Below are 144179 nucleotides of genomic sequence, written 5' to 3' on the forward strand. Positions count from 1 at the left end.
TCCGCTGGAGTCTCTTCTGGAGCTTGGCGGTGGTACCGGCGTAGAGGGCGTTGCCGTAGTCCAGTCGACTGGTGACGAGGGCCTGGGTGACGGTCTTCCTGGTCTCGGTGGGGATCCACCAGAAGATCTTCCGTAGCATGCGTAGGATGTTGAAGCACGCCGAGGAGACGTTGTTGACTTGCCTGGTCATGGAGAGGGAGGAGTCCAGGATGAAGCCCAGGTTGCGTGCATGGTCTGTCGGTTTGGGTGCGGTGCCCAGGGCGGGAGGCCACCAGGAGTCGTCCCAGGCGGAGGGTGGAGAGCCCAGGATGAGGACCTCCGTCTTGTCTGAGTTCAGTTTCAGGCGGCTGGTCGTCATCCACTCGGCTACCTCTTTCATCCCTTCGTGCAGGTTGGCTCTGGCGGCGGCGGGGTCGTTGGTCAGGGAGAGGATCAGCTGGGTGTCGTCGGCGTAGGAGATTATGCTGAGGTTGTGTTGGCGTGCGATGGCCGCGAGGGGGCTCATGTAGACGTTGAAGAGAGTAGGGCTCAGCGAGGATCCTTGAGGGACGCCGCAGATGACTTCGGTGGCCTCTGACTTGTACGGAGGTAGGCGGACTCTCTGTGTTCTTCCGTCGAGGAAGGAGATGATCCATTCCAGCGCCTTGTCCTGGATTCCGATGTTGCTGAGGCGCTGTACTAGGGTGCGGTGGCAGACAGTGTCGAATGCCGCGGAGAGGTCTAGGAGGATGAGGGCCGCTGTTTCTCCGTTGTCCATCAGGGCTCGGATGTCATCGGTGGCGGCGATGAGGGCGGTCTCGGTGCTGTGGTTGGCTCGGAAGCCAGACTGTGAGGGGTCGAGGGATCCATTTGTCTCGAGGAAGGCGGCCATCTGCTTGTTGACGGTCTTTTCGATGACTTTGGCTGGAAACGGGAGGAGCGAGATGGGGCGGTAATTCTTGAGTTCGGTGGGGTCCGCTGTGGGTTTCTTGAGTAGAGCGCTGAGTTCGGCGTGCTTCCAGCTCTCAGGGAAGGTGGCGGTGTCGAAGGATGTGTTGATGATGTCTCGTAGGTGGGGTGCGATGACAGCGTCGGCCTTGTTGAAGACGTGGTGAGGGCAGGGGTCGGTCGGCGATCCGGAGTGGATGGAGTTCATCGTGCGGATGGTGTCTTCGGTGCTGATCGGGGTCCAGGCGTGGAGGGTGGTGGTGGGGGGTGGTTGTTCGGTCGTGGTGTGCGTTGGTTGGTTGTTGAAGCTGTTGTGTATGTCCGCGATCTTGTTGTGGAAGTATGAGGCGAGGGAGTTGCAGAGGTCTTGCGATGGGGTGATGTCGTTGTTTCCTGCGCTGGGGTTGGATAGCTCTTTCACGATGTTGAAGAGTTCCTTGCAGTTGTGTGCGTTGTTGTCCAGCCGGTCCTTGAATGCAGTTTTCTTGGCGGCGCGGATCAGCTGGTGGTGCTTCCGGGTGGCCAGCTTGAAGGTGGTCCTGTTGTCCGGTGTAGGTTCCCTTCTCCAGACTTTCTCGAGGGCTCGGCAGTTCTTCTTGGAGCTCCTGAGTTCGTCGGTGAACCATGGGGCTTTCTTGCTGCCGGGTCTGCTGGGCGGGGTCCTCAGCGGGGCGAGCTCGTCCGCGCAGTTGCTGATCCACTTCGTGAGGTTGTCGGCGGCCTGGTTGGGGTTCGCTGAGCTGGCAGGAGGGTGCTGGCTCAAGGAGGTGGCGAGCTGGTCTGCTGTGATCTTGTTCCAGCTTCTGCGGGCAGCCTGTTGTTGGTAGTGGTGGGTCGTCGTTCTTTTGAAGGTGAAGTGGACGCAGCTGTGGTCCATCCATTGAAGCTCTGTGGCGTGGCTGAAGTCGATGTCTGTGCTGGATGAGAAGACTGCGTCGAGTGTGTGTCCGGCGAGGTGGGTGGGGGTGGACACCAGTTGCTTGAGTCCAAGGTTGGCGAGGTTGTCGAGCAGGGTGCTGGTGTAGCGGTCGTTGTTGTTCTCCAGGTGGAAGTTGAGGTCCCCCAAGAGGATATAGTCAGCGGAGGGGAGGGCATGCGGGCTGACGAAGTCGGCGATGTCCTCGCTGAATTGTGTGCGTGGTCCCGGGGGTCGGTAGATCAGGGTGCCTCTGAGGGTGGTGTTCGGGTCGGTGTGGATCTGGAAATGCAGGTGTTCGGCGGTGGTCAGGGTGTTGTCGGTGCTGGTCGTGAGACGGATGGTGTTCCTGTGGACGATGGCGATGCCTCCTCCCATCTGGTTGGCGGTGCGATCCCTCCGGGTGATCTTGTAGCCCTCTGGGATGGCGATGGCGATGTCGGGAGCTGAAGAGGCATTCATCCAGGTCTCCGTGAGGAAGGCAACGTCAGGGGCTGTGGCGTCTAGGAGGTTCCAGAGTTCGATGGCGTGTCTGTGGACGGAGCGGGTGTTGAGCAGGATGCACTTGAGGTGGTTGCTGCTGGTGTTCGGCTTGGCGGGTGCTGGTGCGGGGCAGGTCCAGATGCAGGTGAACTTGCAGGCGAGGCAGCTGAAGGGTCCGTGGGTGCGTCGTGGTGTGGCTTGGTGGCATCCTGGGAGTCGGCCGGTGTTGAGTGCGATGAGGGTGGCGGCGGAGTACGTCAGGCGGGTCGGTCGGGGTCTTCGTGGGCCAGGGGTCCTGGCGCTGGTCGCGATCCGGTCGCGGACGGGCGCAGACGGGCTTACCTTTGGCGCGCCTTCGGCGCACAATCGGCGCGCCCGCTGCGCGTGACCGCTGCGCGTTCGCACGGTCGCCATATAAGGCGAAGTGCGCGGGTGGGCGGAGCAGCTGGGAGGCGGGAGCGGGGAGGGAACAGAAGGAAAAAAGGGGCGGGGTCTGCGGTGGAGGCGGGAAGCGGGGAGCGGGGAGGGCGTCAACAGGCGGGAAAAAAGATAGTCGATACGGCGGAACAGCAACAATGATCACAAAAAACACAAAAAAACAGGTCAACAGGCAATACGGCGGACAAACAACAATAAGCACAGAAGAGCACTAGAACGAGTCTGCACAGTGCCCCGGGGGCACAGGGAGAGGAGCGCTGAGCACGGACCACGCCGCTCGAAGGAGGGGGCGTGGTCACGAGCCGGCAGTCGGGCAGCGAGGCACAAGGAAGGAAGGGGGCACACGCAGCAGCTGGTGGCCGTGCGGCGCGGGGGTGTCCCAAAACTAGGGCACACTCACCTGCGTCGCACGGTCGCCATATAAGGCCAAGTGCGCGGGTGGGCGGAGCAGCTGGGAGGCGGGAGCGGGGAGGGAACAGAAGGAAAAAAGGGGCGGGGTCTGCGGTGGAGGCGGGAAGCGGGGAGCGGGGAGGGCGTCAACAGGCGGGAAAAAAGACAGTCGATACGGCGGAACAGCAACAATGATCACAAAAAACACAAAAAAACAGGTCAACAGGCAATACGGCGGACAAACAATAATAAGCACAGAAGAGCACTAGAACGAGTCTGCACAGTGCCCCGGGGGCACAGGGAGAGGAGCACTGAGCACGGACCACGCCGCTCGAAGGAGGGGGCGTGGTCACGAGCCGGCAGTCGGGCAGCGAGGCACAAGGAAGGAAGGGGGCACACGCAGCAGCTGGTGGCCGTGCGGCGCGGGGGTGTCCCAAAACTAGGGCATTTCCCTGCACCACGTGGCAGGCACCACGCAGTGCCTGCCTCGTGGTGCATGGACATGAGTGCCGCGACCCCCCCCTCAAGGCGGGCCCGCAACGAGCCCCCAAACCCAATCCCCACCATCCTTTCCATGGCCGTGATACCTACCGCCATCCTAATTTGGCGATGGGTAATTAGCTTGTTGATGGCGGAAGGTCCGCCGCCGGCCCGGCAGTGGCGGTCCTTGCTCCATCATAACGACCCCAATGCATTAGTTAATTCAAGAATTTTCTTACACAGATGTTCATAGTCTTACTTTTCTGGGATTCTGTCAATTAGGACAAATTTGGGTTTTTGGGCATTTTCTCTTTCAATAATGGCTTTTTAATATGTGTAAATATCTTCAGCACTGATCTGGCAGGTGGCATCTTTTGCTTCATCAGTATTTGTTCTGGCAATTTGCCGTCTTTCTTGAACATTGCCTGATATTCTTTAATATTGCCTTTTAATTTTGGTTTACCTTTTCTTATGATTTGTACTGAGCTCTCCCTTTTTCTTATCTTTTCTCGGTATGTTACAAGGGACTGAAACATTCTGATTCTCATCTTGAACAGTTTTCATAGGCTCAGCACCATTTTCATAAATTAGGTGTCTTATTTTATTTTTGGTTGGCTGGTTTTGGATAGTTGTCGCTGGAATGTTTTGAGATCACAATTTTTTCCATCGTGTCCATACCAGCTTTGTGATACTGCAGATTTTTAAAATACTTTTGCCCTTCTGAAATTCTGCCATTCAAATCACAAAAGTTTGTGATTTTAGGCAGTTGTTTTCTGTTTATAAACTCTCCCTGCATTTCTTTTATTGTTCCTTCTGATATTTCTAGTTCATCATTATGTCGGTTTCAATATTATTGGATGCTTGATGCATATCATTCTCATGTTTTTTGCTTTTCTCTCATATCTTGTAATTTCACTGCAATATGGTTGCAGTGAAATCATCGTAGTGTGAAACCATAAGTACATTTTTCCAATTAATTTAGCAGCAATATTTTTCTACGTTTGACCATAGTTTTGAAGGTTTGCTGCTTGCTAGAGCAAAGAGCTAAGTATTATTTTGTGCTTTTGGGTATATATGTTTTGCATGCTGCAACACTTACATTTTTGTTGTAAATCTTAAGCCACAGAAGCTACATAGAAACTATAGCTCTCTCCTTCTGTTTTTCTGTCTTTGCATTTAGCATAGTGACAATGTCTTTACCACATTTTGAGCAATATGTTGTTAGGTAGAATCACATATTCTTTTTTTAAAAAAAGATTTGTTTCCTCATTATCACTTAGTGCAGAGGGTTAACATGGTAAAAAACGTATGATTCAATTTGATGTTGTTCATTGTGTTACTGTACCTGCGTGTAAAGTTATGAATATCGGTAAGGAGGTTGATTAATTGTGGAAAAGACAGCACCTCCCTTCTTCATCTTAACGGGGTATTTTTTATCCAGGAACTACCCGGATAGTGCCAGATGTATGAACCTCAGTGTTTGGTACTCGCAATTTGCCTTTTTTGCGACTACACTGATGTAAAACAGTGTGTGAGACACTGTTTGCGATTCCCAAATGGGTCGCAAAGGACCTGCCTCATTAATATTCATGCGGCAGGTTGCCTTTTGTGACCCATTGGGAATGACCAGAACTCACATATATGGTGGCCTGCTGGGGTCAGAAGACCACCATGTCTGCGACTACTTTTTCAATAAAGCAGTTTTTTGTGTAAATGCAGCCCATTTTCCTTAAAGGAAAACAGAATGCCTTTAAAAAATAAAAATGAAATGTTTCAGTTTCATTTTTTAAGCGCAGGCAGTGGTCCCTGAGCCCACTGACTGCTCTTAGAAATTTTTTTTGCTGCCACTCACAAAAGGGAAGGTGTCCCTCGGCGACCCCTTCCCGTTTGAGACTGGCTTACCACCAATTTGAAAATGGTGGTCACAAAACAATCTTACATTCCCCCTTCAACTCAATATTAGGAATGGACCCCCTGACCCGCCCCTTCTTAATACAGACTCTCAAAACTTATTTTGAGAGTCGGTAACAAGTATCGATATGCAAAATCAATTTGGTACATGCTACAGCCCTTTTTAGTGGTCCCAAACGGGCAGATTTACCGTTTTCAACCTCTAAAAATGGTCATACATCTGGCCCATAGTTACCAGAGGGACCACTTAGAGGTAAATGCCAGTATGAATGAGAAGAAGTAAAATGAGTCATAGTTACTCCTGCTGTTTACCTGTGCTTCATTGAATTTCTTCACTTTGACATTAAGAGCACTGGGAAGAAATCACATTGAGTCGACATCCACTTAGGGAGTTTGCGATGCTTTGTCAGAATTCCCTAGTCCACACTAATTCTAAGTCAACTGCAAGACACTGGCGAAGGCAAAAAACTGGCCTCATGTCCTAGGGAGGGGTAGAGAGAGAGAGAGGGGCAATTGCCCAGCAGGGGAGATCCACAGAAAGGGCCTGGCTGGCGTCCCGAGTGACTGCCACCCCGGGGGTGAGGTGGAGGGCAACACCTCGTCCAGCCGCAGCACTAACCTGGCCCACTTTGTGACCCCTCCCAACCAATTCAGCCCTTAGAGCCAACCCTCGTCCTGAAGTTATGGATCTGAATTTCCTACTTACCTTGCTAAAATTGTTCTTACATGCCAGAGGCTGTCCACCTTGGAGAATTACTGCAGATATGACGCTGCTGGGACTGCAACGCTTTCCAAGACTTGGGTACCTCTCTCAGGGTGAACTCATTCCAGGGCATCCTGCCCTTCTCAAAGAAAAGAGAACTCTTCCTAGGTCTTTTGCCAGCTTCTCCAGGATTGCTTGTGTTACCTCACTGGACACTGCCAATGCATCCATTTCCGCCACTGTTGGTTTGGGGATCTGTACACGACTCTCTTTTGATTTCCATTGTGCTGGCCCATCTATTAGGATTGACTGACCCATGTTCAACTGCTCTTTGCCTGGAGCTCTTCTACACTTCGGCCTTCAAAGTTTTTGTGTGAATATTTGCTACTATCACCAAGATCTTGGAGTCTCGCCCTGAGCTTCTGTGCATTCCACAGTAGACCTACTATTCATCACAGCTTAGCCCGTGTGGCTGTTAGTGCCAGCAATGGCCAGGAATGGACCCACAGCTCCAGCACCATCCATTTTCTGCCTGCTCAATCCCAAGTTGCAACTATGGTTTTTTTTAACTGCAGCAACTTAATATTCACTATTGTGCCACTGGAATCACTGCGACTGCTGGCACCATACCTGCCCTACAAAGGATCTTCATTAAAGGATTAAAGTCATTGCAATTACAGAGCTGCAAAAGAGTCATGTCTTGTTATTTTCCAGCGGACGTGCGATCGGTCCCATGTTTTCTAAAGTCACCAAAGCGGTCGGGTGAGGCTGGATTGGTCTTGGTCTGATAAATGCATATATCCCGGGAAATCTGCATTGATTGACATTTAATATCTTTAGAATTATCACAGTTATCCATGTAACAGACAGAGGGATCAAAGGAACCATAACTAAATTAATGAGCCATTCACTGCACCAACTGTGTGTACTTACACATAAATGGCTTAATCTTTGAGACAAGCATATGCTACTGGCAGGATCAACTTGGTTGACACACCTGCTGGACAAGAGGAGAAGCTGCATGCCTGTCATAGACCGACCTTCCTACTGCTCAGGAGCCTGCTGCGGGAGACGCTGCTTGTCAGCAGGGTACTTTGTGGAGGGGGGGGCAGTCACACAGGCACCAGTGGGCCCAGTCTGCTCCACAATTCTGGAAGGGAGAGGCAGGCCAAGGTGCAGCTGAGAAAGACACAGAGGAGCTGTCCTGGGCAACAGGGACACCCCCGGAACAGTTGTTCCAAGCAGCTGTGGAAATATGCTGGCTGGAAAAGTGAAACGGTGTGGCACACGGGGCCCAGCACCACTGGGCAGCATCTGGGACTATCACGCTGGTCAGACCACTAGAAAGGGCACAAGGTTACTGACTGCTTGGCTTTCGCACTGCTGGGTTGTCTCCGTCAAATGGACCGTCTAGGTGGGGTTGAAGCTCTTTGCATAAACCAGCTGCTGAGGTTTCCACAAAAGGCTAAGAAATGCCCAATTGATCAGAGTACTATGCTGGCTAGACAATCCCCAACAGGCTACCTTGCACAGGGATGTCAGCTTTGCATTCCTGACTGCTTCCCAAGAAGGCAGTCTTGGAGGAAAAGCCCTTCTGATAGGTTTCAAAGGCATCCAAGGACCCTGGGCCATGGGGTCCCTGGTGAGACTGCCTCATCCATCACAACACCTAGGGAGACTGACCAGACAACTAAGGGGTTCCTAGTATCATGCTTATAATAATCCGAAGGGAGACCAGAGGGGGCTGATAGAACGAACACATCTGACCTCCCCGATCCTGCAGTCCGGGACATCTCAGTCATCTGAGTGTGCCATACATTCCTATGGCATGAGCGACAGTGTGTCTAGGTTTGAATGCCAGCCATCTGGTCACACTGTGTCTTATGAATCGAATTCCGCTTGCTCCTTTAGTTGCCAGGGTCTCCCCAGACTGAGTCCCAGAGCCTGAGCTAGGCTTCAGGCACATTGCTGTGGGGGAGGACCTGCGGAGCTCTGTTCCAGGGCCCAGTAAGAACCTATTCGTCTTGCCAAGCAAGGGAGCCCTGCCCGGTGCCTGTGGGACTTCGTCCTGGGCACTTTGCAACACAGTGGGCCAGGAAACAGAGCCCAGGTTCAGGGGCTTTAATCCCAGAGCCAGACAGAACTCTGACATGGGACCATGTCAGAGCTTCGTAACCTGGCCAAGCAGTAGAGCCCTACCTGGGCCTTCATGACCCTACCCTGGGCACTAAATAACACAGCTGGCCAATTAATGAAGCCGAGACTGGATGGCTTCCACCCCAGGGCCAGCCGGAGCACTGACCCGGAGCCCAGTCCGAACATTTTCATCTGGCCTAGCAAAGGAACCCCCCCTGGGCCTCTGTGACCCTTTCCAGGGCACTTTACGAAACAGCATGCTGAAGAATGAAGCCTAGGGATGGGGGCTTCCACATCCAGGCCAGCTGAAGCTTTGACTTGGGACACAGTCAGAGTGTCTTAACCCAGCCAAGCAGTGGAGCCCTGCCCGATGCCTGCAGGACTGCGTCCGGGGCCCTAATTGAAATGGCGGATCGGCCGAAAAAGTCCAGGATTGGAGGATTCTACCCCAGGGCCAACCTAAACTCTGACAAAGGGCCCAGTTTTCAGGGGAGGCCCCCCCATGCCTACAGAAGGGAGGGATGTGGCGCAGCAGCCAGAGCTGCTGACTTCAGCGTGCAGGGCTTACAGTTCGATCCCCGGTGGCAGCTCAGCTCAGCATCATGTGACTCTGGGAAATAGCTCACTTAATTTCCTTTACGGCCCCCAGCGCCTTGAAACCTTAAGGGGGGATATCTTCACGCTTTACAAAATAGGAATTACAGGAACCCGTCCAAGGCCCTTTGTGACACAATGGTGCTCAGGACGGGGGCTTTTACTGCGATGCTCTGACCCTAGGCTCAGTCAGAGCTTTTTTCTTCCAACCAAGCAGGGGAATACTCCCGGGGAATGTAAGAACCTGTCTGAGGCGCTTTATAGCCGAGGACCCCAGGTCCTGGAATCCTCACACAGGGTCCGCCAGAGCAATACCCATTCTTGCAATCTGTGCACACCGAGTCCCTGCCCTCCTGGAGCATTGACTGGGTTTGAAACTTCAGATGAGCCCTGATTGGGACTTTCAAGCCAGCTGGGAATTCTGAACACTGAGTCACTTGAAGGAAATTATGGGGCATATCAACAAGGGATTTATCTCTGCTTTTTTGGCTTTAAAAGCCAAAAAAGCAGAGATAAAACTAGCACCCTATCAACAACAGGGTGCTAACACGCAAATTTGCATGTTAGCACCCTTTTACTCGACGCTTCCCCTTGCATCTCTAATGAGATGCAAAGGGGGCGTTCCAGAGTAAAATAATAGGAGAAATGTCGCTAAGCGACATTTCTCCTATTATCAAGAATGTCGCTAACCCTGTTAGAGACAAAAAAAGCAGCGCTAACCGCGGTTAACGCTGCTTTTTTACGTCTGGTATTTTTCAGACTTAGCCATGATATCCTATGGAAGGAGGATATCATGGCTAAGTTTGCCTGTCCCTATCAACAAGGTAACGTGAGATTATCGCTGGGTTTCCAGCGATAATCTCACGTTAGCCTGTTAGCGTGTAGATTTTTATCGCTATTGAGATAAGCGTTGCTAATAGCACGCTATCTCAGCGATAAAAATTCACGCTAGCCGGCGATAATTATCCTCACGCTAAGAGCGCTGAGCGATAATTATCGCCGGTTGTTGTTGATATGCCCCTATGTGTTTTGTTTATTTATTTTAACTACCGAACGTCACCAGTGACGTTGTCAGGGCACATTTTGCGCCACCCATGTAGGCATGGTAAATGTCTCTGGCATCATTTCACACACTCATAATTATAATTTCGCACAACCCTAGTAATAATTACTATTTTAATTGTATTTTTATGCATGATACATTTTAATATGTCTTATATTTGTCTGACGACTATCCAAGAGTGATATATAATAAGCGAGATGGAAAATGCATAACCGTGACTTAGACTTTTTATGAAAACAAAAGCAATTACAAACATATTTTTGTTTAGACTCGAGGTTTCAGGGTGTGAATGAGTTTGAATGAAAAGTCTCATTTTGGGTTTCTTAAAATTATTTGTGGTAAAGATTTGCAGCGAGTAGGACCTAATTGAAGTAGTCTCTGATAATGATGCATCCCCTGGTCAACCACTTGCTTTGAGCCACTTTGTATAATACCACCAGTGGCAGAGGTGAATGGAATGCCACTTTCTGTGATGTCGTAAGGCAAATAAAAGGGCGCATGGTGCCACTTCCCTAGCTTTGTGTTGAGTACCCTTACTATTGCCAGCCCTCAAACCATCTCATAAGTAGCTTATGTGAGTCATGAAATGAGGGTGTGCTTAACCTGTTCATGCCTAGTACTGGACATCTACATTAATACCGGAGGGATCCATGCAAAGTCTGCACTTTTTATAATGAGAAATGGCTAAACTCACAACTATGGCCATATACATAGAGAGAGGGATGTCTAATAAAATTATAACCACTCACTAGAGAACAATATGAGAAGAGTTCCCATAACTGCAACTGAGCAATCATTCCCTGTGAGAACCCAATGTCACTATTCTATTCCAGAACGCAAGGAACATTACAAAAAAATACAAGGTAAGAATGATGTGAAATACAAAGTTAAGGAATAAATAAGCAAGTAAACAACACTACAGTAAACCTCTCACTTGCCTCTCATCTGATTTTGTAACAGATGCATGTTTTGCTAAGTCTGCCACTGAATATTATTACTTCAGTCCACTTTTGATTATTTTGAGTGTAAATTCAAGAGGATTGTATTGAGTCATGTTAAATCCAGCTCTTCAAGTGATCCTTGTGCAATTAAAATTCGTAAGCAGGCTTTTTGCCCCTCTTCTCCATGTGACCAAAAATCTCCTCATCTTCTCAAACAGTCAGTTGGCAATAAACCCTGCAAAAGTGGCCACATTTTCTGAAGAAGGTTTCATTAGACTCATAATCTTGAAACAGCCATCATTTTGATTTCTCAGTGGAATCTAAAGCTTTATAGCCGGTTGCCACTAGGGGGTTTATTAGGATGGAGGGCGGATCGCAACCTGATTTACCCCCCACCATATTATAATGGTGGGGTGTATCGCGGCGGACGCAAAGTGCGTCCGCTGCTGTTTCGCCGGTCGGCAATTGTTCCGATTGCCGGGCAGACTTGGGCCACAATATGGTGGCGGTGCCTAGTAGGCACCGCCATCCATATTAGGATGTGTGGCATTCAAGGCCTTTCCATCGCTGCCATGGAAACGCTGGCGGGATTCACTTCGGGAGCCCGTTGCGGCCCCCCGGGGGAGTGGAGGGGTGGGGGCTGCACTTACATTGCCATGTACAAGGCGGCAAGCACCTTGCGGTGCCTGCCACGTTGTGCATGGCATTGCACATCATGGCATTTCACCATTGCGGCGGGTGCTGCAGTCAGCAGCACCCGCCGCAATGTTGAGATTCCTGATGTGAGCTTCGTGGTAGCGGTTGCATCATGATTGGGGTGGCGCGACCGCCGCATGGCAGGCGGGCGGTCCTGTTGCCGCTAGGGCGATGGGCGGACCCACCCGCCATCCTAATCACCCCCTTAGTATCTATGAAACTTTATGGAGACTCTGCGCTATTTCTATACCCTTTTTGTGTGGCTTGTGTTCTCATAAAGAGATTGAACCAGTTCTGGATCTTGATCTTAGGCAAGAGTTCGATGAAGGCACTTTCAATACCATTCTCCATTTGGATAATCTGTAGTCTTTGACATTACCGATAAATAGTTCTGTTCCGCATGTCGGAGGGTTCCAGGAATACTATATGGCAATCACATGTATTCAGCCCTAACTTCTTCATTACAATCTGAGAGTAGCTTTACTTTCCTTTTGTACTTTCCCATAGAACAATCAGGCAGGAGTTCCACAATGGTTGCCTTAGTCGCCATCTGCTTTAATATCTATATGAACTCCCAAGACTCAAACTATGACCAAAACATTTGACATAATTGTTCGTTTTAAAATCATGTTTGGACCAAGGAGGTATCTAACGAGGTGCCTCACTGTGTCTTTCCTTTATCTGAGTGATATTCAAATGGATAATAATGTAAATGTTTTTGTTATAATTTTTGAACTGATGGCTAATGCACATATGGACTTTTTTATGGAATGAACAAATATATGTGTATTTTAAACTCTTATTTAATGCTGTCTTGGGATGTCACTGTAAACATACTGATCTCTTTGACATAATAACGTGATTATCTATCACCAGTTCCATGTTGTTTATTTACTAAAGCTGTCTGATAAACAAACTAAAGTTATAACATAAATCAAGGTGGACATCCAAATTAGCTAAAGATAAACTTCCTTTTGTAAGTAAATACAATGTATGACACACTAAAGAGTAATCTGTCTTTTCTATACTGCGTGGTCCTTCCTTTATTCTGCCTAACAGGACAAAACCCTGTCCTTTTATATGTAAAAATATAGCAGCCAGTATTTTGAAATCTCAAAAATCATTTCTCACCGCATGACAAAAAATACTCATCAGTAATAAAACGGCATTAATTGTATAATACAGTTTTCCGAAATAACCAGCATTATGTGATAATCCCTCAGGGAATTAACAACAAAATACTAATTTTTAAAACACTTTGAAGTCATTAGTTTTTATATTTCATCGGTCCGAATCAAATAACACATCAGTAGAATCAAAAGATCAGTATTTGCTGTTTGACATTACTCAATGGCCTCAAATTTTTCCAAACCTCTATGAAAGTATTGATATTTTTCCTGATTGTCAACGAGAAATTTGAAACAATGTAAAAGGGCTTCAGTATCTGTTATTACCATTCTATTTACTACCTCACACTGGCCATCCCACAACTGCTAACTTTCAGCAGTTGTCTACCATTCAAGAAGAACTTGGGAAAATTCTGCTGATAATCAACGCCTCACGATGAGAAACACCTTTATTCACTGGCATGACATCAGGAGTATAAACCCTGATGTAAAGGAGTTACCTGTGAGTAATTTCTGCTATCTAATGGAATACAAGTCATTATGGGCCACATGTATCAACATTTGGAATAGCGATTACCTCATTTCGATTGTCAGAGAATTGCAATTAGTTAATCGCTTTTCCTAATGTATGAAACTCTAAGAGTTTCATTTAGCAATTCCTACGGGGTCCCAAATCGACCTACTTCATTAATATTAATGAGGTAGGTCGCAATTTCCGATCCCCTAGGAATTGCTACAATCATGAGGGTGGTGGCTTGCTAGGGTCAGCCGACCGCCATGTCCGTGATTGCTGTTCAATAAAGCAATATTTTTTTAAATGCATCCCATTTTCCATCAAGGAAAATGGGTTGCATTTAAAAGACAAAAATTTAAAGTTTTCTTTGCATTTTTTAAGAGCAGGAAATAGTCCGTAGGACCACTGCCTGACCTTAAAAAACATTTAGGCCAGCATTCACAAAGGGGAAGGGGTCACTTGGGAACCCCTTCATGTTTTGCAACTGCATTCATGTTCACAAAACATTTATACATACCGCTGCGATTTGGTATTTGGAAGGGACTCCTTAAACACCCCCTTCCAAATACCGAATTGTAAACTCATTTTGCAATTTGGTAACAGGTTACCGGATCACAAAATAGGGGTTGACACATAGAAGAGCCATTTTTGCGTTTGCAAACGGCCCGATACTGCGGATCGGCCTGTTTGCGAATGCAATTAGGGTAATATATGTGGCCCAATGTGCTGTAACAGAGGATGCCATCTTATCCTACAGTTTATCTCCACTGCATTCTGAATTGCTAACCTATAGCAGTTCTTTCAGTTCAAGTTTTAATATATAAATGAATTAATTTGCTTAAATTATAAATGCAGTAAAGGAAAATGTATTAGAGAGTAATAAATTAAGCTAATGCTACACTCTCAACACAAAGAAAAATTCAAGCTCTGTTTACGTGCATCGTTAGTTAGTATGCTGATCCTTAAATTTAATTTAAAATATATGTTTGGATTAAAACTACATCAATTCATTATAGTAATTTGTATTCAAATTAGTACACATATTAATCTAAATATCCAAATGAAAAAGAGTGATGTTCTGCTGACTTTCAGATATACTTAACCTCAATGTTCCTGAAAAAGAAAAGCTATATAAATGCCTTTGAACAGATTTATTTGATACCAGGATAAAAATAATACTGAATTGCATTCAGGTTCTGAGAAACAATTTCCATCCTAGACAATCCCAAAAAGAATATATTTAGACAACAAATAGATTACGCCCCAAAGCCACCAACACACACAGCACTATCGTCAATTCTTCTTATTCGTACACTTACTCACACCCTGAGAGAGAACCTCACCTCCACACCACATGCACACGCAAACACACACACGCATACACACGGAGACACTTATAGAGCTTTGACACCATCACACTATACTGAAAAAGACACAAAGGACCATCATTCCACATATCTCAGCTGCTACCCTCACACAGACAGAGGCTCCTGCCAACAGCTTACTGCTCATGTATGCTGACATGGACACACTGACACACATACACACTCTCATGTACATTACCTTTCAAATATATTTATCTCACATGCACATATATAGCTATAGATATAGATGCACAAACAACATAGTCACACCTTCTCCCCTCACACAGTTTGCATTTCTTTCTCTGAGTATCCAAAAACATGCTGCAGGACTTAGAACAAACTTCCTTGCTGAATAATCTGGAAGGCAACAGCCTTGCACCCAGCTTTAGCTGCCTCCTTTAATCTGCCGTGTGTACCATCATCCTTTGCCATGGCGCTGTTTTGATGTTGTTAGCCGGAAAGAACTTTGAGTTCTTGCAGCTCTCGTGTAAAGAGAATCCTTCTCGCTGCTTGGCTACCTGTGAAGCTAAAGGCTTCTGCTGTGTCTACGATAGATTAGAATGTGTTTGACAGTAATAGTCAAAGTAAAAAAAGGTCCTTCTGTGGAGGGATAGTATTGTGACTTTATAATTAGATTCTCATTGTGCTCCGCATGCTGAGAATTCTCGCCAGCGTGAGGTTTGACACTTGTCTATTAAGGCTGGTATGGGAGCTCCAAGTTTAGTTGTGTTCCTGTGTCCCTCATGAAAGATAAGCAGTGAAATGGATGGTGATGTTGTCTTAAAGGAAGTGATGAGGCAAATTTTAAAAGGTTGAAGGAGAAAAAGCGCAGTTACTGTGTCTGCCAGACCATTTGTGAGCATTCTAGAAGAGATCTCAGTTGTTGCAAAGAGTGTAGTGATGAGGGGAGATACATTTGTTGCTCCAAAAAGTTTGAGATTCAAGGGTCACCTGGGTCAGACTTAAACTAAGAGAAGGTTAAGAGAACATTTTTGGTGGCCTCACATGGATGGTGAGGTGGATGGTTGGGTTGGTTGGTATGTGGAACGTAGGGAAGGTGTGAAGAGGTTGAAGGTTGGAAGGCAGGCTGTTCTGAGAGAACTATCAGACCCTGGGAAGGCATGGCACAGTGCCTGCATGGATTGTATTGGGCCTTTAGGCGGTATTGGTGCGGAATTGAGACTTGCCCTGGTAATGGCAGATGTCCACCCAAAATGGTTGATTGCAAAATTTCTAAGGGAAATTACCACTAAGACTACTATAAAGCCTTGCAGGAACTTTCCAGGGAAGAAGGGCTTCCTACGAGACTTATTACGGACAATGGAAAACATTGATGCCTGAGGAGATGGAGAGATTTCTTTAATCCTATGGTATATCAATTGCGACCTCTCTGTACAACCCCCAAGCGAAGGGTAAAGTTAGGCAATGTAATCACATGTGAAAGGTGTCATTCAAATGGCTTTGAGTAGTTGAAAAGACGTTTGTACCAGGGTGAGAGATTTGGTATGGGCTTATCGGACTACAAAAAATGGTATGACAGGGAATATACCTTTTGATCTGATGAGAGGAAGAAAAGCTGGCACAAAGATGTGTCCTGCTTGGATGTCTTTGTTGATGAGTGATGAAAGAGTGACAGTTCTTGCTCATGAATGATGGTGATTTGTTGGGAAGAGAGGATGTTGCAAGGTTAGCTCTAAGAGAATTTGTGACCGGAAAGGATGGAGGGGACAACAGTGGACAGTAGAACATTGTTCCAGACATCCAATGGAAGGAGAAAGTCTCAAGTTGTTGAAGGCCTCCAGAGTATTTACAGAACCATGTAAGACAGAGTGCTCCAGAGTACTTACAAGACTACATAATATAGAGTTTGTTGTCTTCGGTTCTTTGTATTAGGAATTGGGGTTTGCATTCTCTCATTGTTGCTTTTGTGTTTTTTAATTTTCTTTTGTGTTCTTGTTACTTATTTTTAGAAAGGGAATGGATTTGTTCTGACTTAATGATTGGAATTCTCAGTGTGCTCCACATGCTAAGAATTCATATGATGAGCGCGCTGCCAGCCGTGGGGTTCAACACTTGTCAGTTACCCTGAGGCTGGCATGGGAGTTCCATGTTTAGCTGTGTTTCTGTGTTCATTATAAAATATACATTTTTATGGCTACATGAGTGGCCAATGTTTCTTTACAAAAAGATATCAGCCTTCCTCATTACTTGGGGACCTTGAGAATGAGGTTACTGACAGAAGTCATCTATTATGACAAGGATATGTTGCCCACCTGGCAGGTCACAGAAATCTTTGTTTGCTTGCTTATAGGGAATTGCGGGAATTTGCATGGTAATCAGAGGCAGCTTTGGTTGAACTACTGTAGACGTCTGACACCAGGTGTAGCCTCTAACTATTTAGTTAGAAAAAGTGAGCAAACTTTCCTGGAGGCCACACATTTTTGTGTAGGAGTGCTTTCATTGTGGATATCCCATGGTGACTAAGGTTTAGAGTTACCAGGGAATACCAAAGGGATTTGGGTGTGACAGTGCAATCCCCTGCCATGAGATGGCAAACTAGTGGTGAACTTGTGTGAGATGATTATTAATGTTGCGCTGGTATCTGTTATTCAGGTGATGGTGGCTCCTACCCTCACTGAACTGGTGTCCAGCAGTAGTTGTGTTGGTTGACCCGGCAAAATGTATTCACATGTTATGTGCTCTGCAAGTGATGCCCTAATTGTGTCACACATTCACTGATGTTCACCGGCTCAGTCCCAGGGTGTTTTAACTTTTTTTCTTCAAAGCTTTATTTATTCAGCATGCCGTGAAAGCAACAAATTACATTTTGATGAGAGCATAAAACAAATATAGGACATTGTTCACTCAATTACATCCAATCAGTGTTTATTTTCACTTTATGCGATGCCCTTCTGTTTTCTTCTCTCGCTTCGAGTCATGACCCTTTTAACAAGCATCCCTGGGCAAAAAGAAAGAAACCTGCCCCAACGTTGTGGTAAACAAAACCCCCTCCCCTTACCTCCCCCCTTCCCTGGTGGTGGTGAATCATCTTTCTGAATGGCAATGAGTAGTCAAACTTTAATCAGAACAGAGGTCTGTGCCCTATGTGAGTCTTGCATGGCCAGGAAGGACTAGACCTGTATCTGGAAGTGTTCGGTCAAGGGCGAGAAACCCTCCTAAAGCTGGAGAAGGTGTAGCGGTCTTATGGAAGGTGGGCATACCGCTGATGGGAGGCCACTCAAGAGAAAGGAAACTAGCGGACCCCACCAAGACTCAACATTTTTAGAATCATCTCTAAAAATATCTGCTAATCTTTCCATCGTGAGTATTCCCCAGAGCCGTGAGTGCCATAATGACAACGCTGGAGCCTCTCTCTTTTTCCAAGCTGCCGCTATCGTTGTTTTGGCCACCCCTAGACACGCCAATAAAATTGCTCTATCTCCTTTTGTCTGATGCTCTAACCCCGGATCTCTGATGCCTAGAAGAACTTCCTCTAAAGAGATCAGTATGGGGTAACCTAGCATTTCCTTAATATGCATGAGATTCTCATCCCAGAAAGGGCGAAAAGTCAGGCAGTCTCACCATACATTGCAAAAGTCCCCAATAAGGCCTCGTCCACGCCAGCAGAGGTTGGAAGAGCTAGGAAAGATCTTTTGAAGTTTCGTGGGGTAGAGGTACCAATCATAGAGGGTCTTGTAATGGGCCTCTTTTAGACTCAATGAGTGTTTGCTCTTGGTTATATCCGACCATAGGTGCTTCCACTCCTCTTCTGAGATGTCTCACCCAATTATTAGTTCCCAGAAAGACATGTAGCGGGCCTGTTGGGCATGTGCTTCCGACAGTTGTAGACCAAGGAGAAAGCAGATCACTCCCTTCATGGTGCCCGCCTTCTGAACCCATCGTTCTATTTTGGTGCGTTCTCTGGTGGCGGCCTTCCTCGCCCGGGGTTGTGAAGTCCAATGTTTGAGTTGGAGATAGTGAAAATGTTCACTGCTTGGGACCTGGAATTCTCTTTGACAACTTTCGAAAGTAAGCGCTATCCAACACTTTCCCTACTGTTGCACTCATTGGAGTGAGAATAGTAAATTTTACCCCTCCGCAATCAAACACTTTCCCTATTAATGCACTGACTGGAGTGGGAATAGTAAATATTATCCCTCTGCTATCCAACACTTTCTCTACTGTTGCACTCTTTGGAGTGGGAATAGTAATTTTTGCCCCTCCGCTATCCAACACTTTCCATACTGTTGCACTGACTGGAGTGGGAAATTTAAGTTTAAATATTTTTATATAGTTAAATGTCTAAATATACAATAGAGTGTTTTTTAAATAGATTTTATGTTATTGGTATATGTGTATGTATATAAATATATATTTATTTGTTACATTTTTTTATAATTTCAAAATTATAAAATACACCCAAATTATTAGTTTAATAATTCTTTTAAAGTAAATATATATATGTATATTAATTATTATATATGTGTGTTTAACTTTTTAAATTAAGTTTATTTGTTATATTTGTTAAAATGTATTTTAAATCTAATTTCTTTTGTTAAATTTATTTTATTCTTTAATATATATTTAATATTTATTAATTTATTTTATATAAATATAAATATATATATATATATTATCTACTGGCGGTCGCCAGTAGATAGTTATAGTTAGGACCTATTTTCCATAGGAAATCCGCAACATTCTATTGGGAATATCTTTGGCGACGATTGACGAATCTTCGCGAAATTCTCCAAACTTTTGGCCAGCTCCGCTCCGCTCCTACCCTGAAAGTTTTGCGGTGATCCGTGAAGCAGGGGCCGAGAAAAAAGGGGGGTCCCCATGCTATTTCCCATAGGATCTGTTGTCGCAGCTACAGCCCGAACCGCTGAACGGAATGACACCAAATTTGGCAATGAGGTAGTCCTCTGTTCAGACTCGTACCTTTTGCATATTTGGTGTGAATCTGTTCAGTAGTTCCTGAGAAAATTAGGGTAAAAAAGTTAGTGATATCTATGGCCGCGGAGGATCCGCGGATCGTTCCTGCACTGTAAGCGCACCCTCCCCGAACGGAGCGTGTACCCTCCCGATCGCACGCTGAATGCTAATTGGCTGTCGAGCGTCTCTCTACATTCAAAACCAGGAACTGTTGGCGAACATTTTCTGCCTCGGTAGAAGCGAGGCTGAAGATGGAAGGGGAATAAGTGTGTAAAAGATATAAAGGGGGCAGAGTGGAAATACTCTGACCCTCTAGATCTGCGGGACCCCCTGTGGCCCCCCCTTTTTTAAAAAAATTTTTAAAAGCGGCGAAATGCGCGCACGGTGCGCGCATCCTATCGCGTTGGATGCACGGATTCTCTCGCGGTGGGTGCGCGGATCCACGGCAACGTTTTTTGAAAAACGACAAAAAATCATTGGTTGTATAACAACTTTCTACACTGAAAGGTAGGGTGTATATTTTTGTTTTTTAAAGGTATGATTGTTATTGGTTAACAAAAACAGATTGTAAGGAACATTATATATGATAAGCTGATATGTTGAAAAGTCAAGCACACTTCCTGTCTTGTGTAGGAACATTGTGTGCTGAACTTGTGACCTGTGAGCTCAGTGCAGTGTTCCATGACCTGTTTCTATGGTAACAGGCAGAAGGCAGATTGGGGGAAGGGTTGAAATGTATTTCAGTTAGAAAGGGTTGAAATGTTTAACCAATAGAAATGTGTGTTTGCTTTTGAGTTTATGTGCGAAGGATTGTGATTTGATGTTTACATGTATATGTGTGGAAAATGAAAGGGAAACTTTTCCATTCTTTGCTTTTGCTGAGAGGTGCACAGTGCAGAGATTCTGTAAAAGAAAATATGGTGAGTGATTGATATACTCCTTAATCTACAAAATTACTTGAAAGATGAGTTATTTAATTGTGAGGGGATGTATGTAGACTATGTTGATTTTAATCAGACTAATGTATTTTTCCTCCTAAAGTGTAGGGAGTACTTTTTTTCTCTACAATGTGTGTGCATGTAGAAACCATTCTGTGATAGGCATTTGTGTTTTTCATGTGTTTGTAGACAGATAACTGTGCAGTTTTTATATTTTGGTAGAATTAGAAACCAGTAATAGTTTATGAATTTGTGAAATGAGTTATGTTATGTTTCTATACTAAAATGTAATACTACTTCTAGATGTGTTTTGATATAGTGCAAGGGATAGTGTTGTTTGTCTAGAATCACACAGTGAGTCTGTGTGCATTTGGGAACCACTGTGAGAGAAGCATTTGGTAATATCGTGTATTTGCTGACAGATAACTGTTTTAAAACCGGTCATGTTGTGAAGTTTTAGTAGCATTAGAAGCCAGTCTTTGCTTATGCTTTGATATAATGAGTCAGGCTGTGACACAAAAGTGCAGTCCTGAAATATGAAGATTGTGTGCAGTTCGCTTACCACTTCCACAGTAGTGAATGATTTTTGGTAGAGAGAAGCATTTGGTAATATCGTGTATTTGCTGACAGATAACTGTCATGTTGTCAAGTTTTAGTAGCATTAGAAGACAGTTATGGCTTATGATTTCATTATATGAGTCAGGCATTGACAGTAAATTGCAGTCGTGAAATATGTAGATTGTGTGCAGTTCCCTTATCACTTCCAGTGTAGCGAATGAGTTTTGGTAAACTCCTAGGGATACTGGTGCTTGTCTAGAATCACACTGTGAGTCTTTGTGCATTTGGGAACCACTGTGAAAGAAGCGTTTGGTAACATCGTGTATTTGCTGACAGAAAACTGTTTTAAAACTTGTCATGTTGTCAAGTTTTAGTAGCATTAGAAGCCAGTCTTTGCTTATGTGTTGATTAAATGAGTCAGGCATTGACACTAAAGTGCAGTCGTGAAATATGTAGATTGTGTGCAGTTCCCTTATCACTTCCAGTGTAGTGAATGAGTTTTGGTAAACTCCTAGGAATACTGGAGCTTGTCTAGAATCACACTGTGAGTCTTTGTGCATTTGGGAACCACTGTGAAAGAAGCGTTTGGTAACATTGTGTATTTGCTGACAGAAAACTGTTTTAAAACTTGTCATGTTGTCAAGTTTTAGTAGCATTAGAAGCCAGTCATTGCTTATACGTTGATTAAATGAGTCAGGCATTGACACAAAAGTGCAGTTGTGAAATATGTAGATTGTGTGCAGTTCCCTTACCACTTCCACTGTAGTGAATGAGTTTTGGTAAGCTGCTAGGGATAGTGTTGTTTGTCTAGAATCACACTGTGAGTCTGTGTGTATTTGGGAACCACTGTGAGAGAAGTGTTTGGTAACATCGTGTATTTGCTGACAGATAAGTGTTGTAAAACATGTCATGTTGTCAAGTTTTAGTAGCATTAGAAGACAGTTATGGCTTATGCTTTCATTATATGAGTCAGGCATTGACAGTAAATTGCAGTTGTGAAATATGTAGACTGTGTACAGTTCCCTTACCACTTGCACTGTAGTGAATGAGTTTTGGTAAACTCATAGGGATAGTGGTGCTTGTCTAGAATCACACTGTGAGTTAGAGTGTATTTGGGATCACTGTGAGAGAAGCATTTGGTTACATCATGTATTTACTGACAGATAACTGTTTTAAAACCAGTCATGTTGTGAAGTTTTAGTAGGATTAGAATCCAGTCTTTGCTTATGCGTTGATTAAATGAGTCATGCTTTGACTCTGATGTGGTGTACTTAAATATGTAGATTGTGTGCAGTACCATTAACTCTTCCAGACTAGTGAATGAGTTTTGGTAAACTCCTAGGATAGTGTTGCTTGTCTAAAATCACACTGTGAGTCTGTGTGCATTTGGGTAAGGATTGTGAGAGAAGCATTTGGTAAAATCGTGTATTTGCTGACATATACCTGTTTTAAAGCCGGTCATGTTGTGAAGTTTTAGTAGCATTAGAAGCCAGTCTTTGCTTATGCTTTGATTAAATGAGTCAGGCTGTGACACAAAAGTGCAGTCCTGAAATATGAAGATTGTGTGCAGTTCGCTTACCACTTCCACAGTAGTGAATGATTTTTGGTAAACTCCTAGGTATAGTGGTTGTTGTCTAGAATTACACTGTGAGACTGTGTGCATTTGAGAACCACTGTGAGAGAAGCATTTGGTAACATTGTGTATTTGCTGACAGATAACTAATTTAAAACCTCTCATGTTGTCAAGTTTTAGTAGCATTAGAAGCTAGTCTTTGCTTATGCATTGATAAAATGAGTCAGGGTTTGACACTAAGGTGCAGTACCATGTACTATTCTGTTCACTGTGGCAGAACTGAAAATTTAAAAGTTTTACCTAAGCACTGTCCTAGAAGTAGTTTGATTATTTAGTCAGTTTCTAAGTACCAAATAGATTGCTTCAAATAAAAGTGTTCTGACATACTATACACTTGTCTTTTACACCTTCAATTCCCTAGTCAGTATCCATACACTTCCAGGAAACATCCTGCCACTTCCTTTGCAGTCCTCTAGAGACCCATTCAACAGCATGCACTAATCCATTGACTGTGCCAAAACTCAAACACTTATAAATTCACCTGGACACTCTCTTTCCAGTACTCAAATGATTCAGTCACTGCCTAAGTATTCATGCACTGAGCCAGGTCTTAGCACATGGACTATGTCCAACCCATATCCACTATGCATGCAGTCCTCTAACCACCTACACACTTGTCTTTCACACCTTCAATTCCCCAGTCAGTATCCGTTCACTTCCAGCAAACACCCTGTCACTGCCGTTGCACTCCTCTAGTGACCCATTCAGCATCATGTACTAATCCATTCACAGCGCCAAACCCTAATAAATTCACCCAGGCACTCTCCTTGCAGTACTCTAATCATTCAGTCAGTACCCAAGTACTCATCCAGTGACCCAGGCCTTAGTATATGGACTGCTTCAAACCCTTATCCTCTATGTATGCAGTCCTCTAACCACCTACACAATTGTCTTTCACACCTTCAATTCCCTAGTCAGTATCCATACACTTCCAGGAAATACCCAGTCACTCTCTTTGCAGTCCTCTAGTGACCCATTCAGCACCATGTACTAATCCATTCACTGTGCTAAAACCCAAACACTTATAAATTCACCAAGATACTATCTTTGCAGTACTCTAATCATTCAGTCAGTGCCTACGTATTCATACACTGAGCCAGGCCTTAGCACATGGACTGCTTCAAACCCCTATGCACTCTGCATGCAGTCTTCTAACCACCTAGACACTTGTCTTTCACACTTTCAATTTCCTAGTCAGTATCCATACAGTCCAGCACTTGTCACTGCCTTTGCACTCCTCTAGTGACCCATTCAGTACCAAGTACTAATCTATTCCCTGTGCGAAAAGCCTAGCACTTATAAATTCACCTAGGCACTCTCCTTGCTGTACGATAATCATTCAGTCAGTACCCAAGTAGTCATGCATTGAGCCAGGCCCTAGCGCATGGACTGCTTTAAATGCCTATGCAGTATGGATGCAGTCCTCTAATCACCTACAGAGTTGTGTTTCACACCTTTTATTCCCTAGTTAGTATTCATACTCTTCTAGCAAACACCCTGTGAGTCACCCAGTGTGTCTCCTTATAGTACTGTAATCATTTGGTCAGTTAGCATGTAGTCTTTTAGTGAGGTAGGCTTTAGGGCATGAACTGCTTCAAAGTAGTATGCACTATGCATGTAGTGTTTTAATGATCGTCACACTTGTGGTTCAGGGCTATAGTTTCATAGTCAGTTTTTATATAAAATGTGTTTGTACAGTAATGGAATAGTATAAATTTGAAAGTTATTAATATACATTTATTTTTGATTCTTTTTTAAAGATACAGAACAGGAGTGTTTCTCATCTGTTTGCACTCTTCTCGTGCAAGATTGTTTGGATGAAGGGTCCTTAGGTGTTTCATCATACTTGCTGTGCCGCACGAGTATTTTTTGTTAGGATCTCCTCGTAACAGAACTCTTTGGCAAATCTTGCGAGTGACGAAGGTGGCATTGGTCGTTGTTTGCTCCTTGGAAAAAGTAAAAAATTTCCTCACCACTGAAGAAAAACGTTGTTGGTGTGGTGCCTTCTGCAAAACATTTTCTTCAGATTCAGTAAATATTTTAAAGCGGCAACATTTACAGTTTTTGTAAGTCAAACTTATAAAATTTTGTAAGCTGTATGCATTTTATATATCTGTGATTTGTTTCTTGTGGTATTTTGTTGAGAATACCATGTTGTTGTTTTTTTAACAATCTTTCTTATTTTCCAGGTCCGTCGTCGACATCCATTGTCCCCACAGTAGTGTTCCGCCTTGTTGTTTTTTTATTATTGTTGTTACATTTTGTTTATTAGTTTATTGTTCATATGTATGTTAATAAAAAAATAAAGTTTGAAAATAGTTTTTCGATTATATATTTATTACTATAAAAAATAAAGTTTGAAAAAAAAATTAATAACGTTTTTGGTTGTTCTCTTAACTGCTGTGTGACTCTTTCTTGTTCTTATTACTGTTATTTGATGGAGTCCACCATGGTGTTAAATTTTGGGACACTTATCGCTGGAATACTGGTGATATTTGCAGTTTGCACCAACTTCTGAATAGTGTGTTAGATTTATTTCAACTTTACTTCCGTTAAAGTGCTGATAATGAAATGGAGAGTAGCCGTTCCCGTGCAAAAAGACACGAGGTGCACCTTTCCGATTTATTCTAAATACTAAAATCCTGTATTGAATTGCACTGAGGTATTGGCTGCACTTACAGTGTACACACAAAATCTATTAAGAAATTTCATTGTATTTATATTGATTGGGATTAGTGCGTCAGGTGCTGGATCTTGATGAGATACACTGCTCAGTTTGTATATTGTTCTGCACACGAAAAAAATCACATCACAACTTTCACACCAATTGCAATGCGAAACAAATTCCGGCGATAAGACACGTTAGCACCAGGGATTTTACACCTGCTTTCTGCTGGTGTTAAGCAAGACTACTACCTGCACCATGAAAGGGAACACAGCCAAGAGCCACACCAGAACACCCACAGGTACCATAGTGTCAATGAGCATGATACAGGGATACCCATGAGGGCCAGAAGACTCATCTCAACAACTCCAGGACCGCCAATGCCCCCCAAACCCACATCTTAGTAAGTGTGTCCCTGTGGTCATTGTCTTAGCATGATAGGCACGAGACCTGCAACATCACAGTGTGCTGTCACCTCAGCGTTGGCAGTGAGCCTGGATGTGTAGCTACGCGCGCATCCTCCTGCATGCACAACTGGCGTGTGCTGGTCTGGGGTTCACAGGTCAGTGCAGGGGTGTGCCTATCTGGCAAGGGGAACGGGGTGTCTCGGACATGTCCGCGTACAGGAAGTGCGGTAAGTGTGTCTCTGTGTTCTGGTGTGGCCTGCTACAAGAGCCGCAGCAGTTGATGTTGTAAACTGGCATGCACCACCTCCAAACGGCACTGTGATGTTGTAGTTGGAATGTAGCAGGACATGCGCAAATAGGCACTACAATGGTGTGCTGTACGAGTGCACGAGATACAACAGTGCACCGTATAAAAGTGTGGGGGCTCGTGGGAGGGAGGAGCAGCCGTTTGGCAACATAACACACAGTGAACTCGACCATGTGCCACATGCTGGGCATCTCATCCAGGATGACCACGGTCGCAGACATCCCACAACACCAACGACTGGCCTTTGTACACACCCTTTATGAATGCAGCGTGGTTTTCACTTCTATGCTCGTTCAGTGGTGTGATGTTGGCAGGTTGTGTGACTTGTACTCCTTGTTGGTGTGTTTCATTTTGGCCATTGTTAGTCTATATGTGTGTTGTACTTAATTGTGCATGTGTGCCATTCTGCCCATCTCCTCCCCTCCCCCCACTCCCTGCTTCTTCCTTTTCCTAGTGCTGTTGTGTCTATAATTTTGTTGCTGCACACATAAATACATGTAAAGAATAAATTAGAATAGTTCCTTGATTCTTTTAGGTTTCAAAACTTCTCTATTGGTTTCATTTCAATTTTCCATATGAACCGTTTTTTTTAATATTCAACAACACATAGAAGTGAGAAGTGCAACGTATTTTATCAACACACTTTCTAGAACATTCTACAATACGTGCAGGTTAAAAGTTCATCAATTTTTTAAAACTTTACGATATTTTTTTGTAACATTTTCTTGAACATTTAACGACATGTGCAGGTTAAAAGTTGACGATTGTTTTAAGTTCGAACAGTGCCTTCCAAATGCAAGTAGCAGGTGTGGTTGAGCTGAGCAAATTTTATCCTATGATATGTACTCCACGTTGAAACTGCTTTTTCTTAACCAATCACAATGATGCTTTTCCAGAAATCTAATGTGCACCCTACTTAAAAGAATGTTTTTCATGATATCTTCAGAGATAAGTTATAGATAGGTATTAGCATTTAAAAAACCTTTGAAATTCACTGAAAAAACCATAGGTTTCATGCACGTTATAGTTAGGAATTGGCATTTAAAAAACCTTTGAAATTCACAGAAAAAACCAAAGGTTTCAGGGGCGTTATAGTTAGGAATTGGCATTTAAAAAACCTTAGAAATTTACTGAAAAAACCATAGGTTTCAGGGGCATTATAATTAGCTGGACATTTCCTTCGTACAAAACCCTAGAAATTCCCCTGTTATAGTTAGTTCAGCTAACTATAACTCGCGCCCCCGCAATGCACTGCTGATGATGTCACATATTACATCACTCATGACATGGTCAGTGACATCACTGATGACATCACTGATGACATCATCTATGTGATAAATTAGTACACCTTCTCACACCCTAATATAACTTTTGATACACCAACTCAAAATTTCAGACGGCCATTTTGAAGACCATAGATACTCCAATACCAATAACTACATACCCACTCATTGACTCTTAGGTCTACATGCACCTCCACTCACTCACCTGTACAGTCACTCATACTTACAGTCACTCCGTACAAGACTATCATATGCATTTATACAGATATTTAGACACTCACACACTGCCAATCATCCATTGAGGTACTGACACACCTAGTCAGTTGTGCAAATAATTAAACACAGTCCAATTGACTCACCTATACAGTTAAACACACTCAAGTTCACTTACTCATAAAAATACTAAATAAATTTGACACTCTTATTCAATTACTAGTACAAGCACACACTCATCCATACAGCCAGTCCCGCAATCACACACTCTCACATATAGATAGTCATTTACTCTTATACACATATACACTGTGTTTCACATATGTAGTTACTGTCACATGTACAACTGAGATATACATTCAATCACTAACACACCCTTACATGCACTCACCCAACCATACAGTCCATCACAGTTGCACTCTTAAAACCATGCACCCATAAAATCACCCACTCACACATCTATGCACAGAGTCACACACACCCCACCCACACATACACTCAGGCACCCATACAGATACTCAGACAACCAATCAATAACCCATAGAGACACTCATATTGCTATTCACAAAACCATGCAGCCGTTTATACACCAACAGATAGACAGATACAGACATTCACACAGTTTAGTCACTAGTCTGCAGTAAGATACATGTAATGACTCACTTATAGAGTCAGTTACGCATCTAGAAAATCACCCATTAACACACTTGTACACCCACTTTTTCTTCAACAGGCCTTTCCCTATATATATTAAACATATTAAAACTGTTCAGAAACACATACCCAATGGATGACGTCATCAGTGATGTCATCAGTGATGTCATTTGAGATGTCATCAGTGATGTCATCAGTGATATCACTGACCATGTCATGAGTGATGTAATATGTGACATCATCAGCAGTGCATTGTGGGGGCGCGAGTTATAGTTAGCTGAACTAACTATAACAGGGGAATTTCTAGGGTTTTGTACGAGGGAAATGTCCAGCTAACTATAAAGCCCCTGAAACCTATGGCTTTTTCAGTGAATTTCTAAGGTTTTTTAAATGCCAATTCCTAACTATAACGCCCCTGAAACCTTTGGTTTTTTCAGTGAATTTCAAAGGATTTTTAACTGCCAATTCCTAACTATAACGTGCATGAAACCTATGGTTTTTTCAGTGAATATATATATATATATATATAAATTACCTACAGGCGGTCACCAGTAGGTAGTTATAGTTAGGACCGTGTTTCCATAGGAAATCCGCAACATTCTATTTTGAATAACTTTGGCGCCGATTGACGAATCCTGGTGAAATTTTCAAAATAGGTGGGGCGCTCTGCTCCGCTCCTACCCCGAAAGTCTTGGGGGGATTCGTCAAGCGGGGGCTGAGAAAAAGGGGGTCCCAAAACGTGTTTTCCCCATGCATTTTTCCATAGGACCTTTAGTCCAAGCTACAGCCCGAACGGCTGAACAGAATTACTTGAAATTTGGCAGAGAGGTAGTCCTCAGGTCAGGGATGTGCCTTTTGTAGGTCTGGTGTAAATGTGTTCAGTATTTGCTGAGAAAATAGCATTTAAATCAATATATATATCTATAAGCGCGCTCCGAGCGCGTACGGTAAGCTTACCGTACGCGCACGGTGCCGTGTGCGAGCTTAATTCTGATTGGTGGTTACATGACTGTAAACATTCGAATCGGTCGAAATCAGGAAGTGTGTCTCACACTGATAAACAAAGGAGGAGAACGTGGAAAGGGGGCAACGAAGAGAGTTGCAGACCCCCTAGCGTTTGTCAGGGGGTCCAAGAAGGTCATAAAAGTATGAAAAATACATTTACATTTTTTTTTTTTAAATCGCGGGGTGCGCGTACGGTAAGCTTACCATACGCGCACGGCAGAAAAACAATCATTAAAAAAAATAGAAAATATTAATAAATACATAACTTAGCATTTAAAAAACCGTACAAATTCACTTAAAAAACCATAGGTTTCACACATGTTATAGTTAGCTGGACATTTCCCTCGTAAAATACAAATGAAATTCCCCCGTTATAGTTAGTGCAGGCAACTATAACTCACGCGACCGCAATCCTCTGCTGATGACGTCAGATATTACATCACTGATGACATATGTGTCTTTCTGAAAAAAAAATATTTGTAATATATGTATAGCTAAAAATTAATGGAAGAAGACATGGGTAAATAAGTGTCTAAATACAGTGATGTAATATCTGACGTCATCAGCAGAGGATTGCGGTCGCGTGAGTTATAGTTGCCTGCACTAACTATAACGGGGGAATTTCATTGTTTTTTTACGAGGGAAATGTCCAGCTAACTATAACATGTGTGAAACCTATGGTTTTTTAAGTGAATTTGCAAGGTTTTTTAAATGCTAATTCCTAACTATAACGTGTGTGAAACCTATGGTTTTTTAAGTGAATATATATATATATATATATATATATATATATATATATATATATATATATATATATATATATATATCCAAGGTAACCTTTTTCCAACAGATTCTAATAACAGGCGAATCGGAAAGCAGGAACGGACACCTCTTGTATGGTGCAGAATTTTTATTATTCAATGCGCTATGCCGCCATGACGCGTTTCGGTCTCCCAAGACCTTGATCACATGACGCGCTGACATCTCTTTCCTCAATTTAAAGTGCTAGTGCAGTAAACATGGACAACAGACATTTCAATTGGAATCAACCTTGAAACAAATATTCCTGTTAATACATATGTAAACATTGGTCACTGTGCAAAAATGAGCATACATTGTGCAACTTGATGCGTTTTATAAATAGGTTAATCAAATCAATAAATATCAATTTTAAAAACCATGATTATATATAAAATCGCACACAATGTCAAGCAGATCTTTGATTGATATATTTATACAACATTAATTTCTGCATAATGCAGAAAAAAGAGATAGACCTATTTTCATCTTATGTGTGTAAACATAGGTCACTGTGCAATCCGAGCATTTTTTGTGCAAAATAATGCATTTTATAAATAGGTCATCAAACTCAATAAATATCAAATTTTAAAAACCATTTATAAAAACACGAATATCCAGCTAAAATATATAGTGGACCTTCAATTTATATATTTACACATATTAATTCCTGCATAATGCAAAAAAGATACATATATTTTCATCTAGTGTGTGTAAAGAGTATCCGCTATGCGTTTTGTATTAATTGCATGACCAATATCTTACATTTACATTAGTCCGTAGATCACTTGTACATGCTAACTGATATCAAGTGCTCACCCTAGTGCAAGTGTTTTATTTCATTGTTTTATCTTGGTTATTTTTTATATTTTTTGTTATTTTTTTGTAAAATGCAAGGAAAAGTGATTCATAGTAAGAGGAAAATTGCAGAATCAACTTATACAAAGATATAATTTATAGCCAGGGGATACTGTAAATTAGTCCTGGAAACAGAGTTAACCATCAAAAATCTCTATCATCATGTTTTATCCATGATAATTAGTTTTAATCCAGCCACGTATACATATCTTCGGTTGTATTAAGTCCATGTGGACATTTGCTGTCCATTTCCAAAATATACTTTGTCTCTAATTTACGTAATAGGGCTTCCCTATTACCACCTCTTCTCAGAGGTGGAATGGTATCAATGACAAAATATTTCATTTGGGATGCATCATTGTTGTGCACCTCATTAAAATGGCGAGCTACCGGGTAATTTGTGTCCTTATTTGAGATTGCTCTCAAATGTTGGAGGATTCGCTTGTGGACTTGCAGTTTAGTACTGCCTACATACTGCAGTCCACAGGGGCACTCCAAAATGTAAATAGCGTGGTCAGATTTACACGTGATCGCTTTATCGATTTTGGTAGGTTTGTTGTCAAATGCAGTCTGAAAAGTGGTTTTGCTGACTCCGTGCTTACAAGCTTTGCATGCTGCGCATTTTATAAAACCTTTTCTTGTGGAGAACCACCCCCGGTCCTTGACTACTTCTGGACTACTGTTCACCAAAAAGTCACTAGTAGATGGTGCTTTTCTATATGTTATCGTGGGTCGAGTAGTTAGGGTCGAGCCCAATATAGGATCGCTAGTCAACATATACCAATTGCTGTTAATGATTTTACTTAAGTTGTTCCTCTGTTTGGTATAGGTCAAGATTAATCTAGGGCTACTAGTTTCTGATGTTGTTTGCTCATTGTGTTCTAGTCCCCTATTTCTACGTGGGGGTTTTCTCAAAAGTTCCTCTCTTGATAAGGTTCTAGTTTTGTTTATGGCTGTGTCAATTGATAATTCAGTGTAACCTCGCTCTAAGAAACGTTGTTTGCTTTCGGATTGTGCATCTTTAAGATCTTTCTCAGTGCTGCATATCCTTTTAATCCTAAGCATTTCTCCATAAGGGATACTGTTTATGGTATATATATATATATATATATATATATATATATATATATATATATATATATATATATATATATATATATTCTCCAAAACTGCCCAGCCGATGAGGCCGCACAGCACATCAAATAAGGAAACTCCTTTATTTTTGACAACAGGTAGCTTGCGATCCCGTATTAAAATCTTCCTGGCCTGACGCGTTTCAGAGGGTGTCTCCCTCCTTCCTCAGAGGCCGTCTTAAACAAAAGGCAGATTCGTACGTAACCACAAGTTCGCTGTGTGCTTTTAAGCTGTGCCTTTTACTTTCACAATGCACGCTGGTCCTTGTAGTTTTAGTAGTGCATAATTAAACCCTCCGGTGGGTCCCAATTGTTCAAGTTGCTTTAAGGTTGTTTTTCTAACCCTCCATTGGGCCCCGGGATTGGACTCTGCCTGTTAAAATTACGTCCTTGTGTGCCTTTTGACAAGGGGAAGCTTCCCCCTGTAAGCATCCATTCTGTGTTGCTGGATGGTGCGATCCCTCCACAGGGGATATCAGTGATAGTAAGGTTGAGTATCTGGATGTTAAAGTGGAGATTAGTCAAAACAAAATACACACTTCCCTTTTTCGTAAAACCACTGCTGGGAACAGCATCCTACATGCCCTCAGCAGCCACCCAGAAAAACTCAAGTGGAGTATCCCTTATGGGGAGCTACTGAGGGCAAAAAGAAATTGCAGCAGTACAGTTGCTTTTGACAAAGAGAGTGCAGAGATGATGGAAGGGTTCAGACTGAGAGGTTATCCCACGTGGGTCCTTAAAAAAGCAATTGACAAAGTAGCAGACATTGAAAGGAAGGATACTCTGACAGAAAAAACATCCAATTCAGAATACACTATGGATGTGGACACCAGGATGATCCTTACTTTCAACTCTGAATCAGACAGCATCAAACGGATTTTAGCACAAAATTGGAATACACTAAAAAATGATGGGAGTATTGGCAATACAATCAAAGATAGACCCAATATCACCTATAGAAGGGGTAGGAACCTTAGAGACCAGCTTGTTCACAGTGACATCACTCAGATACATGACATAAGTATACAGAATCTCAGAGGTTTCTTCCCGTGTGGGCATTGTAAAGCGTGTTCAGCTAGTACTTTCCGCAAAGAATATACTAGTGGTCCTAATCAGAGAGAAATCACTCAATTCTTAACATGCAGCACCACGTTTGTTATATATGCAATAGAATGTCCCTGTGGACTGTACTACATTGGCAGCACCACTCTTATGGCTAAAAAGAGAATCCTAGAACACAAGCGAGCGATTACTAATAAAGATCCCAAGTATCCAGTGGCTCGCCATTTTCAAGAAAGACATTTCCCCAACTCCTCGTTACTTAAATATTTTATTTTTGAACAGATCCGGACGGATCACAGAGGAGGTAATAGAACACTTAGACTCAGGCAAAAAGAGTCTAGGTACATCATAGATTTACAGACTAGAGCCCCAGGTGGCATGAATCAGGATGAAGACCTTTCGGTACACCTTAAGAAAGAGTAGACCGCATCTCGCATCATGTGACTCTGTAATTTCTCTGGTTCTGCTCCATGTTTCTCTTCTTCATTTTCTTGCATTTTATACTGTCTTTCAGGACGTGGGATTTAATGCTAAGCATTAGGTTCATGTGAGAAGTTATGTTTTGTGGAGCCTCCTCCATCCTTGTGATATGTGCATTAGGAACTGTGTTTTTAACAGTTTTGACATTTCAATGTGTAATGTTATTTTATTTTGTTTCTTTTGCAGGAGAGAAGGAAGGTACCTAACCACTACACGGGTTGCCTAACCTTTTCTTCGACTTCACTTTTTTGTTATCACTATTTTGGTTACATCTGGCGAATCTGATGTACAGGATGTTTTCACGGACAGTTCGCATTGATTACACCTGCGGAGGGTACCTTTGTTGTACTCTCTCTCCTTTTAGTGCGAAGATCCTCTGGGTTGTCAAATTGGTATCGTATTTAAATTTTACATTTCTCACCACTCAGACCATTTGATCTATCTTATATAACAGATAGTATATTTTGGTGCACTTAGCACAACATGATGTGATGTATCTTCACTTGCAATGTCTGTTATCCCTTGTAGAATTGTCTTTATTTCGAGACGGTGTTGACTAATGATTGTTAGTACAAGACTAAAGGATACAATGATGTAGCACTTGCTGAGCCGTTGTTTATTTTCATTAGGAATTTTCTCTCAAAAAATTTGGAAATACTTGCAGAGTGAATAGCACCATAACGCTCTTTGCTACGTATTCGAAGACGAGCACTGTGCCTTCACACTTTCTGTCTATCTCTTACTGGATGAAACGCTGTACTTGTGCCTTTCTTTTCCTTTTATTTGACACGCACTAGACTGAGTTCAATATAGTGAGTAGAGAGTCACAACTCAGTATTCCACTATGGATGAGTTACTTTCTCGCTGTATGCAGTTAACATTCAGTTACCTTATTTTGTCACGAGACTATAATCACTCATCATTATCATGTGAGGTTACATATTACGCTGTATATGATTCACGTACTGACATTCATTTGACTTTTTGTACAATTGTAACGTACAGTTTAGGCACTTCCAATATGGCTGCCAAGATTTTCACAGATAATCTCCTTTCTTTATGTTTATTCGTCTCATGACTATGACGTGATGTCCGTGATTACTTAATGTATGTTTTGTGCCAGCGCACCATATTCACGTGAGCAAGGCTGCGGATGCAGTTGAAACGCGTTGTGTGGAATAAAGCATAGTCGCATTTACTCGTGAGGATCTGTTTCTTTGACTGAGAGCGTACCTACTTTGGATTTTTGCATTGAGGATTGCCTGCACGCTCCGCTGGCGTGTACGCCACTTTCCATAGGGGCCAGCTGTCCAGAAGGAGCTTTGCTTTTAAGGATATATATACATATATATATATTATCTACTGACGGTCGCCAGTAGATAGTTATAGTTAGGACCGTGTTTCCATAGGAAATCTGAAAATTCTATTTTGAATAACGTTGGCGCCGGTTGACGAATCCTCGTGAAATTTTCAAAACTAATGGGGCACTCCGCTCAGCTCCTACCCTGAAAGTCTTGGGGTGATTTGTCAAGTGGGGGCCGAGAAAAAAGGGGGGTCCCAAAACACATTTTCCCCATGCATTTTCCCATAGGACCTTTAGTCGAAGGTACAGCCCGAACGGCTGAACAGAATTACTTGAAATTTGGCGGAGAGGTAGTCCTCAGGTCAGGGAAGTGCCTTTTGCAGGTCTTGTGTCAATCTGTTCAGTAGTTCCTGAGAAAATAGCATTTAAAAGCATATAAATATCTATAAGCGCGTACCGTGCGCGCACCGTGCGCGCACCGTGCGAGCACCCTAGCGTGCGCGAGCGTAATTCTGATTGGTGGTTACATGTTAGTCAACGTTCGAATCGGTCAAAATCAGGAAGTGTCGGCCGCCATTTTGTTTGTTTTCAGTGCGAGAGTGAAAGAGGAAGGTGGCGAACGTGAAAAGGGGGCAGGGTAGAGAGTTCCTGACCCCCTAGCCTTTGTCAGGGGGTCCCTGAAGGACCCCGAAGGCAGAAAACACATTATTAGTTTTTTTTTAAATCGCGGGGGTGCGCGCACCGTGCGCGCACGGTGTAAAACCAAAAATAAATAAATAAATACATTTAAAAAATGTAATACGTAGTTTATTGTAAAATAAATATATATAAAAAATAATATTACATATATAACTTAGCATTTAAAAAACCGTACAAATTCACTGAAAGAACCATAGGTTTCATACACGTTATAGTTAGGAATTAGCATTTAAAAAACCTTGCAAATTCACTTAAAAAACCATAGGTTTCACATATGTTATAGTTAGGTGGATATTTCACTCGTAAAAAACCAATGAAATTCCCCCGTTATAGTTAGTTCAGATAACTATAAGTCGCGCGACCGCCACTCTATCACAAGGATGATGTCATCAGTGATGTCATGAGTGATGTCACTGACCATGTCATGAGTGATGTAATATGTGACGTCATCAGCAGTGCATTGCGGGCGCGCAAGTTATAGTTATCTGAAGTAACTATAACGGGGGAATTTCATTGGTTTTTTACGAGTGAAATATCCACCTAACTATAACGTGTGAAACCTATGATTTTTAAGTGAATATATATATACATATATATATATATGATATATATATAATATATATATATATATATATATATATATATATATATATATATATATATATATATATATATATATATATATATATATATATATTACCTACTGGCAGTCGCCAGTAGGTAGTTATAGTTAGGACCTATTTTCCATAGGGAATCCCCAACATTCTATTTGGAATAACGTTGGCGCCGATTGACGAATCTTCGTGAAATTTTTCAACCTTTTGGCCAGTTCCGGTCCGCTCCTATCCTGAAATTTTCACCGTGATTCGTCAAGCGGGGGCTGAGAAAAAAGGGGGGTCCCAAAACGCATTTTCCCCATGCATTTTCCCATAGGACCTGTTGACGCAGCTACAGCCCAAACTGCTGAACGGAATTACACCAAATTTGGCAAAGAGGTAGCCCTTGGTTCACACTCGCGCCTTTTGGTTAAATGGTGTAAATCCGTTCAGTAGTTCCTGAGAAAATCAAAAGTAAAATCATATATATATCTGGGCGGAGCCTAACCACACATCTCATCGTGAGATCTGATTGGCTGTCAGCACTTCATCCAAGTAGTGTTGGCAACCATCTTGGGACCAATATACATGATAGAACCTCATTAAAAAGCATTGCAGTTTATAGAAGGTTTTAAGACTTTACTTACATTATAAATAATTTGTTGATGGTACCATACTCATTTTAGGAATTGTGGTGTGTTCTAAGGTGATTTTACCATGTGAAAAAGCCTTCTGCTGTAATACCATGAATCATGTTTGAGAGAAAACTATTTTCTCATGCTTTTCCCACAGAGGTTTGGAAGGTGATCTATAAGCTAAGCTGAGAGCATATTTTCTGTAAATTCACATTATCTTTCTCAGTCATGTGAGAATGAAGTCTGACATTCTCAGTAAAACATGTCCATCCAACAAGGGCAGAGACTGTCAGTTGATTCCTTTGTGTTCTACTGCAGCCAGTGTTGCCAGATTTTTAGACCCGTCCCAAAGTGGCTCAAATATAAGCCCAAAATATGCCCAATCAGACCAGTTCAGCCCAAAAACCAGCCCAAATTAGCAAGTCTCCAATTTTGCACAAATTGACTCACTTACCACCAGTATCCTTCTGAAAAAGTTGAGGGTACAGGATGATTTTGCAACAAGACTTCTTTCTGCTCTTCTATTTGTTCTTTCTGCACGTTATCCTTCCTGCACTTTTCTTCATCTTTGAGGACTTCTGTTGCTTCTTTCTGCATTTCTTTTTTTCCCTTTCTGTGCATTTTTTCTTCTTTCTTCACATGTCCTATCTCTGTAGGCATAGTTAGAAATTAGCATTTAAAAAACCTTTGAAAATCACTGAAAAAAACATAAGTTTCAGGCACGTTATAGTTAGGAATTAGCATTTAAAAAACCTTAGAAATTCACTGAAAAAACCATAGGTTTCAGGGGTGTTATAGTTAGCTGGACTTTTCACTCGTACAAAACCATTGAAATTCCCCCGTTATAGTTAGTTCAGCTAACTATAACTTACGCGCCCGCAATGCACTGCTGATGACGTCACATATTACATCACTCATGACATGGTCAGTGACATCACTGATGACATCATCCTTGTGATTGAGTGGCAGACCTCCTCTCCCCCTAATATAACCTTTGATACACACATTCAAAAATAGAAACTAAAATTTTCAAAACAAAGGACATACCAATACCAGTTACAACAACCTATTCAGTAATTCTAAGATCCACATACACATCCACTCGTTCACCAACAGTCCTATACAGTATGTCATACATGTACTCACTAATCATATGTACTCATACACCTATACATCCTGTTACACAACGTCACTCATCCATAGAGTTACTCACACACATAGTCACTCATGCTAATAAAGAATCAAACATCCATTTACTTGCATTTCACAGTTATACACACACCACCACACTTACTTCTACAGAAACTTACACATACTTAGTCTTTTAAACAATCACTTATAGAAACACATACTTATTCATACAGGAACTCTTTCAATCTCTCACTCTCACATATACTCACTTATATACACCAATAGTCACATATACTAGTTTAAAACATATGTAGTTACTCATAAAGACACTATTGAGACAGTCATTTACTCACTAACACACCCATGCACACACTCATCCACCCATTCAGTCCTGCACACATGCTGTCTTCAACACATACAAACAGTGAGTCACTCATTCATGCACCTATGCACTACGTAATACCCCCACCGAACCATACAGACACTCAGACACTCATACTGATACTCAAAAAAACAACTAATCACCTATATAGACGCTCATGTAGCTACTCACCAACCCTTGCAGCCACTTATACACAAAGTGAGAGACTGATACAGATATTTACATATTTAAACATTACTCACTAAGTCATGTATTCACTAAGATACACTTAATCAGTTATACAATCAATTTCTCAAAAATAAATCATCCATTTAGACACTTATATACCCATTTATTCTTCCATCGACCTTGAGATATACATATATGAAACATATGTAATTTACAGCAAAACACACATTCACTGGATGATGTCATCAGTGATTTCATCAGTGATGTCATTTGAGATGTCATGAGTGATGTCATGAGTGATGTCACTGACCATGTCATGAGTGATGTAATATGTGACGTCATCAGCAGTGCATTGCGGGCGTGCGAGTTATAGTTAGATGAACTAACTATAACGGGGGAATTTCAATGGTTTTGTACGAGTGAAAAGTCCAGCTAACTACAACGCCCCTGAAACCTATGGTTTTTTCAGTGAATATATATATGATTCATACCAAACACCCTTGCGCTCAAGTAGGCACTCAACGCTGTCCTCACCTTGCGGTAGTATTTGCCTGGTGCAGCTCGCTCTGATTCAGTCCAAAACTGCTTCCATGGTCGACGCATTTCGAGGCACCACATCTCTTAGTCATGAGCTTGAATCATATATATATAAAAAAAATTAAAAAATTAAAAAATTAAGCGCAAAATGAACCACAATTTCCGAGATGCTTTGTAAATAATCCATTGGGAAGGCACACCTGAGGCCTAATTAATTTTAAAAGCAGGAAGTTGAACTGTGGCTGCAAGGATTGCTGGGTGTTTCAAGTGCCTTTGAGGAAGGAGCAAGAATGCTCTGAAACGCGTCAGGCAAGAGGATGAAAAGATCGGACTGAAATGCCAGTTTCAGATGAATAAATGTTTGTGAAAACTACCGGCTGGGGAGTGCGTCCTCAATTGCAGGGCAGGTTTAGAAACAAGATTACATGGCGGTTCCGACCATGGAGGATTCGCACCACTCTGAGAATGAAGATGGGACCGCAAGATTTGGAATCAGGCCGAATCTGTGTGCGGCAAAACCGGGTATGAATTATTGAAACCGGTCTTTCAATCTGAGGCCCACCGGAGGGCTGTACATTATGTCCTTTGTATTGTTGAATTCACTCAAAACCCACTGGAGGGTAAAAATTAAGCGCAAAATGAACCAAAAGTTCCGAGATGCTTTGTAAATAATCCATTGGGAAGGCACACCTGAGACCTATTTAATTTTAAAAGTAGGAAGTTGAACTGTGGCTGCAAGGATTGCTGGGTGTTTCAAGTGCCTTTAAGGAAGGAGCAAGAATGCTCTGAAACGCATCAGGCAAGAGGATGAAAAGATCGGACTGAAATACCAGTTTCAGATGAATAAATGTTTGTGAAAACTACCGGCTGGAGAGTGCATCATCAATTGCAGGGCAGGTTTGGAAACAGATATATATATCTATATATATATATATATATATATATATATATATATATATATATATATATATATATATACATATATATATATATATATATTCACTGAAAAAACCATAGGTTTCATGCACGTTATAGTTAGAAATTGGCATTTAAAAAACCTTAGAAATTCATTGAAAAAACCATAGGTTTCAGGGGCATTATAGTTAGCTAGACATTTCCCTCGTACAAAACCCTAGAAATTCCCCCGTTATAGTTAGTTCAGCTAACTATAACGCGCGTCCCGCAATGCACTGCTGATGATGTCACATATTACATCACTCATGACATGGTCAGTGACATCACTGATGACATCTCAAATGACATCACTGATGAGATCACTGATGATGTCATCCAGTGAGTCTGTGTTTCTGTAAAATTTTAATATGTTTATTATATATAGGGAAAGGCCTATGGAAGAATGAGTGGGTGTATAAGTGTGTGAATGGATGATTTTGTAGGTGCATGACTGACTCTATAAGTGAATCATTAAACGTATCTTACTGCAGACTAGTGACTAAACTGTGTGAATGTCTGTATCTGTCTGTCTGTTGGTGTATAAGTGACTGCATGGTTTTGTGAATAGCTGTATGAGTGTCTATATGGGTTATTGATTGGTTGTCTGAGTATCTGTATGGGTGCCTGAGTGTTTGTGTGGGTGGGGTGTGTCTAGCTCTGTGCATAGGTGCATGGTTTTAAGAGTGCATCTGTGATGGACTGTACGGTTGGGTGAGTGTATGTATGGGTGTGTTAGTGATTGAATGTATATCTCAGTGAAACATGTTTGAGTAACTACATATGTGAAAGGCAGTATAATAATAATAATATAATAATAATCCACATTTGTAAAGCGCGAACAATCACCCGTAAGGGTCTCTAGGCGCTGGGGGCCATCGGAAAGATTAAGCAAGCTATTGCCCAGAGTCACATGGTGCTGGGCTAATCTGCCGCCGGCGCCGGGGATCGAACCATGATCCCCAGATTCCGGAGTCAGTCGCCCTGGCTGCGGCGCCACACCTCTTACAGTATATATGTGTGTAAGAGAATATAACTGGCTATATGTGAGAGTGTGTGATTGTGAGAGTGGCTATATGGATGAGTGTGTGCTTGTATCAGTAAATGTATAAGAGCGTGAGAATGTGGTAGTATTTTTATGAGTAAGTGAACTTGTGTGTGTATAACTGCATAGGTGAGTATATGGGAGTGTGATTAATTATTTGCATGACTGACTAGGTGTGTGAGTACCTCTATGGATGATTGGTGGTGTGTGAGTGTCTATGTAGGTGTATAAATGCATATGATAGTCCTGTACTGAGTGACTGTAAGTATGAGTGACTGTACAGGTGAGTAAGTGGATGTGTGTGTAGACCTAAGAGTCAAAGAGTGGGTATGTAGTTATTGGTATTGGAGTATCTATGGTTTTGAGAATGGCCGTCTGAAATTTTGAGTCGGCGTATCAAAGGTTATATTAGGGTGTGAGAAGATGCACTAATTTATCACATGGATGATGTCATCAGTGATGTTATCAGTGATGTCATTTGAGATGTCATCAGTGATGTCATCAGTGATGTCACTGACCATGTCATGAGTGATGTAATATGTGATGTCATCAGCAGTGCATTGCGGGGTCGCGAGTTATAGTTAGCTGAACTAACTATAACGGGGGAATTTCTAGGGTTTTGTACGAGGGAAATGTCCAGCTAACTATAACGCCCCTGAAACCTATGGTTTTGTCAGTGAATTTCTAAGGTTTTTTAAATGCCAATTCCTAACTATAACGTGCATGAAACGTATGGTTTTTTCAGTGAATTTCAAAGGTTTTTTAAATGCTAATTCCTATCTATAACTTATCTCGAAAGCTATGATGTTTAATGATTTTCATTGGATTTCTAAATTTTTCTAATTCAGTGTGTCAATTCCTTTAATTATGTTTTTTTTAAATACTTTTTTATCACCATTTTTTAAACTTATTTTTACAATTAATTCTTTGAAAAATTAAAAAATATTATTTGTTTTTAATGTTTGTTTAAAACAAATTGTAAAGTTTTTAAAAAAATAATTTTTTATATTTTTTACAATATTTTTTTAACTATATTTTCAATACTCTATTATTATTTTTTCCCCATTTTGGGGGGGATTCGTGCACCCTATGCGCACCGTTCTCGATCCCTGCACGAAAGCATCCGCGTACGGTATGTGTTGGGTACGTGTTTGGTGCGCGATTGCAATGCGACCGGTATGCGACTCCACGCCTATACGCGTCACGTACGATGCACGTTAAGTGACGCTTGCACGCTTCCACGATACGTTATGTGCGTGTATGACATGGTGGGTGCGCGAATCCCTCGAAATATTTTACATTTAAAAAAACATATATATATGTATTTCATGTGAATATTAATTGAAGACAAACTCTAAACTACTTATAAAAGTAATATATTTTTACTTCTAATCCTATATTCCTTTTAAATTCAATTTCGCGGATGCGCGCTGGGTGCGTGCTGCCTATGCGCACGGTGCGTGGATCCCATGTGACCTGAATAAAAGAGATTTGATTGGTTCATTACACTTCCTGTTCTAACTATTGAAAGACCCCACCCATTTCAATCATTCTTCTTTGACCTTCTTTGGAGAAGCATCTCTTTGCAGAGAAGAAGCTTTTTTGGACTAAGTTTACACTTAGCTCAAACTTTTTTTTTTTACAAACAATGGCTTTAGGGCAGCAGGCATATCCAGGATCTCCTCATTCATCTGAGGATGATTTTTTGGAAGAGCCACCACACCCACCACGATATTCAACTGTGGTGTGAACATTTTTCACCTATACTTAGGGGCAAACGAAAACCAATGCCACCTTAGTAACCTGCAAGATTTGCCAGAGAGTGCTGTCCCGTGGGGATCCGAACAAAAAAGAATCCTGCGGAACTGCAAGTATGATGAAGCATCTGAGGACCCTTCATCCGGTGAACCTTGCTCGGGAGGAATGCCGCAGAATGAGAGTTGTTCCTGCTCCTTCAGATCCTTTGCAGCCAAGCACTTCAAGGGTGGATCCTTCTGTACAAAATTTGGACATCCGTCCACAGTTTCAATCCCTGAAAGTGCTCTGCATAAAATGCAATGCTGTTTTATGCTATGGAGAGCAGTCAATCGATCTTATCTGCCGAAAGCAAGAGAGTCACCATTGCTAGTTTTTTTTTTTCCTGAAGTTCATTGTTTTGTTCCTCGAGTTTAGTTTTTTCCTTTTTTTTTCAAGAAAAACCCCCCAAATTTAAAAATTGTTCAAAAAAACAAAAAAAAATATAAAAGAAAAAAGAAGAAAAAATAAAGTTCTTCTAAGAACTAACTTTCCTGGTTTAAAAAAAGAGTTATATTTGTTTGTTAGTGTGTGAAAGTTTAGATGAATGAATGTGCAGTATGTAATTGACTGAATGAATGCATTAGTAGCGTATGGTGAATGTATAAGTGCAGAACTATGAGGAAGTGCTGCAGCATCACACAGTAACCTCTTTAACTGCAGTGTGCAGTAGTACTTCCGAAGCACAGGGATGCAACATATGTACATAAATATTTTGCAAATCTATGCTTCTCTCTGCATGGCTGCTTAAATTGCAGCCATGTGGCGACACAGGCACCCTTGCACAATAGTGCAAGGATATTTGTGTCATGTGCTGTTTGCTTTTGTGCAGGAAGACACACCTTCCTGCGCAAAAACAATCAGTGTATGCTGAACATTTTAGCATGCATTGAAGATTTAAAAATGAGGAGAAATGATAACAATTCTCCTTGTTGTGCTTTCCTACACCAATTGGAGAATGGTGCAGCATTCACACACATATCGAGATTTATGATTTATGATAAATCTGGAGATGTGTCTTGTTCTATGAGTATTCAGTGCAATCATGCACAACAACACTTATAGAACACCCTTTCAACGCAAAGTGGTGTGTATGATGAGGTTGTATTTACATGGAGTAGAGTGCCTTTTCCTCTCTTTGTAAATATGAAAGAGTGTCTTGCGCAATAACTATGTTACAAAAAGTGACATATTTCTGTTTTGAAAATTTCTTGCGAATGATAGAAGGTAAGCACAGAGTTTTGTCTGCAAAGATGCTCAAAGAAGAATGATTGAAATGATTGCAGTCCTTCAATAGGTACAATGGGAAATATTATGAACCACTCAAATCTGTTTTTTAGGAGGTCACATGATATCCGATAACAGAGAGATTTCAAAACTACATAGGTATAAACAGAGTGTTTTTAAAAACGTGTTCAAACTTTGTAGCTTCTTGCAGATCTGCCCATTCTGCATATTAATACTTAGTTAAACTTACCTTCACAGTCATAGAAATTAAAAATGGTACACATTTTTTTCAGATTTTTTTTGTAATGTAAATTGATGTAAATTGCTTATTTTAGAATTAGGATCTGTGAAAGAAAAGAAAAAATAGTTATAACATGTAATAATACATTTTTTACAACACAGCATAATTTCAATAAAGTAATTTCTTTGCCTTTTTTGCTGTTCTCAGAATATATTTAATTTCACTAGAAATAGTGATTTCAATCGTACTCATCACTTAAGAGCGGGCAAAAAAAAAACCAATCAAAAAGATTGTTTAAAAAAAACCCAACATGCTAATCTCAGTAAAATACCAGAAAATACAAATCACACATATATGAAATGCTTATGGCTAACAAAATTTTATAACTTTAACTTTAACTGTAAATGTTGTCGCTTTAAAATATTCACCGAGTCAATGAGCACGAAAAAGACCATAATTCAAACATATACCTCTCCTTGAGGCCAAATGGTATTTTTGTACTCCTTTTATGTAAATTGTCCAATGGTAATCCTATTAAATTATAATAATGAATTCCTCAGAGAGTGAATTATCTTCCTAAAACTTTGATTTAAAAAATATTAGGTAGGAATTTGTTAATTCCCTAGGCAAACGTTGTTTGAAAACCAACTGGGAATCATTACAAAGTGTCCAGCCTTTGTCACATTTTAGATAGGCAGTGTAATGTCCAGATGTTGTGGAAGGACCATCATGGAAAATTATTGCAATTGCTGCAAAAGTCCTTCCTGATATTGATAGTTGTGTTGCTACAAATTGCATAATTAAAGTATCCAATTGTCTTCCATCAGCTGTACAATGTTGCATCATTAAAATTATGTATTGTCCATATTTTGTTAAAAATAATGTGGATAACATTTCTGATTTACATTGGCTACACTCCATGTTTTGATTTGCACCTTTGACTAATGTATTGAAAGACACTGATTTACAGTCTGGTAATGTTAAATACATAAATCTTTCAGTGTCTACATTAGTGGTACATGTATACATGCAATTTTCACAATAATGTTCCCATTTGTAAGAAAGGCCAAAAATATTTTCTATTTCTACACCTTCATTTTCAAAAATGGATGCATATACATTAAAAATTCCTGAGCATCTTGTTGGATATTTTGTGTAAATTGTGTAGAACCAGAACACACATCCAAAAGATTACAAACATCTGAAACAGATTGTATTTTACTTGTATCTGTTGCCAATTTTTCATGAACAGAATGCAACAGAGAACAAAATCTTTTTTGCCGAATCTGCATAATTTGTTCTTGCAAACCTTCAAGATAAAAAACAACATTGACCACTACATTAGCATAGCAGTTGACACCTGAACTATTTTCAAACTGATAGCCAACAATCTCTTCAATAGTGTCCTTTTTCTTTTTACTTGCAATCACAACATTATCTTGTTCTTTTCCCTTCTCTACACCTTCAGAACAGATATTCTCAAACCTTCTTTTTCGATCAACCACACGTTTTTCAAATACAGGATATTGACCTAAATTTGGAGTATACACCCTTCTTAACCTATTATACTCTTTACACAGTTTGCATCTGCAGTAACCTTTGTCTCATCAAAATCAATCAAAAACAAACCAGATAATGTTCTGACTCGCGACAAAGCAACATATGCCATACCCTCTTTAAATACGGTAGATCCAATGTTCACCAATGCACTGTCTACACTTAATCCTTGAGATTTATGAATAGTCACTGCATGTGGCAGAGAAAATGGAAATTGTTTCCTACGGACATATAAATCTTTAACAAGCAAAAAACGATCTGAACAACAACCAATTTCTTTAACTTCTTCAATCTGATCAAAATTAATTTTTAAAAATTCAGTTCCATCTTTTTTCTGATAATTAACAAAATCCACCACTTTACCCATTGCTCCATTACCTAAACCTTTTTCTACATCCAAATTACGCCTTAAAATTACCCGACAGTTTACACATGCATATAGTGTCTTTTCTAAACCAGCTGTTTTAGATATTTTTTTTTCTAAAGAATCCAGTTTTGTTTTCAACTTTCCCGTCAAAATAATAGTGATTCCTTCATGCTCTATTTTATCGATGGCTTCCATTTTTATAATTTCTTCATTTTCCAGTTTCAATAGTTCTTCGTTGAATATGGAACACTTGCGCAGTGTTGGCATTGAGCAGATCACTGATTTATTTTCTGCAATTTTCATGTACACTTTTGCAGGAACTACATTTTCATTTGGAAACAAATTGCAAAGTAATCGACTCTCCAAAGCTTGTTTGCCATGTCCTGTAAGAATTCCAATTCTTAAATCTTGAAGAATACTTCCATATTCAGCATCATTTGCCTGTCGCATATTTGTTGTCAGTTCTTTGTATTCAAAATAAGTCCAAATGTTCACATTACCAACACTACCAAGAGACTTTCTGGTATCTTCATGTGCAAGTGTTTTAAATACCGGTTGTCCTTTTACCGGAGTCAGTTGCAGTAGATCCCCAAAAACTATGACGTGTTTTCCTCCAAATAACACGTCATACTCTGTTTTAAGAATTTGCTGCATTCTTAAATGCACAAAGGCAAGCATCAAGTTTGAGACCATGCTTACCTCATCAATAATGAGAAGTTTCATTTTCTTCAGGACTCTTGAAACTTCACAACAAGCTTCTCCAGATAGCTTGTGGTATTCCAATTTGTTCTCATGCTCTACTGGTAGCATTAGTAAACGATGTAAAGTAATTCCATTAATGTTATGTGCTGCCAACCCAGTTGGAGCAGTGACAACACAAGACAAATGCGACTCAGTTGTTTTCTGCAGATAACTTGTAATTACTTTAATTAAGAAACTTTTTCCTGTTCCAGCTTGACCACTCACATACATTCGGATAGGTTGAAATGATGTATATGAGCACCCTTTCTTTTCATGAAGTAATCCATGGTCAATCTGCTCTTTCACTTGTTGATATATTTGTATCTGTTCAACATTTAGTTGTTCTTCCAAGTTTCCTAACTGTATTACATCTTCTTGAGCTTGATACATTGCTGTTTCCACTTCATTCATGGCAGTCGCTGCTTCATTTTCAACAATTGGTTGTCCTAGTGGATCTTGACTCACTGCAGCAGAACTTTGGCATGTCTTGAGAACTGTCTCTAGCAATCTCAGCTGCAATTGTAGCTTCTTGATCAATGTCATCATTCAACATTTTCACATAATTTGCAAAAGCACTACATTGTATGCTATCTTTACAAGCATTAAATGAATCTTCATAGCTCTGAAAATCTCCAAGTAATTCCAGTTCTGAACGCCACGGTTTGAACATTTGCAAAAAGGCTAAATAGTATAATTCCCTTTTGTCAGCAGTGTCGCAACTCAGTTTCCTGTGATTAATTAATTTCCTTTTCTTTGTTTCACCAGACATCCTTCGGAACCAATCACTGCATATTTTCCATCATTGATGCTCTCTTTAGTATTCCGTTTAAAAGTGTAGTTTTGCAGCACTTCATAGAGATACATGTTCTCAAGATGATGACTTCTGTTTGGGTAATATGTGTCCAACATATTCGTTTTCAAAATATCTGTACTTTCTGGTTCTTTTTCTGCTAAATATTCAATTTCTTGAACAGATTTCAGTACCCGATTTCGCATTCCTGCAAGACCTAGACTCACCCAAATGATTCTTCTACTTTTGGAATATAGACTTGCAGATGATAACCGATCTGAACATTCATATGCTCCAATTTCACGATGCGATAACATCTTCAAACTGAAACTGAATAATTTCTTACTTAGAGTCTTCTCGTGAGAAATCTCTTCCCACATTTCTTTCAATTCCGTCTTTTCTGATTTAGTAATGTAGGACGTTACATATCGAGCAACAGCAATTGAATTGTCCGCAACATACTGAATATCCATGTTAGCGTTCCACATGGATAAAATAACTGGATTGTAGTCATTTATGTATTTTGATTCTTCGCTTCTTCTTAAGTTGTAGGTATTTTTGGGAGACTTTCTTGTGATGGTATGTCGCATAGCTGACATAAAACTGTTCACTCTTCCTTTGGATAATACAGGACGTGGAAATCCAAAACGACATTTGGTATAGAACTTATCCTTTGACTTGTACTTTCGTCGACAGTATTTTCCACACCTATGGCTTTGGAATCGTAAGACTTGTTGTTTTAAGTTTTTATCTTCTCTGCTATTGGGTACAGCACATGTGGCATAATCTTCAATGAAAGACAAAAGAGTTTCATCTGAATCTGTTCCAAATTTGGGGGCGTCCTTGATCCATAACAACATATGTGTATGAGGAGCACCTCTTGCTTGATACTCCTTTCTCCAAAAGAAATCCACAACTTCTCCAAGAGGGGGATTCTTTTTATTGCAGATGAAAGACATCATAGCTTCAAATCTATGATTGAAATATCTGCATACCTTAACAGGATCCAAAGACCACAATTCTCCAGGTGTCTTGTATTCAATATTTTTTATATTGGAATTTGCCTCTCGAAGAAATTCAAGTAAATCATCCCAAGCATACTCAGCACAGCTTAGTGTAACAAACCATGTAGGAGTTCCCAAGTTCCGTAGCATACATTTCAGTTCTCCATGACGACGGTACCAATATTCATTAGTCCCACGCTGACATGCCATCAGATTAATCAACTGAGATTCTAAATGATCATCTCTCTGATGCACTTTATCCGTAAAATCCTTTGCAGTTACATTTTGCAGATGCATTCCAGTTTTTAAAATGTGATTTACTGCATATGAAAGTCCAGACAAGTCACTTTCAAAAAGAAGATGAAACACATAAGGGATACATTGTCGAAATCTTGGATCTTCTGCATATAATCTTGTTGTCCGATATTCAGATGCAGTAATCTGCACAGGACGTTCATCATATCGTCCACCTTTTCCTGTTGGAAACAACTGCGGGAAACAACCAGCTTCCAAGCTTTCTTCCCATACACTCATGGGACTTCCTCTTGCTTTTTTCATTTGGAACAACTCAATCGTATTCCCCATCACCTCTTTGGAACGAAGTGGATGTACACTGTAATGTTCATAGATTTCTTCACATCTGGACATGTCCACTTTTTCAATTTGTCCACTTAATGTTTCAGTATCTTCTGCTAAATCTATTTCTTCTTCTCCTACAAACAGATTTCTATAGTACTCATTATTTTTTATCAGATACAATGATGCGTTTTGCACTTTTCTAACATCCACTAACTCTTGCCAGATTTTCTTATTCTTAGTAGGAACACCATTACCTAGAATGACTAGTGGTTTATTTTCTGCATGGTCTACACCAATAGTTTCAATATTTTTCTTTAAATCTAACGGTAAATACACAACTCTTCCTTTCAATCCTCTTTGTAACTCTGATGGAGGTAATTTACCTGTTTTAGGCTCCATACGAACAATAGCCTGAAACGGGTGCACACAATGAATGAGAATAGACTCATACGTATTTAAATCTATCAGCTCTGGAGGAATAGCAACCAACTCTAGATTATTATGAACAGCTCTAGCAGGCATTTTATTCTCATCTACTTTGTTATAACAATATTTGCAAATACGCTGCTCAGATCCCAAATCAAAACAATCCTCTACCAACAAATAAGTTGCAAATTCCATCCACTTATCATTATCTTCTATTTTACTTTTTAAATTCAGATTGACACCCCTAGTCTGAGTTTTATAGTGACTTCGCGGACAACAAATACAAGAAACATTTGGTATTTCACCTGAAATTACCTTAAACTTTGTGATTTCATCCTCAAATTTTTTTGTAATTATGGGTTCTACATTGTCTTCAACATTATGTTCTACTAATGTGTCAGTTTCTGCACTCTCTTGCTGAGGACCAAAGTAACAAAACTCAATATCATCACAAACCTTCTTCACATCTGATACTGACCCACACAAAAGAGCACTGTTCAACTCATTTAACTTTAGTGCTGGACTTTTTGCATAATACAATCTTCTCACTAACTTCTGCATTTGAGTATGATGTACTGCCAGCATCCTGAAATGGTGAAAAACACTTTGACAAACTTTCTTAGAAAGACAAGCCAGAGAATGACCTTGCAAACCAGTATTTTTTCTCACTCTGCAAGGGTCTAGTCCATGCAACACCTTAATCTTTTGTTTAACACTTTTTTTACTATATGCTCGTAAAAAACTACATAATTTATCAATATATTCTTGTCGTACACTACAAATACTACTGCAATCCCAAGTGTACACAGGGTTTTTAGGACGTCTCCCTAGAACTTCATCAGCTATCACTTCTTCTGCATTTCTTTCAACCATTTTCTCTTTGTCAATTGGACAATCATCTCTAACCTCATAACCTCTACCACTGGTGTCAACTGCATACAATAATTTTTTGCTCTGTAAATAACTCTCTTCATTAAAGAAAGGCTCTGAACTGGAACTGTGTTTCCATTCTCCCACATAAACATCACAAATTCTTTTTCTATTAATTACTCTTTTCCTCCTACTTTTGGCCCTCATTAAATGGATTGGTTTATCTAGTGATCGAATTCTGTTTAATACTAAAATGAATACTTCAAAAGCCTTTTCAACAATGGTTTCAATAGGCTTCTTCTTTTTATAAAATAGAGCTCTCTTTTTATATTTCTTCACATCTTTCAGCAAATTATGTACTACTCTCTTGTAAAATATTTTTTTGCGTAATTCCTTCTACTGATTTTGCCTTCTTTTACCATACTTTGTCTCCTTTGACTGTCCATTTGCTTTTTTGCTTTTCCTCTTATTTTGAATTTTCTTTCTAGTTGAAGCATTCTCAGAGGTTTCAGCATTCAGTACATTCAGTTTGGTCCTACAAACATTTTTAATAAATTGCTTTGTGATCTTACCAGAAGATTTTATCTTTTTAGCCACAATATCTTGTTCATTCAATACTTGTGGTTGGTGTTTCTTCAAGTAATTCTCCTGTCTCTGTTCTTTTCTTTTTCTGGCATGATTTCTGTATTTTAACGTTGAAAAACAGTATCTGTAAAAAAGAATCACAAATAAATGTATATTAATAACTTTCAAAGTTATACTATTCTATTACTGTAGAAACACATTTTATACAAATACTGACTAAGAAACTATAGCTCTGAAGCACAAGTGTGACGATGGTTAAAACACTACATGCATAGTGCATACTACTTTGAAGCAGTTCATGCCCTAAAGCCTACCTCACTAAAAGACTACATGCTAACTGACTGAATGAGTACAGTACTATAAGGAGACACACTGGGTGAGTGACAGGGTGTTTGCTAGAAGTGTATGAATACTGACTTGGATATTGATGGTGTGAAAGACAAGTGTGTAGGTTATTAGAGACCTACATGCATAGTTGATACGTGTTTGAATCCATCCATATGTTAAGGCCTATCTCAGTCCAATAGTACTTGGATACTGACTGAATGTTTTCAGTATTGCAAGGAGAGTGCCAGGATGAATTTCTAAGCATTTGTATTTTGGTGCAGTAAATACATTCAATCAATCAATCAATCAATCATGGAACTTATATCGCGCACTACTCACCCGTAAGGGTCTCAAGGCGCTTGGGGAAGGGGGTCTGCTACTGCTCGAACAGCCAGGTCTTGAGCTGTTTCCTGAAGGCCAGGTGGTCCTGGGTCATCCGCAGGTGGACGGGTAGGGAGTTCCAAGTCTTAGCTGCCAGGTAGGAGAATGACCTTTCTCCAGCGGTGGCTCTCTGGATGCGAGGGACGACGGCGAGGGCGAGGTTAGCGGAACGTAGCCGGCGGGTGGGCGTGTAGAAGGTGAGGCGGCTGTTGAGGTACCCTGGGCCTAGGTCGTGGAGGGACTTGTGTGCGTGGGTGAGGAGTCTGAACGTGATCCTCTTGTTGACAGGGAGCCAGTGCAGGTCTCTCAGGTGGCACGAGATGTGGCTGCGTCGGGGGACGTCCAGGATGAGTCGGGCAGAGGCGTTCTGGATACGCTGAAGTCTTTTCTGAAGCTTGGCTGTAGTACCGGCGTAGAGGGTGTTTCCGTAGTCTAGTCTGCTGGTGACGAGAGCGTGGGTGACCGTCTTCCTGGTCTCGGTCGGGATCCATCGGAAGATCTTTCGGAGCAAGCGGAGGTTGTGGAAGCAAGCTGAGGAGACGGCGTTGACTTGTCTGGTCATCGATAGGGAGGAATCCAGTATGACGCCCAAGTTGCGTGCGTGGTCCGTCGGTTCAGGTGCGGTGCCTAGTGCCGGGGGCCACCAGGAGTCGTCCCATGCGGAGGGTGATGGTCCCAGAATGAGGACTTCTGTCTTGTCCGTGTTCAGTTTCAGGCGGCTGATGTTCATCCATTCAGCGACGTCTGTCATCCCTTCGTGCAGGCTGGCTTTGGCGGTGTCGGGGTCTCTGGAGAGGGAGAGAATCAGCTGGGTGTCATCGGCGTAGGAAATGATGTTGAGGTTGTGTTGGCGTGCGATGGCAGCAAGGGGTTTCATGTAGATGTTGAAGAGAGTAGGGCTGAGCGACGATCCTTGCGGGACGCCGCAGATGACTTTGGTGGCCTCGGAGCGGAACGGAGGGAGGCGTACTCTCTGTGTTCTGCCGGAGAGGTATGAGATGATCCATTCCAGAGCCTTCCCTTGGATGCCGGTGTCGTTGAGGCGTTGGACTAGTGTGCGGTGGCAGACAGTGTCAAATGCTGCGGAGAGGTCTAGGAGGATGAGTGCCGCTGTTTCGCCGTTGTCGAGCAGGGCTCGGATGTCGTTGGTGGCTGCGATGAGGGCGGTCTCGGTGCTGTGGTTGGCTCTGAATCCGGACTGTGATGGGTCGAGGGATCCGTTCGTCTCGAGGAAGGCTGCCAGTTGCTTGTTGACGACCTTCTCGATGACTTTGGCCGGGAAAGGAAGGAGCGAGATGGGGCGGTAGTTCTTGAGGTCGGTCGGGTCCGCTGTTGGTTTCTTCAGCAGAGCGCTGAGTTCGGCGTGCTTCCAGCTCTCCGGGAAGGTTGCTGTGTTGAAGGAGGTGTTGATGATGTCTCGGAGGTGGGGTGCGATGGTAGAGGCTGCCTTGTTGAAGACATGATGGGGGCACGGGTCGGTCGGAGATCCGGAGTGGATGGTGTTCATCATGCGTGACGTGTCTTCGGGGGTCACCTCGGTCCATGTCTGGAGGGTGGCGGCGGGGCGCGAAGGTACAACCGATGGGTGCGGGGGTGAAATGTCGAAGCTGTTGTGGATGTCGGCGATCTTGCGGTGGAAGTACGAGGCGAGGGAGTCGCAGAGGTCCTGTGAGGGAGTGATGTCGTTGTTGCCGGTGCTGGGGTTGGAGAACTCCTTGACGATGTTGAAGAGCTCCTTGCTGTCATGGGCGTTCTTGTCCAGTCGTTCCCGCAGAGATTTCTTCTTGGTGGTGCGGATGAGCTGGTGATGTCTGCGAGTGGCGAGTTTGAGTGCTGTTCTGTTGTCGGCGGTCTTGTTGAGGAGCCAGGCCTTCTCGAGGGTGCGGCAGGCCTTCTTGGAGTCCTTGAGTTCGTCGGTGAACCAGGGGGCCTTCTTGCTTCTGGGTCTGGAGGGGGGGTTCTTCAGTGGGGCGAGGTCGTCGGCACAGGAGGTCAGCCACTGCGTGAGGTCGAGGGCAGCTGTGTTAGGGTCCGTGGTCCTGGCAGGTGGGCTCTGGCTGAGGGAGGTGGCGAGCTGGTCGGCGGTGATCTTGCTCCAGTTTCTGTGGGGAGCCTGCTTCGGGTGATTGTGGACCGTGTTCTTTCTGAAGCTGAAATGGACGCAGCTGTGGTTGGTCCAGTGAAGTCCGGTGGAGTGGCTGAAGGTGACGTGCTTGCTGGACGAGAAGAGTGGGTCGAGCGTGTGGCCGGCGAAGTGGGTGGGGGTGTTGACCAGTTGCTGAAGTCCGAGGTTGGCGAGGTTATCCAGCAGGGCGGTGGTGTTGTGGTCATTGTTGTTCTCCAGGTGGAAGTTGAGGTCCCCGAGGAGGATGTAGTCGGCGGAGGGGAGGGCGTGAGGGCTGATGAAGTCGGCGATGTCTTCGCAGAACTGTGCGCGTGGTCCCGGGGGTCTGTAGATGAGGGTGCCTCTGAGGGTAGTCTTGGGGTCGGTGTGGATCTGGAAGTGCAGGTATTCGGCGGCGTTGAATACGTCGATGGAGTCAGTCGAGATGCGAATGGTGCTCTTGTGTACGATGGCGATGCCTCCTCCGGTCTGGTTGACGCGATCCTTCCTGATGATCTTGTAGCCGTCCGGGATGGCTATGGCGATGTCGGGGGCTGAAGAGTCGTTCATCCAGGTTTCCGTGAGGAAGGCGACGTCCGGAGATGCGGTGTCGAGGAGGTTCCAGAGTTCCACGGCGTGTCTGTGGACGGAGCGGGTGTTGAGCAGGATGCACTTGAGGTGGTTGCTGTTGTCCGTCTTGGTGGGCGTGGTGCTTGTTTGGAGGCAAGAGAAGTTGCAGGATCGGCAGGTGAAGGGTCCATGGGTGCGTCGCGGGGACGCTCGGTAGCATCCGGGGGCTCGGGCGGTTTTGAGTGCGATGAGCGTAGCGAAGTCGTAGATCCTGCGGGGGGGCTGGCGGGCGCGGGGACCAGGGAGTCTGGCGCTGGGCACGGTCCAGGCGCGGACGGGCGCAGACGGGCTTACCTTTGGCGCACCTTCGGCGCTCAATCGGCGCTCCCGCTGCGCGCGTCCGCTGCGCGGTCGCGGAAGGGGCGTCATAAGTAGGAGCCCGGAGGGAGGGTCAGCAGGGAGGCGGGAGGCTGGGTAGCCAATGGGCAGTGAGGGGAGGCGGGACTGCGGGGACCGGAACAGGGAAGCGGGAGGAGGGGAAAGAGTGACCGGGGCAGTGGCGGCGGAAACGGCGAAAAAGAAGAAAAACAAGCAGGCAGCGAGCGGAGGCCGGCACCTGAGAGCGGCGGAAGGAGGTAAGTGGCGCCAACGGGGGTTGCAGTGGGTGAAGGCAGCGGCAGGCGTAGGCAGCGGCAGGCGTAGGCAGCAGCAGGGGATAGGAGCGACCGCCTGTGGGTCACAGGGGGGTCACACTGACCAGCGCGGTGAGGATCCCTAAGTAGGAGCCCGGAGGGAGGGTCAGCAGGGAGGCGGGAGGCTGGGTAGCCAATGGGCAGTGAGGGGAGGCGGGACTGCGGGGACCGGAACAGGGAAGCGGGAGGAGGGGAAAGAGTGACCGGGGCAGTGGCGGCGGAAACGGCGAAAAAGAAGAAAAACAAGCAGGCAGCGAGCGGAGGCCGGCACCTGAGAGCGGCGGAAGGAGGTAAGTGGCGCCAACGGGGGTTGCAGTGGGTGAAGGCAGCGGCAGGCGTAGGCAGCGGCAGGCGTAGGCAGCAGCAGGGGATAGGAGCGACCGCCTGTGGGTCACAGGGGGGTCAGCAGTCATCACTACATGATGCTGAATAAGTCACTGGAGAAGTATAAGGGGAGTGACAGGGTGTTTGCGGAAACTGTATGAATACTGTCTGGGATATTGAAGGTGTGAAAAACAAGTGTGTAGCTGGCTACAGACCTACATGCATAGTGGATAGACATTTGAAACAGTCCATAGAGTAACACTTGGATCACTGCAAAACTACCTGAGTACTGACTGAATCATTAGAGTACTACAAACAGAGTGACTGGGTAAATCTTTTTAAGTTTTTGGGTTCTAGTGCAGTGAATAGATTAGTACTTAGTGCCAAATGAGTCAGTGGAGGTGTGCAATTGAAGTGACAGAGTGGGAAATTGAAGGTCTGAAAGACAATTGTGTTGGTACTTAGAGACCTCCATGCATAGTGGAAACACGTTTGAATCAATCCATGTGCTAAGGCGTGCCTCACTCCATTACTACTTAGGTACTGACTGAATGATTAGACTATTGCAAGAAGCGTATCTGGGTGAATTTATAAGTGTTTCATTTTCATTTCATAAGGCTTTATTCGGAGCTTAAACACAAAGTCCATAAAAGCACATACATACAAACATTAAAAACAGAATCATAATAACCATAAGTTAAATATACAGTACAGAATACAAGATTAAAAAACAGTTAAAATATCATGCTGTTCCTAGCTTTAACAGCTTGCAGGAGAAAAGTTGCAGTAAAAAAACAGACATCAGGGTTAAGATTAAAAAACAGCTTCATAGAATCATGGACATTTCGGGTTCCATACTTCCAAAAAATAGGTTTTAAGAAAGCTGAACGAAGGTTACCATAAAATTTACAGAACAATAGAAAGTGCATAGTGCTTTGAGCAGACGAATGATCACATGGACATGGACCAATCGGATATTTTTTAATGCGAGGGCAAGCCACCAAATGGTGCACAATCCCCAGCCTTAATCTGGTTAAGACAAACTGGTGGGAAACTCTAGTAACGTAACTCAGATACGGTTGGTAGCCAACGGTCTCACTATATCTTCCATAGAGCATACTTGTGGAAGAATGGCCACCAATCCTCTCCCGCCTCTCAGATTTATGGCTCATAAAAATAAACTTCATCTCCCCCTTTGACAGGCTGGAAGCAGCATTCATGTCCTTTCTGATATCAAATCCATAGATCTCTAAAAAACTATTGACAACAAATTTAATCCAGGGAATCTTCATGCGGTCATCGATTAAAAAGCAGTCTCTGATGATAGCTCTATTTAGGGAAGTCTCTTCCTTAGACCAGATAGCGCGCCATAACATTAATGGTCTTAAGGTAATTTGGTCTGAAAGATGTTGAATCCCAAGCTCTTTATGCGCCAGATCATTAGAGGCAGATATGGGCAGACACAAAAGTCTCTAAAGAAAGAGATTTTCTTCCACTTGGAGACTCCGGGCCGATTAGTGGCCCCAAACACCTGCACCGTAAAGTGCAATCGAAAGACATCTCATTTGATAAATTGTTAGCATGTCTTTAATCCGTTTATCCCCAATTTTACTAGCAAACTTGAACACCCCATGTGAACATTTAGCCATCTTGGCCCGAACGTAGGTAATCTCACTGGACCAGCAACCATTCTTAGTAAAATTGATGCCAAGATAGTTAAAGAAGTTCACCGTTTGCACCTTATGCCCATCAATGAAATAGGAGTGGGGTTTTTTACGCCCCAAACCACATTCTATGATGTGGGTTTTGGATTTGTTGATCAGTAGTTTTCTGTCCTTGATGAACATGGAGAACCTGTCCATCAAACGTTGTAGGCCAATGGGAGTCCTGGATAGAATCACGGCATCGTCCGCATAAAGTAATACCGGGACGTTAAAATCATTGATTTTCGGGGCATCTGCCGCCACAGTTTTTAGGGCAGAATTGACTTCGTTGATAAAAAGGGTAAAGAGAAGGGGAGCAAGAACACACCCTTGTCTTATACCATGCCCGATCCTAAACTTAGGGGTACGCTCCCCACCCGGTCCATAGCAAACACTGGTACTAAGGTTAGAATAGAGTCGTGCCAGGAAATAAATGATACCCTCGGGCGCCCCCAAATCTAGTAGTTTTACCCATAAGATACTATGGTCCACCATATCGAAGGCACTGCTCAAATCTGCAAAGCAGAGATAGAGAGAGCCTTTCTTAGCCCTCGTATATTTCCCAATTAGGAGGTCGAGGTTGAGACATTGTTCAACGGTCCCTCGACCCTTCCTAAAACCATATTGGCAGTTGGCCAGAATGTTGTTAGAATCGGCCCACTCTTCCAACCTGACCAGGAGCATCCTACTCATGATTTTCACGGAGGAATCGAGAAGGGAGATTGGGCGATAGTTCTTCACATCACCCCTGTCTCCCTTCTTATGAATAGGAATGATAATGGATTCCTCCCAAGTAGGTGGGACTCCATTGCATACTGCCGCATTAAAAACATTTGTTAACAATGGACCCCACAGCTCAGGGACTAATTTATACAGATCTATTGGCACCCCATCGGGACCCTGGGCCTTCCCACCGTTGCTTAAGATGATACTTCCTTGTACTTCGGCTATAGAGATATTCAGAGGGATGATACGCCAATCATCTTCATGCACACCCCTCTGTCTTTCTGAATCGAAGATCACAGAGAAGTGGGAAACCCAGTTTCCCTCACTGACGTTAGCCGTCAGTTCGGGCATCTTATCATCCTTTAGGAACGGACAATTAACCGTATCCCAAAATAAAGAGGAATCTGAGGTAGCTGCTGCCTGATCAAGTTTGCCCCAGGCCTCTTGCCTTAATTCGGACTTCCTGCGTTTGACTGCAGCCTGATAGGTGGCTCTAAGATCTCTAACCATAATATAATCTCTTGGCTTGACAACCAAAGCGGCTTTAAGACCCTTAAGTGCAATGGTACTAGCATGGTCAAACCACCCCTTTTGTTTAAATGACTTGGCCTTTCCATGTTTAGTAAATTTGTTATCAATAATACGATTAATACTTATAAAATTATGCACAACTTGGTCGGTAACCTCCTTACTTTCTAAAATGGTAGAAATTTCTACCAAACAACTTGAGACAATGGAATTTGACACGAGCTCCGCTTTATCCCCTTTCCATCTGATTCTAGTTCCATTTGGTCGATGCGGTTCAATATTGACAATGGTACGAATGTTAGGACCATGCTTCTCCTTCCAGAGAAATGTCTCAATGGTGATACAATTGTGATCGCTGAGCGCATTATCCACGACCACAGGAGTCAAACACCATGAACTAAGACTAGAGGATATGCAAATAAAATCTATTACAGTATTTGCATTCCTTACCCTAAAAGTAGGGATTATATCTCCAGAAGCATTTTTCGCGTTGACCAAAATTTCCAGATCATAAGTGGTCAGGATTTTATTCAAAGCATCTCCATAGTTGTTATGTGGGAAATGGGGAACATCAACTCCTAAGCTATCTTTAAATCCACAGACCCTTTGGGAGGAAAGGGGACAAACAGCAGTATTAAAATCTCCTACCCAGATATAATCAAAATCAATATCAAACTCCATTATAATGTCAGCCAAAGCGGTCTCAAGAGCTAACACTACCTGGTGCCTGGTATTATCAAATACATTGTTATAAAAATGTATTAAAAGAATATTTCTCCCATGCTCCTGATAAAGCCATAAAATCTGGGAATGGACCCCAACCAATACATGTTTTTTAACAATAATGGGAACATCTACTGAAATCAAAACCAGAAGCCCACCCTTTGCCCTACCCAAGGGGGATGCCACAGCTGGTAGTTGATATGAAACGAACCCATTATAATTGATTAGATCCGTACACCAGGTCTCTTGAAAACAAATAATGTTAAACTCCAGCCAACCCAAGCAGGCGTCCTTAGAGAGGAGACCTGCTACATTCGAACTAACAATTGAACATAACCGGGGGTTAGAGTTTGAAATGGGCATAAAGCTCAAAGTAATGGGTCCACTGTGACTATGCAGAGCACTAATAAGGGGAGAGTATCCACCCTGATCGTCAGAAACCAACCTGACGCCTTCACTGCGTCTATTATCATTAATAGTATCAACAGTAGGGCTACAGTTGGCACCTAGTCCCGCGGGGTCGGAAACCCCCAATGTTGCATCATCTCCCGCACCTCCTAAAGAAACAGCTACATCCCTTGTGTTCTTCTGATCAGTACCCAGTCAATCATTGGAATCCAGTCCACTCAGTGACTGGAATCTATTGGATGTGGCAAAACTGAAAGTAGTGTGCAGATTTAAATCTTTTACCCCCGCCCTAACATAGTCAGTATTAGGCTGGTTATATAAGTGCCTATAAAAATAACCAAGGGGACGAAGAGAAATCCCTTGGCCTCGGTAGGGGAGGGAAGTACCTCTTCTCAGAACAGTGGAGGCGAGATGGGGATTTCTAAAATTAACAACTATACAATCGCCATCACAGTTCTTACGCGAGCTACCTATCCAATTAATTCTTCTGGTACTTATAATTTCGTCAGCTAGGGCTACTGGGAAACCACACTCCCGATGAAGCCAGTCCACGGTCTTATTTTTCAGGGAGGCATGGGATTCGCTATATGTATAATTATGTCCACTCTCTCTATCTGGGGGACATTGGTCAGGACTGCCACATAAGGTGCACAGTCCGATGGTAAATCAGGCTGTGAGTTGGCATTAATTTTGGCTTTCCCAGTACTATGTGTCACCTGGTTCCCTGAGGCTAAATTAGACAAGGGATTACGATCTGTACTCAATGGGGGGTTAGACATAATGGGTACCTTCTCACACAAACCCCCAGAGAGAGGCATAGGGGTATTGGACATAACCATAGGGGGAATCTCACTTACATTCTTAAGAGTAAGACCTCCAACTTCCTTATCCTTAACTAGGTCACCTGTACTGGGGTTAATAAACGATTCCAACAGACCTCCCAGTCTTACTACTTCTGCATTAACCGTGTCAAGCTTAATCAATAGGGGTTTGACAATCAAGTCAAACTTAGCTTCTAAGGTGCTGATTAAGAGATCGAATAACTCACCATCTAAAGTAGCCGAGGTAGAGGCCGATACTAAATTAGAGTCACCCGTGGCACTGTTTGTAGGCGAGTTCACTCTCTTAATTAAGCGATTCGTCCCCCTCTTCAATTGAACATTCTTGTTAATATTCCTACACGCCCGTGGAACTCTCTGCGATCTCGTTACCGTGGGACAGGGTAACGGTGGATCTGAATGACCAACCGAACTTGATTCTAAATCAGTAGCAGCCCCAGGTTTTAGACCATCTGAGCGGACTTGATCTGGGAGCACCACCAAGATGGAGCTATCCTGGTTGTTGGAATTATTAATAACCATGGGAGAGTTAGTCGGGGAAGTAGGTAAAGATGGAGGGGAAGTAATAATAAGGGGGTCCACACGCCCCAAAGACTTTCTGCGATCTTGGTTGATTTTGTCCACCATTTTCACCAAATAGTTATCCATGGTGGCCGTCACAATGGCGTTTTTAGCTTTAGACATGATAAACACAAACAGACAGCCGTTTTGATCCAATAAGCTAGTGGCTACCCGCTACAGATCACAGTTATTAATACAACAATGGGAGGCACAACGGTCTTACCAGGGCGACAGGAGTGATTGGATACCTTACAGCTATACCCACACTACTGGGTCCAGCCCAGCCTCCTCCAGCCCCCTCCTGTCCCGGACTGTCACAGACTGTCCGCCCTTTGTCCGGGCTTCGTCCTGGGCGTCCCGCGCGCGTCTCACGCGCGTCCCGCGCAGCGGTGATTGAGAATATTTGAAGGGGGCAGGAACCAATAGGCGGGAGGGCGGACCTCGATACAGCTGTGAGCACGCACGGATTTCTGGGAGCTGGAGTCCCGTGCGAAGACCTTCCTTGTACACAGCGGTGGCAGCAACAACAATCTCAGCCCCTCCAGGGGTAGCGACAGCACAGAACACTCTTGCCCCCAAGGACGAAACGGGACCCGCGCCAGCGGGTTCCGCGTGGTGTTTTAAGTGTTTGTAGGCGGGAGGGCGGACCTCGATGTGTTTCAGTTGTGGCGCAGTGAATGCATTACTACATGGTACTGAATAAGTCACTGGAACAGTGTAAGGGGAGTGACAGGGTGTTTGCTGGAAGTACATGGATACTGACTGGGGAATTGAAGCTGTTAAAGACAAGTGTATAGTATGTTAGAAGACTGCATGCATACTGCATAGACATTTGAAGCAGTCCATGTGGTAATGCATGGTTCACTACATGACTACCTGGGAACTGACTGAATCATTAAAACTTTTACGTTTTTCAGTTTTAGCGCAGTGAAGCGATTAGTACATGGTACTGGATCAGTCACTGGATGAGTGCAAGATGAGTGACAGGGTGTTTATTGAAGTATACAGATACTGACTAGTTAATTAAAGAAGTGAAAGACAAGTGTGTAGGTGACTAGAGGCCTGTATGCATACTGGATAGACGTTTAAACAGTCCATGAGCTAAGACCTCAGACAGTGCATGATTACTTCGGTATTGACTGAATCATTACACTACTGCAAGGAGAGTGCCTGGGTTAATCTTTTTAAGTTTTTGTGTTTTGGTTCAGTGAATAGATTACTACATAGTGCCAGATGAGTCAGTAGAGGTGTGCAAGTGGACGGAAAGAGTGTTTACTGGACTTTATAGATACTGAGTAGTTAATTGAACAAGTGAAAGACAAGTGTGTAGGTGACTAGAGGCCTGCATGCATACTTGACAGACGTTTGAATCAATCCATGTGCTAAGGCCTGCCTCACTCCATTAGCACTTAGGTACTGACTGAATGATTAGACCATTGCAAGAAGAGTGCCTGGGAGAATTTATAAGTGTTTCAGTTTTGACGCAGTGAATGCATTACTACATGGTACTGAATAAGTCACTGGAAGAGTGCTAGAAGAGTGACAGGGTGTTTGCTGGAAGTACATGCATACTGACTGGAGAATTCAAGCTGTTAAAGACAAGTGTATAGTAGGTTAGAAGCCTGCATGCATACTGGATAGACCTTTGAAGCAGTCCATGTGGTAATGCACAGTTCACTGCAAGAGTACCTGCGTACTGACTGAATCATTAAACTACTGCTAGGAGACTGCCAGGATGAAACTTTTAAGTTTTTCGGTTTTGGCGCAGTGAATAGATTAGTACATGGTACTGGATCAGTCACTGGAGGTGTGCAAGATGAGTGACAGGGTGTTTATTGAAGTATATAGATACAGACTAGTTAATTAAAGAAGTAAAAGACAAGTGTGTAGGTGACTAGAGGCCTGCATGCAAAGTGGATAGACGTTTAAACAGTCCATGAGCTAAGACCTCAGGCACTGCATGATTACCTGGGTACTGACTGAATCATTACACTACTGCAAGGAGAGTGCCTGGGTTAATCTTTTTAAGTTTTTTGTGTTTTGGTGCAGTGAATAGATTATTACATAGTGCCAGATGAGTCAGTAGAGGTGTGGAAGTGGACTGAAAGAGTGTTTACTGAAGTTTATAGATACTGACTAGTTAATTGAAAAAGTGAAAGACAAATGTGTAGGTGACTAGAGGCCTGCATGCATACTGGACAGTCGTTTGAAGCACTCCATGGGCTAAGGCATGGGTCACTGCATGAGTACCTGGGTACTCACTGAATCCTTAGAGTACTGCAAGGAGAGTGCCTGGATAAATCTTTTAAGTTTTTGGATTTTGGCGCAGTGAATCGATTAGTACATGCTGCTGAATGAGTCACTGGAGGTGTGCAAGGGGAGTGACAGGGTGTTTATTGGAGTATATAGATACTGACTGGGCAAATGAATGTGTGAAAGACAATTGTGTAGGTGGTTAGAGGCCTGCATGCATAATGGATAGTCATTTGAAGTAGTCAATGTGCTAAAACCGGGTTCACTACATAAGTACCTGGGTACTGACTGAATTATTAGAGGAGAGTGCCTCAGTGAATTTATAAGTGTTTGGCTTTTGGCGCAGTAAATTGATTAGTACATGGTGCTGAATGGGTCACTGGAAAAGTGTAAGGGGAGTGACAGGGTGTTTGCGGAAACTGTATCAATACTGACTGGGATATTGAAGGTGTGAAAGACAAGTGTGTAGGTGGTTAGAGACCTGCATGCATACTGGACAGACATTTGAAGCAGTCCATTATCTAAGGCCTGGGTAATTGCATGAGTACCCGAGTACTGACTGAATCATTAGAGTACTGCAAGGAGAGTGCCTGCATGAATCTTTTACGTTTCTGGGTTTTGGCGCAGTGAATAGATTAGTGCATGGTGCTGGATGAATCACTGGAGGTGTGCAAGGGGAGTGACAGGATGTGTATTAGAGTATATAGATACTGACTGGGCAATTGAAGGTGTGAAAGACAATTGTATAGGTGATTTGAGGCAAGCATGCATAGTGGATAGACGTTTGAAGTAGTCCATGTGCTAAGTTCAGGTTCACTACATAAGTACCTGGGTACTAACTGAATCATTAGAGTACTACAAGGAGAGTGCCTCGGTGAATTTAGAAAAGGTTGGGTTTTGGTGCAGTCAATGGATTAGTACATGGTTCAGGTCACTGAATGAGCACTTGAGTACTGACTGAAGGATTAGAGTACTGCAAAGACACTGCCTGGGTGATTTTATAAGTGTTTGGGTTTTGGCACACTGAAAGGATTAGTACATGGTGCTGAATGGATCAGTAGAGTAGTACAAAGGCAGTGTGAGGGTGTTTCCTGGAAGTGTATGGATATTGACTGGGGGATTGAAGGTGTGAAAGGCAAGTGTGTAGGTGGTTAGAGGACTACATGAATAGTGGATAGGCGTTTGAAGCAGTCCATGTGCTAAGGCCTGGCTCACTGTATCAGTACTTGGATACTGACTGAATGATTAGAGTACTGCAAAGAGAGTGCCTGGGTGAATTCATAAGTGTTTGGGTTTTGGCGCAGTGAATGGATTAGTACATGGTGCTGAATGGGTCACTAGAGGAGTACAAGGGGAGTGACAGGGTGTTTGCTGGAAGTGTATGGATACTGACTAGGGAATTGAAGGTGGGAAAGACAAGTGTGTAGGTGGTTAGAGGACTGCATACATAGTGGATAGGGGTTTGAAGCAGTCCATGTTGTAAGGCCTGGCTCGCTGCATGAGTACTTGGATACTGACTGAATGATTAGAGTACTGCAAAGAGAGTGCCTGGGTGAATTTATAAGTGTTTGGGTTTTGGCGCAGTGAATGGATTAGTACATGGTGCTGAATGGGTCACTAGAGGAGTACAAGGGGAGTGACAGGGTGTTTGCTGGAAGTGTATGGATACTGACTGTGGAATTAAAGGTGTGAAAGAGAACTGTGTAGATGGTTAGAGGACTGCATGCATAGTGGATAAGCATTTGAATCAATGCATGTGCTAAGGCCTGCCTCACTCCGTTACTACTTGGATATTAACTGAATGTTTACAGTATTGCAAGGACAGTTCCTGGGTGAATACATAAGCAATGACTGCCTTCTAATTCTATCAAAACTTGAGAACAGGAAAAGTTTTTAAACAGTTATGCGTATGCAAAGATATGAAGTACCCAAATGCTTCTCTCACAGTGGTTCCCAAATGCACACAGACTCACAGTGTGATTCTAGACAAGCAACACTATCCCTAGGAGTTTACCAAAACTCATTCACTACTGTGGAAGGGGCAAGGGGACTGCACACAATCTACATATTTCAGTACTGGACTTTAGTGTCAAAGCCTGACTCACTTTATCAATGCATAAGCAAGGACTGGTTTGTAATGCTACTAAAACTTGACAACATGACAGGTTTTAAAACAGTTATCTGTCAGCAAATACATGATGTTACCAAATGCTTCTCTCACAATGGTTACCCAAATGCACACAGACTCACAGTGTGATTCTAGACAAGCAACACTATCACTAGGAGTTTACCAAAACTCATTCACTACTTTGGAAGGGGTAGGGAGACTGCACACAATTTACATATTTAAGTACTGCACTTTGGTGTCAAAGCCTGACTCACTTTATCAATGCATAAGCAAAGACTGGCTTTTAATGCTACTAAAACTTGACAACATGACAGGTTTTAAAACAGTTATCTGTCAGCAAATACATGATGTTACCAAATCCTTCTCTCACAATGGTTACCCAAATGCAGACAAACTGACAGTGTGATTCTAGACAAACAACACTATCCCTAGGAGTTTACCAAAACTCATTCACTACTCTGGAAGGGGTAAGGGTACTGCACACAATCTACATATTTAAGTACTGCACTTTAGTGTCAAAGCCTGACTCATTTTATCAATGCACAAGCAAAGACTGGCTTTTAATGCTACTAAAACTTGACAACATGACAGGTTTTAAAACAATTATCTGCAAGCAAATACATGATATTGCCAAATGCTTCTCTCACAATGCTTACCCAAATACACACAGACTCACAGTGTAATTGTAGACAGCCAACTATCCCTTGTACAAAATACATTTACTAGTCTACAAGATCTAAGGTGACTGCACACATTGCAGAAAATCTTCTACTACAGATTAGTACCAACATGTTTCTCTCAAAATGATTCCTAAATGCACACAGACTCACTGTGTGATTCTAGACAAACACCACGATCCCTTGCAATATACCAAAACACATTTCTTAATCTACGAATACTACATTTTAGTGTAGAAACATGACTCATTTTTCAAATTCATGAACAATGACTGGTCTCTAATTGTACCAAAATATAAAAACAGCACAGTTATCTGTCTGCAAACACATGAAACACACAAATGCTTATCACAGAAAGGTTTCTACATGCACACACACTGTCAATAAGATTGTAGACAAAAAAAAGTACTCCCTGCACTTTAGCAGGAGAAACACATTAGTTTGATTAAAACCAAAATAGACCACATACATCCCCTCACAATTAAATAACTCACCTTTCAAGTTGTTTTGTAGATTAAGAAGTATATCAGTCACACACCAGATTTTCTTATACAGAATCTCTGCACTGTGCACCTGTCAGCAAAACCAAAGAATGGCAAAGTTTCCCTCTCATTTTCCACACATATACATGTAAACATCAAATCACATTCCTTCCCTCATAAATTCAAAAGCTAACACACATTTCTATGGGTTAAACATTTCAACCCTTACCAAATGACATACATTTGAACCCTACCCCCAATCTGCCTTCTGCCTGTTACCATAGAAACAGGTCATGGAACACTGAACTGAGCACACAGGTCACAAGTTCAGCACACAATGTTGCTAATCAAAACAGCAAGTGTGCTTGGCTTTTCAACATATCAGCTTATCATATATAATGTTCCTTTCAATCAGTTTTTGTTAACCAATAAGATTCATGCGTTTAAAAAACAGAAACATGCACCCTACCTTTCAGTGTAGAAGGTTGTCAAACAGCCAATGATTTCTTGTCTTTGTTCAAAACTGCATCTTAGCCACCATTTTAGAAAAATCTTACTTTTCAATCTGCCATTTCATTTACCGAAACCATCTGAGTGCATCCAGACCTCCCTTCAAGATGCTTAGAGTGTGGATTGTGGTACACAGCTATATTTTCTGGAGCCAAAGGTATGCAGAAAACAAAGGCATTCACAAAGACCTAGGTTTGCCAAATGTAGATATTAAATGGATTGGACAGAGAGGGTTAAAGTGGCACCAATTGATGCCATTGGTAAAATCCTTTATGCATATCCAATACCCTGACATCATAATAGTGCACTGTGGTGGCAATGACGTAGGCACTTTGACTGGGGTAGGTCTGGAAATGCTTATGAAGGACCCCTTTGCAGAATTGATTTCACTTTTTCCCACAACTGCCTTTGTGTATTCTAACATATGCCAAAGGCAGAACTGGAACTGGTCCAATCATTTTTGTCCACAAATTGAGAAAGCTAGGAAACATGTGAATAAATCTGTTTCTGCTTTTCTCCGAGACTATAGAATGGGGTCCATTTACAATAACAATATGTGCTTTCATATGCAAGAGATGTATAGGAGAGATGGAGTACACTTTACTGATGAAGGAAACAGAGCCTTCCTCAACAACTTTAGACTCTGTATAGGTACTTACTTATAAGTACCAAAAACTCTCAATGAACACAACGGCTCTTTTTAGAGCCACTCAAGAACAAAACACTTAAGCTTGATGTTTATCTCCAAAAAATTTCAGTTTTTTTTCCTTGGATCTGCGCACCCAACGCGTTAGGAACCGCGCACCCAACGCGTGAGAAACCATGCACCCAACGCGTTATGATGCGTGACTCCTAATTTTACCGTAAAAAAAAAAAATACCCCTATCACAAATTTTTATTATCCCCGGGGACCCCATCCCCCGAGGTTTATTAAAAAAATGTTGGGGACCGTGGGGGAAGCCCCAACGCCCCCACGGTCCCAGCCGGCTCCCCGCGTCCTTCGGGAGCCGGCATTGCTTTTCCACATGGGGAGCTGCTAACATGCAGCTTCCCGTATGGAAAAGCAATATCGTTTGGATTTTGAAAGAGAGAGGAAGTTTCCCTGCTCTCTCTTTCAAAATTCAAACGAAGTTTGCTATGGGAGGGCGGGAGACTCCCGCCCTCTCATAGCAAACAACAGTATCCTGGGGGTGGGCACCCCAGGACACTGTAGGAGCCGGCCCTGGGGGGTGGCGGTCCCCAGGGCCCTCAAGGGCTCCTGGAGGGGGGCCACGCTGCCTCCCTCCCCCATTCATCTGCAAAGATTTTGCCCCCGGGATTTGGCCCCCCGGGGGCTAATTATTAACGAAGCGCCAGATCAGCGCACCCTGCGCATTTCGCCATTAAAAAAAAAAAAAAAGGGGGCCCGAGGGGGTCCTTCTGGGAACCCCTAAGCAACACTAGAGGGTCAGAGTATTTATACCCTGCCCCCTTTACATCTTTCACAGACTTGTTTCCCTTACTTAATCAGCCTCGCTTCTACCGAGGCACAAAATGGCTGACAACAGTTCCTGGTTTCGAAAGCAGACAGACACTTGACAGCCAATTAGCATTCAGCGCGTGATCGGGAGGGTGCGCGCTCGGTTCGGTGCGCTTAGGGTGCGCATAGGGTGCGCTGATCCTCCGAGGCCATAGATGTATCTATCTTTTTTACTCTAATTTTCTCAGGAACTACTGAATGGATTTACACCATTTATGCAAAAGGCACGAGTCTGAACTGAGGACTACCTCTTTGCCAAATTTGGTGTAATTCCGTTCAGCAGTTCGGGCTGTAGCTGCGTCAACAGGTCCTATGGGAAATTGCATGGGGAAAACGTGTTTTGGGACCCCCTTTTTCTCAGCCCCCGCTTGACGAATCACCGCGAAACTTTCAGGATAGGTGTGGACTGGAGCTGGCCAAAAGTTTGGAAAATTTCGCGAAGATTCGTCAACCGGCGCCAGACTCATTGGGAATAGAATGTTGCAGATTTCCTATGGAAAAGAGGTCCTAACTATAACTACCTACTGGCGACTGCCAGTAGGTAAGATATATATATATATATTATATAGGAAAATAAATCCAACCGCAAAGGAATGAAGCAGCACACCATCCATTTACCATGGAAATTTTATTGCTCACAAACAACACGAATCAGCTGTGAAGGCCTTTGTCAAGTTACCCGGATGCGGGTGAGACGGCATTTTGTAAAAACACAGTGCATAACATCATCATAGACATAAGAGAGTTACTCCGATCATACAAGTAATGTATACGCTAATATACAAAATTAGATACAGATTCTAAATCGATTCTCAATGTACATCTTTTTTAAACAATTCATAATGAATCATCACAATTGTATTTAAAAAATAATAATGAAAAATAAAGAAAAATAAAATTGCACTGAAACTGAAAATCGGCAATGCGGCATCATGTACCCATCATTAATGCACCCTACAGGTGGATGGCATAGATAAATTTCCTACAAATCCGTAACGTAATCAAACGTAACCAGCACAGAGACCTGAAACAACAAAATGTGCAGTATACTTATAAAATCTAAATAGATTGTGAAATACGTAATCATTTTTCTGGTACCGATAGACATCTCCAGAGGCTTATGGGGATTGCTATTACCAGTGATGGCTGGAGGAAGAATTGAATACACATATTGGGCCTTGAACACACTGTCCATTTTAAAGATGATTAAAAAGGCATTAAAACCCACTACATTGGATAAAATGCATTTAAAAAAAAGTAAAACCAATGTAAACTAATATATATATATATATATAGATACATATATATTTATATATATATATATATATATATATATATATATATATATATATATATATATATATATATATATATATACGTATATATATATATGTATATTTATATATATATATGTAACAGCAAGAATCCAATCATGACTGGGTTCAATTGATCACAGTTCATACCAATTTTTCTCGAAGGCTGAGCATGGAAGAATATAGCCCAAGTGGGCATTAAGCTAACATTCCATTCCATAAGATAAAGTGCCTGTGCAATATAAAGTGTCACCAGTAAATTCCTAAATTCAGATGTGCAAAAAGTGCAAAAACATACAATACATAAAATTGTAAAATCATTGATGTGGCAGCAGTGAGCTTTAAATATTTACGTAAGGGCTTAAAAACCTGACTCTTAGAGGTACATGTAAAAATCCTCACTGGGATTCAGTCCAAGAGGTGTTTTACAGTCCATCTCCAATATATATTTGGTCTCCAGTTTCCTTAAAAGTCTTTCATGGTCACCACCTCTTCTCAGAAGGGGGATTGAGTTCACGACAAAATAACTAATCTCTTGTGACTTTTTAGCATGAAATTCTTCAAAATGCCAAGCAACGGGATAAGACATATCTCCGTTGTTGATTGCCCTTATGTGCTGGAGTATCCTCTTGTGGACCTGCAGGTTAGTGCTGCCCACATAGCGCAGGCCACAAGGACACTCCAGCACATAAACTGCATATTCTGTCTTGCAAGTCAGTTTTTTGTTAATATTGATTGGTTTATTGCTAAAGTGTGCAACATATTCAGTTTTACTGACTCCATGTTTACACGCTTTGCATATCGCACATTTGATGAACCCTTTACTTGTACTCAGCCATGATGTGTTGGTTCTCACCTCGGGACTGCATTTAACTAAAGAATTGCTCATCGTGCGGGCTTTTCTGAATTAATATTAGGTGATCGAGTTAGATTGGCACCTAAGACTGCATCATTTCTGACCAATGCCCAATTCTTGTTAACAATCCTATGTATTATTTGATGTTGATTACTATAAGTGAGAATCAATCTAGATGGTTGTGTTATCTCAGAAATCGGCTTTTGATCGGTGTTAGATTTACAAGCCAACGCCTGTGGTCTACCCTGTTCCCTGTTCATTTGCTTTTATCATAGCTTCATTGATTACTCCCAGGGAGTAGCCTCTTCTGAGAAACCTATCACGGCATTTTTTTTGTGCTTTTTGGCAATCCAAATCTGTACTGCAAATTCTTCTTACCCTTTGGGGAAATGCTGCGGATCAAATGTGCAGGATGGTGACTTGCTGCATGCAATAAAACATTACCAGTCGTTGGTTTGCTATGGTTTTCGATGCAATTTTGTGTGTAACTGATTGTTCTGGGCTATGATTTCAACATCAAGGAAGCAAATTAACTCATTGCTAATCTGGCCAGAATGTTTTAAATTTAAGTTGTTATTATTGATTTGCTCCATAAATTGTAGAGCTCCCTCCTCCGAGCCCTTCCAAATTATCAGCAAATTATCAATGTATCTATATCAACTTAATACATGGGTAGACATTGTTTCTGTATAGGTGGGCTTAAGGACCTGTTATTCCCACAGTCCCATATGCAGACAGGCATAACTGGGGGAAAAACAGGCCCCCATTGCCACGCCCCTGATCTGCTGGAACACCTCATTTTGAAAAAGGAAGAAATTATTCCCAAGACACATTGTGATCATAGCCAATAACATTTTGTTGTGCTTAAAAAAACAAATTGGTCTGGCGTTTAAAAAGTACTCAATTGCTTTTAAGCCGTCCCTATGATGAATACTCGTATAAAGGGATGAGACATCCAATGAGATGAGCAAATAGTCTGGATTCCAAATTACATCATCAAGCTTTCGCAGTAAATCTCCTGTATCTAGAATAAAAGATGGTAATTCCCCCACGTAATCATGTAGGTAAAAGTCCACATATTTGCTTGCATTTTCCATAAGGCTGTTACAGGCTGAAATTATCGGCCTTTCTGGTGGTTTCGATATGTCTGTGTGTATCTTTGGTATAAAATACACTACTGGCATCACAGGGTGATCGTTTTTGAGAAATTTGAATTCATCTGCTGTCAGCAACCCTGTACTTTTCCATGCCAGCAGGCTCGAATAAAAGGTATTTCACGCAGCCTTAACCGCTAACATTGTGCTGCGTCTATAGCAGTCCCTGTCATTAAGTTGACTCATTGCTTCGTCCATGTACATATCTCTTGGTCACAATAGGACGTTGCCGCCTTTATCCGACTGGCGGATAATTACGTCGTCATCAGCCTGCAGCTTTTTCATCAGCTGGTAATAAATGTTGTCTTGCCTGGTATAGCACTTCTTGATACCTCCTTGTCTCTTGTGTAGGCATTTTAATTCCTGAGATATCTTGTCATGAAAAACATCTATATTGTCCAGTAGTATGACTGGACAGAATGTTGATTTAGGCTTAAAGTTGGTTGGTGTGGCACCGCCCTGTAATGCCGAATCTTGGCTGTAAGATGATTCAGCATTAGCATTTTCATTGTCATGCTGCAATTGTGGAAGATCTTGTAACAGTCCCACATCGCCTGCTGTTAAAATTGAAGGACTCGTGTTTTCATGACTAGATGCTGCAATTTGTTTGTTCCTAGGTGGCCCTTGTAGTAGATGGAATTTGCGCAATTTAAGTTTGCGCACAAATTTGTACATGTCGATGCGCGTTTGCATAATTAAAATCGCTTTTGGGACTAAAGGATAATCCAAGTGACAATATGCTTAATTCACTCTCAGTTAAGGTTACGTTTGTCAGGTTGATGATTGTTTGTGAATCACAATTGTGAGTTGTCAATCCTAGTTGCGTCTCCATTGTTTCTTTGTTTTTTTGTGGTTGGTTTGCTTTATGCATGCGTTTGTTACCGCACTGTAGTCTCTCCCATCGTTTCCTGTTGCGGGGTTGCTGGTTTTTACACCTGGAGCATGAGGACGAAGTGTCTGCCTTCTGTCCTGGTGCAGGCAATCGACCTCCTGGGCCAGGGAGAATTTGTGAAACCCCAAGCGTTGAACCCTTGTTCGTTATCGGAATCACTATCGATTGCGGAACTCAGATCAGAGGATGACATGGCTGCTGGAGTGCTATTGCTTACATCGTTTTGAACAACTGGAGGTGAAATCACCTTTTTTGATGCCTTAACATTGTCATATTTTTTCGAAAAGGTGAACACTTGGCCATGTTCATAGTCCAACTTATCCCGTTGGAACTTGAAAGCCTTTCTTTTTTTGATTGTCTCCTCTTTGCGGTCCAAGCGTGCCAGCATATCCTCTCGATATTTTGTAATCACAGCCGTGACTTCTAATTTCTCTATGTCAGCATTTAAAGCGTTGATTTTTAATTGTAGAGCTTCGCAATCACTCTCAGCGTATTTCACGAGAATTTCAACTAGTCTTCGCGAAGACTCCAAGTTGCAATCAGCCCATTCTGCTAACATTCGAGGGTCATAGCTCGGGGCAAGCATTATTCGTAGTCCCCTTGGTATCCTCCCTACTTCCAGATATCGAGTGAGGGACCTGTGCTCCCACCACTTGGACTGCTCCGCTTTCATGAGCTTCTCCAAGTTCTTGAACAATTCTCTAGCATTAGTGTTGGAATTAGGTGGATTGTCAAACATGCCGCTTGCTGCCGCCTCGCAACTCCTTAACGTGTCAGCAGATATGGTGCTGTAAATTAAGGGCTGAATTTGAATAAAGAACACAGGCGCCCGGTTGGATACCAACGTCTTGTTCAAGCACACTCCTTCACCGGACAATATGCAGGCTCCTACCTCCACAAGACGAAATGCACTGATCGTGTCCTCCGACACCGGTTCTGCCTTTCTGCTTCGCTGTAGGTGCTGTACCGCTATCTGGGGGCAACCACGGCTGCTCCTTACCGGAGAAATTGGATACTCCGACAACTTCCGGAATGGTCGATTCCTGCCACACAGCCCATGGATCGAAGGAGGGGTTACACTGGTACCGAGGAAGCCAACTCGGTAAAATATACGGTAAATCGCTTCTTGCTCACTTCCTTGAATAAGACGATGCGAACCCAGGATTTGGTGCAATAATTTTATTTTGTGCCCTGCACCTCCGCCATAACGCGTTTAAGCCCTCTAGGGGCCTTGATCACATGACATGTTAACGGAGCGGTCGCAACCTTTTTAAAGTGACAGTGCTGAATAATGTGACTCGTAATAATCATAGACATGGAAAGAATTGCTGTACTTGTCAACACTATCATAAGTTCCTCTAGACATTGTAACAGCAAATATACAAAAAAACTGGTACTGTGCAAAATGAGCAATGACGATATAAATATCATTAAATATGTAATTCAATAAATAAATATTTTAAAAATACATATAACGCTCATGAAAAAAATATTTTGTACAACCATATTTATGACATCGATATTTTTTTCTATATATTTTTGTATGGGGATATTTTGGGTGTCTATATTTTGTCAGTGTACCATATTTGAACAAGTTAGAAACGGGTGGAAGTTGGACCAGGGAGGAACCGATATAAGCAGGTTTGAATGTCTTGAAGAATTTCAGGGAGTCATTGGCAAACTCTGTCACTGTGATTCGGTCAGACAATTTCACAGCTGTCTCTTACATGGGCGGTGCAAGGTCAAAAGCACTTGCAGATATAGCAAGACAAATTTGGTCCTATATATGGGTATATCATCATGGACATTCAGTATGCCCTCCAGATGGATCTTCAGCCTGTGAATGAGGAGTCTCAAAAGCAAATAATGAGGCTCCAAAGGCAGTCTCTTGTATCTACATGGTCTCACATGTGTAGAAAAGGTAATATTTGGCTGACGGGCCTGAGCAATTTCTAGCCAATGAAAGACCACCAAGCGGTGCAATTTGAAAAAGACTGTCCTCCACCTTCTATCATCAATGGCCAGTGATATGTGGAACTTTCTTCAAATCGCCTTGTTGGGAAGGCAAATATTTACACAGATTCTAATTTCATTACATTGATTGGGTTAGACTGTGGCAACAATGGGCTGTACTCATGGAGTTGGGCCTGATTCCTTTTCTATGATGACCAATCACGCCAGCCTCTCCAGTTTCAGCTCAACTTTTTGTGTTGTAGAAGCAAGAAACTAAGATTTGGCAGAGCTGCAGGCTGATCTGTGTCGCCCAGGTGAAGATTGACTTGTGTTTCCATTTTCCAAAACCTTTGGACAGCACAGAGAACTGAGACATCAAGTCTCATAGCGAGATATTTCCAGTGGCAAAGCTTAAGAGTATAAAAGACCTAAAGTTTGCCACATAAAACGTGGCAGTGGTGGAGTGTGTCAGTGTTGAGAGTCATGATAAAATGGCTGGGACAGGTTGACATTGGTTCACTTGTGCTGGTGCCACAGCAGCTCATGGAAGCATATAATGCCAAGGCATGACGTTGACAAATGCTCCATGTTAGAAATGGGGTCTCTAATTGACAATGGTTTGCACCTTTGTCCAAGTAGGGACCCTTTTTCCTAGTCAGGATAAGGGAGTTACACTCCTAAAATAACCCCTGCTCACCCCCTTGGTAACTTGGCATGAGCAGTCAGGCTTATCTCAGAGGTAGTGTGTAAAGCATTTGCACATAACCAACAGTAATACAGTGAAAACACTACAAAAGGATACCACACCAGTTTAGAAAAATATCCACTATTTGATATATCCAAAACAAGACCCAACTGATAAGAATCTAACATACAGTACTTAAAAATATACACATTGCAAGATATCCTTTAAATTGCAGAAATATCTCAAAAACACAGTTCTTCCGAGTCGGTAGCTCCGTCCGGGGCTACCCCGATACTGAAAACAACAGAATCCAACAGTTCCATCTAACCGTGGTAGTCGGGGGTGTCGGCATACTCGTAAAAGTACCTTTTGTGTTACAGCCGACACGTTTGTGCAAACCGGTCGTGGCAACCGTCGTGGTTGCGATGCGTAGCGTAGCAGTGCAGAGTGCGGTGCCCTCAAGGCAAGGTGCAGGCAATGGCTTCGTAACGTTCATCCAGCAGCATCAGTGAGATGAGGGCTGTGGTGTGGAGTGATGGCGGTGCTCGATGCGGTACTGACAGATCACGGTACAGGCGACAGAGCCGGTTGCAGGGAGCTGGCATCGGTTGGTCCGGACTGCGGTGTGGGATGAGGTGGTGCGTCGTGAAACTTACGAGCGGTGCCCCCAGCCATGATGCTGTCATGGGTGTCGAAGTCAGCAGGAAGCAACGGCATTGGTGAGACCAGGGAGCCAAAGCGATGTGAGGCGGTGCAGAGTGCGGTGCCCACAGGTCACGGTTCAAGCAGCGCCTCAGTGGCGATCGTCATCGGTGAGACCAGGATTTAGGTGCGAGATACAGCGGGGCCCTCTGCGGTGCCTTCAGGACATGGAGCCAGAGACTGAGTCGGTGACAGAGTAGGTTGCTTTTCCCTTCTCTGTGGCAACTGAAACAACGGTTCCAAAAGCGGTACCCAGAGGTTGGTGAAGTCTTTGCAGTCCCTGAGACTTCAGAACATGAGGCAAGCTCTACTTCAAGCCCTTGGAGATACTCAGCACAACTAAAGAAAAGTTCAGTCCAATCAGTTCACTGCCCGAGGCAGAAGCAGCAACTGTAGGCTAACCCAACAAAGCAAAACCACAGCAAAGGGGCAATACTCACGTGGCAGCTCTTCCAACTCTTCTTCTTGGCATGTTCCTTGATTCCAGCGAGTTCTCTGAAGTATTTGATCTCCCTGAGACTTCCAACAGGAGGCAAGCTCTACCTCAACCCCTTGGAGAAAACTCTGACAGCAGAATGATCCAGTCCTTTCCCTGGCCAATACAGATGTAGCAAGCAGCAGGCCAACATAACAGAGCACGCAGCAAAGTGGCAATTCCTCAAGACAGCTTTTCCAGACCTTTTTCCTGGCAGGTTCCTAGTTCAGCATTAATCTAAAATACTGGTGTTTGGGCCCCACTATGTATACAGCATTTTCCTTTGTTACTGGTGGCAGAGAGTCCCTGTGCTTAGCCAAAACTGTTCTGTCTTCTTTGGTTCAGCTTCACGGCAGAAGGTGGAGACAGCATTGTGCAAGGGAGACAGGATCTATTCAGGTGCAAGAGAAATCTCCTCCCATCACTCTAAATGCAGACCAGGCCTATTCAAGTGCTAGTGAATACTCCTCCCACAACTCTAAATGCAACCAGGTCTATTCAGCCCAGCCCTGACTCATTCAGGAAAGGCAGAACACACACCAACTCCTCCTCAAGTGACTGTCTGAGAGAATGCACATCTACAGCCCCTGTCACTCCAAAGCCAGACTGTCAATACACAAATCAGCAGAGGCACAAAGTGATATTTTCAAACATAGAATATCAAAATCATCTTAACTAAAAGATGCATGTCGATATTTTGATTTCAGGCATACTAAACTCTATTTCTCTATCTTGTACCAATGGGAAGATATACTTATATGTTGTTATACGTAAACTCCCATTCTATCCTATTGAACAGATACTCTCTCCATAGTCAAAAACAAAATACACTGTAATTCACTACCAGCACATGTAACACACATCAGTACATGTCATACCTTTAACATACACAGCACCCTGCCCACAGGGGTACTTTGGGCCTACCTTAGGGGTGACTTATGTGTACAAAAAGCCAAAAGGGAAGATTAGGGCAGGGCAAGGGGGTGCACTTGCCAGGTCAACATGGCAATTACAAACTGTGCGCATACCCTGCACTGGCAGGTCTGAGATACCTTTTTAGGGCTACTCATGTGGGTGGCACAATCAGTGCTTCTGGCCCACTAATAGCATTTGATTTACAGACCCTGGCACACTCAGTGCCCTTAACTAGGGGCTTACCAGTCAATCAAATATGCCAATCATGGAAATGCCAATCCATAATAACAATTTACATAGAGAGCTTATGCACTTTAGCACTGAACAGCAGTAGTAAAGTGCCCAGAGTCCGAAAACCAACAAAAAAAGGGTCAAAAACAGGAGGCCAAAAAGTCTGGGGGTAAACCTGCTGAAAAAGCCAAGTCTAACACCCCAGTATCTATTAGTGTCTGGAAGTGGTGGTCCTTGATCTATAGGTCACAGAACAGCTGGGGGCTGAGTGATTTCAGGGCATTAATGGAGCCGAATTAATAGGCATCATTGGTGTATTAACAATTGTTGGTTTCGCTATAACAAGATCTTCCAAAACTGCAGTCTTGGTCTTTCTTGCTAGATCATCACCATAGCATACAACAAAGTTGAGCTGGTGCTGAGCAGGTCAATATTTCTTCATTAAGGAACTGGTCGCATGCCATGGACAACCCATTGGCCCCTTCCTACTGTTCAGGTATGCTCAGGGCAAGGTATTTTAACTCAAATTACATTTGGGATACTCAGATGCGCCTTTTGAAAAGTTAGCAGTAGTGACATATGTTGTGTGATGGCTGTATTTTTATTTGAAATGTGTTACTTTGAAGATCTTGAGCCTGGAGGTATTGCTTTAGCCCTTTGGTGCCAACTTGGGGTGGATCAGAACCTATGTTCATAGTTGTGGGAGGTGATACCCACATATATGTCATACATTCTGAGACCTGCTTTCCTGGGGTTGATTGTGGAAGACAAAAGGCGAGGGAAGCTGGAGTAGGCATACCTTGAAAAGGTCCATGCTTTTAATGAAGGGTTCCTGTGTTGTCACTATACGCCATTGTGTTGCTTTGACAGGGCTTGTGTATGCATGTCTGTGGTGGGAATATACTGAATCATTTAGAGGCAAGAAGCTGTTGGGATAGGTGGACTAGGCAGACTGTTGTGAGGCTGGAGGGTAGAGCAATGAGGTGGGCCCATCATGGGTGAGAGCAGTGGCTTTGGGGATCCACTTAGAGTGTGTGGGTTTGTGGGTGTTTGCAGACTCACGCACCCAGGTGTAACTCGAAAGCAGGCACAGACCATATGCCATATGTGAAGTCCATTTGTATGCATGCCCGCAAATACCAAGTACATACTGTGGCCGGTCTAATGGACACCCTCCATATCAAATGAGACACCGGAGTGTCTAAGTGGTTAACAATATCCTAGACCACAGAGTGTTAGCACGCTGGACTAGTCATGGCCAAGTTCCTAGTCCCAAAATAATAATAATAATAACCAGGCTACAGCACTCTCATCCATGCATACATAAAGAGGCAGTAGTTCCAATTAAAAGGAGGGATCTTACCCAACATTATTGGGAGGGGCACTCCTATGGCCTACGATGATGGACAACCGCTCCTTCTCAAACTGTGAAGGGAGCAATGTACAGAATTTTTTTATTAAAAACTGGGACCCATGCGGTGCAGGAGCTGTCCCCAAACCGAGCACAAAATGGACTGTACCTGGGAGGGGTTTGTCTGGGACCAGGGTCACGGCTGGTATATCCCACATTTTTGGTTTGTGTGTCTTTTTTATTGTTGCAGGTCGTGCACATGATTGTGGCACGTTTTGATGTGTCAAGTTGTTACTGATGCACATACTGTATGTTCTCTATCCTGTTTTTCTCCCCTAGGTATTCGTCAGGAGCCCTTATTATCTTCAGCCACCCTGTAGGGGAAACAGGATGTTGGCGGTCCCTGACTGATCATGAGGGTATTTATTTTTAACTATTCACTCACGTGCACTTCACCACATTCTATTTTTTGATCCTGAAGAAGCGCCAATGACCCTAGTGGCAATAGGGGCGTGAAAAATTTTGGTCTACCGCAGGCATATTGATGCCTGTTGGGGTAACTTCGTACCAGAGGGGTTCTAATTCCATTTTATATGGGTATAATTCCCGCCCTGGTTTCTGGTTTAGTAACCCCGGATTGAATTTTATACTACCTTGCACGCACTTCTTCACTCTCTTTTAGGAACACATACCCCACAGACCCACAGGCACCATCCAGCATTTCCCCAAAAAGATCTCAGCTAAAGTGACCCTTCGGGGGACCCGTAGAGCACTGCAGCGCCGGGCCCCACGGGGAGCAAATGCCCGATGATGAAGCATGACACCCTTCGGGGTGTGTGAGGGCAACAGGAGACATTGGGCGTCCCCTTTCACACCTAGGTCTTTCTCTTTCTTTTCTTTTGTCTCCTGGTAAGGGTTATGGGTTATTCCTCTTTACACTACCTTTGGAACAGTGTCCTTTTTGTTAGTTCAAGTAATGCTAGAGGAGCTTGAACACTGGACCATAATTTGCTCCTCGGTCCCCCTCTCTCTTTTGTTGGCTCAGTAATAGGACGGCGGTACAGCCGAGGGACCTATATCTTTTCTATCCCTTCTTTTTCTCTTTTTATGTCTGTTTCACACACAACATCACATCACCTTTAAAATAGGTGTTTTTCTATGATCTTTCCTGGGTGCACATGTTATGGTTGATATTCCTATATCCCGAGTGGGGGTTGGAGTTTTAGTTCCTTCCTTCTCTACCTGTGGCTCCCTCTATTACCTGGTGTGATGATTAACACTATGCATGCTACATTGCTGCAGGGAGTATGTTTTTAATTTTTTAGCCTTTAACTTTGGACACCCCATGGTAGTATCATGTTTAGAGTGAGTTTTGAACTGTAGGTGAGAATGTAGCACTGGTACTTTAGGACTACCTCTGCCAGCGCCACTCGCTTTTCTGAGACCGGCTTTACTCGCGTAGATGGGCTGTGATCATTTCTTCCTCTGAGAGTAGACTGATGCGCATGCACGGGTGGGTAGTTCTCTCTGCTGATGCACATGCGTCTGTATCTACAGCTGATACTTCACGCAGCTGCACTGTCGCTCTGGGGGTCTAAACGGCCGGAAGTAGGTGCCGCCTTAGCTTTCTTTCTTAGACTATTTAGCCTCCGTCTGTCCCCAATGTCTTCTCTCTCTGGTGGACGCATGGACAGGACAGGTACTCCGAAGCCCGCTTCCAATATTCCCTCAAGTGACGTTGGGGCGATTTTTTTGGAGACACAGGCATTCCGAGCATTTTGTGCTCGGTTTGGGGACAGCTCCTGCACCGCATGGGTCCCGGTTTTTAATTAATTTTTTCTGTACATTGCTCCCTCCACAGTTTGAGAAGGAGCGGTTGTCCATCATCGTAGGCCATAGGAGTGCCCTCCCAATAATGTTGGGTAAGATCCCTTCTTTTTATTGGAACTACTGCCTCTTTATGTATGCATGGATGAGAGTGCTGTAACCTGGTTATTATTATTATTATTTTAGGACTAGGAACTTGGCCATGACTAGTCCGGCGTGCTAACACTCTGTGGTCTAGGATATTGTTAACCACTTAGACACTCCGGTTCCTCATTTAATATGGAGGGTGTCCATTAGACCGGCCACAGTATGTACTTGGTATTTGCGGGCATGCATACAAATGGACTGTACCCGGGAGGGGTTTGTCTGGGACCAGGGTCACGGCTGGTCTATCCCACATTTTGGGTTTGTGTGTCTTTTTTATTGTTGCAGGAGGTGGTGCACATGATTGTGGCACGTTTTGATGTGTCAAGTTGTTACTGATGAATACTGTATGTTCTCTATCCTGTTTTTCTCCCCTAGGTATTCATCAGGAGCCTTTACCATCTTCAGCCACCCTGTAGGGAAAACAGGATGTTGGCGGGCCCTGACTGATCATGAGGGTATTTGATTTTAACTATTCACTTCACGTGCGCTTCACCACATTCTATTTTTTGATCCTGAAGAAGCGCCAATGACCCTAGTGGCAATAGGGGCGCGAAACATGTTGGTCTACCACAGGCATATTGTTGCCTGTTGGGGTAACTTCGTACCAGAGGGGTTCTAATTCCATTTTATATGGGCATAATTCCCACCCTGGTTTCCGGTTTAGTAACCCCGGATTGAATTTTATACTACCTTGCATGCACTTCTTCACCCTCTTTCAGGGACTCATACCCCACACACTGACAGGCATCATCCGGCATTTCCCCGAAAAGATCTCCGCTAAAGTGACCCTTCGGGGGACCTGTAGGGCATTGCAGCGCCGGGCCTGACGAGGAGCAAATGCCCGATGATGAAGCATGACACCCTCCGGGGTGTGTGAGGGCAACAGGAGACAAGACCTGTTCTTTCTCCTTCATGGGGGGTCCCCTTTCATACCTAGGTCTTTCTCTTTCTTTTCTTTTGTCTCCTGGTAAGGGTTAGGGGTATTCCTTGTTACCCTACCTTTGGAACAGTGTCCTTTTTGTTAGTTCAAGTAATGCTAGAGGAGCATGGACACTGGACCATAATTCGCTCCTCTGTCCCCCTCTCTCTTTTGTTGGCTCATGCCCACTTAATCGCCAATTTGAGAGTACCACGTTTCGGTGTCAGTCGGGGCTCTGCTCGCATAGGCTACTGGGACCCACTCCTTGGCTGATGGCTGCTTCAACACCCTCCGCATGCTCCGCAATATCTACAAATGGATCCCAACGGACACAAGAAAGACAGTCACCCAAGCCCTCGTCAGCAGCAGTCTCGACTATGGAAACGCCCTCTACGCGGGAGCCCCGACCAAACTCATCAAACAACTACAACCCATCCAAAACGCCTCAGCACGACTGATCCTCGACATACCACGCCACAGCCACATCACCCCCCACCTGAGAAACCTGCACTGGCTCCCCGTCAACAAGAGGATATCCTTCAAGCTCCTCATCCATGCAAACAAGGCACTCCACAAGACCGGCACTCCCTACCTCAACAGTCGACTCTTCTTCTACATCCCCAACCGCCAGCTATGATCCGCCGACCTTGCACTTGCCACCGTTCCGCGCATCCGAAGAACTACCACCGGCGGGAGATCCTTCTCCCACCTTACTGCCAAAACATGGAACACCCTACCGCTGAGCCTACGACAAACCCAAGACCTGCTGACCTTCAGGAGAACACTAAAAGACCTGGCTCTTCGATCAGTAGCAGCCTCCCCCCCACCCCCAGCTCCTTGAGACCCTTGCGGGTATGTAGTGCGCTTTACAAATGTTTGATTGATTGATTGATGTCTCTTGGAGGAGAATGGCTCCAAGTCCCACCGGACTGGCTTCTACTACCACTTCGGTACATCTGTTGGGCTGAAAGTAGGCCATGACTGTCTTATCCATAAGGGCTTCTTTGACTGCGTGGAATGCTACATCTTTTTTTCCAGTCCACTCCCACGGTGTGCCAGTCTTCATCAGTCTCCTAAGGGGTTCAGGGAGCAATGCCAAGTTGGGAATGAAATGCCCGCAGTACGTAGCCATCCCCAGGAAGCTGCATCCCTCGGTGGGGGACGTTGGCCTCAGAGCGGAGCGTATGGCTGTAGCCTTTTTGGGGTCGATGTGAAGGTCATTTTGTGAGAAGATATAGCCAAAGAATTCCACATACTCCTGATAGAAGGAGCACTTGGCTCGATGAAGGGTCAGTCCATTGTCTGCAAGCCGCTGGAGTGTGTTTCTCAAATGGACGTGGTGGTCTTCCAGAGTTTTTGAGAACACCAAGATGTCATCACTCAGGTTGATGACCCCCGGTAGCCTGAAGAGTGTCTCTCGGATGGCATTTTGTAACACCTCAGCGACTGACGACACCCCGAAACTCAGCCTCTTGTACCTTCGCAGTCCCATGTGCTTGGAGAACGTCGTGATGTTTCTGCTCTCCGGGTGCAGCTCCAGTTGATGATAGCCAGCACTGAGGTACAATTTCGTGAACCACTTGGCTCCATTGAGGTCCGCCACTATATCATCCATGGTAGGCGTGAGGTGTCGCTCCCGCTTCACTGCCAGATTCGGGAGCTGCATGCCCACACACAGACGAATTGCACCGGGCTGCTTTGGCTTGGGAGCTCCAACCAGGGGCGATACCCACGGGGTGGGGCTAGATACTTTCTCAATCACACCCAGCTGTTCGAGCTTTCGCAGCTCTTCCTCCACTTGACGGCGGAGATGGAATGGCACTCTCCTGTGCCGGAGCGCAGTTGGTTTGATCATGGGGTATATATGCAGCTTTGAATAGCTTCCCCTTGAGGCATCCCAGACCCTTGAACGGCATGGGGAAGTCCTTGAAGATGTCATGTGCGTGCAGATCGTGCACTTGGTTGGCAAAGAAAACCAACTCCAGGTCCTCCGCCGTGTGACAGCTAAGGAGTGTCCCTCTTCTTCCCTCAGTGCCGTGGAACTGCGTCTGGATGCGGTGTCCCTCGCTGGCTACTTCGACCTCGATGAACCCCCGTAGGTTAGATAAATATGTGTCCAGCTTTTTAGCGATTTTTCTATGTCCATTGCCATTTCAAATGCGATATACTAGATTTCTTAAGCACCCGTCAGCGTCATGTGATCAAGGGCCTGTGGGCTCGAAACGCATAATGGCTGTGCTTGTGAGCAGACAATAAAACAAGATTTTTAAGCACCAAATTGTGGTCCGAGCTCCTACCTGCAGCGGTGAAACGAGTGCGAGAAGAAGGAGTTGAAGTAATATATATATATATATATATATATATATATATATATATATATATATATATAATTATTTTTTTTTAACTTTATTTTTTCAGTTTATAACAACAACTTCATGGTTGTACCCATACATCAGCAGTACGTAGTCAACACAGGTTCCATAAAATAACATACTCCAGTGACACAACAATCATGAACATCCGTCAAAGCTCACTGTGCTATATTAGAAGGATTCCAAGTAACAAAAGGTTAACTGTGTTCAAAGCAGTAACCTACTTACCTATCGGCATAAAATAAATTCTGCATGTTACATGATGTGTTTTGCAGGTGGCACATTAACTCTGTATGCTACTTTGAGTCAAAACTGGAACTAGTCAAAACAAAGATCTTTCCATCAAATGTGTTAACCATCAGGTATCTTACCATTAATACTATTCCCACATGCCTCCTTGTTGCCAAATTCTTTGTGGCAGAGTTAAAAAAAAAAAGTGTAAGTTGAAGCCTAGAGTTTGCACTGGGGTTCCATCACTTTTTTGGCACAACCCTGATACAAAATATATTTTGGGATCTACAGTACTACACAAATCCTGTTTGTGAGGCTTTGTTAAAACAAAACAAAAACTCCTTAAGGCAGCACTTTGCCCTGCCTCACGTTACCTTGTGTCATGTAGGCTTTAGAAGAGTGGTAAGTATACGTTCCTGTGCATTCACCCATGTATTTCGATGCAAATCCATATTTACAAAGACCTGTAAACATAGGTTTGCCCTAAACTGTTGAGTCTACCGGAGACTGGCGTAAAAAGGAGAAATGTCTTTATTTCACCACATGCAAAGAGGAAATAGCCTCATAGGAAGATTATCAATAATTCCCCAGACCTGTTTGGGACATTACGAGAGGCGTGGGAGTCTGACGTTGGGCTGCTAGAGGACCATGACTGGGCGGAGGCCATACAGAGCCCTAGAGAAGTAGCGATCAGAGCAAGATTCCGGCTGGTACAGTTGAGAACTCTGCAAAGGTCATACTACACCATAGCACTCATGCACAAGTTGGGTCGCACTCCCACGGAGGGTTGTCAGCGGGGTTGTGAACAGAAGAGCACCTTTTTTCATATAATTTGGGAATGTCCTGCAGTACAGCGATTCTGGAGGAAGATAACGCAAGTAATGTCGGAAGTGATAGGGCAGACAGTCCCTACGGAGGCCAGATGGCACATACTGTGTGTATCGGAGGATCAGACATGGCCACAATATCCCAAAATTTGGCTGCGTGTGGCAGCAATAGTGGCCAAAAGGAAAATCGCTGGGGCGTGGGGAGCCACTCAACCCCCGACGATAGCTCAATGGAAAAAAGACATGGATTGGTGTTGTGCAGCTGAGAAGACGATATACGAGGGTAGAAGCTGCCCCAAAAAGTGGGGAAACGTTTGGGGCCAATGGGATACATATAGGAATCCTTATGGGAGGTTATGCTATCAAGGTGGGAGGGGATAGATAGAAAAGAATAGATGGGCCTAAGGTATTACTAGGGATGGCTTTTGACCAGTTGGCATTGTTTGTAATAAAGAATCTGTAGACTATGGTGTAAGATGGGGTGCACATGTAGAATTGAATACTGAATGATGTAATGCTGTAGATTATCACTGACAGTGGTTTAATAAAAAAAATTCAAGAAAAGGAGAGAAAGAGGAAATAGCCGCATATGATAGTTTTTGCCTGGCTTTGTAAAAAAATAAAAAAAACACTAACACAAGGTAGCGCATTGCACTGCATTGTGTTACAGTGTGTTGGGTTAGGATTACATGGGTGGTACATGGGCATTCCCATACATCCACCCATGTATTTTGAGTATAAATAATATACACAGTTTTCTTAAGGCAGCAACACTTGCTTTCCCTTGGTCAGATCTCAAGCCCCACTTCCTTTTTTTAAGGATTGTGGTTATTCCCCATTTATGGGAAGTGACTTTCAAGCTAGACCCCACTAGTGAGTACAAGTCTTAGAAAGAAGAAGTCTTAGAAAGCCTGTAGCGTATCAGTCAGCGCAAGTTGCCCGAGGGCCTCATGGCCCGGTATTCAGTATTACCCACTCTTGCTGAAGTGGAGATTTGGGGTGCCCTGGCACACGTCTACAGTCCGGTGTTGACCAGAAGTCTCTGCTACTGTAGAGGCGCTCCTCTACCTACATTGATAACCTCCCTGAATCTGGCAGAAGGATTGTTGGGTATTTGAATCGTAGCTCTTCTTCCACGGGTAATTGCTTACTTTTCGTTCACAGCTGTGGAGGTCATGGGCAGCACACACGTTTTCTGCATTTACTTTGTGCAATTCAGTTACTAAATTGACCTCTCTCTATTTCTCCTATTTCACATCAAAGGTTAATGTTTTGTCTTAAATTCTTGGTGCATGAGGTTAGAGTGTGGCTGGTCAGCAGACGCCACACAAAAGTCAGGTGTCAAGTGCGTCCTATACGTGGCCTGGGTTCTTATTACACATGGTGCAACATAACAGCCTATTAAATCAAACACAAGAGAGAGATTTGCCTAGGATCACACAATTTGGTCAAGCTAGGAATCTGGGATCAATCACAGGTTATCTGCTTTCACGTTGTTCATTTCAGGCATTAGATGGACATCTCTTTATTTCTCCTATTTTACTTCAAAGGTTAATTCTCTGTCTTTAATTCTTGGCACATGAGAATGGAGTGTGGGTGGCAGGCAGATGCCGCGACTGCATTTTCCACTTCAAGTAAGGATTGCCTTCCAAAACTCTGCTTGTTCCTCCAGAAATATCTAAATACTTCACACCACAACAAAAAATGATTTCCAAACTTTCAAATGATATGCTTTAGCTACATTTCCAATTGCAAAAACAACAGTTGATGGACAGAATGCAGACCAATGTCATACTTTCACCCAAGTACAGAGATCTGGGACTAAATCCATCTTTTTTTTGCACACGATGCCATTCCAGTTTGAAGCCAGCCATATGCAAATCAGTCTTGACCCTGTGCCTCATGGGAACAGTCTAGCCCGAACTGCCAAGCCAGGTCCTCCCTGGTCTGGAAACAAGCATCCTAGGACCGGCTTCAGGGTTTCACCCCTCTCCAGCCAGGATAGCTTGATTCTAGTGGCATGGAGAGAACGGGACTCACGTCTGAGCATACCCGTCCCACTCGGGGTGACAAATGCAAAAACAACAGTTGATGGACAGAATGCAGAACAATGTCATACATTCACCCCAATACAGAGATCTGGGCCTAAATCCATCGTTTTTTTGCTCACCATGCCGTTCCAGTTTTAACCCAGCCATATGCAAATCAGTCTTGACCCTGTGCCTCATGGGAACAGTCCAGCCCGAACTGCCAAGCCAGGTCCTCCCTGTTCTGGAAACAAGCATCCTAGGACCGGTTTAGCTACATTTCCAATCACTAAATGTTGAAGAGCTGTGTTCCTTGAAAGGAAGGCAAGTTGCTTTTTTGTAGCTATGGAATTTCGATGGATATGGCTGTGTTAAATGTTCCTAAGTTGTTACCCTGTCGGGGTATGGGTGGTTTTGTTTTCTGCCTTTCTCACACCTACCTACTGCAGCGATGCTGCAAAGTTTTGCGATGTACTGCCTTATAAAGGGGAGTTTTGCTGTTATGATGCTCTTAGGTCTTTGAAACTGATGTAATTTAGAGTTATGCTAAATATGAAATGAAAGATCATGTGTGCATACCTAGGGCATGCTCCTGCAGGATGAGTTTACAGTGAATAGGCAAGACCGCAGGTTAGTGTTACTGTATACAAGTAGGTCAAGTAGGCTATCTCCAGTGCACCATTTTGACAGTGTAACATGTCTAGAATATGCCAAGTTCTAATTAGCAAGCATAGTCTAGTGCAGATTCTGATTACTGGCCATAGTTGTGGTGTCTCTCGCTGTTCCTCACTTGGGTAGTTTTTCTATACAAACTAGCAATATAGGCCGACGCCTACTGGCAATATGGAGTGTTTACTGAAAAATTGCTGGTCACACTCCTGGGTCATGAGATATTCGCTGATATGTTTGTTGTGGAGCAAGCACACCGATCACTGGGCCCCAGGCCTCCTCCCGGGGCACCGCTATGACCAGTTATTGCTAAGCTGCTAAATTACTGGGACGCTGCTCTGAAGCATGCAAGAACGAAAGGTGCCCTCCAATTCGAAGGCTCCGCAATCTACCTGTTCCCGAACTTCATGTTGAAAGCGCAGGAAGCAAGGTGTCAATCTGCTCCTCTAAAATGGTGACTGTGCGACCAAAACATCGAGTACGCAATGCTCTATCCTGCTAGACTGAGAGTCACCGTAAATGGCCAATCCCGAATCTTCCTAGATCCCAAATCACTCCAGAAGGCACTAAAAGACCTTCGCAAAACAGCTGGACGCAGTCAGGACTCTGAGGGGCTGGGCAAGGTGACCGGTGGTACTGCCCGAGGACGAGGATTGAAGTGTCTCCCGCCATCCTCCGCTGGAATGGGACTCAGTGCAAGGCTTGGATTGACTCTGCCCTCTCTTTCCCCCCCCTCGTTTGACCAGGTGGATCCGGAACTTTATGCCTGAATTCCTGTGCCTGCTCTATGTTAATCACGTATCCAGGGTACCGCAAGTATTGCTTAGCCTCTCTTGTTCTCATACGTGATTGGGAATGGTTGGGTCTTGTGGTTCCCTTGCACTAAAGTTATCTTTACACCCTGAATGAATGAGCGGGGGGGTGACATGCTGTCGCAACTGAATGACCTGCTTTGTTAGTTTTCAGCATGGATGCTATGGAATTGCTTTTGATGGCAGAATTATGACTGTTATCTTGCATTTTTCTTTTGATTTCTTTTTCCCTTGATTTGTGCGGTAGAAGGTAACATCCGCCCCTGTGTGTTACTCACTGAACTAGTCTGATCGACGTATGGGTTGTGTTGAGGAGGGTGGCGGTTGGGAGGGTATCGTCATTGCTCGGTTGGGGTTTGCATGGCGTGGGTGGGGGCGGGTTATGTTGAGAATTGTTGGTTTTTCTGTTGTTCTTTTGACAAGCGCTGTTTGGCTTCTGTTTGTTTTCTTTCGGACACAGTATACACATGGTACCTTTTTAATGCAGTAAGAGTGTTTCTGCTTAAAAGTGCGATTAGATGGTGTTCTTGCACTACACGTGCCAAGAGGGCCTATGCTGTCACAAGTTTACATGTGATTTCTGAAGTGATGGTTTGAAACTATTAACTTGGAACATTAGAGGTCTTAATGACTTTTGGAGAACCAGGAAGGTTGTCGCATACCTCAACAGACATAACATTGACATCGCACTGTTTCAAGAGACCCATCTGCCCACTGACTCACAGATGCTCACTCACTGGCGTCTTCATGGGGCCTTTCACGCTGCTGGTTTTTCCACTCACGCCCGCGGGGTCCTGACAACGGTCAACACTAAAGGTGGCGTATCCCTGGAAGCTCTAGTAACAGACAGAGAGGGGTGGTTCGTTATTTCTAAAGTCAAAGGTAGGGGGTTGGAGTTCATAGCTATCTATATGTATGGCCCGAATTTTGATAATCTGCAATTCTTCAGACACTTGCTGGTTCACCTGCAGTGCTGGGCATCCCTGCCACTGGTTTGGGGACTTTAATGGTGTTCTCAATCCGGCGCTGGACCGCCCTTGAGACCCGGCGCGGCAACAGTCAAGTGTGGCTAGAGCCGTTGAAGATGCTCTGGCAGAGCTCAATATGCTTGATGTCTGGCGCTCCTGAAATAGAGGACCAGGGGAATTTACACACTACTCTGCCCCACATAATCTATATACTAGGATAGATTACTGGTTTGTCACCAGTCTCTTAGTTGCAGCTATCCGCAGCTGCGAACTCCACCCATGCTCATACTTGGATCACTCCCCAGTTCAATTATGGCTTGAGACGCCGTCAAAACGACCAGCTCCCTTTACCTGGCGTTTTCTGCCTTACGCCTTGTATGATACCGTGTTCAAGGCAGAATTAGCAGAATCCATCAAGGCTTTCTTCGACACTAATATAGGCTATGTTTCACTATTCTCCACGACATGGGAAGCTTTTAAGGTGTAAATACGGGGGATCGCTATGTCTAAGCACTCAGGAGTACTCCGGTCTATCAGGGATCAACTGAGAGCCCTGGAAAAGAAACTTGCTACCCTTGAGGGTGAGGTTCAGATGGGAGATGCTGAGCGGGCGACAGCAGAATTAAAAGTCACATTAGCAGAGTACCATGAAACTGCAATCAGAGAGGTCAAATTCCTTGGCAAATATGCTGTTGCCATAACGTATGGAAAAGGGGAACGTCCGGGCCTCACACTCGCGGCAATGCTGTAGGGTAAGCGGGAGACTACTGGAATTACAGAAATCCGTACTGGCACAGGCAAACTCATACACGATCCCAAGGCCATCGCTAATAGGTTTAGGGATAATTATTCTGAGCTCTACCAGTCCCACCCATCGGGTGGAGGTGACGGAATACTAGACTATCTGGAATATATCAAGTTCCCTTTGCTGAAAGACGGACACAGGGAATACTTGATGAGACCACTCGAGGCTTGGGAAGTCCATGAGGTGCTTAAATCTATGAGAGCAGGGAGTACTCCCGGGCAGGATGGCCTCACTGTGGCCTTTTATAAGGAGTTTAGGGATCTCCTGGTCCCTCACCTGATATCCTTATTTGAGGAAATGGGAGAGAGTGGGTTGATGCCACCATAGATGCGGGAGGCCTTGCTGGTTACTCTTCCTAAACCAGGCGAACCCCCGGAGGAGTGCTCATCGTATAGACTGCTCTCTTTATTGAATGTGGACACTAAGCTTTTTGCTAAAGTACTTACCAATCGCTTGGCTCCTTTAGTTCAACTCTGGTCAGCTCCGAACAAGCTGACTTTGTCCTGGGTCGCACACTCATCCTCAATCTGCGAACAGTCTTTGGCGCTATCCAGCATACTAAAACTGAAGTCAAAGCAGCTGCGATATTCTGAGATGCTGAGAAGGCTTTTGATTCGGTCGAGTGGGATTTTATGATGTTAGTTCTGAGACGAATGGGAGTGGGTGATCTTTTTTCCAACTTAGTGTCTGTCCTGTACAACTCCCATACTGCAAGTGTCACGGTGGGTAATTTAGTCACACCCCCCTTTAGGATCTCATGCGGCACTCATCAGGGGTGTCCGCTTTTGCCGCTCCTTTATGCAATTGTGGCTGAGCCCTTGGCGTGTGCTTTACGGGAGTATCATAGCCATCGCGGGATTCGTTTTCCTTGGTACAATTTAATCATCTCCACTTATGCAGATGACACCCTCCTATACGTCAGGGATCCCGCGTCCAACCTCTCCCCAGTTTTGAGGGAGGTGGTGCATTATGGCAAGTTCTCTGGCCTCCGTATTAATTGGGCTAAGTCCGTTGTCTTCCCTCTCACGCCGGCTCTGGATCCCATTGAGCTCAATTTCCTGTTACAGTGGACCACTGACTCCATACGCCACCTAGGTATTCAGGTTTACATGGACTCTGAAGTGGTGTTCAATGATAACTATGGTAAGGCAGTGGCCAGACTTGAGGATGACGTCAATAGATGGATACGCGTGCCTTTATCCCTCATGGGTCGGGTCTCTTTGATGAAAATGGTAGTCCTGCCTCGGTCTCTCTTACTGTTCTGCAATATACCGATGATACTTCCCTCCCCCTTTTTTAAGCGAAGTAAGTCACTCCTGATTCAACTTGGCTGGGCCGGTAAACAACCACGGGTCTTGTGGGAGATCTTAATGCTTCCTTACTCTATGGGAGGTCTGGGTGCCCTGGATTTAGAACTTTACTGCTATTGAGCTCAATGTATGCCTGCCTTTTATTGGCTGCATCAGCAAGCTTCCCCGCCTCATTTGCATATAGAAAGGGTTGCGGCTGTGCCCACTTCACCGGCTTCTTTCATGTTCCGCGCTCCTCACAGGCGCTCAGGTGTGTTGGATTCCATTAACACTACTACGCATGCCTGGTCTAATATCCTGAAAAAGCAAGCTGCGTCCATATTATATTCACCTTTAGCTCCTACTGAGCTGTGTGCTTGGCTGCCGGTCCTTGTAGAGCCGGAGGTGCAGCGCGCACTTACAAGACTCGACATTGCCTGGTCTAATATCCTGAAAAAGCAAGCTGCGTCCATATTATATTCACCTTTAGCTCCTACTGAGCTGTGTGCTTGGCTGCCGGTCCTTGTAGAGCCGGAGGTGCAGCGCGCACTTACAAGACTCGACATTGCTCGTATTGGCGACTTCTTTGTGGATGGTGTTGGGCGGGAGGACATCGTCTCAGATGGGCGAGAGGTTACCCCGCTGACGATTTTTCACTTTTACAGGGTGCGCCACACTCTCCGCAGTATGATGGGTGACGAGCTGTCTGAGCCTCCGAAAGTTGCACCTTTTACGCTTTTGCTAAGAGTAGAATCCCCCTATAAGGTGGTTTCAAATATTTATTCTCTAACTCAGGATTATCAGAGGCACCACTTCACTAAAGCCAGACTTCACTGGCAGGCTGATTTAGATAGAGCACTAGATGATGCCAAATGGCGCTACTGCTGCGAGGCCACACTAAGGATCTCCCTGAATGGCTGGCACCACCTCATACATTTTAAATGTATCAATAGACTATATTACATGCCGCTCTGACTCCATAAATATGGGCTTCGTGATTCTGCGAGGTGTGAGAGGTGTAGCCCTGACCCTGCAGGATTCTTTCACATGGCTTGGTCGTGCCCGAAGGTAGCCAATTACAGGTTGGTCATCTTCCGGAAACTTACCGAAATTATGGGTCAGAGCCTGGACCTGCTTGGTTATTCCAAACACATTCACAAAAACATTAGAAGTTTAGTCGACATGGAGCTACTGTTAGCCAAGCAGGTGTTGGCGATGCACTGGGCCAGAGCCCCCCATCGTAGTGCAATGGACCCGAGATATGTTATATTGCAATACTCAAACTGATTCATATAGTGAACTGCTCCCTCCCGGTACCGCCCTAAGAATTTCTGGAGTCTATATCAAGAATATCTTGCTAGTAAGACATAATTGGTTTTCACATAGTTTCTTCCTCTCTTTTCCTGAATGGGCCTGGCGGAGGGGCAGTGGCGACACACTGTTAATTTTCCTGGTGAGAATTGTTTTGGCTTGAGATATGGCATCAAAGACCAGTTTTCGTGGTGCCTTCTGAGGACCTGTTTATACGCATTGCTTCCCTATGATGTTTCAATGTATATTAATGACAAATGTAATTGTTTACCGGTATTGGTCATTACCTCTTACTGTATAGTCCTTCGATATTGTCTATTCCACGTAGAAAGTCTCTGGATCAAGCATGTATGTATACTGTTATTGTTTTGCTTTCATGTTTTCCTTTTTTCAGTCAAAATTGATATTATTTGTGTTGTTTTAATTGATGGCAAAATTTAATAAAGAAATTTAAAAAAACTAGCAATATAGGCTTGTGAAGGCCAACATTTTCTTGAAAGTGCTATTTGGGACTGGAATTGCATGTGCCTTTTTCTTGACATTTACCTTTGCCACCATTTTTTTCTCATCTTTGGATATCGGTCGACTCACACTTATTTTGATGTGGAGCTGATACCTCTTACTGGGAAATTTGTGGTCCATTTTTGTTGTGGGCATTCTGGTGGTACGGATTCCAGGGTGAGCTGTCAGGTTGTGCTGGTGAATGTGAATGTGAGGGGGGTTTAGATATAGTTAAGCCAACAATAACAACATGAGAGAAGTCTGCTGCTAAATGTGGAGGTGACATTTGTGGAGGGGGCAGTGTGTAAATTGTAGAAACATAAATGCAAAGCCCTAAAGGTTTTCTTAGGGTCCTACTACTGAATACCAATGTTGCAATAACCTTTTTCTTTAACCACTCTACACTTCCTTAGTCTTGCTGGTTCTTTTTTCATCCTATTTCCCGCCTTCAGCATTGTTTTCCTATCTCTCTTTCTCCTTTCTTCCCTTTCTGTCTTTCTATCTTGCTTCGGGTCAATAACTGTTGTTGCAAAATGAGCCCCAATCTCCTAAAATGAGTGCAGGTGCCCACCACAGGCACATTAAGTGGTGGGTAGGGCTGAGTAGGCATAGGAGAGCAGGCTCACCTCCTGAGAGCACAGGCAGCTAAAGCAATCACATCTACATGGAAATGTGCAAATATGGTGGGGTAGGCTGGCAGCTGGGTTGGTTTGTCAGTCCTTGGGTAAAGGAACCTGTACGCTGACAAAAGGCGACATTGTTTTATGTGTAGCTTACAAAAGCTTGAGTCTTTTGCTTAAATCAGGAGTGTTTGTGTGTGTACTCATAATGTGCTCAAATGTACTCATGATATAACTGATAAACATATGTGTGAGGTCTTAAGATCTGATGTAACTTCTTGTAAAGTCTTGGCTGTGATACCACTACCTCCGATGTCCCTTCCTGTGATGCCACATGCAATGTTACGCACCCTGATGTCACCTGCATAATGCCTAACTTGGTCAGTCTCCCCACTTCCTTTTTGGGACTTGTGCCCTGGATGCTACACTTTACCATCACTCAACTGGACGTAATTGCGCAAAACCTTCACCACCTGCAAAGGTTGGATAAATCTCCCTCCATTCTTTTTATACACACCAGTCTTCCTGACCCTCACTCAGTCACCAACTAAAACCTCCACACTTTTGCAGTTGTTTCTTTTATCGTAGAACTCTTTATATTAATTTTGTGGCTGGGGCATACTTTCCTCCACTGCAACAGGGGCCATTCATTTCTCTTAGAGCTGTGTATCCATCTAACATTGTCTTTCATACAAGGGGACCTGCCCCTCATAATTTCAATTGGACTAAATCCAGTGGAACTACATGGCATTACTCTATAAGCTCACACAGTGCGCCATACTTCCTTAAACCAAGACAAATTTGCTTCCCTTGCCAACTGAATAGTATTCTTTAGCACCCTATTGAAGTGCTCAACAGCACCATTTCCAGCGGGATGGTGAATGGATGTGGACTTGTGTACTATACCATTCCTTTAAAGAAAACCTCTGAACAAAACTGAGGTCCATTGTCCGTCAAAATCACTTTGGACAACCCCTCTCTCAGAAATACTTTATCTAGAAAACAAACTACAGATTGGGCATCCACTTTAGAAACTAACTTAATGTTTAGCCATTTACCAAAATGATCAAAAATAAGAATTACATACTTGAGCTCACTGCCCTCCTGGACAGGATCCAAAATGTCCAATCTAATCCTTTCCCATTGTATCTCAGAGCATCGGATGGAAACCAAAGGTGGTTTGACGGTTACTACTGTTTTTCCAAATTGTTGCACAAAACACAACTTCTCACCTTCTTTTCAATGGCCAAGTCAATGGCTGGCCACTAGTACATATGCATGACCCTGCACATAGTTTTTGTAATGCCTAAATGTCCCTCATGGCATAACTAAAGCACTCTGTCCTTATGACTCTCTAGGGGAACGACTCACCCTGCTCTTACAATCTTAGCATCCTCTACCGACATTTCATGCATCAACACCCCCACAAAAATAACTTTTCCTCTAAAAGATTTTGGCGGAACAAACATCTTGAATCCAAACATCATTTACAACAATGATTCGTCCTTAAGGGTTGCTTCTACCCATTCACTTTCCAAAATACCATCATGGACACCTGCCATACAACTATTATCACACTCTCCATCAGGTTTGTCCACTAAAGGTAAAAGCATTCTACAAAAAAATCAGCAATTGTATTCTTAACTCCTGGCACACCGCAGAGATCGTAATTATAATCCAATATTCTGATGGACATGTGGGCTAGCCTTGGTATTACATTTTTCATTCCACACTGATTCACGTATTAAAGTGTAAGGTGAACCTGAGTCTGCAGTGAGGGTAATTGTAACCCCTCCAATACAAATATCACATTTAGGCTTCTTCCTATTTCCTAATACATTCCACACATCAGACTCAGAATCTCCACTCGGTTAATTGCCCGTTTCTAAAGGATGATAAGCTGCCTGAATTGACGGGTAATGTAAGTGAGGAAAACTAGGTTTCCCACTTTTCTGTGATCTTCGATTCAGAAAGACAGAGGGGTGTGCATGATGATGACTGGCCTATCATACCTCTGAACATCTCTATAGCTGAAGTACAGGGAAGTATTACTTTAAGTAATGGTGGGAAGGCCCAGGGTCCCGACGGGGTGCCTATAGATCTGTACAAATTAGTCCCTGAGCTGTGGGGCCCATTGTTAACAAATGGTTTTAATGTGGCAGTATGTAATGGAGTCCCACCCACTTGGGAGGAATCTATTATCATTCCCATCTATAAGAAGGGAGACAGGGGTGATGTGAAGAATTATCGCCCAATCTCCCTCCTCGATTCCTCTGTGAAAATCATGAGCAGGGTGCTTCTGGTCAGGTTGGAAGAGTGGGCCGATTCTAATAACATTCTGGCCAACTGCCAATATGGTTTTAGGAAGGGTCGAGGGACTGTCGAACAATGTCTCAACTTCGACCTCCTAATTGGGAAATATACGAGGGCTAAGAAAGGCTTTGCAGATTTGAGCAGCGCCTTCGATATGGTGGACCATAGTATTCTATGGGCCAAACTACTTGATTTGGGGGCACCTGAGGGTATCATTTATTTCCTGGCACGACTATATTCCAACCTTAGTACCAGTGTTCGCTATGGACCGGGGGGGGAGCGTACCCCCAAGTTTAAGATAGGGCGCGGTATAAGACAAGTGTGTGTTCTTGCACCCCTTCTCTTTACCCTTTTTATAAATGAAGTTGATTCAGCCCTAAAAACTGTGGCGGCAGATGCCCCGAAAATTAATGATTTTAACGTCCCGGTATTACTCTATGCGGACGAGGCCGTGATTTTATCTAGGACTCCTATTGGCCTACAACGTCTGATGGACAAGTTTTCTATGTTCATCAAGGATAGGAAACTACTGATTAACAAATCCAAAACCCACATCATGGAATGTGGTTTGGGCTTTAAAAAACCCAACTCCTATTTCATTGATGGGCATAAGGTGCAAACGGTGAACTCCTTTAACTATCTCGGCATTAATTTTACTAAGAATGGCTGCTGGTCTAGTGAGATTATTTATGTCCGGGCCAAGATGGCCAAATGTGTCCACGGGGTGTTCAAGTTTGCCAGTAAAATTGGGGATAAACGGATTAAAGACATGTTAACAATTTACCAAATGAGATGTCTTTCGATTGCTCTTTATGGTGCTGGAGTTTGGGGCCATTACTCGGCCCGGAGTCTCCAAGTGGAGGAAAATCTCTTTCTTAAGAGACTTTTGTGTCTGCCCATATCTGCCTCTAATGAATTGGCGCAAAAAGAGCTTGGGACACAACACCTTTCAGACCAAATTACTTTAAGACCATTAACGTTATGGCGCGCCATTTGGTCCAAGGAAGAGACCTCATTAAATAGAGCAATCATCAGAGACTGTTTTCTAACAGATGACTACATGAAGATTCCTTGGATTAAATTTGTTGTCAATAGTTTTTTAGAGATCTATGGATTTGATATTAGAAAGGATATGTATGCTGCTTCTAGTTTGTCAAAGGGTGAGATGAAGCTCATCTGTATGAGCCATAAATCTGAGAGGCGGGAGACGCTGGGTGGCCATTCTTCCACATGTACGCTCTATGGAAGATATAGTGAGACTGTTGGCTACCAACCATATTTGAGTTATGTTACTAGAGTTTCCCACCAGTTTGTGCTAACCAGATTGAGGCTGGGGATTGTGCACCATTTGGTGGCTTTCCCCATTATTAAAAAATATCCGATTGGCCCTTGCCCATGTGATCATTTATCTGCACAAAGCACTATGCACTTCTTATTGTTTTGTAAATTTTATGGTAACCTTCGTTCAGCCTTCTTAAAACCTATTTTTTTGAAGTATGGAACACGAAATGTGCATGAATCTATGAAGCTTTTTTTTAATCTTAACCCTGATGTCTGCTTTTTTACTGCAACTTTTCTCCTACAAGCTGTTAAAGTTAGGAACAGCTTGTTATTTTAACCGTTTTTTAATCTTGTATCTTGTACTGTATATATGATATTTGGTTATTATGAGTTTGTTTTTGATGTCTGTATGTATGTGCTTTTATGGACTTTGTGTTAAGCTCCGAATAAAGCCTTATGAAATGAATGAAATCTCCACTCAAAACACACGTTGGTGTCGCCAGCGTCACTATCCTACGTGTCAGAATCAAATTCTTATTGTAAAAGCTTAACTGCTGCATTCTTATTATACTTTTTTATTGCAGACCTTGTGAAAATGCCCCATGATCCTGCACCCCAAACACCTTTGATTCCGGACTGGACATTTGTTATCATTTGCCAAATGCATAGAAAAATCATCACATCTGTAGCACTTAATCTCACTCCTAAACTGGAATTGTTGCTTTTTGCAGGTAGGCTTGGAATTCTGTTGAAACAGAATTCTTGCATGACTTGATTTTGTTCACTACCTCATTACTTTACTGTTTGTCCTCTGGTTCCACTGTTTTCTTGTTGTCAGCTAAAACAGCCTTTGCACACCTCCCTGTAAGTTCTACACATTTAACAATTTCCACTTTTTCCTAGAGAGGTAATTCACCCTTTGCCCATAGACTTTCCTGTATGCTGGAATTTGCTGCGTGCACAACTATTTGGTCTCTGATGAGCTCATCATGTAACACCTCATAAAACACGTTAACACAAAATTCTTTAGGGCAGAAACATATTCCTTCACAGTCTCCTCCTTCAATTGTTTTATGTGGTAGAATTTATATCTATCAGTACCCACACAAACTGTAAGGGCATAATACACATTTAGATCTTCCATAGTATGTAAGAACACATCTCCCCCAGCCCGTTGTTTCTTTGTGATACAATTGTACACCCTTAATCCAGTGGGTCATAGGGAGTGTTACAAAATATTTTTTTCAGGGGTGAAAGATTTATCTTCATTCAGAGTGGAGATATAATTTAAAAAATATTCTTTCCATTCCGCCCACATAAGTGCATTCTCTCCAGAGGAAGGCAGAAAAGGTTGAGGTAGAGTAAGATTTAGGGTACCACCCAAAGCTATGACCTAAATAATGCAGTGTAATAATGCCAGGAGAGCTGGGAATAAAAGTAATTTAAAAATATTCACAGTAACTCTGTAGATAGTAATATGGTTCACCACACTGGTCGAAATGTGTGCATGCTATTTCAGAACAGTAGCACTTACAGAGTACAGTTATTTTTGATGCGTGTGTCTCCGTCTTTAGGGATGTGGTGGGAGCACCACCGAAATGCACACACAATATAATTTAAATGCTTCCTTAAAGGTGTGTGGATCACCGCATCTGACACGCAGTAGTGCATGCAATATTTAAACTGCTGCCTAAAGAATGAGGGGGATATTTACAAGGATCTATCGCCGAGTTAATGGCACATTATCACAGCCAAAGTTGCGATAAACTTATCTCCCCAATCACAAGCTGGTGTTAACAGCCCACAGCACCAGTTTACCCGCGATAGCAGCCGCAAAAAACATCGCCACGGATGATCCCCACAACTATCACTAATGAGATGCAGAGTAGACGTTCCCGTGCCAAAAGCCGCGACAACACCACTCCACAACATTCACAACAACCAGCCAGAACTGCGATAAGATCACAAAACAGGCGATAAGGCACGTTAGCAGCAGGAAAATAACAATTGCTCTGTCCTGGTGCAAAGTCGGACCACAGCCTGCACCACAAAAGAGAGCCCAGCCCAGACCCACACCTGAAGAACAACAGATGCACCCGGGCAACTGAACATGCAGCCCGGAGAGCCGAAAGGGCAACAACACCCGCCGCCACCACCCCCAGGACCCGGCCTCCCCGGCAACCCCCCGACCAAAGACATGGCACATCAGCTACACCTAAACATTTACAAAACAATCAGCTTGATGTCGCACAATCACAACTGGTGACACAAAAATGAGCATCACACATTCACTTTCGAAGCAACAAATGAAACTTTATGAACACTGAAATTAAATGTAGACACATGGCGGCTCCCCTCGGTACAATCTGTAGGTCACAGCCTGCAAGACAAAAATCATGATGAGAAGGTGTGTCCTGCGCACATCAAAGACAGAGAGAGAGTGAAGGAGAGAGAGAGGAAGAGAGGGGGAGAGAGAGAGAAGAAGAGAGGAGGAGAGAAAGAGAGATAAGAAGAGAGGGGGAGAGAGAGCGAGAGAGAGAAGAAGAGAGGGGGAGAGAGAAGAAGAGAGGGGGAGAGAAGAAGAGAGGGGGAGAGAGAGAGAGAGAAGAAGAGAGGGGGCAAGAGAGAGAGAAGAAGAGAGGGGGAGAGAGAGAGAGAGAGAAGAGAGGGAGAGAGAGAGAGACAGTGCCGCCACTGCGCACCCAGGCCACACTGCTCACCTGCTGCCACCGATGTGTCTCCAACCACTTGCCGGTATGTATAGCAGTACACCAAGTCACACATCTGAGACAGAGCCGTCATCTGAAACCGAGTCCAGATACATGATTGGCACAGTAAACACACTTGCACAAGACAAACTCGCCTGCCCGCCCGTGCACACCCAGGCAGAGCCACCCCAGCCCCCCCCCCCGCCGCCCATCGGAGCATGCCCGCCCATGCACACCGAAGCCTCACTGCTCACCTTCCACCACCGGCGTGTAGACAGGAGGTCCCACCACTTGCCGCTGCAAGCCACAAGCCCGGGCCCGCAGACATGGCACCCTCCACACCATGCAGCCCCTCTCCGCAGGCCACCAGGTCTCACATTTGGTGCTGGGTCTTGATTACTCCATGGCATAGGACATACCAGTGCATCCAGCATCATCGCAGGCTGCACATCCGCTCAGCCCAACGGGTGCCACTAACTCTTGGATACCGGATGCGACGCCACATGGCGGTAGGCCCGTGCTGCCCGCTGGCTCTGGCCTACACTGTGGTCCAGCATGGCACACAAAACCTGAGCTGTCCGGACCGCCGGGACGGGGCATCATCGCAGGCTGCACACCCGCTCAGTGGCTTTAGGTGCCACTAACTCAGTGCACTCAAAGTCACCATCCCATGGCGGGGTGCCTGTGCAGGCCGCAATTCTCTGGGTGCCACTAACCCCGTGCAACCCCAGTCAGCACAACGTGGTGGTAGGCCTGTGACGGCCGCAAGGCCTCGGGTGCCACTAACCCTGTGCGCAATAACTCATGGGCCCTTCATAATTGAGAACCGTGGACCGTCCGTCATCCAGTCACCACCGGCAGAGGTGAATGTGACGTCGTCGGCCCCTTATGTTGGCGGAGTCACTTGGCCTTTGACATCTGTGTCTGATGGGTGTGGTGTGCGTGCAAACCTGCCCTCAGGGAGTGGCTGTGACATGCTGACAACTAGACCAGTGACCTGCACACCACCAGCGAGTACGCATGCGACGGGTAGCAATGAGGGCCCCCCTTGGAGCGTAAGCGGAGTGGTCTGGCCTGCCGTACGCCGGACCAGCCCAGGGCTTGCAACAATGATTTGTGGGCCCTGAGAGTGGTTCAGTCCATGTCCAGACATGGAAGTGACTGATGCGTGTGTCCGTGTTGTAGTGTTCACGGTACCCGGTACACAATATGCAATGTAGCACCCTCTGACTGGCATCCCACAGGTTGAGCATCATTGATGCAAGGGAAACCACTGTCCCTACATTCATTCACACATTCAAACATGAATGATGAAAGACATGACACAGCAGTGCGTCACTGGATGTTTATTGCACATCCAGTGCAGTTCTGCAGCTGGAGCGGTACAGGGCAATGCCGAGCACACTACACAATATGGGCCCTTGGAGGGCCAGCCAGAGTCCCTCCGGGGATGACAAGTACTGCGGAAGAGGAAAGGTACAGTCCGCAGTCTGGTCGCCGTGTCATTGGTCATCAAACAGGATATGGCAGTCCATGTCGCTGTCCAAGGTGAGTGCATCGGAGTGTATCGGGGTTCAGTGGAAGGTCATGAGGCCATGTGCGGCACCAAGCAGAAACAGACCAGGTGGCGAAAATTAATGCCAGTGCCTCCTGATCACAAACCCATCCATGTCCTCGTCCCCGGATGTGTGCTCTGCCCCACCTGTGGGTGTTGCAGTACCGGCTGAGGCACTGTGTGCCACTGACACATCAGGTGGCGGAGTGGATACGTCTGCCACACTGTGAGGCAATGGCACACCAGAGGGTGGAGATGTGGATCGTGTGGGGGCAGCAGCATTCATCTGCACCACACCTTGTGGCAGCAATGCCATGATGATGATCTGCGGGTCATGGTAGATCCCAGCTACATTTCGCTGATGTACAGCGGTGGCTGCCGTCCTTTCCGCCTCCATCCGCACCATGTCCTCCATGAGCCTCCGCATGTGTGCCAGCTCACGGCTGGAATCGCTGGTGCCCCTCTGAGCAGACAGGTGTTCTTCTCTCTGCGTCAGGACTCCAGCAATGTCAGTCAGGGCTCGTTGGAGACCATGGAGCGGGCCTAGACACCCATGGATGGCATCCAGTTTGGTGGCCATGAGGTCGAATCCCACCCGCACCTGCTCAGCCATCTCCCTCTGGGCTTCCAGCACACGGCGTTGGAAGGCTGTGTGATGTTTCTGGGGGTCTTGTCAGACTGCTGGGGCCATAGGTGCCTCCTGCTGGGTGGTTTGGGTGGTGTCTCCTCGATGCAGCTGGTCAGCCCTAATCCTGGAGGTGAGTCGCGGATGATGTCAATGATGTCTAGGAGGGCTCATCAGTGAAGACTGGCTGGGACTGCTCTGCAGGGGGTGTTGATGGTGGCCCTGGAATGTGAAGGGGAGATGGTGTATTGCAATGTGTCCGCATGTATGTAGCTGCATGGTACATGTTGACATTCAGACAGCATGGCATTGTACATTGTGACAGTTCATAGATCTGTGCGATGACCCAGAGTCATTGAGGGTGTCCACTGTGATCTGCTTGATTGTGCATGTGTCCTATGGTGGCCATCTCCACCCGTCCCCCCAGTACCTGGTGGTCCCTCATCCTGTTGCAGTTGTGTTGTGTCCTGTCGAGCAGTGTCCGGTCCCCCAACTCCGGCCACAGTATCCACACTGATGACTGTCGACAGCTCCTCCATGTCATCCAGCATGAGCTGTGGCGTTGGGCCCCCCCCCCCAGCAGTCTGCATTGCTGCCTTCTGGTTGGCTGCAATTTTCTCCTTGGTCTTTTTCTTTGATGTCATTCCATCGCCTCTTGACCTCGTCCATTGGCATTCACCTTGTCCACGATGTCCCGCCATATTCCATTTTTGGTGCCCAATGACAGGTTGGAGGTGACGAACAGTTGTTGATGGTGTTCCATCACCTCCGTGACTATGATCCTCTTCGCCTGCGGACTGAACTTCATCTTCCTCTTCTTCTTGTCCTTGCCCTGTCCCCGAGGTCCTGAGCTGGTCATCCGGGGTGCTTGTGGGGTTGCGCTCGTCCTCCGCGGCTGCTAGGTGATTTTTCCCGCCTGCCGGTTGTGTGTTAAATGTAAATGTAAATTTGATACTTGTATAGCGCACTACTCACCCGCAAGGGTCTCAAGGCGCTTGTACGAATACCGCTGTGGAACCCATCCTGGCTTTCCCTGTGAGGCGTCCACTCCTGGGCACCCCCAAGGTGGAGGCCAGGCATCCTTAGCATTGTGGGGGCCGTTGTGGAGATTAAGCAAGCTATTGCCCAGAGTTGCAGAGTGGGACTCCATGATTGGAATAGGCACCGAGGCGAGAGGTCCGTGGAATTTTTGAGCCCAAGACCCGCCGAGGCGGGGAATTGAACCCTGGTCCCGGGCTAGACCTCTGCATCAGGGTCTTCCGCTCTAATCATTGAGCCACACTTCTCCTGTGTTGCAGGTCTAACGCAGCTTATCGCTGATTTCCCGCAATGGACTGCGATGTTGAGAGTTGCGTTAAGCTACTATTGCGGTAGTTATCACACGTGCTTGTGAATATAACCCTGAGTGTTTACCGCAATGAACAGTACCTTTTAAGCGTGCGTATTGCTGCTTCCAGCTTCAACATGAAGTAGCGTTGCATAACTGATTGCAATAGACACACGTCGATTGCCCAAGTAAAGGTGACCACCAACATTGTTCACGTAGAAGTCGTGCGTGCAGAAGGTAGGTCCCACGCATAACTGGTGGAACAGCTGAGGGAGAAGATCGCAGACTCAGAAATGTCCAGAGTGAGCTGCGCGGTGAGTTGAAAAATGAGGCTCAATAGTAACGGTTAAAGTCTGTGTTATATTCCGTACCTGAAACTTTCCAATGCTTCTCAATTAATATTTCGACAGTACTTGTATGCCACAATGAGCACATAACTGCCAGTCTCGAAATCCTTTTTTTACCAGTACCTTGTGCTCCTAACACGACGGCTAAATGTGTGGTTTGTTTTTAGCTTGAAAATGTTCACCTGAAGCGACCTCTAGCGCAGGTCTTTGTGTTGGGGCAACTCAACGCCAAACAATTGTACTAAGTCCAGACACAAAGTGAAAGGTAAAAATGGATTCATTGTAGAAGGAAAGCCCTAGCATCGAAGCACATAAATCAACAGCTCGTAGTCCTCCAGCTGGTTCCTCCAAGCCACAAATAGAATTCTATTCCATCCCTACATTACAATCCCACTTATGAACACTAAGGAAACTCTAAAGGGGCAAACTAAGGGACACTTAAAAACAATCTAAAAGGTAAATTAATAACTACCCAATACAATAACAAGGCTCAGGGTTGTGTGGGCAATGTAGGGCAGAGTTAATATATGGGACTTTATAGTCTTTATTGGTTCAGGAGACAGTAGGGACCACTTACATAGCCACAAAAACGTAAGGTAGATTCTACTGCGCATGTAGAAGTGATATTCTTGGGGTAGTAAAGTTATTCTGTTGCAGAGTCCTAATTAACCCTGGGCGTAGTTCGCATAGTAACACTACACATAGCTACGCGAAGTGCACTTCGCACTACGTGAGATATGCGTAGCACTACGCGAACTGCGTAATGCGCTGTTCGCGATGATTGCACAGTGCCGGATGCTTGTCCGCACTGTGCAATCATTGAAAACGGCATCTTGCACAGTGCGAGCTGTCATTTTCTGCCGCTCGAGTAGATTTTTACTTGAGCAGCAGCTTTCTCAACGCGCACTGGTAGTTTCTCATCGCGAGCGGTCGTGAGTAACCCTGGGCGTAGTACTCCACTTTGCTCACGGAGTGTACGTAGCGCTGCCTGCTTCGCGGTTTATGAAGTAGGCATAGCAGGCAGCGCTACGCACACGCCAGGGCGAAGCAGAGCTGCCTGCCGCCCGCTGCCCGCCTCCCGCCCGCCCTCCTTGTAAAATAAGGTAAACTATGATAAAAAAAAAAAAAAATGTCTTACCTGCAGCGCGGCGTCCCGGTGCTCCCTCTTCCTCGTTGACGACAACTTCTTTTCACAAATGCGCATGCGCGGACGCCTGCGTATGCGCATTTCTCGCAAGAAATGCACATGCGAGGGCGTCCGCGCTTGCGCATTTGTGAAAAGAAGTTGTCAACGAGGAAGAGGGAGCCCCGGGACGCCGCGCTGCAGGTAAGGCATTTTATTTTATTTTGTTATCATAGTTTAACTTATTTTAAAAGGAGGGTGGGCAGGAGGCGGGTGGCGCGTAGTGATGCTACGCGGAGCGCGCAAGTGTGCGTAGATTTGGCCACACTACGCAATGCTCCACGTAGCCCCACTACGCCCACTATGGCCAGGGTTAGTCGTGAGCATATACGACCACTCGCAATGAGAAACCTAACCTCCCCGTGTTGAGAATCTCGCCGGGAGGTTTATTTTCCACGCTCACAATCGACAACTTGATGTTGCTGATTGCGAACGAGGAAAAAGTCTCGCCGGGATGTCATTTTGCTTGCTCGCGGTCGCTAACTTGACGTTGCAGACCGTGTTGCAGGTAAGGCATTTTATTTTATTTTGTTATCATAGTTTAACTTATTTTAAAAGGAGGGTGGGCGGGAGGCGGGTGGCGCGTAGTGGTGCTACGCGGAGCGCACAAGTGTGCGTAGATTTGGCCACACTACGCAATGCTCCACGTAGCCCCACTACGCCCACTATGGCCAGGGTTAGTCATGAGCATATACGACCACTCGCAATGAGAAACCTAACCTCCCCGTGTTGAGAATCTCGCCGGGAGGTTTATTTTCCACGCTCACGATCGACAACTTGATGTTGCTGATTGCGAACGAGGAAAAAGTCTCGCCGGGATGTCATTTTGCTTGCTCGCGGTCGCTAACTTGACGTTGCAGACCGTGAGCAAGCAAAAAATGCCAACTACACTACGCTACGCAATTTTGCACTGTGCTACGTGCAATTCGCGTAGCATGAAGTAGCACAAACTACGCAAACTTCGCGAGCGTAGCGCAGTTGTCCACCCAGGGTTAGTCCTAATAGGGACAGACCCAGACAGGACTGTTGTAGAAGTTAAACTGGGCTGTAGGCCTATGAGAGGACTGGTTGGTCCAGGAAAACACATAAGGGTATAGAATTAGGTAAAGGGGGGGGAGGGGTCATCAGTGGCAAACAGAGAAAGGGCTGATTTGCTTCAAAGCAGTGGGAGACTTAAAATAAACAATGTGTTCATTTGACACCTAGGTGCATTATATATATATATATATATATATATATATATATATATTCACTGAAAAAAACATAGGTTTCACACATGTTATAGTTAGCTGGAAATTTTACTGATAAAAAACCAATGAAATTCCCCCGTTATAGTTACTGTAGGCAACTATAACTCACGCGACCGCAATCCTCTGCTGATGCTAATACTGTATTTAGACACTTATTTGCCCATGTCTTCTTCCATTAAATTTTAGCTATACATATATTACAAATTTTTTTTTTTCATAAAGACACATATGTCATCAGCAGAGGATTACGGTCGCGTGAGTTATAGTTGCCTACAGTAACTATAACGGGGGAATTTCATTGGTTTTTTATCAGTAAAATTTCGAGCTAACTATAACATGTGTGAAACCTATGGTTTTTTCAGTGAATTAGCAAGGTTTTTTAAATGCTAATTCCTAACTATAACGTGTGTGAAACCTATGGTTTTTTCAGTGAATTTGTACGTTTTTTTAAATGCTAAGTTACTTTACGCCATTCGTGGCGTGCGCACCCACTTAACGCAGTTCGTTCCGTGCGCGCACGGTGCGCGAAGCGCACCGTGCGCGCACAGTGAGCACGCGGTGCGCTTCGCGCACCGCGCGCCCACTTTACGCAGTTAGTGCCGTACACGCAAGGTGGGCACGTTACGCACCGTGCGCACATGGAGGACATATTATGCGCTTCCTTGTGATAGGTAATCTGTTAAATTTAATTTGTAAGTGATGACAATAATATGCCATGCACAGAGAGTGTGTTTTTTAAAAAATATTTTTTAGCGTAAGCGTACGGTACGCGTACGGTAAGCGTAATCGGCGAAATTTTCAAAAAATTATGGCTATGTGCATGGGCGCTGTCTAAACAGCCCCTTTATATGTTTTTTGCCTTTGTTTACAGCCCCTCCCTCACAGTGCGAGAGAGAAAATGGCGGCCGCCGCTTCCTGGTTTCGACCGATTCGAATGTTTACTTAGATGTAACAGCCAATCAGAATCGCGCTCGCGCACGCCACCGTACGCGTACGGTAAGCGTACCGTAAGCGCACCGTAAGCTGGCTCAGATATATATATTGATTTAAAGGCTATTTTCTCAGAATCTACTGAACAGATTTACACCAAACCAACAAAAGGCACTTCCTTGACCTGAGGACTACCTCTCTGCCAAATTTCAAGTAATTCTGTTCAGCCGTTCGGGCTGTAGCTGTGTCTAAAGGTCCTATGGAAAAATGCATGGGAAAAACGCGTTTTGGGACCCCCCTTTTATCTCAGCCCCCGCTTGACGAATCCCCCCGAGACTTTCAGGGTAGGAGCGGAGCGTAGCGCCCCACCTATTTTGAAAAATTTGCGAGGATTCGTCAACCGGCGCCAAAGTTATTCAAAATAGAATGTTGAGGATTCCCTATGGAAACGTGGTCCTAACTATAACTACCTAATATATATATATATATATATATATATATATATATATATATATATATATATATATATATATATATATATATATATATATATATATATATATACCACTTCCGAATCCCCCTAAAGAATCGGACACCGACACAGGGGTAGCATTGGCAATTTTGTCTCTCGTTTCATCCATGTACGCTGTTACGCGTTTCGGCACACCTGCCTTGATCACATGGGGGGGGTTGCATGCAGCACCCCCTCCATGGCCGATTTCGGTCACAGGACCTCATCTCCTGTGGCCCAGCCTTTAGTGTGGGTGACCTGGTCCTAACTTAGGACACCCAGTGTCAATGTAGGGGACTGTGGGGGGAGCCTGAAGGCCCCCGCTGACCTGTTTTTAATTGGTCATCAATACAGAGCATAATCTAAAGGTAATTCCAATTGTGCTGTGCTGGTTTTCTTACAATGACATTGTAAACAGGTCATACTGGTTTTCGAAGGCTTTAAATGAGATCTCGCAGTTGTTTTGTATACTTTCCTCTGGAATAACTGCTATGTACTGTGTAAGTTCCTTCTATCACTCAGGACTATGACTTCAACTACTACATATTAAAGTGTTCAAGTAATTTTTCATCATCAAAACGGAATAAATTTACTTTAGTTGTACATGCTTAAATATGGAATAACTGATTCTTGTTAACATCAGCATAATAGTATGTAATATTTCTAAATAATAATTTTAAACATCATGTATGAACTCAATCATGCCCAAGTGGGCTAAATAGACAAATAAACAAAGAATAGTAAATAATCATTCACATATCATTCAAATATTCTCAAATACAAGTCATATCACAATACACATTCAATGAAAAATTTCCTAGCTATCGTAAGGGAAAGTTTCAATTCTATTAAGGATTCCGAGGCGAGGATTAGGCAATTCTTTCTTCCATTTATTAACACAGCAGCCATTTTAAAACATTAATAAAGTTCATCAAAACTTCATTTCCCATAAACCATAGGGAACACGAGGAAACAGTTCTTAGCAACAGTCCACCAATTAGGGGTCAGCCTCACATTGTCCCTCGTCGGAATCCCTCTTTCTTTCTGCGATCATGCCAACAGTTGAAAGCCCTTATTCTGGTTTAGCGCACTCCGATCCTGAAAAAAGAGAGACTTGTGATTGCCAGGAATCTGAGGGAAACAATATCCCTAAAAGCAATCCTGTTAACATCATTTTCAATGCAGAAGGAACCAACTTAACTGGAAACTCAGTTACTTACACCCATACCATGATACAATATAGTCGGGTGGGTAATTCCTGATCTCAGGGTAGGCTAATCCTCGCCTCCAAGTCCTTAATAGAATTGAAACTTTCTGTTACAATAGCTGGGAAATTTTTCATTCTATGTCACGACCCGGAGGTGGGGATTAGGTAAGTTCAAGGCTTATCCACTACCAGAGCCACAATGGAGGAGACTGGTTTGAAGTAGAACCTTTTGAAGGTTGAATCCGAAGACCAGTCTGCCACATTGAGAATGTCCTCCAAACAGGCTCCAAAGACAAAAGCTTTTGAGCCATTGCACCACTCGCGGAGTGCGTTCAAAAGACCTTGGTGTCAATGCCAACTTTCGACATCAGCCATCTAACCCACCTGGAAATAGTCGGGGATGACACAGCTCTGAATGGCTTTCGCAGAGCTATCAACAATTGATGTAACTCTTCCGTCATGCATTCGTAGGTCTTAATACATCTTACCACACACAATTTAGGTACCTCCGGGGAGGCTGGGTAAGAGTTAACTCTAGACTGTCATTTAGTCCTGCGTGACACATGGAAGGTGACTCCATCAGGTGTAAAAAAGCGACTCGTGACATCAGAAACTCGTCTACACAATATCAGACATAGAAGCATCGCCAAATTCGCAGATATTTGTTTGCAAGAAAGGTATTTGTTGCGCAGCCAAGCCATCAGAAAATTGAACACCTTGTTCACGTCCCAGAGGATCGAGTATCGGGGCTCCAAGGGGGGAGCGATAGTCGAATTCTCCGAAGGAGTTTCCTGACTAGCTGGTGTTCACCCACTGGGAGGTTTGCTACCGTGGTGTGGCCCGCTGAGATAGCAGAGCGTAAGGTATTGATAGACCGATAGGCCATGCCCTCCAAAATTAGATGCAGCAGAAAATTCAGGATATGGACAATGTCTGCACCCACGGTATCCAGGTTTTGTTCCAGATACCAACCCATCCAGAGTACCCAGGCTCGACGGTACCTCTTGACCGTTCCATCCAACCACGCCTGAGAGAGGAGGTCTGCAGCGTTTCTCGACAGGCCAGGGACTTGCCATTGAGTCCTGTAATCCTCCACGCCATGAGAGGCAGTGAACCGGATGTCACCAGCGGGTGAGGATTGCCCGCTGGATCGCTCAGGAGATGAGGAAGCAGGGGTAGTCGGATTGGAGAACCCCAGAAAAGTTCTATCAGAACTGGAAATCACGCTTGCGACTTCCACACTGGGGTGACTACCACCAGATTCACCTTTTGCCTGTGAACCTGGGTCGTCAATCTCATGACCATTGTGAAGGGGGAAAGGCATACCCAAGTTCCGTCACCCAGTTCTGGAGGAAGGCATCCGTGGTCGCTGCCTCGGGATCTGGCCTCCAACTGAAGTACCTGGGGAGTTGGTGATCCTGGCGCGATGCAAAAAGGTCGATCAAGAAAGGACCCCATAGCTCGGACAGACCCGAAAAATCGGGGGAAACAGTCTCCACAGACTGTATTGCTGCAAGTGCCGAGAGTGCCAGTCTGCCACCTGGTTGTCCAGACCCGGAAGGTGTTCCGCCGTCACAGATATCTGATGATCGAGGCAGTACTCCTGCTCCACCTCAGACAGACGACATCACTCCCCAACTTCACAAGGGACCTCAAAAAATGGCTCTTCGATAGACCTCCTCCTTGATAGACAGGACCCTGCACCTACCCCCCCCCCAGCGCCTTGAGACCCTTACGGGTGTGTAGTCAAACTCAACAAACCCATGATCGATTGATTGATTATACTACTCGACCAAGTAGTGTGATTCTTACTCAATGTCAAACTAACACATGTTGTCTAAACACTGTGCTATATAGAAGAAATGGGTCCAATAAAATACATTTTGTACAGAAAAAGTCAAAATCATATGTTTGAGGGAAGTGTTCCTCAATCAACCCTTTAATTTCACTAAGATTTTGTTAGTGCCAAGGGGAAAAAGTATATAATAATTGTAGGTAAGAAAGGTGGAATCTAAATAGGTCGATCCTGTAGAAGAAACATGGATGGGCGAAGAAAAGAGAGGAATTAGAGACAATAAGAAAAAGAGAAACAGGACAAGAAAACATGGGTATAAACCATAACAAAATTGGAGAATTCTATTGGGTAAACTACTCTTACAAAAACAACCTGTTAGTTCCATCTATTCCAACCGTAAATCCAGATATGAATCTTCCAGAAATGTTCCATCTAGTGTGAAAGATAAGAGCACAATGCTAAGTCCCAAAGCACGCCCATGTCTATAACGCCCTTTAAGCAAAAGGAAGGTCAGTGATGGAGCATATATCATGACCGAGATGGAGTTATACTAAGTAAAGAATATTCAAAGATACCTACCAAAGAGTTATAGAATTAACAACATATCCTCCAATCCTTAGATGAAAATCCATGTATATCTCATATTTCAAATGAATGAAAGAAACAGGACAAGCCCGCCCATAATCAAGCACCTAAAAATGTAAATAGAATAGTAAGTGACCATACTGCACATGATAATATGGTTGCAACGTGTTCAAAAGGGCAAGCCCATCTCAAACCAGCATATACATGCCACCTAGGGTCGTCAGCCCAACTCCTGATTTTACACATAGGGCAACGCAAACAAATCCTGTAAAAAACAGCCAAGGTCCAGAAAACCATAGTCAGGGCAAACTTGTAGGGAGAACAGTATTGCTTCCATACATGGGCATTCATGACCCTGTCTCCCAACACCATACAGACAATCGTATCGGGAACAGCGAGTCCCAAAGCGACAAGCTCTGTGAGCGATCAGCATACATGCCACAGAATTGTGAGGGTGCCTATCAGTCACTCAAGACTTCCAAAAGTCCAACATAACCAAAGCGAGAAATTTGTAAATTACGTACCATACGCAGATGTACCTCGGGCAGAGTCAATGCCATGCCGAAGGTGGGAAGCCATCCCTTGGTTGCAAAGAAACCTCCCTCACATCTCTCACATGCACGTGCCTCCCCTTTTTCAGTGAATTTCTAAGTTTTTAAAAATCTATTTTCTAACTATAACTTCCCTGTAACTTTTGTTTTTTTATGAATATATATATATATATATATATATATATATATATATATATATATATATATATATATATATATATATATATATATATATATATATATATATATATATATATATATATATATATATATATATATATATATGCCAGAACCCCTCCACAACGCGGAAGGAAGCGACCACACGAGGAATCCAGGTAACACCTTTAATAGACAGCAGTTAGGGCATAATGCATTTCGGCTGAATAGCCTTCATCGGATGCCTGCTGCTCACCGTAGTCACAAACACTCCTCCGCTTTTGAATATTTCTGCAGTGCCCTCGTGATCAAAGGCAGACACCTCCCCCATCCATGTGATCATCCACCAGCGGCAGCACGGTAGGTACTGCAACTCCCAGGATGCAACATACCCGGGTGGGTGGTACGTGGAGGAATCGGAAAAATGCAGTCCATGTGACGGTGTCATGCAGGGCAAGGCGCGTTGTACCAGGCAAATAAAGTCTTTAGGCTTCCCTGGGTCCTCAAATTCGTTACAGCCTTCAAGACAACAAGTCCCGCATGCCAAGAGTTGAATGCAATGAAACAACGTCTGCCGTGAAGTCACGATCTGCTAAAGCTGCGGCCATTGCCAGACTGATGCTTCCAGGTGGGCTGGTGTAGATCCACAACCATGGAGAAAAAAGAAACTGCAACCGCAGATGCCAGAATTACCGCCAGCCAGCTTGTGTAACGGGGCCACTTAACACGCCTCTGGTAGACGTGACAATATGCCAGAACCCCTCCACAACGCGGAAGGAAACGACCACACGAGGAATCCAGGTAACACCTTTAATAGACAGCAGTTAGGGCATAATGCATTTCGGCTGAATAGCCTTCATCGGATGCCTGCTGCTCACCATAGTCACAAACACGCCTCCGCTTTCGAATATTCCTGCAGTGCCCTCGTGATCAAAGGCAGACACCTCCCCCATCCATGTGATCATCCACCAAGGCAGCACGGTAGGTACTGCAACTCCCAGGATGCAACATACCCGGGTGGGTGGTACGTGGAGGAATCGGAAAAATGCAGTCCATGTGACGGTGTCATGCAGGGCAAGGCGCGTTGTACCAGGCAAATAAAGTCTTTAGGCTTCCCTGGGTCCTCGCATTCGTTACAGCCTTCAAGACAACAAGTCCCGCATGCCAAGAGTTGAATGCAATGAAACAACGTCTGCCGTGAAGTCACGATCTGCCAAAGCAGCGGCCATTGCCAGACTGCCATATATATATATGTATATATATATATATTTTTTATTTTTTTTTCATTAAAAAGCTTACAGGGATGTTATAGTTTTATGCTCACATTTCACTCATACAAACCAGCGAAATCCAGTATATATATATATATATATATATATGTATATATATATATATATATTATCTACTGGCGGTCGCCAGTAGATAGTTATAGTTAGGACCGTGTTTCCATACGAAATCTCAAAATTCTATTTTGAATAACTTTGGCGCCGGTTGACGAATCTTCGCGAAATTTTTAAAACTAATGGGGCGCTCCGCTCAGCTCCTACCCTGAAAGTCTCGGGGGGATTCGTCAAGCGGGGCCAAGAAAAAAGGGGGGTCCCAAAACGCGTTTTCCCCATGCATTTTCCCATAGGACCTTTAGTCGAAGGTACAGCCCGAACGGCTGAACAGAATTACTTGAAATTTGGCAGAGAGGTAGTCCTCAGGTCAGGGATGTGCCTTTTGCATATATGGAGTCAATCTGTTCAGTAGTTCCTGAGAAAATTGTAGTTAAAGCACATAAATATCTATAGCCGCACACCGTGCGCGCACCGTGCGCGCACCCTAACGTGCGTGAGCGTAATTCTGATTGGTGGTTACATGTCAGTCAACGTTTGAATCGGTCGAAATCAGGAAGTGTCGGCCGCCATTTTGTTTGTTTTCAGTGCGAGAGTGAAAAAGGAAGGTGGCGACCATGAAAAGGGGGCAGGGTAGAGAGTTCCTGACCCCCTAGCCTTTGTGAGGGGGTCCCTGACGGACCCCGAAGGCACAAAAAAACAGTATAATTTTTTTTTTTTTAAATCGCGGGTGTGCAAAACCATTAAAAAAATTTAATACGTAGTTTATTGTAAAATAAATATATAAAACAAATAATAATACATACATGACTTAGCATTTAAAAAACCGTACAAATTCACTGAAAAAAACATAGGTTTCACACACGTTATAGTTAGGAATTAGCATTTAAAAAACCTTGCAAATTCACTTAAAAAACCATAGGTTTCACACATGTTATAGTTAGGTGGATATTTCACTCGTAAAAAAACAATGAAATTCCCCTGTTATAGTTAGTTCAGATAACTATAACTTGCGCGACCGCCACTCTATCACAAGGATGATGTCATGAGTGATGCCACTGACCATGTCATGAGTGATGTAATATGTGACGTCATGAGCAGAATTGCGGGCGCGCGAGTTATAGTTATCTGAACTAACTATAACGGGGGAATTTCATTGGTTTTTTACGAGTGAAATATCCACCTAACTATAACATGTGTGAAACCTATGGTTTTTTAAGTGAATATATATATATATATATACATATATATCTGAGCTAACTATAACTTACGCCCGTAATGCTCATGACCTCACATATTACATCACTCATGACATGGTCAGTGATAACACTGATTACAACACTGACATCTCAAAAGTCATCACTGATGACATTATCCACAGAACCACTCACACACCCACACAAACACCGATACACCCACCCACGCACCCATACAAGTGATCACACGCCCACTCACTCATCCATAGAGCCACTCACACACCCATTCACTAAGCCATACACCTAGTCATACAGCCACTTACCCATAGAATCACTCACACAATCACTCACTCACTCATACAGTTACTCACACACCAACTAATTCAACCATACAGACACTTATACCCCCACTCACTCAACCATACAGCTTCTCTCAACAGAGCTTCTCACACACCCATTCACAGACCCATACAAGTACTCACATAACCACTCACCCATAGAGCCACTGACAAACCCACTGACTCACTCGTAGAGCCACTCACTCAACCATACAGATATTCAAACAACCAGTCACTCGCCCATGCAGTCACTCACAGAGCCACACACTCACCCATATACCTACTCACAAAACCATGTATTCATCTATACAGCCACTCACACCCCCACTCATTCACCCAAACAACCTCTCATCACATCCAATCACTCACCAATACAATCAATCACACACTCACCCCCACCCCCACACTACAACTTACCTACCCATTCACACAGCCATATAAGCACTGACATATCCAATCACTCACCCATATAGCCATTCACACATACTTTCACTCACTCTCCAATAAAGCAACCCACTTAACCAAACACCCACTAAAACAGGCACTCACTCACCCATAATGCCACTTACATACCTAGTCACTCATTCATTCTGCCACTCACACATCCACTCACACACAGATACACACAGTCATACAGACACTCAGATAACACGTTATAAATAGAATCATGCATTAGTAATGCACCTAGAATACTCTGCTAGCATTGTTTTTAGCACTGATTGATTGTCCCACTCTGTAAAAATACCACGAGCGGCACTATGCTTCACGCCAGAGAGTGCTCCTTCTTCCTGCCACTCGAGCTGATATTCTATGTTGGGAAATATCGCCGGGAGGAGTCTTGCGTGTGATTTTTCTCGCTCACACTTGTCATCCTAACGTTGATTAGCAGTGTGAGATAAAAACCCCACTCTGCGTCACTTCATGGAGTTTAGTGGAACACCACACGGAACACAAAGTGGGCAAAACTCAGCGAATTCCAGTGGCGAAGCCGAATCCTTCACCACCATTAGTCATCACTGATGTCACTGATCATGTCGTGAGTGATGTAATATGTGAGGTCATAAGCAGTGCATTGAGGGGGCGCAAGTTATAGTTAGCTCAAGTATCTATAACTGCTGAATTTCACTGGCTTTGTACAAGTGAAATGTGAGCCTAACTATAATGTCCCTGTAACCTTTGTTTTTTCAGTGAATTTCTTAGGTTTTTAAAATTCTATTTCCTAACTATAACGTCCCTGTAACCTTTGTTCTTTTTCAGTGAAAGAATATATATATTCAGTAGTTATAGTTATCTCAAGTAACTTTAACTCATGCCCTAAGGTAACTATAACTCGCGCCCTAGCCATGGACAGTTTTCTCAGTGAATTGCTAAAGTTTTTTCATTTTATTTCCCAACTATAATGTCCCTGTAAGCATTGTTTTTTTCATCAAATTTCCATGTTTTTTTTAATGCAATTCCCTAAGTATAATGTCCCTGCCTGGCTGTGTGAGAGGGGTGTATGAGTGGGTGTGTGAGTGGTTGTAAGGATGTGTAAGTGGGTGTGTGAGTATGTGGTGGGTGTGTGAGTATGTACATGACTGGCTGTGTGGGTTTCTGAGTGGGTGTGGGAGTGGCTGTGTGGGTGTGTGAGTGACTGTGTGAGTTTGTGGGTGGTTTTGAGGGTCTGAGTGGGTTTGTGAGTGCATGTATGGGTATGTGAGTGGGTGTATGAGTGGTTATGTGGGAATGTAAGTGGGTGTGTGAGCGTGTGAGTGAGTGTGTGAATAAATGTGTGGATCTGTGAGCGAGTGTATATATATATATATATATATATATATTCACTGAAAAAACCATAGGTTTCACACATGTTATAGTTAGCTGTACATTTCACTCGTAAAAAACCAATGAAATTCCCCCGTTATAGTTAGTGCAGGCAACTATAACTCACGCAACCGCAATCCTCTGCTGATGCTAATACTGTATTTAGACACTTATTTGCCCATGTCTTCTTCCATTAAATTTTAGCTATACATATATTACAAATATTTGTTTTTCATAAAGACACATATGTCATCAGCAGAAGATTGCGGTCGCGTGAGTTATAGTTGCCTGCACTAACTATAACGGGGGAATTTCATTGGTTTTTTACGAGTGAAATGTACAGCTAACTATAACATGTGTGAAACCTATGGTTTTTTCAGTGAATTTGCAAGGTTTTTTAAATGCTAATTCCTAACTATAACGTGTGTGAAACCTATGGTTTTTTCAGTGAATTTGTACGTTTTTTAAAATGCTAAGTTACTTTACGCCATTCGTGGCGTGCGCGCCCAGTTAACGCAGTTCGTTCCGTGCGCGCACGGTGCGCCCACTTTACGCAGTTAGGTAGTTATAGTTAGGACCCTCTTTCCATAGGAAAACCGCAACATTCTATTTGGAATAACTTTGGCGCCGGTCGACGAATCCTCGCGAAATTTTCAAAATAGGTGGGGCGCTACGCTCCGCTCCTACCCTGAAAGTCTCGGGGGGATTCGTCAAGCGGGGGCTGAGAAAAAAGGGGGTCCCAAAACACGTTTTTCCCATGCATTTTTCCATAGGACCTTTAGACACAGCTACAGCCCGAACGGCTGAACAGAGTTACTTGAAATTTGGCAGACAGGTAGTCTACAGGTCAAGGAAGTGCCTTTTGTAGGTTTGGTGTAAATCTGTTCAGTAGATCCTGAGAAAATTGCATTTAAATCAATATATATATCTGTGGCAGCGCTCCGTGCGCTTACCGTAAGCTTACCGTACGCGTACGGTGCCGTGCGCGAGCGCGATTCTGATTGGCTGTTAGATCTTAGTAAACATTCGAATCGGTCGAAACCAGGAAGCTGCGTCCGCCATTTTCTCTCTCGCACTCTGAGGGGTGGACGAATAACAATGGAAAAAACATGTAAAGGGGCTGTTTAGGCAGCTCCTAACCACCTATCCTTGATGAAGGTGTCCCCAAAGAACCACCAAGGCCAAAAAATCAATTTTAAATTTTTTTGAAAAATCGCCGATTACGCTTACCGTACGCGTACGGTAAAATTAAATAAAAATAAATAAATATCCACACTCTCCCCACCCCGTGTGCAAATGGTGCCCGAAGGGCACCACTCGTGCATGGCATATGTTTATAAACATGTATGGTAATCTAAAAGATTTCCTTTCACAACGAAGCGCATAATATGTCCTCCATGTGCGCACGGTGCGCGAAGCGCATAGTGCGTACATGGCCCATCCAGCGTAACGTGGGCACGCGGTGCGCGTAGCGCACCGCTTGCCCACCGTGCGTGCACGGCACTAACTGCGTAAAGTGGGCGCGCGGTGCGCGAAGCGCACCGCGTGCTCACTGTGCGCGCACGGAACGAACTGCGTTAAGTGGGCGCGCACGCCACGAATGGCGTAAAGTAACTTAGCATTTCAAAAACCGTACAAATTCACTGAAAAAACCATAGGTTTCACACACGTTATAGTTAGGAATTAGCATTTAAAAAACCTTGCAAATTCACTGAAAAAACCATAGGTTTCACACATGTTATAGTTAGCTGGACATTTTACTGATAAAAAACCAATGAAATTCCCCCGTTATAGTTAGTGCAGGCAACTATAACTCACGCGACCGCAATCCTCTGCTGATGACATATGTGTCTTTATGAAAACAAAATATTTGTAATATCTGTATAGCTAAAATTTAATGGAAGAAGACATGGGCAAATAATTGTCTAAATACAGTATTAGCATCAGCAGAGGATTGCGGTTGCGTGAGTTATAGTTGCCTGCACTAACTATAACGGGGGAATTTCATTGGTTTTTTATCAGTAAAATGTCCAGCTAACTATAACATGTGTGAAACCTATGGTTTTTTCAGTGAATATATATATATATATATATATATATATATATATATATATATATATATATATATATATTCACTGAAAAAACCATAGGTTTCAGGCCTGATATAGTTAGGAATTAGCGTTTAAAAAACCTTAAAAATTCACTGAAAAAACCATAGGTTTTAGGGGTGTTATAGTTAGCTGGACATTTCACTCGAACAAAACCATTGAAATTCCTCCGATATAGTTAGTTCTACTAACTACATTTCGCGCGCCCGCAATCCACTGCTGATGATGTCACATATTACATCATTCATGACATGGTCAGTGACATCACTGATGACATCTCAAAATGACATCACTGATGACATCACTGATGACATACTCCACGTGACAATCAGATACACCTCATCATACACTAGTATAACCTTTCATCACTCACTGTAAAATACAGAGTGCCAGATTTAAAACCATTGACACACCAATATAGGTTTCTAAACACCCACTCAGTGATTCCTAGATCTATACACACATCTAATCACTTACCTATAGATTCACTCGTACATGCTGTCAATGATCAATAGAACACTATCAAATATACTTATACACCTATATCGACATTACACACCAGCACACATCCTAATCACTTATGAAGTCATCCAACTCACTTATGCAAACAATGGATCATACTTACTTTTACTTAGCTATCCACTTATAAAAACACCACTTCATCCATTCATATAGATAATAGCTCATACTTAGTGTGTTATAAAATCACTATTACAACTATACAGTTATCCATACAGTCACTCATACAATCACTGAGTCTTATGTAGGCCTGGGCAAAAATTTCGTTCCGTTCGCGGAAATTGCGATAATTTGACATTTTTGCGTTCCGCGGAGAGCGCGAAAATGTCAAAAATTCCGGTTTCCGCAGCTTGGCGATAATTTGTTTCTTGCTCGCGCTGTAAAATGATACATTCTCGCGCGCGCGCGATCGCCTTACCTGAATCCCTGCGTTCGCCGACAAGTTTTCTTGATCCGGTCGCGTTCTCCATGAGATGTTGTATTGTTTTTAGCCATTTGCGCTGTCTCGCGACAGTTCGCGCCCGCAGTGACGTCATGCGTCGCGCGATCACGTCTTTCTTCTCGCGATCATGCACCGCGAGAACAACTCAAAACAAGATGGCCGCGCCCGCAAGCAGCCACATGGGTAAGTTGGCGACCCGCAACCATGCAGAAAATCGCGCGAACATGCCGGAAAAAAACTTCCGCATCTTCGCGATATTTCTGCTTGTTTGCGATAATTTTAAACATTCTCGCGATAATTTGCGAAGGTTAATTCCGCAAATTCCGCCCACCCCTAGTCTTATGTATACTTATTTATATACAACAACTGACACATACACTGGCTTTTATTTTTCTAGTTTGTTGGACATGTACCATTGAGACATATATTTGCTCATCACCAAACCCATAAAGATATTCACTCACCCAAACAACTGTTATAACATGTAGTTTTAACTTCATATACCTACTGAATCAACTATTCACACATCTTTGGGCAGTCACACACCCCCCATCGAACCACACACACATTCACTCTCCCATACTCAGTTAACTAATCAATAAATAATATAGACTTTCACATAGCTAGTAACCAACTAGTGCAACAGTTTACATAACAACTGACAAAGTGATACAGATATTCACACAGTTTAGTCACTATCCAATATATTTAGTGAGACACTATAAATTCAGTCAATCACACTGCTACTAAATCCTCTATCCAGATATTTATATTTTTATATCCACTCATTCTTCAATGCAAATTGATATATATATAATACATATTTAAATAACGAACCTAACCACATTCACTGGATGATGTCATCAGTGATGTCATCAGTGATGTCATTTGAGATGTCATCAGATATGTCACTGACCATGTCATGAATGATGTAATATGTGATGCTAATTCCTAACTATATCAGGGCTGAAACTTATGGTTTTTTCAGTGGATTTCAAAGGTTTTTTAAATACGAATTGCAAACTATATCAGGCCTGAAACCTATGGTTTTTCAGTGAATTTCAAAGGTTTTGTAAATGACAATTTTTAATGTATTAATTGTTATACGGATTTTTTTTATACTGATTTACTACATTGCTTAAACTGTTTACTTTTAGATATTTTAGTTTTTTAATTACATTATACATTACAATACAAAATATACTTTCTCAGAATTAATTACTTTAGTTTAATTACTTTGCAAATAGGCAATAGACTTTTAAGTACAGTAGTTACAGTTGTTGTAATGGCCAACACAATTTCAAACACAAAGCAACATTGAGCTCAATGGGAATTTCTAGTCACATGCAATTAGTTACTTTATGGATTACTTTTCTAACCACAGGACTGGATCCTAGATTCAGTCCTTGGACATCTCCTGTAAACAGTTGAGTAAAAGCGTTTTGGTTACAGTAGTGATTTTTAAGGATTATTATTGTATTTTAAAAGTTGACACTTAGAAAAATTTTCACATAGAATCACCAATGTTATCCTATGGCAGAAAATTCACTTAGCAGGTAAGTAGTGTTATCGTTACTTTTTCTTACTCAGTGATGGATCTTGGATCCAGCACTGGCCAATCTCCTGTAAACAGTTGAAAGAATGTGTTTAAGTCATACAGATGATTTTTTAGGAATATTTTTAGTTTGTTAATATAGACAAACTTTTCTGCTCAAAACCACACAATGGATTTCTATGGAAGGAAATACAAGTTACTGGTAAGTACGCTTAGAATTACTTTTCAGGGTCAGTGCTGGGCTAAAAGATGCAGCCCTGGGTTCTCTCCTGATAACAGGTGAGTAAATCGGAATTCGTAGTTCGGCTGATTTTAGAGGAATATTTGTTCGTTTCAAAATTGGACACTTAGAAACTTTTCTGGTGAAAACCACACAATGGATTCCTATGGAAGGAAATACAAGTTACTGGTAAGTACGCTTAGAATTACTTTTCAGAGTCAGTGCTGGTCTAAAAGATGCAGCACTGGGTTCTCTCCTGATAACAGGTGAGTAAATCGACATTCGTAGTTCGGCTGATTTTAGAGGAATATTTGTACGTTTCAAAATTGGACACTTAGAAGCTTTTCTGGTGAAAACCACACAATGAATTCCTATGGAAGGAAATACAAGTTACTGGTAAGTATGCTTAGAATTACTTTTCAGAGTCAGTGCTGGTCTAAAAGATGCAGCACTGGGTTCTCTCATGATAACAGGTGAGTAAATTGGAATTCGTAGTTCGGCTGATTTTAGAGGAATATTTGTACGTTTCAAAAATGGACACTTAGAAACTCTTCTGGTGAAAACCACACAATGGATTCCTATGGAAGGAAATACAAGTTACTGGTAAGTATGCTTAGAATTACTTTTCAGAGTCAGTGATGCTCTAAAAGATGCAGCACTGGGTTCTCTCCTGATAACAGGTGAGTAAATCGGAATTCGTAGTTCGGCTGATTTTAGAGGAATATTTGTACGTTTCAAAAATGGACACTTAGAAACTCTTCTGGTGAAAACCACACAATGGATTCCTATGGAAGGAAATACAAGTTACTGGTAAGTATGCTTAGAATTACTTTTCAGAGTCAGTGATGCTCTAAAAGATGCAGCACTGGGTTCTCTCCTGATAACAGGTGAGTAAATCGGAATTCGTAGTTCGGCTGATTTTAGAGGAATATTTGTACAATGGTGAAGGAAGGGGGCGGGGCCTGAGGTGACGTGTGCAAACACGCCCTGTGGCGCGTTTTAAGTTGGGGAATTAATTCCTTTTCAATCCTGCGGTCCCCTGGGGGCCAACTAGCCCACCAGGTACTTCCAGTATGCGCCATGGAGCTGCGTTGCAGAGAGGTGTTCAGAGGCCACGCCCCTTTTTACAACACTCTGCAATGCAGCTCCGTGGCGCTTACTGGAGGTACCTGGTGGGCTAGTTGGCCCCTAGGGGATTTCTGGATTGAAGAGGAATTAATTCCCCAACTTAAAACGCGCCACAGGGCGTGTTTGCACACATATCACCTCAGGCCCCGCCCCCTACCTTCACCACTGTGCAAACGCACCCCATGGCGTGTTTTAAGTTGGGGGATTGAGTCCCCTTGACTCCTGAGGTTCCCTGGTGGCCAACTAGCCCACCAGGTACCTCCAGTGTGCACCAGGGAGCTGCTTTGCAGAGAGGTGTTCAGAGGCCATGCCCCTTTTTACAACACTCTGCAACGCAGCTCCGTGGCGCTTACTGGAGGGCTTGTTGGCCCCTAGCGGACCTCTGGATTGAAGAGGGATAAATTCCCCAACTTAAAACGTGCCACAGGGCGTGTTTGCACAGTATCACCTCAGGCCCCGCCTCCTACCTTCACCACTGTGCAAACGTGCCCCGTGGCATGTTTTAATTTGGGGGATTAAGTCCCCTTGAATCCTGAGGTCCCCTGGCGGCCAACGAGGCCACCAGGTACCTCCAGTAAGCGCCATGGTGCTGCGTTGCAGAGAGGTGTAAAAAGGGGCGTGGCCTCATTACACCTCTCTGCAACACAGCCCCCTGGCGCATACTGGAGGTTCCTGGTGGGCTAGTTGGCCCCCAGGGACCCCTAGTATTCAAGGGGAATTAGTTCCCCCTCTGCAAACGCGCCAGGGGGCGCATTTGCAGAGTGGTGTAAGGAGGGGCGTGGCCTCCGGCCCCATCTCGTTTAAAAAATTATTTTTCTATTGTTTTGGCCCTGGGGACCCCATCCCCCAGGGCCTGCCCCCCCCCCCCCAAAAAAATGGGTGGATGGGGTCCCCGGGGCAAATAATGGCTGAGTGCCCCCACCCATGTTGCAGAAGCCCCAGGGGTGGTGGTCCCCGGGGCTGCGGGGGGGCCGTGAGCGCCCCCGCATATACTATCTTTGGGCCCCAGGGGGTGGCGGTCCCCAGGGCAGTGTGGGGGGATTGGGACCCCCCACACTTTTTTTTTAACTATGCCCCTGGGATTTGGCCCCCAGGGGCAAATTAGCATATTCAGCGCGGGAGCCCGCGCTGAATTATTTTTTGGGGGCCGAAATTCGCGCTGGGTGCGCGAATCTCGCTGTTTTAAACAAAAAATCTTTTTTTGGCACTGGGTGTCCTTGTGGGACCCCCTGAGCAGGCCTAGGGGGTCAGGGTGTTTCCACCCTGCCCCCTTTTTGTGTTTTTCGCGTTTGTTTTTTAGGTTTCTGCCTCGGTTCTACCGAGGCACAAGATGGCTGCCAACACTTCTTGATCTGTAGTGTTGACAGCCAATTAGAATACAGCTCATGCATGGCAGGGTGCGCGCTGGGTGCGCATAGAGTGCGCAGATCCTCCGAGGCCATAGATATATATGTAATTTTAACTCTAATATTCTCAGGAACTACTGAACGGATTTACACCATTTAAGCAAAAGGCACGAGTCCGAACTGAGGACTACCTCTTTGCCAAATTTGGTGTAATTCCGTTCAGCAGTTCGGGCTGTAGCTGCGTCAAAAGGTTCTATGGGAAAATGCAGGGGTGAAAACGTGTTTTGGGACCCCCCTTTTTTCTTGGCACCTGCTTGACGAATCACCGTGAAATTTTCAGGATAGGAGTTTGGAAAATTTCGCGAAGATTCGTCAATCGGCGCTAACGTTATTCCAAATAGAATGTTGCAGATTTCCTATGGAAAATAGGTCCTAACTATATCTACCTACTGGCGACCACAAGTAGGTAATATATATATATATATATATATGAACACCACAGAGCCCAACTCCGTCTTGTTCCCTGAAAAGCATTTAATATACTGAATGCGCAGCAGCTGTTGAACACTTAGCTCCACCTACGCGTTTCGGCGTCTTGCCTTTATCCAGGTGAGTGTTCATAATATTTAAAGTCATAGTGATAAAAATGGAATCCCAGTGGTCACATGGCCATATTCAAACTTCAGGCCCCAGAATGCACTTCGAAATACTGCAACGTGATGTGGCAAAGTTCAATAGTTGCTAAATAGCGTGATTTCCGTGCTGCCATTATCTCGTGTTCATTCTTGCATTCGTGGTGCATCTGTATATGTAGAAGCATAATGCTGATAGCTGCCACGCAAAAATTGGAAATTCAGGAATGCGAAGATCACAAGAGGAGGGTGTTGCCTCTCTCAACTCCCTTTCTCTCTCCGACTCGCAATACCACATTGCCATGGAAATCCGACGGCTGGTGCGAGAGAGAAAGCAGGTCATGTCCCCTCCATTAGATGCTTGCAAAGACCTCCAGTTTGCTGGGGACCCCCAACCTTGCAGGGCGGGCTCATAAATAGACAAGACTGGAGAATCCTGCCAAATTTGCACAACACGAACACCACAGAGCCCAACTCCGTCTTGTTCCCTGAAAAGCATTTAATATACTGAATGCGCAGCAGCTTTTGAACACTTAGCTCCACCTACGCGTTTCGGCGTCTTGCCTTTATCCAGGTGAGTGTTCATAATATTTAAAGTCATAGTGATAAAGCTGCTGCGGATGTTCTTAGAATAGGACACCACATAGGAACGGCTTCACCGTTCAATCTGGCGCAAGAAAAGCAACGCATCCAGCGCAATGAGGTACAAGCAACCTGATGGATTTTAATTTAGGAAGGTTGAGTGACTGCTGCCTCCACTATGGATTAATTACCTTCACTACAAGAACCAGAATGCCACGGTGCAACACGCCCCAGAGGGCGGGACTATGTAATTGGCAAACATATAAAAATGCAAGGCAGCCGAATCTCTCCTCCATAAGCCAGCCATGAGGAAGGGAGAAATGCCTCCAGAAACGCGTCGGCAAAAGGCTTGAAGAAACCCTGCTTGTGTCGGTGCACTGGACTCGCTGCTGTCAGTTGAAATAAAAAGGTGAAATTCTAACGTCGAGTGGGCGCTTCATTGTGTGAGCAACTTTCGTTTGGATATTGAGTGGCCCGCTCCGGTCACGAAGCTGCCCTACTGCTGACGGTGCAGGTCCGGATGTTCTTAGAATAGGACACCACATAGGAACGGCGTCACCGTTCAATCTGGCACAAGAAAAGCAATGCGTCCAGCGCAATGAGGTACAAGCAACCTGATGGATTTTAATTTAGGAAGGTTGAGTGACTGCTGCCTCCACTATGGATTAATTACCTTCACTACAAGAACCAGAATGCCACGGTGCAACACGCCCCAAAGGGCAGGACTATGTAATTTGCAAACATATGAAAATGCAAGGCAGCCGAATCTCTCCTCCATAAGCCAGCCATGAGGAAGGGAGAAATGTCTCCAGAAACGCGTCGGCAAAAGGCTTGAAGAAACCCTGCTTGTGTCGGTGCACTGGACTCGCTGCTGTCAGTTGAAATAAAAAGGTGAAATTCTAACGTCGAGTGGGCGCTTCATTGTGTGAGCAACTTTCGTTTGGATATTGAGTGGCCCGCTCCGGTCACGAAGCTGCCCTACTGCTGACGGTGCAGGTCCGGATGTTCTTAGAATAGGACACCACATAGGAACGGCGTCACCGTTCAATATGGCGCAAGAAAAGCAACGCGTCCAGCGCAATGAGGTACAAGCAACCTGATGGATTTTAATTTAGGAAGGTTGAGTGACTGCTGCCTCCACTATGGATTAATTACCTTCACTACAAGAACCAGAATGCCACGGTGCAACACGCCCCAGAGGGCGGGACTATGTAATTGGCAAACATATGAAAATGCAAGGCAGCCGAATCTCTCCTCCATAAGCCAGCCATGAGGAAGGGAGAAATGTCTCCAGAAACGCGTCGGCAAAAGGCTTGAAGAAACCCTGCTTGTGTCGGTGCACTGGACTCGCTGCTGTCAGTTGAAATAAAAAGGTGAAATTCTAACGTCGAGTGGGCGCTTCATTGTGTGAGCAACTTTCGTTTGGATATATATATATATATATATATGTATATATATATATATATATATTCACCACACATCCCAAACAGGAGAGTCGACGCCGTGTCTTTACGACAAAATATTATTTATTGTCAGCCGTTAATGTCAGATGCGTTTCGCCTGCCCAGCAGGCTTGCCCACTAACAAATAAAGATTTTTGGGCCATTTTAAACTTTGCAAACACTCTTGTCACATGTGAACTACAATGTAATAGAGCACAACAACAGACTTGTAGTTTTTCAAATATCCGGGAATATTACAATTCATATATTACCGCACTACCGCAATAATTCATGGTTAGTCATATTTTCAGTGTTTAGGCAGACAGAAAACATAAATATATACTATCAGTATGTACATATCGAAAAGTGGAATTATACATTGTCACAAATATAATTTAAGCAACATCAAATAGTTACGTCTTTTTTCACCGTTTAAAAGAGCACAAAAGCGAAAAGAGCTCACCCAACTGGAATCCTGCCCAAGTGGGCTAATTCATCTTTCATGTCATAATTAATTAAACATATAAAATTACATATTTTAATTTAAAGACTATTGTGTCGCACAGTGACATCTTTGCCACTTGTTCTGCAGAATTACACAAGCACAACACAGCTCCGCCATTGATACTTACCAGAATGATGCAAGCTGGGAATTGGAGTCCGTGATGAGCCGGACCACAGCTGTAAGCAATCAAGAACGGAGCTTGCTTCACTCCAGCCAAAGGGAGTGCTTTGTGACTTTCAAATGAGGGAGCGAGTGCATCCTAGTGCAATCAGGCATCTGAAGAAGGCCAACGCCGAATTGCTTTATGCCCTGTCTTGCTATGGTTAATAAATGACCGCCGAGATATTCCCCGTTGTCTCCTCTGCTCGTTTCTTTGAAGTGAGTTCTTTGTACGTATATATATTCACAATTTCTTTCCGCAACACGGGACAAACGTGGGCACTCCCGATGGCATATCTTTCTTCAACAAGGTGTATTGCGGCAAGTCCGACACTTATGAATATATATATATATATATATATATATATATATATATATATATATATATATATTACCTATATTACCTACTGGCGGTCAACGGCACAGCGAGACTTCTCTTCCCGGGTGACCCGGAAGCCTAAACTTATCCCGCACAGGATACTAGCCGCCGGACCCCCCGCAACCCTGAAAACCAGCCCGGAAAACCTGACGACCTTGGTAGGAGGCGAGTCGGAGGACTCGACAAATACGGAAGTTAGCAGGTAGGCGCCTAACTGGGTATTGCGGGGTGAAGAGGTATGCAAATACTTCATTAAACACAGCCACAAACAAAACTGGTTTAATTGGAGTATCTACGTATTATTTGACTCATGTCTGCCGACGTGGCAAGAGCACGGGAGGCCGCAGCAACAGAGATGTTCTCTGACGCACTCCCATCAACGAGTAATATGACAGAACCTAGGGTGAACAAAACCATCGTCAACAACTCAATAAGGGATATATTAAAAAAACTGGAGAAAAAAATGAAAGCAGAGATGACTAAGTGGTGGGAATCTAAGTCATTGCAAGGATACATCGATGTTAATAGGATCCCACGTGGCTTGCGTATATTAACGGCACCCAGTTACGAAGAACCTAACCCCGATCTAATGAAGGAATGGGCTGAGTGCAATTTAGAGTCCTCAAGGAAACTAACCCTTATCTTAATCAAATACGCTGACATTGACAGAGCCAAGTTACTGGGGGAAATTGATGACATAAATGAAGAGCTGGAAAAGTATGAAGATAAGGATGAACACAAGAAATTAAGAAATGAAATGATGGCCCGCTTATCAAAAGAGGAGGAAAAAATCAAATCAAGAAAGGCTTACAAATTTCAAAGAGACAGAACTGACTATGAGATGGGCCAAATATTTACCTTTGCCAAACGTTATGATGCACTGAGGAAGTCAAAATTCCGCACTGAGCAAGCGCCAGCAGTCCCAAATGTAAATGAAAATCGCGGGGTTAATACCACCCAATCAGAAGGCAGCTCTGGGGCGGGCAGTGAATCAGAATCAGAAATGCGCTCGGCTGCAATGATGGGATCCAAGTCGAAGCCATCTCCTGGTGAAGAACTTAATTTTTTATGTCAAGAGCGCAGACAAACTCTGCGCCCAAGACCTCAGGTAAATCCAGTCACATCAACTTCAAACGGAGACAGAGGTGCAAAGCAAACATCAAACGAGCAAAGGCAAGGCAAAAGGAGGGGACGGGGATATTGGCGCAACAAACAATAAAGGATGAGCAGGTAGAAAACACCATAGTGAACTTATCCAATATTGAGCTCACGGCACAGGAGAAAAATATTCTAAGATTGGGTCTATCATATGCTCCGCGCAATAACTTTGATTATGCCAGAACAAGAATTGATGTATACAAAGGAGTACGCAAATTAAAACTAAAAAAGCATTTTCTCATAAACACACCCAACCAAACAACTATGGGTGAAATCTCCACTTCAGATGTCCAACGGGGAACAAATTCATTAACCCAATCTGATGCACCGCTTTTACAAGTCATACAGGATCTCAGCAATGAGAGTAACCCAACGGATCTAACACTTAAAGCCAGTCCATTCAAACCCAAATCCTCCTTCAACCCAATCATGATCAGAGACTCTATTGATATCTTCCACGAAGCGGTGACCACCCAATTGAAGGAGTTGAATATGAAAATACAATCTAAAACGAAGCATCATAACAAAGTTGAGTGGCAATACAAGCAACTAACATCCAAGCTACAAAAAAACAACAAGGAGATTGTCATTCGCAACAGTGACAAAGGCGGAAATATTGTCATTTGGCCAATGAGTGCATATAACAAGGAAGCATATAAGCAACTCAACGATCGTACATGTTACACGCGAACAACTATCAGTGACATGAAAATCACCTATAAAAATTTCCACCTTAAGCTCAACAAATGGAAAAATGCCAATCTGATCAACAACGATGAATTCAAATTCCTAAAAAATGACAGTCCCACTACACCAACTATATACTTCATACCGAAGATTCACAAAGACTACAACGACCCACCTGGCAGGCCAATCATCAGTGCCAGAAACAGTCTGACGGAACATACTACCAAATACATTGACTATTATCTGCAGGAGTTTGTACAGAAATTACCATCTTATGTAAAAGACACCAGTGACTTCCTTAGAAAAATTATGAACTTTGTGTGGCAGGAAAATTACTTACTTATTGCATTAGACGTAACATCTTTATATACTAGCATTGAACATGTATCTGGCTTAGCAGCGATCCAACATTACCTCTCACAAAGATCTGCGCAGCATCTAGAACACAATTGCATGCTGGTTGAAATGACAGAATTTTGTTTACGGAATAACATTTTCATGTTTAACAGTCAACTTTACCAGCAAACTAGAGGCGTTGCTATGGGGGCCAGCTTCTCACCGAGCTACGCATGCCTGCATATGGGCAGATGGGAGGAGCTGGTCCTCAAGCAAGAACACCACGAATATGTCAACACCAATGTTAAAGTATGGTTAAGATATATTGATGATCTTTTTGTTATCTGGGAAGGTACTAGCCAGCAAGCTTTTGACTTCATTGAAAGGATTAATGCCAACAATATGAATTTACACTTTACTGCCACAGTCAGTGCCACACAAATTGAATTCTTAGACACCCAGGTGTATATAAAGAATGGCAAAATTGAAACCCGCCTTTTCAGAAAGAAGACGGCAGGCAACTCTACACTTCATGCGTCAAGTGCGCATCCTAAACATCTTATTAATAGCATCCCCTACGGGGAAATGCTATGGCATATCTTTCTTCAACAAGGTGTATTGCGGCAAGTCCGACACTTATGAATATATATATATATATATATATATATATATATATATATATATATATATATATATATATATATATATATATATATATATATATATATATATATATATATATTACCTACTGGCGGTTGCCAGTAGGTAGTTATAGTTAGGACCCTGTTTCCATAGGAAAACCGCAACATTCTATTTGGAATAACTTTGGCGCCGGTTGACGAATCCTCGCGAAATTTTCAAAACTAATGGGGCGCTCCGCTCCGCTCCTACACTGAAAGTCTCGGGGGGATTCGTCGAGCGGGGGCTGAGATAAAACGGGGATCCCAAAACACGTTTTCCCTATGCATTTTTCCATAGGACCTTTAGTCCAAGCTACAGCCCGAACGGCTGAACAGAATTACTTGAAATTTGGCAGAGAGGTAGTCCTCAGGTCAAGGAAGTGCCTTTTGTAGGTTTGGTGTAAATCTGTTCAGTAGATTCTGAGAAAATAGCCTTTAAATCAATATATATATCTGAGCCAGCTTACGGTGCGCTTACGGTGCGCTTACCGTACGCGCACGCCGCCGTGCGCGAGCGCGATTCTGATTGGCTGTTAGATCTTAGTAAACATTCGAATCGGTCGAAACCAGGAAGCGGCGGCCGCCATTTTCTCTCTCGCACTCTGAGTGGGGGTTAAAAAACAAAGCCCAAAAACATGTAAAGGGGCTGTTTAGACAGCTCCTAAGCACCTAGCCATGTTGAGGGAGTCCTCAAAGATCCCCCAAGGCCAAAAACCGAATTTTTATTTTTTCGATAATTTCGCCGATTACGCTTACCGTGCGCGTGCGGTAAAAATTAATTAAAAAAAAATATATATCCATACTCTTCCCCACCCCATGTGCAAATCGTGCCCGAAGGGCACCATTTGTGCATGGCATATCACAGTAGTGAAAAATTAAAATATTACCTTTCACAATGAAGCGCATCATATGTCCTCCATGTGCGCACGGTGCGCGAAGCGCATCGTGCGTACATGGCCCATCTAGCGTAACGTGGGCACGCGGTGCGTGTAGCGCACCGCGTGCCCACCGTGCGTGCACGGCACTAACTGCGTAAAGTGGGCGCGCGGTGCGCGAAGCGCACCGTGCGCGCACGGAACGAACTGCGTTAAGTGGGCGCGCACGCCACAAATGGCGTAAAGTAACTTAGCATTTAAAAAACCGTACAAATTCACTGAAAAAACCATAGGTTTCACACACGTTATAGTTAGGAATTAGCATTTAAAAAACCTTGCAAATTCAGTGAAAAAACCATAGGTTTCACACATGTTATAGTTAGCTGCACATTTCACTCGTAAAAAACCAATGAAATTCCCCCGTTATAGTTAGTGCAGGCAACTGTTAAGTGGGCGCGCAAGCCACAAATGGCGTAAAGTAACTTAGCATTTAAAAAACCGTACAAATTCACTGAAAAAACCATAGGTTTCACACACGTTATAGTTAGGAATTAGCATTTAAAAAACCTTGCAAATTCAGTGAAAAAACCATAGGTTTCACACATGTTATAGTTAGCTGGACAATTCACTCGTAAAAAACCAATGAAATTCCCCCGTTATAGTTAGTGCAGGCAACTATAACTCACGCGACCGCAATCCTCTGCTGATGACATATGTGTCTTTATGAAAAAAAAATATTTGTAATATATGTATAGCTAAAATTTAATGGAAGAAGACATGGGCAAATAAGTGTCTAAATACAGTATTGGCATCAGCAGAAGATTGCGGTCGCGTGAGTTATAGTTGCCTGCACTAACTATAACGGGGGAATTTCATTGGTTTTTTACGAGTGAAATGTCCAGCTAACTATAACATGTGTGAAACCTATGGTTTTTTCACTGAATATATATATATATATTCACTTAAAAAACCATAGGTTTCACACATGTTATAGTTAGCTGGACATTTCCCTCGTAAAAAACCAATGAAATTCCCCCGTTATAGTTAGTGCAGGCAACTATAACTCACGCGACCGCAATGCTCTGCTGATGACGTCAGATATTACATCACTGATTAAATATGTGTCTTTCTGAAAAATAAATATTTGTAATATATGTATAGCTAAAGATTCATGGAAGAAGACATGGGTAAATAGGTGTCTAAATACAGTGATGTAATATCTGACGTCATCAGCAGAGGATTGCGGTCGCGTGAGTTATAGTTGCCTGTTCTAACTATAACGGGGGAATTTCATTGGTTTTTTATGAAGGAAATGTCCAGCTAACTATAACATGTGTGAAACCTATGGTTTTTTAAGTGAATTTGCAAGGTTTTTTAAATGCTAATTACTAACTATAACGTGTGTGAAACCTATGGTTTTTTAAGTGAATTTGTACGTTTTTTTAAATGCTAAGTTATATATATTTATTAATATATTTTTTTTCAGGTTCTTCACCGTGCGCGCATCGTGCGCGCACCGTGCGCACCCGGTGCACTACGTGCGCCGTGCGCATGCTGTGCACCCACGATGCGTTGTGCGTGCCGTGCGCGCACAGTGCACGCACCCCGCGCTTTTTCCGGAAAAAAAATAATGTTTTTTTCATCCTTGGGGGTCCTTCAGTGACCCCCTGACAAATGCTAGGGGGTCAGGAACTGTCCACCCTGCCCCCTTTTCACATTCTCCACCTTTGTTTTTCACTGCCTCAGACTGCGAGAGACAAAATGGCAGCCGACACTTCCTGATTTCGACCGACTGGAATGTTTACTGTCATGTAACCACCAATCAGAATTACGCTCGCGCACGTCAGCCTGCGGGTACGGTATGCTTACCGTACGCGCACGGTGCGCGCCTATAGATATATATGTACTTTTAACTGAAATTTCAGGAACTACTGAACAGATTGACTCCAGATATTCAAAAGGCACATCCCTGACCTGAGGACTTTCTCTTTGCCAAATTTCAAATAATTCTGTTCAGCCGTTCGGGCTGTGCCTTGGACTAAAGGTCCCTATGGAAAAATGCATGGGGAAAACGTGTTTTGTGACCCCCCTTTTTTCTCAGCCCCCGCTTGACTAATCACCCCGAGACTTTCAGGGTAGGAGCGGAGCGGAGCGCCCCACCTATTTTGAAAAATTCGCGAGGATTCGTCAACCGGCGCCAAAGTTATTCAAAATAGAATTTTCAGATTTCCTATGGAAACACGGTCCTAACTATAACTATCTACTGGCGACCGCCAGTAGATAATATATATATATATATATCTATGTATATATTGAATCCCAATCCTGGCGGTAGCGAAACAGTCAGGCACAGACTCCGTGAAGTAATGGCAAAAAAGTAGAGTTTAATCCAAGCAAAAAGCAAGACGCGTTTCGACGGCAAGCCGCCTTGTTCACTACCTATATGTATATATATATATATTATTATTATTATTACATATATTACCAACTGGCGGTTGCCAGTAGGTAGTAATAGTTAGGACCTTTTTTCTATTCAAAAAGCAATTTTGCTTTTGCCAATATCGTTTGCGCCGTTTGACGAATCATTGGGAAATATTCAACAGTAATGACCAGCTCAGGTCAGCTCCTGTCTGGAAAGTTTGGGGGTGATTCGTCAAGCGGGGGCCGAGTAAAAAGGGGGGTCCCAAAACGGGTTTTCCCCATGTTAATTGCCATAGGAAACTTTACACATGGCTACAGCCCGAACTGCTGAACGGAATTACACCAAATTTGTCAAAACGGTAGCTCTTGGTTCAGAAAGCACCCTTATCTTAAATGGAGTAAATCCGTTCCGTAGTTACAGAGATATTCAAGAAATAAAAAAATTATTATATCTGAGCACCGAGGAGGAATCGCGACTCCTCCCGGGCACGAGCTGACTTCTGCTTGGCTGTCAACACTCCAAACCAGGAAGTTTTGGCAGCCATCTTGTGACTCGGTAACCAAGTCACAAGAAAAAGGGTAAAAAAAATGAAAAAACAAGAATAGGGGGCAGGGTACAAACACCCCCTAGGCCTGCTCAGGGATGCTTCAAAAAACATCGGCCGAATTCTGGCTTTATTAAAATAAGGTAAGGGGGGCCTCATGGGCCCCCCAAGCCCCGGGGACCGCCACCTCCCTGGGGCTTTGCTAAATAAGTAGTGCACTACCACCTCCCCAGGGCTATCTTAGTGTTGGGAGGGGGGCTGCATGGCCCCCCTCCTGGAGCCCTTGATGGCCCTGGGGACCGACACACCCCAGGGTCGACTCCTGCAATGTCCCAGAGTGCCCAACCCGGGACATTGCTGTTTGCTATGGCTGTGCTCCCGCCCTGCCATAGCAAACTCAGCTTTGCTTCGTTGAAGCGAGAGCAGGAAACCTGCTCTCGCTTCAACGAAGCAAAGTAGGATTGCATGTTAGCATCTCCCCTTGCTCAAAAGCAATGCTGGCTCCTGCAGGAGGCGGGGAGCCGTCTGGGACCATGGGGGCATTGGGGCCTGGGGAGGGGGACTGCGCGCCCCCTTCCTCAAATAAAAATATTTAAATTAATGGCCAAGCCCAAGGGGATGGGGTCCCCGGGGCCAATAGTGGCCCAGGGAAGGGAGGCCACGCAGTCCTCCTTCTCTGTAAATATTTTAAAAAGAAGAGGCCATGCCCCGGGGGATGGGGTCCCCAGGGCCCCAAAAATAGTAAAAGAAGGTGGCCACACAGCCATCCTTCTAACCCTTCAAGAGCAACTGTCAAATCCACCACAAGCCGCTCACCTTAGAACTTTCCGACCTTGGCATTCTTCTCCACGCGCTCAGAAAGAACGTCATGCGACGGTGGGAAAACGCCAACATGACACATCTTCCCTTTTTATACATAGCAACAGAACTGAAGACAAACATATATATATGCTATGGTCATGTAAAATACAAATGACTAGGATAGAACAGAAGGTGAAGATCAACAATGTCTAAGGATAACCACATAGGGCATGAAGGTAATTGAGTATAATATTATAAAAAACAATGTCAACACGTCATCAAATTACACTTAAGAGAACACTGTAATAATGCATAGGAGGAGTGTAACCCCCAGGTTAATCAACAATGTAATCATTATACTTCTCAGGTAGTTCGACCAGTCTACCCCGAAGCATAACTTTCGCTCCACCTTCCACTTCTGAAGCTCTCTGTGTAACCAGCGGCAACTGTGACTCTGTTACCCCACTGGAAACCCAGCACTCTCCAAGTGTACTATCAGTTTGTGTATCATCCATTGACTCCGAAGGACTCCTCTCATTACACTCCAAATTGGAATTGGACTCCATGCTTACATCATCCAAAATGTTCTCATCCCAAATCCATGAACCCGGGGAACGGTCACAGCCCCTCTTCCATGACAAGATTTTGTCGCATTTGGCCAGTTTGCTGGAATGCCAAACCTTGCCGTCTTCTAATTTACCAGAACATGCGAAAACGTTCCTCACTCTCAATGGTTCAGAGAAATGGCTGCTCCCTTCCTCAACGAACTTACAGGACTTGACCTGCACCATCTCCCCTTCACACAAAGGTACAATTTTGGCACTCCTCTTTTTATCAACATACTTCTTGTACATGCTGCGGGCTTTCTCCAGATTCGTTTTGCCCACAACAGGTGACCATTTACACTACAATTCCTGAGCCATCCATGCCGAGTAATCTCTGGTGAAGGGATCTCTACCTCTCAAAATTTTAAAAGGGCATTACCCCGTTACAGTACGAGTGATTTGATAAGCCCACACCAACCTATTAAGTTCTTGCTCCCAATTCATACCAGCATTAATGGCTGCTTGAATACTGCCCATAATGACTCTGTTGAACCTCTCAACAGTGCCATTACAAGCAAGTTGATACACAGGAGTCTTTTTCTCCTTGATGCCATTCCTTTTAAAGAAACAAGTAAACTTTTCTGCAACAAATTATGGTCCGTTATCGCTCAAGAGTGCCATGGGAATACCCTCTCTCAAATATACAGTTTCTAAAAATGCAACTACAGACGCAGCATCAGATGATTCACAGATCCTCAACTTCGGCCATTTAGAATACATGTCAAACAACACCAAGATGTATTAGGGTACACCCTTACTATCTAACACAGGACCCATGATGTCAATAGCTAAATCCTCCCATGGACCAGAAGGTAAAGGTCTAGTGCCCAAGGGTGATCTCAGCACGACAAGAGACTTATATGCATTGCTGCAATGTTCACATGCTCTGACACATTTTTCCATGGCAGTGTCCATCCCGAGCCACCAATACGAATTCTTAAGTCTATACTTAGACTTAACAATGCCTAGATGTCCCTCATGTGTTAACTCCAATGCTTTCTTCTTCGGGCACTGCGGTGGAATTACTTTATTATTCCTGAGAAGGAATCCTGAACCTGAAACAGATATTTTACCCTATACGCATAGTCAAGTAAGCGAATGGACATTCTAGCTATACGGGGAGTAGCAATGCTAGGCCCCTCAGTGGTTAAGACTTTCACCAGTGGCTTATGGTCTGTTCGTATAGTGAATTCTTTAACCCACATGAACTGTCTGAATTTGGACATGGCCCATACACACACTAACATTTACCGTTCTACCACAGAATATTTTCCTTCAGGAGAGATAAAGATCTGTAAGCAAAAGAAATGATGCCTCCACTCGCTCACTTGAAATCTGGGAGAGGACAGCAGCAAGTCCCTTACTGTTGGCGTCAGTGGTAATCAATGTCTTAGCTCTGTGATCAAATCCTTGTAGAGGTATTGCTCCACAGATGTACAGTTTAATCATCTTAAATTGCATTTGACATACCTCAATCCACTCAAACGTTTGCCTTGTGCATAGGAGTAGCCTCAAATGATAAGTTTTCTCTGCAAATCCCTCAACAAATTTGGCAAAAACCGGTGTTATAAATGCTGTTAGTTCTCTGCTGTCAGGATGTATAGTCACTTGGTGGTACGCTGTCGCTAGATCACTCGTAGAGAACCACATGACACCCTTGGGCAAAGCCAGCAATTCTTTAATCTTGGTCAGCGGAAAATTGTCCACAACTATATTTTTATTGAGGTCCCTCAAATCTATACATAATCTCAATTTACCATTCCCTTTCCTGGCCACAACAAGCAGAGCCATCCATTCAGCACACTCCACTGCCTCTATAATCCCTATATTTTCTAAGTTCTCCAATTCTTTTGTAACTTCTTCCCTCACGCTGAAAGGAATATTCCTCACTTTATGAGAAACAGCTATGCCATCCCTCTTCAAGACAATCTAATTGACACATTTCTTGAGATTCCCAATCAATCCAGAAAACACTTCTGGATACTGTTTCTTGAGCTTGCCTACCAAACCCAACTCAGTGTCTTCTACTCCTAATTCTTGCTCCACGCTGTTGGGGTTTAATGTAATATTCAAGGCATTTTGATCCACCCACCCCAACACTGAAGGACCAACCTCAGACAAGTATAGTTTAGCCACTGTCACTCTACTTTTGAATTTACAGGGTAATACACAATATCCACACATCAGTATTCTCTTACCCGTGAATGTGACAGGATGGATTTCACATTCAATCAGTTGCATACCCATTGCATCCACAAATCTACTTTCCCATACAGCTTTGTTCATGATAGTAAACGGGGAACCCGAGTCTGCAGTAATACTTACTGTTACGCCTCCAATATCAACTTCACACAATGATTTGTTCCTTGTTGCATTGCCTAGGTTTAGAACGGGGCACTCAATGCATAGTAGCCCCGCATCTTCATCTACGTGGCCTGTGTCAGACAGTACGTGGCCTGTGTCAGACAGTTCAGAGTCTGACCCGTTATCTACCAATTTAACACGCTGTAACCCTTTATTTTTCTTCCTGCACACTTTGGCATAGTGACCCGTTACACCACAGAACAAACACTTCACTTTAAATGCAGGGTAGTTCCTAGCACTGGCTAGGTGCTCTTCACTAACACACCTATAGCAACTCAGATTTTTACCTCTCCAACTCATTGCGGGTTTCCTTTTAGTGTCAGAACTGCCAGTAGATATAAAACTCTTAGCTTTAGACACTTTACAAACTAACACCCACTCCTTAGTTTCACATCCATTAGTGGTGGGTGAGGAATGAACTGCTTTGGCACATCTTTTAGATAGCTCAATCTTAATTACTTGAGCTATGACATCCTTAAGTGATGAGTCCCCACTTACCCAAAGTCTTTCTTGTACATTGGTATCATTAGTTTGCATGATGACTTGGTCTCTAATTAGGTCATCCTGTAAATTACCAAATTTACATGTAATTGCTAACTTTTTCAAGGCCGACACATAGTCTTCAACAGGCTCAGACTTGCCTTGCTTCCTCTGGAAGAAGTTAAACCTGTCAATGGCTACAAAAACGGTGAGTAGGTAATAGTGGTCCAAGTCATCAAGTGCATTCACAAAAACATACCCCTCTTCTGCTGTTCTGTTCTTCTTCTCCATTTGGAGGTAGATGCGTATTCCTTTGGGACCTAGACTATGCAGTAAAATGTTCTTTTTGCGTGTGGAAGTAAATTCTTCAGAACCCTCCTCTTCAAATGCTGATAAATAGATCATGAAATAGTCCTTCCATTTTGGCCATTTTATCTGTAGCTCACCTGGCCCAGATAAAAATGGTAAGGAGGGATAAGTGAAAAACTTTGAACGCACATGGTTGAATCACGAATTCAACTTTTTAAGGCAAAACTTGAATGTGACTACTTTTCAAAGATGGAAAGTGCGTATCACTGTAACTAAATTATGGCATGAAATGTGCTTAGGACTAACTTGAACAACCAAAAAGTGTGCACATCACTGAAACCCTTGAAGACATGTAGAAAATATCTTCCTCCGAATAAGGTGTGTGTACCACTGTGACACGCAAAGCAAGCGTAATGAATTTGGCGAATGGAGTAAAACTCCAATAATGGTGTGCGTATCACCATCACACGCCAAATTATGAAGAAAGCTAGTTGAAATTTACCATTAATTGGAAGAGAAAGGAATCCCCTCACAAGGTGTGCATATCACTGTGACACCCAAAAGAATATGTGAAGATCGCACCCTCAATTGTGTGTGTCACTGAATACACAAGATTTGAGAGAAAACCTTGGAAACAACTGCAGGCGCACTCATAAGGACAGGCAGCCGGATCACCTCAGCTTTGAAGTTGGACTAAGTGCACATATGTGTAGATTCCACAATGCAACACTCCAGTAGCAAGTGAGGGTGCGGAAAGCACGTCCTCTGTAATTCCTCCCAGCATAAGTTTAAACTTGAAAGTACCTGAAATGATGTCTGCTCCCCCTTAGCACATCGATGGCCCACCATAGGAGAAAGCTGAAAAAAATCTGGTTACTCACAGCACGAAGCTGCAGGAACACAGGAGTCTCCTCGCCACAACGTGGCTGTACAACACCACACCAACAAACTCCGGCAGATGCAAGCGTGGCTCACAGATCCACCATCATTAGACAGTTTGGTTTCTCAGTGATTTCATATGCTGACAACACCCAGTTAGTGGTGTCAGTCTCAAGTAACATTGATGAGACAGCTGATCGTTTTACCCGCAGCATGACGCAGGTAAACCTGTGGATGTGGTCCAACTGCCTAAAATTGAATGAGGCAAAGACGGAGGTCTTGCTGCTGGGCTCCGATACATCTTTCTGGTCACCTAGATGGTGGCCCTCCAGTCTGGGTGACTTCCCAGACCCGATGCATGAGGTCAAAAACGTAGGATTAATTTTTGACGACAAGCTGACATTCGACAATCAGATCAATACCCTCACCTCAACCATTTGGTTCATCCTAAAAATAATCAGGAAGGTTCGCCCTTTCATCCTGCCAGACTCCCTAAAAACACTGGTTACAGCATTAGCCTTGTCTAAGTTGGACTGTGGTAATGCCCTGTACATGGGGATTCAATCACAGCATCAATAAAGGTTGCAGCGTCTTCAAAACGCGGCAGCCAGATTATTATTGGCTATCCCTAGGTTCCAGCCTATCTCCCACTGCCTAAGAGCCCTTCATGGGCTCCCAGTGGACAAGAGGATTAAGTTTAAATCCCAATGCCTAGCCTTCAAAGCATTACACGGTGTCAGGCCTCAATTCCTGAGGACTCATTTGAATTGGTATGTGCAGTCTAGAAGTTTAAGATCTGCACATAGTAAATGTATACAAACACATAGGTTCAAGAAAGCAGGCTGGGGTGGAAGAAGCTTTCTGTTAGGGACAGTCAAGACATGGAATTTGCTCCTGGTCGCTGTAAAGAACAGCCCTACGCTGCTATCCTTCAGGAAGGTGCTAAAAACTTGGCTCTTCACCAACTAATATGTTATGTACAACCACATCGGCAACCTCATCTGGTCCACCTGACTTCAGTGCCTAGAGGCCCCCGGGCATTCATGCGCTTTATAAATGCATGAATCAAATCAATCCACTCAAGTCGCCAAATTGTGGTAAGTGTGACTCATCACAAGTGGTATGGTTCAAATAAAGTTCATTCCTCTTGAGGGAGAGCGGCAGGAGCATGACCAAACAGACCAAGAGCAACTGTTAAATCCACCACAATTTGCTCACCCTAGAAAGTTCCGACCTTGGCATTCTTCCCCACGTGCTCAGCAACAACGTGGTGTGATGGGGAGAATGCCAACATGACAGTAAAGAGGTTGGGGATTGTTTTTTGTAAAGGAGAATGAGTGGAGATATAAAGAAGTGGAATCAAGGAAGCGAGAAGGGAAGAAAAGAGTATAAGAGGTTCTGCATAGATAATACCATGTAGGATTACGGAGAAAAAAGACACAGGGAACTAAAGACGAGGACTGAGCAATAATAAGCAAGAGACAGGCAGAGAGGTGACAAGGATGAAACGAGGACTGTGTCTGTAGGGCATCATAACACACCATATAGGACGGAGAAGGGAGAAGACAAAGAGAGGGAGAGAGGAGGACCATTAGAGGAAGCTGGTTAAAGATGACAGCATGGAAGAAAGAGATAAAGGTAAAAGATGTAGAGAGACAGAAGGAGAAAAAGAGAATTCTTTTAGAGAGAAAAAGCTAGAAAGAGATAGAAAATGGGCTACAAGATGAGACAAAAAATCCAGATTATGGGTTAAAATGGCAGCGAGGGGGTTGGTAATAGGCACCTGTATGTAACCATGGCTAAGCGCTGTGTCACAGCACATAGACCAATCACAATGCTGCATTGCAGCGTTGTGATTGGCTTAGGGGAGGGAGCCTGGCTGCCTGCTTTCTGTCGGAGGCAGGAGCAGAGAAGACGCGGGGTACCTCAAGGTAAGTTACATTTTTTAGGTCTCGCCTGACTCAGCGCATGTGCTGGTCTGGCGAGACATTTAGTAGGTGGGTTTTGAATGTGCTACCCACCTTTTTGTGCTGGCTACAAGCTTGAGAGCACAATGGCGTGCACGTTCACAGCTGCTCCCCGCATTCCCCCCTCCCTTCTCGCCCAGCCATCTGCCCTTCCTGCGCCAGCCTTCAGCACCTTCTCTGCCCCTCCACCCGCTGCTGCGCGTGCATCCCTAGCGTGCTTTAGCACGTCATCGCGATCACTTTCACTTTCAGAGTGATCGTGATGACTTTCGCTTTTACGGCCATGCGGCGTTACTTTTACTGCCGCGCTGCCAATGCTTGTTGTTTGTTTAGTGTTAGCGCACTATTTGTTTATTTGCAGCCTGCACAAATTATTTCTGAATGTTTTCATATTTTTGTCAGGGCTGCATTTTGCAATGTGCTTGGTCTTCTCAAATAAATAAAAACATTCTGATTTTGTCTAGTAAAATGACTCACTGCTCTGATCAACTTTTGCAGCATGTAGACTGGGTATTTGTTTACATGTCATATTATTTAGTAACTTTACTTCAATGTTTTAGTCCCTTTTAATACAAGGAAATAGTACTTGAGGACCATTGCAGATGATTCATTTTCAAATGCAAAGCAGGTTTATGTTTCGTGTTTAGATTCAGTTTCGGCTACCCGAACTCCTGTACTCATTATACTACTTTTTTTTAAATCTAGCACTCTTTTCCACACCCATGCCGCCCTAAGCGCTATAAATATCAAATATTATTACCACTCTTCTTCGTGTACACCAGAGGTGAGCTTAGGCTCCAGCACACCCTTTGTTCTCCCAGTCTAGGGGAGAGTTTTAAGACTCCTTTGTGTGGGTGGGTGAGGTACAACGTCACCATGACCCTAGCCATACTGACCAGTTCTCCGCATTTAAAGGAGCCACCCTCATTTTAAATTAAATAGTTGCTGCATTGTGTCATTTCATGTTTACATTCCCAAAGCATCTCTTAATCCCAGATTTACCCCGCTCTCCTTTCATAGATCACTGGTGTGTCTCTCTCATCCTCACTCTCAGCCCTCATTTCCCTTCTGCCCCTCTGTAGTGCTCTACCACAACTTCGGGGCGTTTAAGCACTGCACATTTAGACACTTTTACATAATGTCATATACCCACCTCCCATCGGTTTTACACTCTCCCTATGTCTAGTGCCAGCTGCCATCTCATGTCCTTCTCTGTCTTAGGTCTTGTGTTCCAACTCAGTGCTTTAAAGAAGACAGCGAAGGGGTAAAGTGCTACAGAAACAAGCATTGGCATAGCCAATAGATCTCGCCTTTGGGACATTATAAGTGTTTAGCCATGCAACAGTTGCACCAATGATATTGTGCTGCATAATTAAATACTTATAAGGTCCCAAAGACGAGTTTAAGATTGTGAAGGAACTTGCAGACTTGAAAAATTGAGGCTGTTTATGCCACTTTTTATACAGATCCACGACAAAGCTGAAATAGCAAAGTTAGACACCAACAATACCAT

The sequence above is a fragment of the Triturus cristatus genome, chromosome 3_2, assembly GCF_964204655.1.
Source record: "Triturus cristatus chromosome 3_2, aTriCri1.1, whole genome shotgun sequence".
Classification (NCBI taxonomy): Eukaryota; Metazoa; Chordata; class Amphibia; order Caudata; family Salamandridae; genus Triturus; species Triturus cristatus.